General features: G+C 41.0%; 3 protein-coding genes across 8 annotated transcripts; 1 reads left to right on the top strand and 2 right to left on the bottom strand.

Annotated features, from left to right (window-relative positions):
- Window positions 1–17,884: 17,884 nt before the first annotated feature.
- On the bottom strand, window positions 17,885–36,164 carry PRPH2 (peripherin 2). Its single transcript, XM_050951936.1, has 3 exons — window positions 35,584–36,164; window positions 31,229–31,475; window positions 17,885–18,442 (listed from the first exon to the last, which is right to left on the bottom strand). Exons 1-3 carry the CDS (start codon window positions 36,162–36,164, stop codon window positions 18,215–18,217), a joined length of 1,056 nt encoding a protein of 351 aa, XP_050807893.1. The 3' UTR covers window positions 17,885–18,214.
- A 15,919-nt stretch (window positions 36,165–52,083) lies between these two features.
- On the bottom strand, window positions 52,084–54,341 carry TBCC (tubulin folding cofactor C). The gene is given in 2 exon segments (XM_050951921.1): window positions 52,084–53,890; window positions 53,892–54,341. Coding segments are annotated over 2 exon segments (1,146 nt in total). The 3' UTR covers window positions 52,084–53,194.
- BICRAL (BICRA like chromatin remodeling complex associated protein) lies at window positions 53,912–123,135 on the top strand. 6 transcript variants are annotated; one of them, XM_050951779.1, is made up of 12 exons: window positions 53,912–53,982; window positions 98,186–98,234; window positions 103,333–103,381; window positions 103,481–103,549; window positions 107,162–108,865; window positions 111,198–111,303; window positions 112,547–112,647; window positions 113,365–113,426; window positions 113,570–113,715; window positions 113,906–114,000; window positions 116,145–116,247; window positions 119,317–123,135. In XM_050951779.1, exons 2-12 carry the CDS (start codon window positions 98,191–98,193, stop codon window positions 120,117–120,119), a joined length of 3,282 nt encoding a protein of 1,093 aa, XP_050807736.1. In that variant the 5' UTR covers window positions 53,912–53,982; window positions 98,186–98,190; the 3' UTR covers window positions 120,120–123,135. The 6 variants fall into 6 exon arrangements, with proteins under 6 accessions (XP_050807736.1, XP_050807734.1, XP_050807733.1 ...); XM_050951777.1 differs by lacking the exon at window positions 53,912–53,982 and adding an exon at window positions 54,368–54,458; XM_050951776.1 differs by lacking the exon at window positions 53,912–53,982 and adding an exon at window positions 70,392–70,560.
- The last annotated feature ends 2,804 nt before the right edge of the window (window positions 123,136–125,939 follow it).

The raw sequence follows: 125,939 nt of genomic DNA, 5'->3' as shown, positions 1-125,939 counted from the left end.
CCACCATATAGTGCAAGTTGTCTGCTGATGCCATTGGTCCCCACAAGTGTGCATTAACTACTCTCACTGCTTTCTGTTGCTGGTTTCTATTGGTGAAGAGTAGCTCATGCTAGCTCCACTGCAATTCTCTTCTGCACCACCCCTTCTTCCCCACCCCCCAACTTGCATGCTCTTTTGTGTCCCTCAGAGGGCTTCCCATACTACCTTCTGCTTTGGTTAGTCCAGGATCCTTTTTTCCAAACCAGCATTGGCAGGGAGATGGACTTGGAGGATCTAATAGGTCTGTAAACCCGATACGAATGGGCTTCCATTTTTTATTATTTTCTTTTTGATTTCCTGAGAATTTCAGTGTTCACAAATTTTAAAAAATTGTAAAAATAGGTAAAAACCAAAACCAGGGAGAGGTGGGGAGCTATATTCATGAGGGTGTGAGGTGCTAGCAGTGTCACAGTTGAGGAAGCCTCCTGGTCCTTGCATCATTGGGCAGTTTTGGCTGCCAGAACCCTGCCTCCTGCCTTTCGGACTCCCGCGCTGCACAGAGGAAGTGAACAGGGCTGTGCTAAATCCCTGGGATCAGGAGAGGAAAGGAAGGCTAAACTCTGCAAGTACCAGCTGCCCTGCCAGAGGAGCCTCTTCCTGAGCCTGGCCCTTCAGCACAGCCTCATCTGCTTCTCCTGCACATGCTCTGTCCAGCAGGGGAAGCAGACGGCCCTCTGTGCTCTGGGGCTGCGCTGAATGGCTGGGATCAGGAGGTGTCTCTGTTCGGCCAGAGTCCAGTACATATAGGGTGCAGCTCTCCACTCCCTGCAGGCCTGTCACTGCTGTGGTCAGGTAGTCTTGGCTGCCAGGACCTGGCACTCTGCCTGTCCAAAAAATTCTCAGATCCTGAAAAAGCCAAAATTTGGGTGAAAATTTGTAAAAAAAAAAATACATATGAGTTTTGAAAAAGACCAGGAGTTTCACTAAATAAATTGGAAACAATGAGGAGTCTGATGGCACCTTAAAGATGAACTGCCACCAGACTCCTCATTGTTTTTGTGAATACAGACTAACACGGCTACCCCTGTGATACTTAAATAAATTGGTAAATACCAAGGACCTACAGCAAGGGTTGGCAACCTTGGCCCACACCACTTCCCAGAGCCCTCATTGGCCTCGAGCGCTGAACTGCGGCCAGTGGGAGCTGCGATCGGCCGAACCTGCAGACACAGCAGGTAAACAAGCTGGTCCGGCCCGCCGGGGTGCTTACCCTGGTGAGCCGTGTGCCAAAGGTTGCTGACCCCTGACCTACACTACAGTAATAAATCATACCTTGGATTGGCTCCTCCTAGAGGGCTAACAACTGGCTTATTTACAACCCACCTTGTGGAACAATCTCTACTCACTAAGGCTTTTCACCTACACATTTCCTTCAAGCTGTCCCATGTGGTGAGGACCAAATCTTCAGTCCCACTCCTAACACTTTTCTACATACTGGAACAACAGCCCATATGTTATTTTAATCAGAAAACAGCGACTTAGTATCCTAGTACCCAGGTACCAAAAGGAAGTCTCATTGGATAAATATAAATGAATCATGACTATTTGTAGTCATTGGAGATCCCATGTAAAACTCTACAGATAACTGATGGATCTTCGAGTGCTGTCCCTGTGGGTGCTCCACTGTAGGTGACAGTGCGTCCCGGCACCGTTGATCGGAGATTTTTGGTAGCAGTACCTGGTTGGGACGCACACACTCGGTATCTCCCGTCTCGTTGGAATCTTCCTGAGCGCGTGCGTCCCGCACCCTCCCCAGTTCCTTCTCAACCATCCTTGGCCGAAGATGGGATTCGGAGCAGTGCTGATCCTCTTCCCTGGTTTTTGAATGAAACAATTACATAGAAATAGTTAGTTAGTAATATCCTAGTTGTTTCCCTTTCTTTAGAACAGTTACTTAGATTAAAAAAAGAAAAAAATTTCCTCAGGTTTGTCTCCCAGTAAGACACTCTCCCCTGGCATTACTAGTTCAATAATGCCAGAGGCTTCAGGATTCAAGGAATGTGCTTCCTGTCAGGACTTTATGCCAATGTCCAATGGGCACTCCCACTGTGTGAAGTGCCTTGGCAAGACACGTCCCTGCCAAGTGTGTCCACTGCACGAGCCTCAAAACCAGGGCTCGTCCTGATAGGAACCTGCCGCTGAAACTGTTTCTCATGCAGAAATCCCTGCAGCCGCCTCTGGAGACAGGTAATGGCAAACCCTCTCCCTCACGCTCCCCGGCCAGGTCCGAATGACCGGGAGCATGGCTTCACCCTCTCTGGAGCAGAGGCAAGAAGCTCTGCAGCTGCCTGTGGAGCAGAGCAGTAAACCCAGGGCCGTCCTTAGGATTTATGGTGCCCTAGGCGGGATTATTAAACTGGTGCCCCTGTGCCTGTCTTGCTCTTAGCAACACAAACCTAAGCTTACAGTATTGGAAAACTTGCCACAGGCATGTTACTAAAACCAGTTTAACTTAATTAAGCACTCTGTAATACTGATGAACTAACACTAAAAAGTCGCACTATAGAAAAAATTCTGATTTGACAATGATGCAAATAATATATTTTTTTTAAATTTGTCAACATTTTATTGGAAATTTATATGAAGAGGTATTGAAACAAGGATTAGTTTTTAATTATAGCAGTCTTTCTGGCTTTTTTGGCTGCAAAATCAGTAATAATGTCATCGTATGACAAAGACAAAGTGATGTCTTGTTCGATTGTAAGAATAGCAAGACCAGTCCAGGTTCCTGACTCATTGTAGAGTGCAGATAGTTTTTAATGAGCTTTAGTTTTGAGAAACTCTATTCTCCTGATGCTACTGTTACAGGAATTGTCAGTAGAATATGAGTGGCAAGTTTGCTGGTATGAATAAACTGTACAATGTCCATCACTGATTTTGCATGTGGCAACAACTCAGTTCTTCGTACAGTTCAAGTCCATTTAAATCAAAATGATCACCATGCTTCAGGAGGCTCTGTAGGTCAGGGATCCACAATGTGGTGCCCGCGGGTGCCATGGCGCCCACAGGGGCTTCTCAGTGCACCCACATACTGGCTGGAGGACGAGCATCTGCAGAAATGTCACCGAAATTCGGTGGCATTTTGGCGCCAATGCCTCTGGATGACACTGCTTGCCGTTGAATTTAGGCAGCATTTCTGCGGATGCTCATCCACCACCACGGTCCTTCGTCTGGCACACGCCAGACGAAAAAGGTTGGTGACCACTGTTCTAGGTTCTTGCACTTTGTCATTAGTTGCTCTTGTTTTCCTATTTCGTTGAACTTAGTCTCACTCAGCCTGCTGCCAGCTGAGTGAATAGAACCCCAGGCCGACAGCGGGTTGAGTGGCTCAGCTGGTGTCTCAGCCGCCGGCCTGCTAAGCCTGCTGCCAGCCTGGGGTTCCTTGGGGGTCTCCAGGCCAGCAGTGGGTGCTGAGTGGGGCTGGCAGCTGGGACCCTGAGTGGCAATGGGGCAGCAGCCGGAATCCCAGAGCAGCGGCAGGCTGAGCCATTCAGCCCACCACTGTGTGTCATCAAAAATCAGCTCATGTGCCACCTTTGGCACATGTGCCGTAGGTTGCCTACCCCTGCTCTATACATTAGTAAGGAGATGAGCATATTACAGTTGTTGGAGGGCTCTATTTAGCAGTAACAGGCTGTAGGAAAGTCAGTCAACATTTTTTGTTTCTCTGATGAAAACTGGCCCACTCCCTTCCCCATTCCATTGTCAACAACTTAATTTTCTGTTTTTGGCTAAGATATTGATTTTTTTTTTTAAAAAATATATTGAAATTGAATTCAGGATTCTTAGCAAGCATTTTTAGCAAAAAAATTTGCTCAATGACAATCAAAATGGCAACACAGTACTGCTTTCATGCTTGGCTCACCCCCCCAGCCTGCTGGTTCAACAGCTGCAGTAGAAGAGGAGAGGTGAAAAACTGCAGGACCCCAAAATCCACATCTTGGGGTGCAGAGCGGCAACAGCAGCAGCAAATCCTCAGGTCTGATCACACACCAATGGGCACCACCGCCAGCTCAACGGACCATGGTGAAGTTAGCACAGCATCTGATCTCAGGGACGGGGCACCCATGAAGCCACAGCAGCTCATCCTGCCCTTTGCAGCTCCCCCCAGATGAGATGGATCACTGCCAGCCCAGGGGAGAGATGCACTCCCCAGCTAGGGTGACCTGATCCAGATGTCCTGATTTTATAGGGCCAGTCTCGATATTTGGGGCTTTGTCTTATATAGGCACCAATTACCCCCACCTAGGGTGACCAGACCGCAAGTATGAAAAATCAGGATGGGAGGTGGGGTGCAATAGGAGCCTATATAAGAAAAAGACCCAACATATGGAACTGTCTCTATAAAAGTGGGACATCTGCTCACACTACCGCAACCCCCTGTCCTGATTTTTCACACATCTGGCTATCCCCAGCCCAGCCATGTGTGACCATTCCAATCCTGGCTGCCTGCAAGGAAGTGAGTCACTTTCACTGTCATTCCTCAGCAGGTAGGCAGACAGCCTCACCTCCCCCGCCAGCACCTCACCCAACACAGCCCTGACAGCCCTCATGCCCGGGGAAAGAGTCACACTCACAGGTGAGCATAGGCAGCAAGTTTGTATAATTTTTGGTGGTGCCCAAAATGGTGGTGCCCGCCCCCCTCCCTCCCACTGTCGCCCTGTAAGCCGATATAAAATGAAGCTACAATGAGTTGGCACCACAAGATTACAAGGGTCAATTAAAAGTGTAAACTCAGAAGCAGCACTTGCCTGCTTCAATATACAGTATTATATTTTGTTGCACTTGTGAAAAAGTGGGAATGTTCTAAATGTTTTCTCTGAATACTGTGTGGGTGCCTCAGTTTCCCCTGCAAGGTGCCAATTGAAGGTGCTGGGGACAAAGAGATCAGAAGAGATCCAGAAGAGACACAAAGGCTAGAGGAGGGAGTGTCAGTTTGGAGCTGGCTGGGGAAATGGGGAGAGGCCCAGAACTTGGGTCTAGGCTCCCCACCCTCCAAGATGGACCTGACTGAGGGGTCCTGTTTTCTGTACCTACAAGCTTTGTTTTAGACTGTGATCCTGTCATCTAATAAACCTTCTGTTTTACTGGCTGGCTGACAGTCACGTCTGACTGCAGAGTTGGGATGCAGGGACCTCTGGTTGCCCCAGGACCTGCCTGGACAGACTTGCTGCGGAAAGTGCACAGTGTGGAAGGGCATGCTGAATGCTCTGAGGTCAGACCCAGGAAGGTGTAAGCATCTTGCTCTGGAGACAGTATGCTCAGAGAGAGGAGGCTCCCCCAGAGTCCTGACTGGCTTTGTATGGAGTAGTTCCAAAGCATCCCAGCATCCTCTTCCACACCATGCATTTCCCGGAAGTCCAAACAGGCACTGACACTCTCTCCTCTGGCTTTTGTCTCATTTCCAGGCATTAGGAGGCCACCTGATCTCTTTGTTCTCCAACACCTTCAGTTGGCACCTTGCAGGAGAGCGACCCAGGCCATCGGTTGCCCGGAGACAGGGTTTCAGCCATTCTCTGTGCAAACGGCATCACACTGGCACTCTAGGGCTCTACAACAGTCACACATCCTTATCCCACCATCTAGATCCTTGAGAAATGCATAAGGGAAACTGAGGCACCCACACAGTATTCAGAGAAAACATTAAGAACATTCCCACTTTGTAACACCTGTATACTTTAAAGGGTGTAAAATAATCAAGTATTGTGCTAAACACAATGATACTCCAAACTGACCACCAAATTTAAGTTGCATGTTTTTCCCCTCAAGTGAGGGCTCTGGGATGAGGCTAGGGATGAGGGGTTCACACTGCAGCAGAGTGCTCAGGGTTGGGGTGCTGGGGGCGCAGGCTCTGGGGTGGAGCAGGGCTCGGGATAAGGAACTTGGGATGCAGACAGGCTGCCCAGGGCTGGGGCCAGAGAGGACTCTCCCCCCCCATTACTGGCAGAAGCAAGCTCCAGGGAAGGGACCCCTCCTCTCTCTCCTGCCCCCCACCCGCAGCACACTCACTCTGCACCACAGTCACTGCACATGCTCCTAGTGACTCTCTCAGGTCCAGAAAGCCCACTCGTCTCCCCTATGATGGGTACCAGGGCAGGGGGGTTGCCATCATGTGTGGTCTCCCCATCCCTGCTGCTGCCACTAAGTGCCGGGGGGGCGGGGGAGAGAGCTCCCAAGCATGTGTGTGCCTCCTTCCCCCTCCTCTCTTCCTCTTCCCCTCCCCCAGTGCTCCAAGAGGCTGCCTCCCAATGATCTCTATAGCCTTAGGCAAAAGCAGCCCAAACAAAGGAGAGAGGCACTGGCTGTTTTCTTTCAGCCAGGGAAGTTCCGAGGTGGGGGCAGAGGAGAAACCCAGCTCCAAATATTGGTGGAGCACATGGCCCAGCCTTGAATATTCCTGGTGCTTGAGCACCTTGAGCCCCTATAAGCTGCCACCCCTGCAGGTGAGTTCCTTCCCCTACCCTTTCCCAGAGACTTCCCAGCAGCCAATCTCCTCCCTCAGACTGTGCTGCATTCGGCTCTCTCTAGGACCCAGCAGCCCTGCTCTTACATTCTCCACTGCTTCCCCTCTGTCTGGGCTCCCTGCAGAGCGGTGCCCCCAGACCTTTTAGTACCCTAGGCGGCTGCCTATGGCTAAGGACAGCCCTGAGTAAACCTGCTCCCTCATGCTCCCCTGCCAAGGCAGAACCGACGCGGAGCCCGGCTTCACCCTCTCACGTGAAGAGGCAGGAAGCCCTAATGTCTCCTCTCAGAGACACTCGAGGGTAATTAAGTATCAGAGGGGTAGCCGTGTTAGTCTGGATCTGTAAAAGCAGCAAAGAATCCTGTGGCACCTTATAGACTAACAGACGTTTTGGAGCATGAGCTTTCGTGGGTGAATACCCACTTCTTCAGATGCTTCGTCAGTGGGTATTCACCCACGAAAGCTCATGCTCCAAAATGTCTGTTGGTCTATAAGGTGCCACAGGATTCTTTGCTGCTTTTCGAGGGTAATTGATCTCCTGCAGAGCCTTTACCCTTGATGCTGTCAGCGACGAGAGCAAGCAACTCTAACTGCCCCTGCACTTTACAAGCAACTCTCACCGGGCTCTAAAGCAGGGACCCGACTTCCCGCAGCGGGAAGCTCTCCTCGGCACCGGTTTCCTCGGCACCGACAATGGACCTGGTGCCAACAATGAGTTCCACCTCCGGCACCGAGCCTGCCTGCTACCCCCAGCAGATTCAGACCCTCTGCCAGGCTCTCACAAACAGCTCTCGGCTCTGCCAAAGTGAAACTAAAATCATTCCGGGCTGCTGCTCAGACTTCATGCTCTGCAGCACACCAGCCTATGGAGCAGCAACAATTCCTGCATCAGAAGGATATTTCTGTGGCCGCTGAGCCTGACTCTCTGCTCCGGGACAGGGAGCGCTCATTGTTTGAACAGCAGCTCTCCTCACATGACCTGGATGCTTTCACTGATAGTGAGAACGGCACACAGCAGCAGGCAGGGTTCTCCCTGCCTGAGTCTCCCCCTCCACCGGAGCCATATATACCCCAAGACATGGGGCATCATAAGAATCAGCCTCAGTTTCCCTATTTTGTCCCCCAGTGGCCAGGATCCATTTTTTTTTCCTACCCGATGCCCTGACCTCAGTGGTACCCGTGGTCGGCTCCTGCCACTGCTTCTCCTTGCGCTCCTTCTATCAGACCGCAAGCTCATCCTATACCTATATCCCCAGCTCTATCAACATCTAGAGCTCCTGAAACCCCTCCTGAAGACGTGGGCTTTGACTCCTTCCCCGTTTTACTGGCTCCTGCCTCGCCATCAGCAGCAGAAGTCTCCCTTATGCCTCCATCTCCACAAAACATGGACGGCTTTATGCAATTTCACGAACTCAGGACATCCCTTTGGAGGAAGTCCAGGAGACACAACATAAGTTTCTCAAAATCCTCCAACCCTCTGCACCTTCAAAGATAGCACTGCCCATAGAAAAAGCTTTCCTAGAACCAGCTGGTACATTCTCGCAGACTCCTCCTCCATTCACCAACATGCAAGAAAGCTCAACATAAATACTACATGCCTGCGAGGGACATTGATTTCTTATTTTCCCACCCACAACCCAATTCTATTGTGGTTGATGCAGCAACACACAGAACAAAGCAGCTACTCTACTGGCCCACTCTGCAGGACAAGGACCTCAAACATCTTGATGTCCTGACCGCAAGGTTTATACTCTTCTACTTTGCAATTTAGAATTGCAAATTTATTCTACTCTCCTTGCAAGCTATGACCATGACAACTACAACAAGCTCTTTGATTTGCCTCCCATATACCGAAGGACAGGAGAGCAGACTTCCAGTTAGTCCTCGTTGAAGTTCAGTTGGTTTCTAGCATGGCACTATAACCATCCTTGGATGTGTCTGATCCAGCAGCCCACACCACTGCAGTGGTGATGTGCTGGTCTTCTTGGCTCTCAGCATCTGATATCCCCAAAGATTTGCAGTCCAAAGTGGAGAGTCTCTCCTTTCACAAAGATAACCTCTTTTCCCACAAACACACAAACAAACCAACCCAATATGAAATCTTTCACACTATGAAAGACTCTAGAGCCACTTTCTGCACATTGGACACTTACCCTTGTCTCCTGGGGAGGGTCAGGTATCAACCTTACCAAACGCCCAGCACAGAACAATATCACCAACCCCAGTCTACACCGTATGACACTGGTAAAAACCGCAACAGACCTCTTAGATGCAGGCTAACCCAGGCACAACCAACTACTTCCCACCATTGGGTAACAAACAATTTTGAAGTGCTGGTCGGGGGTACGTGCAACCACCCCTTGACTCCACTGTCTATTTGCCCATTTGGCTACCGCCTCCAGACTTTCCACCATGTCCGGCAACAGATCACGCAGGACCATTGGGTCCTGCAAATAGCTCAGTCAGGTTACTCCATCCCTTTCCTATTTTCCCTGCCTATCCTTTCTCCTTCTCTGTCCCTCTTAGGGACCCCTCTCACGAGCACCTTCTCTGCGTGGAGGTGGCTCATCTTCTCCACCTAGATGCAGTCAAACGTGCTGATGCAACATCGGGGAAAAGGATTCTACTCCCAGAAGAAAGGCGGGGGGTGGAGACCTACACTGGATCTATGCCAACTGAACATGCTTGTACAGGTGCAAAAATTCAGGATGGTCACACTGGGCGCAACAATACCCACACTGCACAAGGGGACTGGTTCACAGCTCTCACCCTACAAGATGCCTATTTCCATATATACATTCATCAAACCCAGCAGACATAGTTTTCTGCATCACACTAACTCCGCCACCGAACATATTGGCCTCCCTACATTGGTAGACAAAACCAGAGAACCTATGCACGGACGTTCCCTTCCATCCACACTCTCCAGTATTCATGTTAACCGTGGTCGCTTCCCAGATAAATTGCGGAGTGCACTTAGGCAACCACAAGGCACAGGGCCTCTGGTCCCTATTAGAGACGCGTCCGCACATCAATCTCCAAGAACTCCGAGCTGTCAGGCAGGGAGGAGCACAATCTCACTCCCTATGCACAACTGCCATTAAACTATGGAATTGGTGCCTACATCATCACATAAAAGTCACCTCTTCCTACCTGCCCACGTATCACAACACTACTGCCGACACACTCAGCAGACAGTTCTCCGAGAAACACGAATGGGAATTACATCCATCAATACCCCAACAGCTGTCCTCCCACTGGGGCACTCCATTGATAGACCTATTTGCCGCTCCTCAAACTGCAAATGCCATCTATTTTGCTCCAGAACAGGACTCGGAAACACACCTCATTCCTTGGAACAACTCTTTCATCTGCTTTTCCACTGATTCCACTCATACACAGGGTTCTACGCAACATCACAGAGGACAAGGCCCAGGTCATACTTTTTGCCCCAGCTTGGCCCAGGCAGACATGGTATCCTTACCTGCTACGCATGTCCATCCATCCTCCCCGTACTCTCCCCGACAGACCGCATCTCTTCTCCCAGAACTACGGTCGGCTTCTTCATCTGCAGCTCTGGAAACTCCATCTGATGATGTTGTTCTTTCAAGGTTTCAGTCCCACAAATTAGCCTGCTCAGAACAGGTCCGACATGTCCTCCTGCACTGTAGAAGGGACTCCACTCCTAAGACTTACCTGCAAAAGTGGAAATGCTTCTCCATCTGATGCTTCCACAGATGCTTAATACCCCAGACTGCAACCTTCCCCAACATCTTAGACCATCTTTTCAAACTAAAACAGGACATGTTTTCACTTGGTTTTATCACAGTACTTCTTGCGGCCTTTACCACCTTCCATGACCCTCTGGATGGCTATTCACTTTCACATGCCCCACCATGAAACACTTCTTCACTGGCCTGCAAATTCTCTACCCTGAGATTTATTCACAAGTAGCCTCCTGGAGTCTCAACCTCGTTCTCTGCGCTCTTATGAAACCTCTTTTCGAGCCCCTGGCCACTTCATCCCTGCTCCACATGTCCAGGAAAGTGGCTTTCTTGGTTGCCATAACGTCAACAAGAAGAGTTGGTGAAATAAGCGCCCTGATGGCCTACCCTCCCTACACCATTTTCTCTAAACACAAGCTTACCATGCAAACCTGGCCCAAATTCCTCTCCAAGGTGGTGTCTACCTTCCACCTTAACCGGTCAATACACTTATGTGTATTCCATCCCAACCCTCACATGACTCCACAGGAAGCTGCATCACATACCCTCGATGTCCGACGGGCTCGTGCATTCTATCTTGACAGAACTGAACCATTTTGTGAATCCCCATGGCTTTTGTTTCTACTACCAAGAGATCAAAGGGTGATGCTATCTCTAAACAAAGACTCTCCAAGTAGATCTCCACCTGCATCAGATTTTGCTATCAGACCAGAATATTCAACCACCAGAGGGTGTTAGGACTCATTTTACTAGAGCAATGTCAACATCCATTGCCTTCCTCCACAGCGTACCTGTTACAGACGTATGCAAGGTGGCTATGTGGACATTTGACCACACATTTGCCAAACATTATGCTATCGCATGGGATACTACAGCAGACACCACAGTCGGCCATATGGTACTTTCTACCTTTGTTCCTCACACAACTCCAAAATCCCACCAGCCATAGTGGGTACTGCTTTACGTTCACCTACAGTGGAGCAGCCACAGGGACAGCATTCGAAGAAGAAGAGAAAGTTACTCACCTTGCAGTAACTGAGGTTCTTAGAGATGTGTGTCCCTGTGGGTGCTCCACTCCCCACCCTCCTCCCCTCTACTTTGGAGATTTCTCCACGGTAGAGAAGGAACTGAGGAGGGTGTGGGACGCATGCACTCAGGAAGATTCCAACGAGACAGGAGATACCAACTGAGTGCATGCGTCCTGACCAGTCACTGCTACCGAAAATCTCCGATCAATGGCACTGGGACGCACTGTCACCTACAGTGGAGCACCCACAGGGACACATATCTCGAAGAACCTCAGTTACTGGAATATGAGTTACTTTCTCTTCCATTTGCTGACAATGGGTAGGGTTCTGTGGCCTGCTTTGTGCATGGGGTCGGACTAGATGATCACATTGGTCCCTTCTGACCCTAGAATCTATGAATCTATTCTGGAAAATCAAAGAAAATCATTTATTTTAAATGTTTGAGAAATATAAAAATTGAAAAAATTCATTTTTAGTAAAACAAATGTTTTGTTAAGATTTTAAGCTTTTAACATTTTAATTTTTTTTAATAGAAGACTATTTCAGAATGAAGTCACTTTGATTAAAAAGATTGAAATGTTTCATTTTGAAAACATCAAAATGAACAGTTGATACCTTTTCCAAAAAGTTTGTGGAGAGTGTTTTTGCCAAAACAATTGGGCAAAACTGACAGGACTTCACAAAACACTTCAGTTTTGCCAAATCTACAATTTTTGCTAACAAAGAAAAAAAAGACTACAAAATGGCACCCAGCACTTGTCCCATCGTACTTTGTGCATCAGCGTTTGGTGTTCTTGCATTATTCTTACGCTGATATTTTGTTTTTTCTAAATTCTTCCTGTTGCCTTCAACTGGATATTAATCTTCACTTGTACTCCCAAACAGCTGCCACAACCCATTTCACAGGTAACTGAATTTCGGTGATAAAATACCTACTGCTTGGGATATCAAAGGTGTGATTCAATAACGTAAGCGTAATTAAAGACGTGTGTTATAGTGAAAAAATCGCCAAACTATGGTTCTACTCCTGCAGCTGTGCAAGCGCATGACTGCAGTAGCCCGTCCATATACTATCAATTTTGGCATAGGAGCCTAAATATTGACATTTCTTCTGGGCTTAGACTTCCTATGGAAAACTCTAGCTAAGAGCACATTTTACAGCTGATACAAACTTCAAGGCAACAGATGTTTTTGAATAGTACAAATATTATAACAAATTTAATCTTTTGTGTGTGTGTGTGTGTGTGAATAACTTCAGGTATTTTTTCTTAACTAAAATGAGAAGTTCAGACCTATGGAGAGGTGAGTGAAATTTTAACATCTCTTTTTGTTACATTTAATTTTCTGATGACAATATAAATCAATACTAAGTGATCCCAAATTAAACCTATAGTGTCATAACTTCATGGAAAAGGGAAAGAAATTATGCAGGGAATTTGTAGCACCAGGACTATCTCTGTCCTTGGTTTATTTGGACAATTGTAGAATAATTGCAAAGCAAATTAGGCATGCAGCTGCACTCACATTTTGCATGCTAGATGGTTTGTCTACATTTTTTTATAAGCTCTGGCTGTTAAGTCTGAGACTACTGATAATTTAATGTGCCACTAGGATAAATGGGACGTTTCATTCCTCTTAGAACTGTTTTTTGTCTACCGAGCTACATTAGTTTCTGTACAAAAGGCTACTTTTGCAACTAGAAGGGCTCAGTTCTTTTTTTAAATGAAAGTTTTGCATTCTGCAGAATATGAAGGTGTCTTGGGGCCAGATCCTGTGTTTGTGCAGGGAGTTTAACACACCTTTATCTAGGATATGCTTGGCAGAAATAATGGTTTATTTAGCATGATTATTCACTTCTATTTCATTGGCAGGTTGTCGCATTCTGAAACTATTTCTGTGATCTCTTACTTCTAGAATTATGCTTCTTTTTTCTTCTCTGCTTTTTAATGGGAGATCTTACCATGACAGTCAGTTTGGAGAAGTATGTCTCTCATACTTGACCTTTCCTATCCCACTGAAGCAAAATGTGGTGTGTTGGTCTCACTTTCCTATATTCTGCTGGTTAAAGTTGTTCTTAGTGGGTTTCAGGTGTGCCTTGTGTCTTCTGATTTCTGTTTATAGTTGGTCACTGATTCTGTTTTGGGAGGGAGCAATCTGACATATTCATTCTCTCTCTCTCTCTCCCTCTCTCTGTTGAGATTCAGTAGCCTCATAAAGGAGTGCAAAGCTTTAATTAGATGATCTACTGCAAACCTGCCAGATAGTCCTTTTGTGCTGACTTTTCATAGTGCATTTAATTCTAATGCTGGCCTTTTCTGGAAGTCTGATTTCTCTGCAGCACCAGTCAGAATAATTATTCACTAATGGTGACACTGACATTTTAGTGGGCTAACATCCATAAGACAAATTGATTATGACTACTTTAGGGAGCCATGTCTGGTGGTTTAAGTACAGGATTGGGAGTGCACAAAGCTGGGTTCTATTCCTATGTTTGTGAGCACACCTACCTTGAGTACATTTTGACTCCTAATTCATTAATGTTTGTAACGTACTTTGGGATCCTCATATAAATGCATCAGTCAGTGAACATAATAGACGTGAAGTAAAATCTTGTAAAAGATTGCTACAAGTAAGTCTAGTTCCGATTTAACTGAAAATAAAGAGCTCTGCATTTCCTCACTGTTTATTTACCAGAAATAACTGTATCTAGGCATCCATCTCCCAGTAGGGGACCATTATCACATGACTCTTCTCTTCCTCTAGCCTTATCTCCTAATTAACTAATCCCTAATGCTCTTTAATTTTTTTTAAGTAAGCATGTGATCTGTCCTCATTTTACATTGACTCAGTTAAGGGCAATGATTTTTTTAAAAAATCTAGTAAAAATTCAGTAGAGTGTTGTTAGAATGCCTTCTTCTTTACTCCATCCTTGTAAATTGTCTTTAACAATTGCATTTGTTCTGGGGAGCCTAATATAGCCTTCCTATGCTACTTGCTAAGTCGCACGCACACAGAGAAGGGACTATTTGTTCAGTATTATCGGGTGTCCAGGGTAGTGTAATGCATGAAGGTTAATCTTATAAATTGTATTAAGGTTACTTAGGACCTATTTGCTCTGAGGAAGTGGTTTGTTTTCCTCACTCGAACGCTTTATCAAATAAATGTTCCATGTTGGTCAAATAAATGTAATTGATAAAATAGCCTCCTTTGCTGTGTGAATTATGTTTTAACAGTAAATGGCTGTTACTTAAGTGTTTAAAATTTAAAACCTTAAGCCAGTTTTCAAACCTGGATGTCTGAAGTTAGGCTTAATTGAAGGTACCTTAAAACAGGGGTTCTCAAACTGCCAGGTTATTTACATAGGGGGTCGTGAGCTGTCAGCCTCCTCCCCACCCCTCAACCCCACTTTGCATGCAGTATTTATAATAGTGTTAAATATATAAAAATTGTTTTTAATGTATAAGGGGGGGTCGCACTCAGAAGCTTGCTATGTGAAAGGGGTCACCAGTACAAAAGTTTGAGAACTACTGCCCTAAAATGAAGTGATCTGATTTGTATTCGTTTTGGGCATGTCCACCTGCTACTGAAGTCAATATGAACTGTAGATGCTTCAACACCTTTTGGAAATCAGACCTAACTTCAGTCACACAGGTTTGAAATCTTTATCCTTTATTATTATTTTAAATTAAAGTTTAAGTGGGGTGTTTTTTAATGCAATGGATCTCTGGGTCAGATTTTTTTTTTAAAAGTTAAATTGAATTGTAAAACCACTTGAATTGATTTTTAGAGACCCGGCAGCTCTCACTGACTTCAGTTGTGCTTTTCATCACTTCTGAAAATCGGGCCCTGGGAAATTATATTGTTTTTGAGGTCATTGGGAGCTGCTGGGTACCAGGATTTTTTAAAGTTAGACCATTTACTTAGGTGCCTGAATGTAGACTAAAGAGTCTTACTTGGGGATTTTATGCTTGGAAGTCTTGACCTTAACTCCTTTTTTGAATTCTCATTAATCATTCAATCTTGCATACACAAAACTCCCAGTGATGTGAGTGGAGAGTCTTAGGTGCACAAGGAACTCAATGAGTCCAGTGCATTGTGTTACCAGTAAGAACTGAGAGAGCTGGAAGTGTGTCTGCACTTCCTTAACCTATCCAGAAGCTCAAGATGTGGAGCATGTGTTTTTTTCTGAAAGTATTGTTCACAGGAAGGAAGGTTTCCAATTATGAAAACCTATAAAATAGGGCATTTATATACAAACTGAAGACATTAATTTAGAACCCAAAAGATCAGCTATCATGCAAATTAAGGAAAAACTGTATTCAACTGTATATATTTAACATTTTCATTTAACAAGTGTTTTTCTTGCAATATATTTTAATATGTAAATTTACATTTGCAAGCAGCATATATATAGATCTATAGACCAGCATTTACAATATCACAGATTATCTGGTTTCTGACTGAGATTGGACAAATAAATATATTACAGTTTATATAATACAAATCAGTCATCATACAATCCAATAATAATCATAAAATATTACAGAGACTTTCCTTAAGTGGGAAACTTTCTCATTCAATGTTAGCATATTTAGTGTTTGATTTTATTTGAGCCCATTTTCAGTAACCAATAAAGCCTATTGTCTCTGTGTTCTGACACAGATCTGTCTCCTACAATCTGTCTGTCCATCTAACACAATGAGGCAACTGCTCTTGGGATCAGCTTTGTGATGCTCATGGTAGAAACAGAAATGGATACGAGAGAGCACAAAGAGCCCTCACAAAGGGAGAGGTCAGAATCCTTGTCATGAAATTCTTCATCTGGGTCATCTTTTGCAAAGCTTTCTTACTGATAGATCTGGACATAAGAAACACTAATCAACAGCTTGTCATTTGCCATGGACCAGCTGAGATGGGCACTAGATGATGTGGATTTCTAGCTGAGGAAGGCGGCAGTTTAACTTTGTGCTATGCACAATGTTCCTCACCAAAGAATGAATGGTAGCAAGTGGAGTTTAGCATGGACTTATCTGTTGATGCCCTCATGCTATTTCTGTTTTGTGGTGTGAAAAGCTAGTTTGATTTTTCTCACAATTGCTTTATATCTACCTTGAGGAGATAGAAAGGTACAATATGAAAAAACACCCACATGCAAATGAACTGTAATGTCCTGGACACCAAAATGTAGAATATGGCTTGACATACAGAACATCCATATCTGGCAAGTTAACGGATTCCATCTATCAAAAGCGGAGTTGTCCACTAGTTAAAATAAAAGTTACAGTAGCTGTGTCTCTGGAATACCACTGGGAAGAACCATTTAGGAAACATACAATTCATTAGAAAATATAGCTATTTAGTGGTACACTGATTAGGCAGTTGTAGACAAAGCAGTCAACTTGATTGGTAAAATGTAGTTGAGAGAAAATACCCTCAATTAGACCAAAGAGTAAAACTTTTGCAGAGAGAAGTTTAAAAAGTTCAGTGCCTGACCTTTGCTGATGTTTAATTCTTTAGAACTGTACCTATACTACTAACAATGTGGGTTAGGCTAGGTTTTGCCCTCTACAGTTTGTTTGTTTGCCTGGGCTTGTCCAGCAGCTGTGCAAACAAATACCCTAGATATCTTTTTGCAAGAGCCGGCACTCACCAAGTTAATTCTCTGTTTTATTCCAACTTCTTAGAGCCTTGATGTTTCTCTGGCTAGCACCATATTTTGAGTGATATAAAATGTGTTCCAAGTGCACCCAGAAGTAAGTCTCTGACAAAGAATTAATAGAATCACACCCTAAATTTTCTCCTTTTAGCACCTTTTATGTTATGGTAAGTGGTAAAGGAAATCAAAGGACCATAATCTGGCAAACTAATCTTCTCTGAGATTGGATTAGTCTCATTTTTTCCAATGGTCCAAGGATAGGTTTAATGCATTTTTCTACTTATGGACAAATGAAATGGATTTGTAAATAATTTGTAAAGTTCCTCTAATGCTTTAAGTGTTAATTTCCAAGGTGCCATTTTTTGTTATGAGTTAGTTGCCAGGAATTCTTTGGAGAAAGAGCTTAAGTTTCATATTTTTAAACATATGTACAGAATAACCATAACTGGCATATGATTCCTTGATTTCACCCATTAGTTTAAATATAGTTTAAATTACTTTAAATAGAAAATTCAATATATCTACCATACTCCTTCAGGATATATGGCTGAAAATATCTGAGAAACATTAAGCATAAGCCTTATCTTAGTTATTGTCACATTAGTTGCACTGTTCTATTTAATTACCATTTTTACACAGTGCATAAATTCTCAGTACAATTTTGTCTTTTATTCTGTTCATCTTGCAGTGAACATGAAAGAAAATACCATCTGTTAGCATGTTAACAAACATCATATTGTATAAGAGATTTGTGATAATACCAGGTAAACCAAAAGTTAGATACATTTCTGAAAAACTTTCCCTCAGGTTTATTTTTAAAGATTTTACTCCACAAAATACCAACCTGTTTGCCTTTTAACTTTAAACATTAAAGTATGTTGCTCAAATAAATGTGTAAACTTGAGTAAAAAACAATGAATTTTTCAAATTCCCTTTTTACATTACCAAAAAAAAAAAAGGAAAGAATCACAAAGTGATGTCAGCCAATTTAAAAAAAATCATCTTTTGAAGTCTGTCTAACTGTCATGCAGATAGGCGTAGACACAACTGTCCTGAACAAGTGAGCATGGAGCCTTGAAGCCCTAATTCTGGTCATTTCCCGTAGAAGTTATGGAGACCATTACACTCACTCTGAACATAGGTAAAGATATTATCCCAAAGTGCACTATATAGCATACCCCACATATAAAAAAGTATGTAGAAATGTATACTTGTAATGGTTTATACATTTTTCTAAAATACTTATTCACAATTCTCAGTTTTTTTCATTTTTCTTTGATGAAGTCTACCTCAGTAGAGAAGCTCAACTGACTGTTGTGATGGCTGGAGTCTTTCCACCTTCTTCGCCTTCAGCACCTGCATCCACCTGATTGAACTTACCAATCTTTTTCAAACTTTCTAATGCGGATTTGAAAGTGTCTGTCAGGCTCTGCTCCAGGAGCCACCCCTCGCTTTCACATTCAGGATCCTCAGGATTTGCGATGCTTTCCAGAGCGGTTTGCAAAAGACGCAAACCAACCATCACAGATACCTGCATGGGATGCATTGGAAAACAGCAATGAAATGCAATAAACCCCTTCTACACACGTGCACAGCTGAATAGCTTCACCCTCTAGCACCACAGAAGTAATACTCAACCTGTGAGCAGACTCTTGAGCCCCGCTGGCGGCTTATGAGGCTCTGCAGTTCTGAGCAGCACTCCATTTTCTCTGCCTGCATCTCAGGTGATGCCAGTGCAGTGCTAGGCACAGGAATGCTCTCTGACTGGCTCGAAAAGGCTGTGTAACTCAGAGCAGTGGTATGAGACTCCCCCAAGATTAAATGAGTTGCCTGAACTCTCCCTTCTTTTGAGTAGCTAGGAGGAAGAAGAAAGTGGAGAGATTCCCTCACCCCCAAAGGCTCAGAAGCGGGAGGCAGGATGGCGTAGCAAGGAGTGGGAGGAAGAGTAAAGACCCCAAGGAGCAAGGCGAGGAATGAGGCAGTAGAAAGGAGACATTGTATTGCCTGGAATGAGGGAGGAACCACAAAATAACCACAAGGTGAGGTCCTCTCATCCATGGTTTCTGGCATTTGGCTCACGGATGGTGGTGACATGGAATCTTGCTGAGGGAATACCCACAAAGTCATGAAGTGGGTATTACAACATGTCAGGCTGCTGCCCAATGGTGTTTTTTTGTGTGTCAGAACTCAGCTTGTTGTAAAAGTGACTCTCCATCTCATCAGACTGCGGGTCTGTGGAGTACAGCCTTTCCAAAGGCAATGGAATGGCAAGTCCTATGGGCACTAGACCTTCATAAAACTTATGAGCAACATCAGCTTTCATACCTTCAGTTTATTTTAACATAATACTCATTTTCATGCTGACCTTAATATCTTTGGCAAATATATTAGTATGATCAAGGAGATCATCCTTAACAAAAAAACTAGTCATGAGGTCCAGGACCTTAGTGGGTTTAGTGTGTGGACCATCAGCTACTTCATTTGTAGTTCTATTTTCTTTTTATATTTAAAAAGATAAAGGCGACACAAGAAGCAACACCAGTGTATTTGTCACTGTTTAAATTTGAAAAAAAAATATTTGGGTAAAATATTTACCAGTTCCAGAAGCCTGCATCATCTATTTTCTGTGGTATTAGGATGGGTTAACACCACTGACACCCATGGAGGAACCTGTTAGGCCTCAACTCTGACTTCATATAATTGGATGGCTTATGGGAACCTTTTGTTGTTAAGAGTTCTTCTGTCTCCTAACACTGTTCTGAACTGCTCAGCTTCCTGCTGTGCTGTATTTATGGAGAAGACGGAGCTCTCTGAGAGACACTAGTAAGAGGAAGGAAGCACTGCCTTTAGAAGAGTAGGTGGGCTAAAAAGAGGAAGAGAGCTCAATAGGGTTAATTCAGAAACAAGGTCTAGCCCACATATTAAAAAATCTCATGGCCTTTGTTTAATAAGAGTAGAGTGTTAGCCCCATTATCCTGCCGAAATTCCAACCACAGTAACTGCATTGTCTTCTGAAATTCCCCTGCCATTTCAACCCGGTACAGTATTCTTCATCACTTCTTATCCTAAACAGTTGTGTTGTGTTACTGTAGGCAGTTAACACATTAAATCCTAAGGGTCTTATTTCATTGAAGGGATTGGGATTGCTCTCTGTCTACAGCACAGTTGTAACTTAATTGATATTGGTAAAGTACTTTTAGATTTTATGATGAAAGGAGTCATTGATGTGTAAACATTAGTATACATTAAGAGACACTTTAACTAGAGATAGGGGCAAGTTGCAACATTTCATTCCAAATTTATGTGATGGGAGTGATGCAGATCTGTGATTTGGTTCAGCCCTTTAGGATCAGTTGCAAAGTTCAGATCCAGATTTTGGACAACAATAAAGATTGGGGTGCCAAGATCTGGAGTGTCAGTAAGACTACATCTGATTTTAACCATCCCTAACATCAGGGTTATAGCTGAACACTGTCTCCAAATCCCTAGTTAAATAAGACTACTTTTGGTTACCCTTCAATTCCACCCTATAAATGCTGCAGGCAATTTTGTCTCCTCTTACTCAAGAACAGAAAAGGGGGAAAAATCTAACACAAACAGACTTCCCCAGTACTCCACACACCTCCATCTCCAAGGGCAGCTGGAAAGAAAGTTGGCTATGTACTATAGAGTGCCTTTCATCTCCACTTTAGAATGGGATGTACAACAAAAAAGTTGTGCATCATTGCCCACTACAAGTGCTTTCTAGAGCAGGTTCTGGAAGCACTGAGTATCTTCTCATGAATTCACAAAATAAAAACGCTAGCAACTGACACCATTTTATATCAAGAATCAAAGTGAACATTAATTTACACAAATAACTCTTAGACATTAACTGATTTCTGTCCATCTTGAGGTCAATCCTTCCAATTTTGGACCCAATCCCGCCACCCTTACTCATGAAATTAGTGTCATTGCCATCAATGATTTACTGCTGTGAGTAAAGGTTTACAAGAGTGGACCCAAAATGTGACCTTCATATAACTGTACAGCAAGTAATTTTCACTGTGCTGCTCCATTGCTCATGAGCAGAATGTGTTTTATGGCTAGCTCATAAGCGTTCCCACCATTTTATAGTGCACGTAGTTCTCCTCAACTGCTCTGCATTGTTTTGATATGGTTTAGGTAGCAGGGTCTCAGCTAGTGTGGCTGAAACAAGCTTCAGGCAAGGTTCCCTATTACATGCCGCAATTTAAGACTCCCTTTTCTAACCAGGTCTCACTTGGTGGTTTTAAAACTCTGGTAATAAAATTCTGAGCCCCAAAACACCTCTCTGATCTGGACTGAGAGTGACTTGCTAAAGAGCAATACAATTCACATCTCCTCCAGTGGTTGAGCCCATCTTTTCCACCACAGTTCCAGCCTTGACTGTCTTGGGAGCCGGAGATTAATGGTTGAGAAGTGAACTTGTATGTCCTGTACGATAGCACAGAACAATGGTCCATCTCTTGTTAAACTGAACTATTTGGCAAATTATCTACCATACAGAAGCTTTTGTATAGCACCCATTGATAATATATCAAGGTGCTGAACAGAATGGTTAGTTCTTCAAGAGTCTCTGCATATTCCCACTTATGGGCTCTGTGTCACCATGTGGTGCCTTGTGGTAGAGCCGCCTTTTAGCAACATTAGCTAGAACCCTCTTGCACTCCCCACTCCCCTCATCACCAGCGCTCTGAAGGAGACACGCTGTATAGGGTGTGGAGCACTCTTACCAACTCAGTTCCTTCCAACTGTGTGCCTGAATGAATGTGAACCTTTCCAGTCTCTTGAGAGCTGGAGCCTCTCTATTCTAGCTAGTTAGTGATAGCTTTGTTAGAGTAGTTAGTGTCTCTTCTTGGTTCTGGGTAATGGTTGAGTTGAAGAAACAAAAAGCCAGGATTCAAGCATTGCCTTTCCTTCCCAGTGTCTTCCTGGCATCGGATGACCATATGCAGTGCCTCAAGTGCATGAGAGAAGGATACTCACCTTCTGGGTGTTCGGTTTGTCAGACCTTTACTCCCAGAGCCTGCATGGGTAGGAAGATTTGTTTGAAGCTCCTCCTCCTCAAGAAAGCACTTGTATCTAGACCCTTTGGATCTGATCTGTCTTCAGATCCAGGGTCTAAGAGGCCAGTCTCAGCTCCTAGAGCTTCCAGTGGCCCCAAGTGACTGAAGGGTTCCAAGTAGCTGCAACCCTAGTTTGGGCCAGATTTGATTCCTGCAACTCCCTCAGTCATGCCCCGAGGCTAAAATATCTGACTCAAGGGCCAAGTGATTGGTTTGACTGCCCCAGTTCTGGAACTGAGGTTGAGAGATGGTTCAACCACCTTCTCCAGAGCTATGCCTCACAACTATTCGATTGTGACAGAATCCCTGTGGCCATGAGACCAGGGTCAGCTCCTACTTCCACTTTGGGATCCAGGATGAGTGATTTGAATGGTGTGTCAGAACCAGGGCTGTCAGCACCTTCAGTTCTGGCTGTTATAGTTCCAAAGAAAAGGAGACATAGGGACAAAGCAGCCACTGATGGCAGTGCCAGCTCCCCTGCATCAGAGTTATCAGAGCCTTCCAATTCTGACAAAGCAGTCATGGTTCCCCATCCAGCTTCGGTAGCAAAGGAGATCATGTCATCCAAATCTTCAGACCTGCTGACTACTCCTGCCCCTGTTCCTGGCCTCAGGCTCGGTTCTGTAAAGCTCTGCCACTGTGGCAGCCCACATTCACCCTTTGACTCTGGTTCATGCATCAGATTCAAGTGTGAAATGCAACGTTTCTAAAAGGAGGCATGTTTCCCCAGCTCCAAGGTCGTCTTCCTCATCTCCTGTTACAAAGAAGAGGCCAGAAGGTGTCATTTGCCTGTCACCACAAAGTTGGATCTCCATACATCCCTCTGGATCCATTGTTATCCCCAGTGCATTCTATCTCTGATCCAGAGCAAGATCCTTACCAGGAGGAAAACGGGAAGAAGGAATGTGGAAGAAACGTCTCACCTGGTATTTGATATCCTTGGTGCTACTTCAATACAGAATATCCCTAACAATTTTGGATGGTTTGCTACAGCTGGCTAAATCTGTGTGCAATATGCCTGCTCCTTGTCAAAATGTTTCTTAGAAAGCTCACAAGTTGTATCAGATACCCTCTGAAGGGTTTTCCTGCTTTCATATGCACCTAATTCACTGGTGGTAGCTGCTGCCAGAAACAGGAAAAATCTGGACAATCATGCTCCACCTCAGCTTGCAAGGAAGGGAAAAGATTGATCGGTTGGGGTGAAAGGTGTTATTTTCGTTGTCCTTTGGTATTATGATGGTGAATGCTCAGGTGGTCATGGCTTGGTACCATTCATGGCAGAAGATCACATTGTTTTTACAAGACTTACCTCACAACAGAAGAAGGTTGGCAAATGTCATTTTAATGGAGGGTCAAAACATAGCCAAGCATTCCCTGGGGGCCTTTTTTGATGCTTCAGACTCTGCTGCCAAGGCACTGGTGTCTGCTATGACCATGAGGAGGCATACTTGGTTTTTTTTCATCTTCCCTAACTCTAGATCCTAAGCGTAAGCTGGAGGAACTCTCCTTTGAAAAGGGAGGATCTTTTCAGTGATAAAAAGACAAAACATGTGCTGGAAAAACTAAAGGACATGAAATTAGACAGCACAGTTTCTAGGTGATTCCCTCTGTTAGGAGGAGGCCTTCTACTCATTTCTGGTACTAGAGACAGTACTCCCCAGTCTTCGTCTTACTTTTCATCCAATCAGAGATGTCAACAATACCAGCAGCCTTCTGCCTTCCAGAATCAACATAGAAAAAGGCTTTTGAAGCCATAGTTTAAATCTAAACAACGTGCTTCCTCATTACTGTCTTTGTGGGAGAACAACAAGCATAATTTTTGATGAGATGATCAAGAGTCAAGAAGCAGCAAGTCAGGACCAACTAACCCCTTTCTCTGGAGACAGACTAGCCTGCATATTCAATGCATCAAGGCAAGTTACGTAGGATTTATGGGTATTAGGGACTGTAGCCATACAGTTTGAAAAACTGCCTCTCCCCAATTCACCCTACCCTTCCCTCTTCAGGGACTCCTCTTATGGGACTATTCTTGCAGAAGTAGAAAAGTTGCTATGGATAGGAACAGTTGCGGAGGTTCCCAAATGCCAGAGGGGTCAGGGGTTTTACTGCCGTTACATCATTTCTCTGCACCAGAAAGTATCAGAAAAAATCTCTCTAGACCCAAGGGACCTGAATAAGTACATTCGGAAGTTTTGGTTCCATAGTACCTTTGCTGTCAGTCATGGATTGGTTTGCAACTCTTGATTTAAAGGATGCATATTTTCGTATATCGATTCATCACAATCATCACAAGTACCTTTGATTTGTTCTGGCTGAATGCCATTTTCAGTATCGGGTGCTCTCATTTGGTCTCTCCACATCACCTGAGAAGGAGTGAATTGAATGTCCTAATGGTTGATCCACCTTTCACTTCTTTTCCTAAGGCCCGCGTAGTTCTCAGACCTGATCCTAGGTGCTGTCCTGAGTTGGTGTCTGATTTCAACATCAGACAATTAATTTGCCATTTTTTTCTTAAACTGCATTCCAATAGAAGGAATCTGTTCTACATACCTTGGATGCCAGAAGGGCCCTAGGATAGAACTAAAAGTTTTTGTAAATCGTCTAGATTGTTTGTCTTATGCTAAACACCACATGGGTTATACAGTTCCTCCACAGATCATGTGTTATGGACTGTTACTAGCAAAAGTTCCTGCATCTACTTCGATTCCACTGCATTCCACTAGAGCTGTAGCTACTTAGATTCATAGACTCTAGGACTGGAAGGGACCTCGAGAGGTCATCGAGTCCAGTCCCCTGCCCTCATGGCAGGACCAAATACTGTCTAGACCATCCCTGATAGACATTTATCTAACCTACTGTTAAATATCTCCAGAGATGGAGATTCCACAACCTCCCTAGGCAATTTACTCCAGTGTTTAACTACCCTGACAGTTAGGAACATTTTCCTAATGTCCAACCTAAATCTCCCTTGCTGCAGTTTAAGCTCATTGCTTCTTGTTCCATCATTAGAGGCTAAGGTGAACAAGTTTTCTCCCTCCTCCTGATGACACCCTTTTAGATACCTGAAAACTGCTGTCATGTCCCCTCTCAGTTTTCTCTTTTCCAAACTAAATAAACCCAATTTTTTCAGCCTTCCTTCATAGGTCATGTTCTCAAGACCTTCAGTCATTCTTGTTGCTCTTCTCTGTACCCTCTCCAATTTCTCCACATCTTTCTTGAAATGCGATGCCCAGAACTGGACACAATACTCCAGCTGAGGCCTAACCAGTGCAGAGTAGAGCGGAAGAATGACTTCTTGTGTCTTGCTCACAACACACCTGCTAATGCATCCCAGAATCACATTTGCTTTTTTTTGCAACAGTATCACACTGTTGACTCATATTTAGCTTGTGGTCCACTATGACCCGTAGATCCCTTTCTGCCATATTCCTTCCTAGACAGTCTCTTCCTATTCTGTATGTGTGAAACTTCCTTCACTTCTCTTAGGCAGGTGCCAGTTGCTGAAATTTGCAGAGCTGCAAGCGAGACTTTGGTGCACACTTTCACTAAACACTGCTTTGGACTTGGCCTCTAGGGTGAATGATGGATTTGGCAAGGCAATGCTTCAGTCTATTGAATTAGGATCCTGTTCCTACCTCCAGGTTAGTTTCAAGTACTGCTTATCAGTCTGTCCCATAAGTGGAACTATGCAGAGCCACTGGAAGAAATTAAAGTTACTTATTCGTAACAGGAGTTCATCAAGATGGCTCTGCATATTCACACTTCTCTCACCCTTTCTCTCTTTGTCAGAGTCTTTGTTGTTTCTGGCAATGTGGTGGGAAGTGGCAAGTGCGCCCCACAGCCTACGTAGCCTCAGAATGTTGGTGATGCAGAGGGGAGGGGAAGGAGATGCAAGACCCTTCTAGCAGTGTCAGCAAGAGGAAGATTCTACCACAAGGTGACACAGTGCCTATAAATGTGATTATGCAGAGTCCTCTCAATGTACTCCAAATATAAGAAACCAACCTTCGTATCTCCATGCCAATGAAATGTTCATGTCATCAGCAAAATCAATGTAATTGGAGTGGAGTCTCAACTTCAAAAATACCCTTTTTGGTGCCTCACTGGTATACATTTCAGCAGTAGATCTTTGGCTTATTACAGTCCATCAGAGAAGTAGTGATTGTTGTTGTCTGAAAGCTTCATAGGTTTCATTGATTGTCAATTGCCAAGAGGAGATCAGCAAACATTTGTGATAAATATTACTTTAATTAGCACCTTTGATGTCATGGATAGTGAAGCTTTGTTAATGTGCTGCAGGATCTTGGGGATGCCTAAAGCCATCCCTTGACTGGTTTTCTTGTTCCCTTTTTTAAAGTTCTGAGTTGTTAATCATTGACTCTTTCGTCTGGTCAACATATATGTGAGATCGCTTAGTGAGGAGGTGGGGATGGTCTTGGCAGCAATGCCATCAGTATAATGACAACATTCAGCTTTAAATCTTCTTTAATTCCAACTGTGCGGGGTCTCTTCTTTCTCACAGCGGTTGACTGAGCAAGAAGGCATACTCAGCTGACTGAGGATCAATTCAGATGAGATAGGTGGTATGCTGGTGGGCAGGGAAGTGTCACATGGCTCTCATGATGGGCTAATGGTGACTGTTTGTTCTACTGAAGGAGTGAGCTCAACTTTAGTCAATGGAGTCATTTTAGACCTCTGGCTTACTCCTAGCTCTTTTACCAATTGTATTGGGATAACAGACCTCCTTTCACTGCCATAGATGTCACTTCAATGATCCATGCTTATGTTACCTACTTGTTAGACTTCTGGAACATGCTCCATACGCTGCTACCTTTGAAAGTCACTAGGAAGTTTTATCAAGTGTTCAATGCATCTTCATGTTTGCTTTTCAGGCTGAGTTATCCAGAGAATATCCTGTGTACTTCAAAGGCTCCATTTGCCTCCTACTCGCTTCAGGGTCCAATTCTAAGTGTTGAGTTTACTCTTATACCACTCTTGAGGCCTACCTAAGAAGCCACCTCTCACTCTGAGCCCTTGTGACAGCTGAGATCCATGTATATCTGTTTTATACCATGTTTTCTGAAAGTAGATATCAGTTGAACCATCTCTGCTGGTAATCTTTTGTTTGCCTTCCCTGGACAGTCCTTAGGTCTGGAAATTGCTCTCCACTGGTTAAAAGAGGTAGGAAAAGTCACCAGTTGACCTTTAGAGGCTGCTTTTATTTCTGCTTCCACAGAGGTAAAGCCCATCTGTTTACCTGGGATTTATCCTGAAGCAGATTAGCCAGAAGGTGGTTTGAACTTTTTTTTTGTTATATTCAAGACTGTCAGTTATGTAGAGAGTCTAAATGTTCCTGGAGGATATGGCATATCACATGTTTTTATAAACAAACAAAGAGCTTTTATACTTAACAATTTATTCACTCTTTGCTTCTAATGTTTCTCATAGAAGCTTGAAATCAAATGGTATTTACAGTACTTGCTAATGGTTCTAAAGACAGAACGAGTCAATGCTGCTTTGCTCTTCATTCCTTTCTCCGAGTACCAGTATCACTAATACAATCGGAGGGAGTGCACACAGCTCTGCAAACCTGGCACGGTGTTTACTAGTTAGGTGCTGTTACAGTGCAGCTAGTTTGAACTCTCACTGTTTCCAGATACAAAGCAAAATAGGGAAGCTATGGTGGAATTTTTATTTGGCTTCTCAGCCACCCCGTCGTAGATGAAAATAAAGTGAGAGAAATGGCTTTTGTAACGGGAAGTCATGCTTCACCAATCTATTAGAATTCCTTGAGAGTGTCAGCAAACGTGGACATGGTGAGCCAGTAGATATAGTGTACTTTCACTTTCCAAAAGCCTTTGACAAAGTCCCTTCCCAACAGCTCTTAAGCAAACTAAAGAGTCACAGGATAAGAGGGAAGGTCCTCTCATGGATCAGAAACTGGTTAAAAGAGAGGAAATAAAGGATAGGAATAAATGGTCAATTTTCCCCAGTGAAGAGAGGTAAATAGCAGAATCCTGCAGGCATCTACACTGTGTGACATTCATAAATGATCTGGAAAAGGGGGTGAACAGTGAGATGGCAAGGTTTGCTGATGATAGAAATGTATCCAAGATAGTTAAGTACAAAGCTGACTGTGAAGAGTTACAAAGGGATCTCATTAAACTGGGTGACTGGGTGACAAAACGGCAGATGAAATTCAATGTTAAGTGCAAAGTAATGCATATTGAAAAACACACTCCCAACTATACATACAAAATGAGGGGTCTAAATTAGCTAAATTAACAAAACAAAACAAAAAGGATCTTGGAGTCACTGTGGTTAATTCTCTGAAAACATCTGCTCAATGTGCAGCAGCAGTCACAATAGCTTTACAATATTAGGAACTATTAGGAAAGGGATAGATACGACAAAAACTATCCTAGTTCCACTACATAAATCCATGGTATGCTCGCATCTTGAATACTATTTGCAGTTCTGGTTGCCCCATCTCAGAAAAGATATAGTAGAATTGGAAAAGGTGAAGAGAAGGACAAGGAGAATGATTAGGGGTATAGAACAGCTTCCATAAGAGGGGAGAATAAAGAGATTGGCACTGTTCAGTTAAAAGAGAGAGATCTAAGGGAAGGGGATATGATAGAGGTCTATCATATCATGAGTGGTGTGGAGAAAGTGAGTAGGGAAATGTTATTTACCCCTTCATATAATACAAGAACTAGGGGCACCCAATGAAGTTAATAGGCTGAACATTTAAAAAAACAAATGGAAAAAAGTACTTCACACAACACCCAGTCAACCTGTAGATCTCATTGGTGCGGGATGTTGCAACGGTTCAGAAATAATTAAATACATTCTTGGAGGATAGGTCCATCAATGGTTATTAGTCAAGTTGGTCAGGGATGCTACCCCATGCTTTGGGTGTACTGAATCCTCTGACTGCCAGATGCTGGGACTGGATGATGGAGGATGACTCACCCAATAATTGCCCTGTCTGTTCATTTCCTCTGAAGCATCTGGCATGGGCTACTGTCAGACAGGATACTGGGCTAGATGGACCATTGGTCTGACCCAGCGTGACTATTCTTATTTAGAATTTGAAGGATACTTCCCTCTCTGATTTCAGTTTGTAGGTAGGCAGAATTCTCACCTAAGTTAAGAGGTCAGTGTGCCTTTAGTACTATTACTCAGTATAGAATAGTCTTCTCCTTATTTAATACTGACATGAATTTAAAGAAAGAACTGACATGTTATTGTATAAATTGGTGACTGCTTGTTTCCTAGACTGACTACTTCTTTCAAGGATGCCATGTAATCATAGCCTTCCCTTTGCTAAGCAGGGGGATAATCATAAATGTGATTCTTCATCTGGTTAGACAGGGACTTAATTCTTTCAGAGCATCCTGTTCTTGGTAGCAGAGGGAGCTCAAGATCCAAATCTGGATCCCCTGCTCTGACACTACAACACCAGGCCAGCCACATAAGTAGAGCCCAGTATTGCCATTGTCCATGGTTGTATTATGAGTTTCACACTGTTTGGTGTTTTTCAGGAGCCCCAGTTCCTCTGATTGTATGAAAATCACACCTTTCATTTAAAAAATGAAAGAAAAAAAATTCCACCCTTTATTGCTACAGAGAAAAGCTTGAAAATGTGACCTGGCTGCACCCTGAAGGCCTGGAAACAAAAAAGCAAATAATGATTTCAGTCAATTTCAATATTTTTGGGGCCTGATTCATGATTTAATTTATATTTAATTAGCATTACCATATGGTCTGCTCCTCAATCCTGTAATTCCCTGCCTTTTTTCCTATACATCAGTATAAATAAGAAACGTATTTCCACTCCCGTTTGTAACATCGCTTGGTCTTGATTTTCCACAAAGATGCTGGTCGATTTTCCCCCAAATTATATGTTTTTACAAGAAGCATCAATATCAGCCATGGATGGTGATTGTTCGTTTAAAAAAACAAAAAACCCTGCATGTTCTGCTTTTCCTTTGGGTATGCAAATTATTTTTAGAGGTAGGAATGAAATTGAAGGTTTCAACTGTATTTTCCAAAAAACAGCAAATTTAGCCTTTTAGAGAGGAAATAACATATATGCAGACAGCACACCACCACTTTATATTAGGGCTGTCATAATTCTTTGATTTGTATTTATTGAAACTTAAAGTAACTCCGCATCGGAATGAAATATTTAAAATGGCTGCTCCCTGCTGGCAGCAGCCATTTTAGGTATCCTGCAAAGTATGCTTCCTCATATTTCCCAATCCTGGAATGCACCCTTCCCTGGTAACCTGGCTCCCTCCTGCTATCCTGGCAGGCTCCATACCCAATCCCTCATATTAACTCCAGCTAGTTCCAGCCGGTGCTCTGACTCCATTCACATTCAGTGTTCACTAAATACCATAGCCAGTTAGCCGGCACTCACCCAAATGCAGAAAACGTCTTCCTCACACTGTACAGAATGTAGCTTAAAAACAAAACTCCACTACTGGGAATGGTGTCCAGTAATGATTGCAATGTGCTGTTTTTAGACACCTAACCAATATACACTATGATTTTTAGAAGCAGAATGGAAATGAATTCCTGTTCTATATTTAGCCAAGTCAACGAACCTATCCTTTGTGCCCAAGTAGTTTGAGAGAATCAGTCAGGAAGCCTAAACAAAAATCCTGGACCTGGACACCACTGAACTTTGTGGTGTTTGGACTCTGAATCTGGCTCCAGATCGAAATGTTAGGGATGACTTGAGCTCTTCACTGAATTTTACTTTCATTCTCTGCTCCAAAATACACTCGCCATTTTTGACTTATGGGTTTAATATTTTTGACTCTCAGTTGTGTGACTCTCTCTCTCTTATTATTTTCTCCTAAAATTGTATTTTGTATTGAAACAGAAATGAAATCTGGTACCGTTTTCTTTCTGACAATTTGTGCGCTAGCATCTTCCATGATATCTCAGTACAACTCTGGGAAGAGGGGTGAGTGTTATATATTAACCTGTTCCTCTGTTGGCTGGCTAATTCTGATGCACAGCACAACATATTGTAGGCCACAAAACAAGCATTAGCTATTATTTTAGATTTGACATCTATAGATTGGTGGATTATTTATTTTAAATAGCTATTTTAAATGAGAGGTACATTTTTCAATGGATGACAACACTGTTTCTACAATCACTGTTCTAATCGCATAGACATAGATGGAGAAACTGCCATGTCAGCATGTTACCTCAAAAAGCCAGACAAAGAGGACAACACCACCCATGGAGCTCATCATGCTGCTGAAGTAGAGCAGAAGTGCCTCCCTGCAGCCGCGGTTCCATAGGTTGAGCTCCTCTGTTTGATAGTCGTAGCTGTAGTGAGCTGAGTTGTTAGTGACTTGGTACTGGATGCAGGGTCTTGGGGAACTCGGATTGCAGCAACTGAAGGGGACTCCGTCAACCAAGAACTTTCCATCCACATTGCTTTTAATTCGACTATGAACAGGCAAAGGGCAAAAGAAAGTGTAAATACATATGTAATATTCAGCTGAGTGAGAATTTTAATACATGAGAAAGGGGGAACCAAAGGCAAAATAATTTCCCCAGAGTTTTATGATCTTTCTAAAGATGCCTACACCCTCCATATATACACTAATGTACACTTACCAGGAAAAGCCTGAACCTGTTTTTCCTCTCCATAGACCTAGGCCTCATCTTTGTTGAAATAGCAACATTGCATCTCCAGTGATATGGGAAATTAAACAATGTGAAAAACAGAGGTAAATTTCATGAGGGGCAATCGGAGAGGATTACTGCCATCCGTGGCCATGGATAAAGATCTACCCCAGTCACTAGGGCAGTCGTACCCAACAAGACCACTAATCCATCATCTTTTCTTTGACAATGGCCAATAGTAGGGTATAGTAATTCACTTTAGTGAAAGTTACCCAGGATTTAAAATAAGTGTGCTTTAGCAATGAGATGTACAAGAGCGTTTGAAGTCTGTGCAGGAACTATTGACATGTTGTGCTCCATTTTTGAATTCAGCACTCAATAAAATAACCATTTCGTCTAATTATTTGTGCCTCAGTTTGTCCAGCTAGATATTTGTAAAGCACCCAATCACTGTAAATATCTGCCCGTTTCCACCAAAAATTTGAGAAGGACAAAAAGACTTTGAGGGCTGGGACTCAAGCTGGGGATATTTGCTGATCTAACACCTTAACATTTGGTGCCCATGTGAAACAGACTTTGACATGTGAAGTGTGTAAAAACCTTTTGGGAAATTTTAAAACCCTGAAATATCCTCCTCCATCACCTATAACAGCCAATGAGGGCTATATTTTCAAAGCTGTGCTCCATGAGGGTGACTGCAAAACGTGTGTGTGTGAGAGAGAGAATTGACAGCCAAATGGGTAGCAGAATGCACAAATGAATGGGTTTGTAGGTGCAAAGCTTTGAAACCATAGCCTAAATGTCTCTGAATACCAAACAGAATCCAGTTCTGAATGTAGCATGCTTAGATTCTGTTCTAACTCCCATTGAAACGAACACCCAGGATCCCTTTAATTTCAGAAGACCATGAAGCATGTTTAAAAAGAAAAATCAGATGCTGTGTTAAATCCTAGCTCCATTGAAATCAATAGGAGATTTGCCGTTGACGTCAGTGAGGCCTGGATTTCACCCTAGATACACATCCTGTGACTATACTGAGTCCTCTGCAATACACACCTCTGAATTAAAGATCAGAATTGGGCCAACAGACTCAACCTGATGGGTAGCTGAACTTTTTTTTTTTTTAATTATTTTACTTCCCACCTGAGTGTTGGGCAAATCTACAAGGAAATTGCCAGAAATCTCATATTCCTGAGCAAGACCCTATTTTTTAAACACAGTATAATCCTGTTTTCTCCCAGTACTTTGCCCTTCTGTTGTTGATGGATTAAGTTACAGCTCACAGATCTTCAGATAATGCTAGCAGGGTGAACATCTCATTATGTTTTCAAGTAGTTATTTATAACTAAGGACATTTTCCGCAACTCAAAGTGCTCCCAGGTTAAATAACAAATAAAAAGTGTATTTGTTATAATGTCACAGTTCAAAATGCTACAGAATAATAGTTGTGTGTCTTCAAGATTTTAAAAAGCAGCCAAAATAGCAAGCAAGCAAACAGATCACCCAGGGTTCTAGCTTGGTTCATGTGAGAATATTAAAAAAAAAAAAATCACTTCAGTCATTTAAAGTTACATAAATTATTTTAAAAAAGGCTTTCTGGCTTAAGGCATTCTTTGTGAATCAGTAAAACATTATAAATTGATTATATTTTAATGAAAATTCCTAGGCCACTGTTCTTAAATATTTAACTTGGCAAAGAGGTTGCTGGGTGTTCACACTGACATCTTTTTTTTAATTCAAAAAGTTAATTTGTTTGTACTTTTTTATATTTATTTATTTATTTATTTAAGAGTGGAATTTATGTGCCTGAATTGATCTGGAGATCAAGACCTTTCTATACAGCGACCTCCAAGCCATTAAGGTGTTTCTGGTCAATAATCTGTTCCAACTTCTATGAAATACTGAAGCCACATGAGGTCAACATGAACTTAACAGTAGTGTGTCATATGAATTTACCGAGATCTCAAGGACATATTTATTTTATAAAAGAAAAACAGCAAAAAACATTAAGGGCTGGTTGATTTTAGTTTTCATTCAGTCTGAAGTATCAGCAAAGTCTGAAGTAAATTAATAAAAGGAAAAAAAACCACTACATCATTATGGCTATTGCTGTGTCCTGCTTTCGGATTCTTGGAGTGATCTCATGTAACTTTTATCAAATTCCAGTGGAGCTTTGACAGTTTACCTCAGTTGAAGGTTTGCCCCCTCTCCCAGAGCTGTAGCCATTAAAGCGCAGCACTGAGAACCCCAGATAACTGTGTTCTAATCCTGGCTCTGCCAATGACTCACTGGGTGTCCTTTGGCAAGTCACTTAACCTTTCTGTTTCAGTTTCCATAACTGTAAGCAAGGATTAGTTGTCCCAATTTATCCACCTTCCTTGTAGGAATGGTGTGAAGGTAAACTCACTAAGGTTTGTAAAAACAGTTTAAATACTTAGAAAACTGTATAAAGTTAAGAATTATTTAATCTTATTCTTTCCTCCAGTCATAAGGATTTATAGGCTTCATTTTCTGTGCATCAAGAAAATCTGAGTACCTTCACTCTGATATTCTCACTTTTGTTTTGTCAGATACATGATACTCATGGGTTTTATATTTGAAAAGAATTACAGATAATGTTGACGATTATATACAGTTACCTATTTCATGAAGAATTCAGTAGATTTTTTCTTGTATTTTCCCTTTAATTTCTTATCATCTAAGGGTGGGGGCAATTTGTTCACATATTAAAGCCCCTCTCCCACCCCACAAAGACGACTAGTTGCAACTACTGTACTAAAGGACAAGCACTGAACCCCAAAGGTTGGGCAACAGTTAATAGCACTGCATTGTAGAGAGAGTATAATAACCCATTGATGGGAAATAAAAATTAAAATGCTGAAGGGATAAACAACCTTGTAGTTTTGACTGAAAAAAACAGTTAATAGTAAAGGAAATACACTTCAGCTTGCTTTCATAAAGATGAAGTAGTGATACAATGCCAGAGTCTAACAATTCCAACAGTTCTGCAAGACAGGGTCCTTTCTGACAGTAAGTCAGTGTTATTCAATGGAAATTCTCTTCAGGACTGGTAGAGTTTAATACTTTGTTATTCAGGTACTCAATTTTTGGAGAAAGCAGGGAAATGCTCTGTGCAACTGGGTTTATGATGTGGAAGAGCTGAAATATACATAGGCTTGGAAGTATTATATTTTTATCAATAAAATGTCAGTAAACATTGATTTCACTATACACCCACCCACTGATGAAGAAATATTTCCACCTATAATAATCAAAATGTACAAAGAGGAAAAGTAAGAAATGCTTCCTGAGACCATGTTAGAGTTTGATTTAAGGATATTTATTTTGTATATTTTGACATGCGATGTTGACAATCTGTGTTCCAATGGTTATAAAGCTTTAACTTTTTGAATCAACATCTGTTATTAAATAATTGTCTGACACTCTCACATGATTTCCTGCAACTGTGAAAATTTAACTTTTTAAAAATGATTAAACCGACTATTTTGTGCAACTGTGAAAATTTAAAACCAATAAAAATGCTTAAAAATAAACAATCGATAAAAAAATGAAAAGTGAGTTCTTCCAAGCCTAAATATACAAAAGGAAAGCCTGTTGAATGGCAAAAACACCTTAAGGTGTTTTTTATATGTTCCTTTAATATTTAAGGCTGTATAAGAAGAGGATAATATCTCAAAGTATTAAATTTTTATGTTCCAGATGATGTGGGGTGAACTAGTCAGGAGATAGTCATCTGTTTGAGACCTTGGAATATTGGTCTCCTGATTTAAAGTATACATGGAGAGAAAATCCATCCTAAGCAGAAGCAGTATAGCAACTCTGTACTTCCATCTCTCTTTCAATGTAGATTTTTTTAATGTGAGATGTAATGTATATAATGTATAATAAACCACATTAAACAACTTACTCTTTCACTTCTTTGGAGCCAAAATCCAGGTATCTATTGCTGATCCACTGAATCTCAAACCAGTCTCTGAAACCATTGTTTCCACAGCATCTGAACTCAATTTGGAGCATGTCAATTGTCTTCTTCATGAAGCATCTTCCTGGGGTATCCGTATCCCTGTAGAACTTCATGCCATTCTTTAGCCCATATGCTAATGTCGTCTCCAGAGAGCCCCTCATGAGAAAGCAAATCAGAGCAATGAAAAAAATGAGGCAGTTAAAAAAGAAACATAACACCAGGTAAGGTTTCAGCAAAGGCTTCCACTTTGCAAATTTAGTTGGATCTAGAGAATCATAGCAAATTTTGCCAGCAAGAGCATTGAAGGTGCAAGATAATATACCCATCAATATCAAAGAATTGGGCACAAGATGGCTTTCAGAATTGTCCATCACTTCACTTCGCTTCCGGAGCTCAATTTTGAGGAACAATCCCATGCTGAAAACAATGATTCCTGCAAACACTGAAAACCAGTTCATGAGCCATAGTCCCTGAGCTAGTTTTACCCTTTTCTTCTGGTTGAATTTGACTTTTAGTAGTGCCATCTTTGTAATACTGAATATTAAAAGATTCCACGGTATTACTCCTTTTCTTGACTGAGCAAATTTAGAAAAAACTATTCAGGCCTTTAAAAAGACTCTGCGTGGCATACTTTTAAGTGAGCCATTTTTTGGTCCTTCCATCATGAGCTCCCTAACCTAGGACCCAAGCAAGCAAATAACAAAAGTTTCAAATTAACAATTGCACGTTAATAGAGATAATTTGCAAATAGCACCTACACCTATTTCTGGTGGTCACTTCCAACCAAAAGAGAAACAGTCTCAAAATTTCAAACGAGTTGATCTGGCTCTACAAGACGTCATTCTAATACCTTTAATCAGGTTGATCCAATTTAGAGAAATCTCTGCTAACAGATAAGCAGTGGAAATAATCCCTCATTTTACTATTTAGTGGATTTGTGCCTTCATATGATAGGTTACATTGTACTAGAATGTCAAAGCCCAGAAATATAAAGAGATGCTTGTTACCAGATAAACATAGGTCCAAAATAAAAAGCTGTATCAACAAAGAAAAGTATGTTGTATATGACAATCTGAGTTACTCGTACCTACAGCTAGAAACACCATTCTAGTACATAGCCTTCTCTGTTCACCCTAGCTGGCTTACACGTTTTGTTTTGGGAGCAGTTAAGGACATCATTTTCAGTCACCTAAAAATTTAAGCTTGTGGAAGCCCTGAAAGAAAGTAGACTATGACTAGCCCTGACAAGATAGTAAAAAGCACCATCAAATACACTCACTAAATAAAACATAGCCTAAAATCCAGGAACATTTGTTTGAGTCATGAGCAGTTTACTGGCTAATTGTGATGGGCCAAGGTGTGGGAGAAAGATTTGTCAAGAAGGCATGAAAAATACTTGCCTTCAGTGGAGTTACACCAGGGATGAATTTGATTAAGAAGGGAATCTCTGCTTCATCGTCACTAGTTAATACACAAGAAGTGCTATTTTAGTCTTTGACACTCTCTACTGAGCATTTTAAGAAGTATACAGAATGGAATACAGAATCCAAGGAGTCTCACCCATTTTCATTTTGTGGACTAATTGTTCATACAGCGATTTGAACAGAAAGGGAGGTGGCTCACAACAAGACATGCTTACATAACATCCTTGTGGCAACTACAGCACTTACTTACACCGAACAGCAGCATTACTAATTTATGTATGTCATTTTAACTGCCTTTTATGCTATAAATAGACTTGGCAGAATTCAATTTTTATAATTTCCATGCATTTTAAACATTTTTCTATTTTTATTAATTTAAATTTTCACAGTTGTTGGAAATTATGGGGCATTACACATAAGAACATAAGAATGACTGTACTGGGTCAGACCAAAGGTCCATCCAGCCCAGTATCCTGTCTACTGACTGTGGCCAATGCCAGGTGCCCCAGAGGGAGTGAACCTAATAGGTAATAATCAAATGAATCTCCCTCCTGCCGTCCATCTCCACCCTCTGATAAACAGAGGCTAGGGACACCACTCCTTACCCATCCTGGCTAATAGCCATTAATGGACTTAACCTCCATGAATTTATACAGTTCTCTTTTAAACACTGTTATACTCCTAGCCTTCACAACCTCCTCAGGCAAGGAGTTCCACAAGTTGACTGTGCACTGTGTGAAGAACTTTCATTTGTTTTAAACCTGCTGCCCATTAATTTCATTTGGTGGCCCCCTAGTTCTTATATTATGGGAACAAGTAAATAACTTCCTTATTCACTTTCTCCACATCACTCATGATTTTATATACCTCTATCATATCCTCCCCTTAGTCTCCTCCTTTCCAAGCTGAAAAGTCCTAGCCTCTTTAATCTCTCCTCATATGGGACCCATTCCAAACCTCTAATAATTTTAGTTGCCCTTCTATGAATCTTTTCTAATGCCAGTATATCTTTTTTGAGCTGAGGAGACCACATTTGTACGCAGTATTCAAGATGTGGGCATATCATGGATTTATATAAGGGCAATAAGATATTCTCTGTCTTATTCTCTATCCCCTTTTTAATGATTCCTAACATCCTGTTTGCTTTTTTGATTGCCACTGCACACTGCATGGACATCTTCAGAGGACTATCCATGATTACTCCAAGATCTTTTTCCTGATTAGTTGTAGGCTGCTAAATTAGCCCCATCATATTGTATGTATAGTTGGGATTATTTTTTCCAATGTGCATTACTTTACATTATCCACATTAAATTTAATTTGCCACTTTGTTGCTCAACCACTTAGTTTTGTGAGATCTTTTTGAAATTCTTCACAGTCTGCTTTGGTCTTAACTATCTTGAGCAATTTAATATCATCTGCAAACTTTGCCACCTCACTGTTTACCCCTTTCTCCAGATCATTTATGAATAAGTTGAATAGGATTGGTCCTAGGACTGACCCTTGAGGCACACCACTAGTTACTCCCTCCATTCTGAACATGTACAATTTATTCCTACCTTTTGTTCCCTGTTTTTTAACCAGTTCTCAGTCCATGAAAGGATCTTCCCTCTTATCCCATGACAACTTAATTTATGTAAAAGCCTTTGGTGAGGAACCTTGTCAAAGACTTTCTGGAAATCTAAGTATACTATGTCCACTGGATCTCCCTGGTCCACATGTTTGTTGATCCTGTCAAAGAACTCTAATAGATTAGTAAGACACAATTTCCCTTTACAGAAACAACGTTGACTTTTGCCCAACAATTTATGTTCTTCTATGTATCTGACAATTTTATTCTTTACGATTGTTTCAATTAATTGTCCCGGTACTGATGTTAAACTTAGTGGTCTATAATTGCCGGTATCACCTCTAGAGCACTTTTAAAATATTGGCATTACGTCAGCTATCTTCCAGTCATTGGGTACAGAAGCTGATTTAAAGGACAGGTTACAAACCATAGTTAGTAGTTCCGCAATTTCACATTTGAGTTCTTTCAGAACTCTTGGGTGAATGCCATCTGGTCCCAGTGACTTGTTAATGTTAAATTTATCAATTAATTCCAAAACCTCCTCTAGTGACACCTCAATCTGTGACAGATTTGTCACCTACAAAAGCCGGCTCAAGTTTGGGAATCTCCCTAACATCTTCAGCCATGAAGACTGAAGCAAAGAATCCGCAATGACTTTATCATCTTTAAGTGCTCCTTTTGTATCTTGATCATCCAGTGGACCCACTGGTTGTTTAGCAGGCTTCCTGCTTCTGATGGACTTTAAAAACATTTTGTTATTACCTTTTGAGTTTTTGGCTAGTTGTTTTTCAAACTCCTTTTTGGCTTTCCTTATTACATTTTTACACTTAATTTGGTAGTGTTTATGCTCCTTTCTATTTACCTCACTAGGATTTGACTTCCACTTTTTAAAAGATGCCTCGTTATCTCTCACTGCTTCTTTTACATGGTTGTTAAGCCACAATAGCTCTTTTTTAGTTCTTTTACTGTGTTTTTTAATTTGGGGTATACATTTAAGTTGGGCCTCTATTATGGTGTCTTTGAAAAGTGTCCATGCAGCTTGCAGGGACTTCACTCTAGTCACTGTACCTTTTAATTTCTGTTTAACCCCCTCATTTTTGCATAGTTCCCCTTTCTGAAATTAAATGCCACAGTGTTGGGCTGTTGAGGTGTTCTTCCCACCAAAGGAATATTAAAAGTTATTATATTATGGTCCCTATTTCCAAGTGGTCCTGTTATAGTTACCTCTTGGACCAGATCCTGCGATCCACTTAGGACTAAACCGAGAATTGCCTCTCCCCCTGTGGATTCATGTACCAGCTGTTCCAAGAAGCAGTCATTTAAAGTATCAAGAAATTTTGTCTCTGCATTTCGTCCTGATGACATGTTCCCAGTCAATATGGGGATAATTGAAATTCCCCACTATTATTGAGTTCTTAATTTTGATAGCCTCTCTAATCTCCCTTAGCATTTCATCGTCACTATCACTGTCCTGATCAGGTGGTCAATAATAGATCCCTAGTGTTGAATTCATATTAGAGCATGAAATTACTATCCACAGAGATTCTATGGAACATGTGGATTCACTTAAGATTTTTACTTCATTTGATTCTATATTTTCTTTCACATATAGTGCCACTCCCCCCCGCACGACCTGTTCTGCTCTTCTGATATATTTTGTACCCCGGAATGATTGTGTCTCATTGGTTGTCCTCACACCACCATAATCGGTTTCTGTGATGCCTATTATATCAATATCCTCCTTTAACAAGAGGCATTCTAGTTCACCCATCTTATTATTTAGACTTCTAGCATTTGTGTACACTTATCACTGTTTATTTGTCTGCCCTTTTCTGATGTGCCAGATTCTTTTTTATGTGAATGTTTCTTGTCTGATCTGGTCCCTACTTTATCCTCTTCCATCCTCTCCTCCTGACTAAAACCTAGAGAATCTCTATCAACAGACCTTCCTCTAAGAGAAGTCCCTCTTCGATCCACATCCATTGCTCCTCTGCAGCAATCGGCTTTCCGCCCATCTCTTAGTTTTAAAACTGCTCTGCAACCTTTTTAATGTTAAGTCCCAGCAGTCTGGTTCCATTTGGTTCAGGTGGAGCCCATCCCTCCTGTATAGGCTCCCCCTATCTTAAAAGTTTCCCCAGTTCTAATAAATCTAAAACCCTCCTCTCTACACCATCATCTCATCCACGACCTAAGACTCTGAAGCTCTGCCTGTCTATCTGGCCCTGCACGTGGAACTGGAAGCATTTCTAAGAATGCCACCATAGAGGTCCTGGATTTCAGTCTCTTCACTGGCAGCCTAAATTTGGCCTCCAGGACATGTCTCCTACCCTCCCCTATGTCATTGGTACCTACATGTACCACAACCACTGGCTCCTCTTCAGCACTACACATAACTCTATCTAGATGCCTTGAGAGATCCACAACCTTCGCATCAGGCAGGCAAGTCACCATACGGTTCTCCCAGTCATCACAAGCCCAGCTATCTATGTTTCTAATGGTCAAATCTCCCATTACTAACACCTGCTTTTTCCCAGTGACTGGGAGTGGATGGGTCATTACACAAAGTAAAAAATATTTCCCCATGCTAATTTTTCCCCGACTGTTACTCACACCTTCTTTTCAACTGTTGGAAATGGGCCATCCTGATGATAACTACAAAAGTTTTTTTTCTCTTTTTAATAGCCTGCCTTAATTGATTAGTCTCATTAGAGTTGGTATGGCAACACCCATTTTTTCATGTTCTCTGTGTATATCTATCTATATCTATATTATCTATATATCTCCCTACTGTATTTTCCACTCCATGCATCTGATGAAGTGGGTTTTAGCCCACAAAAGCTTATGCTCAAATAAATTTGTTAGTCTCTAAGGTGCCACAAGTACTACTGTTCTTTTTGCTGATACAGATTAACATGGCTACCACTCTGAAACCTCAGATCTCAGTGTTTCAGGAGCCAAATTAACTATCAGCATTTCCCAAAAGAGCCACAGTAGTGTGAATTCATTGTTTCATTTACTATAGTACTATATATTCATATTTAAACAGTATGACAGGGGAAATTTATGTATTATTTTTACAGCAAAATGACTGACCAAGTATTATTTTATCAACTAGTTGGTTTATAACAGGGGTAGGAAACCTATGGCACGTGTGCCGAAGGCAGCACACGAGCTGATTTTCAGTGGCACTCACACTGCCCGGGTCCTGGCCACCGGTTTGGGCGGCTCTGCATTTTAATTTAATTTTAAATTAAGCTTCTTAAACATTTTAAAAACCTTATTTACTTTACATACAACAATAGTTTAGTTATATATTGTAGACATAGAAAGACACCTTCTAAAAACATTAAAATGTATTACTGGCACGCAAAACCTTAAATTAGAGTGAATAAATGAAGACTTGGCACACCACTTCAGAAAAGTGCTGGCCCCTGGTTTATAACATAAACATATAATATAAAAGCATCTTGATTGGTTAATATTTAAGGCACACAGTGTTTTAATATTATGTGCTGCAAAGAGCTGCAGGAGACACATTAAAGAGCCACTTGCAGTTCAAGAATCTCAGGCTGAGTATCATTGTATTACAGCCTAGAAGAACCATACTAAAATGGAGTTCTTCTCCCTCCACCCCTCTAAATGGTGGTCAAAAGAACAGCTAAACAGAACTGTGACACTCTCAGTTTCTGTGGAGGAAAGCACAGCTCATGTGACTTATGTGCATCCTCTAGTGGCTGACAACAGAATGGCTAAAAGAAAAACAACAGTGTAATGAGAAGGCTGTTCCAGTCATCGTATCTATTAGCACAAAGTGAGTGTCTTCAAAAAAAATTAAGTGTAAAATATAACTACAAAACCACTCAAACCAGAAGCCTACATCTGAACAGTCTGGCATTATACAGTAAGACTGAATCATTCTGTTTCCATTTGAAAGCACGGGAAATCAGAGATTATCTCAAGTTGTGAGGGAGCGTTACATTAGTAATTTTAACTACTGTTAAATTATCCCAAGCTTTTTTAAAAACTAGAATGTTCCTTACAAACTCTAATTACCATTGTTTGGAAAGGGAGAGAGAGATTCTCTCAGTCCAGCTTTCCATCATGGCTCGGCAGTACGCTGCAATATTGTTAAAACGGCAGCCCCCCTCTGACGAAGACAACAGTCCCAATCCCTAAATACATGCGGCATGTATAACTGCTTGGAACTAGTAATTGGAATTTCCCTTTAACAGCAGATCTGGTTGTTTGCATTGCCTCTCGCCAGCTTTCTCTTGCTTTGTTGAGTGGGTGCAACAAAGCATCGAGGGGAGGAAGAAAGGGAGTTACAAGCTAAAAGAAAAGCAAGTCATTGATAAAGTGGAGGGGAAATACTGTTTCTTGGACAGTCTGTGTATCTCTGCAGAAGACACAGCATCGAAGTGAAGACTTCCTTGATTTCTCAGCAAAATGTCACATAACCCTGCAGTGCAGGTCACCATGTTTCATTGGTTTCAACAGCACTAAACTAGAAGCTACTATATTGGTTGTTTGGAACATGTATTTCCTTGACAATCTGAAGTGAATTAGACATGAACCTGGATGAGTTGCCTGTGCTTCAGTGAGGATAAAATGAAGCTCTATCATCTGACACAATTTTATATCAGGAACATAGATGAAAATGACATACAATGAAAAACTGTTCTGCAGTTCATTTAGGAGTAAAACGAGAAACATCAAGTGAACCCACCGAGTGGCAGGTCTCATGCAGCTCAATGTGGATATTGAAAGTCTATATTTTCACCAGGAACACAGATGCTATTAGCCTGGATGAATGCTGAGCCAACTGTAGTGTATATGAATAGGATAGTGAACTCCCTAGTAACACTCACTGTGTTCTATGTTTTAGAAGCCACCAGAACTCAGCACAGCAGTGTGTATATGTAGTAAGGGCATGCATGTGCTGAATATACACAAGACATGGTTATTTGAACTGCAACATGCCTTTGTGATTACTGTATTATTGTTTTATTTATTTATATTTACCATAGCACTTACGCTATCCTGCTTATTGTGCAAGGAGTAAAAGGCACAGCACCAATGTATGCCAAATGCCCTAATTCCATACTTTTGCTCCCAGATAGGCTTCTTTCCTAGTCCTGTAACTGGAAAACATGAGTTCAAGCTCGCAAAAAAGTCATTTTTACTGGAAAACATTTCAACAACCCACCTGGAAGATCAAGTAAGGCAGATACAGAGAACAAGATCATGAGCTTTGACTAGAGCTGTCAGGTCCTGCAAGCCTGCACAGATTTCCTTGTTATGAAGGTATCCTCTGAATTTGCCAGAGACTTTTACTATATATGCTAAAATATACATTTAAACAGCCAACATTATTTAGTAATCACACACCGCACATAGTTTATATTCGTCCTGCTTTGAGCAGGGGCTTGGACTAGATGACCTCCTGAGGTCTCTTCCAACCCTGATATTCTATGATGTACAATGTCAGCAAATTAAAACTGCTGTGAGCACCTTAACCTTAGATTTACAGGCTTAAATTGTAAATATGCAAACTAAACATTGTGGTAACATAGTTTTTATGTTTTAAGAAAATGGCAAAAAAAGAAAAGAAAAAATAGAACGAATGCTAGAGCCTGAGAGAGCAGAAGCAAGAGCCAAAGAGACACTGGTGGTGTGAAGCTGTGACACAAAAAGTTTGCTGACACAAAGACTGTGTCAGCATTATTTCAGGCTGGGAATCCCTCTAAGCTTGGAATCTCACTTCTTCAGTATTTTGCTATTTCCCCCTCCCACTCTCCAGTTGTCATAATTTCAAAATGACTTGGCCTAGATGTGCTGGTTTTGGCAAGCACTGCTGCCTTTGACTACTTGGGGAATAGTGAGGGGCTTACCAGAATAATTTAATTATTAAAAGCAGTTTTCACATACACTATGGACTTCACTGAACTGATAAACACCTTATGACCCTGATCCAGATGGCCACAAAATGGAAGCTGCATACAGGGAATCCCACACAGAAAAATATGATCAGAGTGGGGGCAAGCAGGAAGGAAAGAGTGTCATGAAGACTAGGGGGCTTGAATCTGTCATAGAGCAAGAGAAGAAATGGTACAGAAGGGAGGAGGGCAGCTGAGAAAGAAAGGAATGGCTATATACATATATGTCTAAACACAATTCCCCAAATAAATTCATCAGATATTCCTTACATTCATTGGCCTCCAGATTCCACTCCAGTAGGAAGAGGAGACTAGAGGAGGAACCCGTATAGCAAGATGAAGGAAGGCAGCATGGGGAGAAGGAGAGTCCATAGAAGCTCTACACAAATTCCTGTGCCTTAAATATTTTTTGTGAAACCAGAGGAAATTCTCAGAGAAAAGCCAGTTTAAGAAGATGTTATGGTTGCCTGTATTTAAGCAATTGGTTAAAAGGACACCATCCTTAAGAAAAAGTTGAAATTTTATCAAAACAAACAAAAACCACAAACCTAAATAGTACAAAGTGCACAACTGAGATTGTCCAATAATCTTCGCTGTGTCCCCAAGCTCTCATTCACATTTCACTCTGTCCATCTGTTAGCTCTTGCATATAAGATGGGACTTTTTCAGATGAATTATTTTTTTGTTAAAGTTTTCGTAAACCCATGTCATTTTTGCCCTTGACCTTCAGGGATTCATAATCCCACACATGGAAGCTAGCAGGCCACTTCCTGAGTACCGATCCCAGGGCAGGACTTCTCCCTGGGTTCAAAGCTCACACTTCCATACCCAGTCTCCTTTAAGAGTGTGTTCTGTTGGTTTATTTACCTATCTTTTAACAGTTTTTTAACTCATTCCTTTTCTCTCAGGTTTCAGGGCCATCTCTCCCAGGGGTCTCTGGCACTCCTGCTTCTAGGAACATCCCAGTTTTAGTCCCATGGCTGCTTCCTTGAGCATCTGGTCCCTTGCTCCAGGGACTCACCACCAAAGGTAGCTCTACTCCATGATGGGTTTCCATTCCCTAGGCACAACTTATTTCAATCACCCTTTCCTTCACTTCTCATTTCCTGCCCTTTACAGGGCCAGCTGTAGCCCAGACCCCTTTAAGGCCTTGGATTGGCTTTCCTTGCTCTGAACCAGGATGACGGGGCCTAGTTCTGCTCACAGAGGCCAGGGCCCTGTGACAGCACCATAAATTTCCACTGATGGCAGTGGGAACTGGGGATGGTCAGCATCTCACAGGAGCCAACACTACTGAAGAAATTCTGTGCCCAAAACTCCCATTGACTTCAGTAATGGCCAAGATTTCACCCTGTGCATCTTATGTTAATCTTACAGTATGATAACCAAACATTGGTGGAGATGCATGAAAATTTATCTTTTTGTGTGTGTGTGTGTGAAACTATATGGTTTTAATAAGTCACGAGTTATCACTGCTGCAGCAAATTAAGGTAGGTGGATTATTTCTTTTTGAATGTTACTGCCAGTCTATCAACAACAGTCAAGTAGTTCAATTATATCATCTTTTATTTTTTTTGAATTACCCTTTGTAAAGGTGTTTGTTGCTTAAGAAGAAGATTGTTTCCAGTTCTTTGGTTATTTTGGCAGCAATGATATAGAGCCAGAATTAAGGTTTTGGGGGAAACCTGAACTGTTTTCTTCAATTTTATCTTATGTATGTATTATGAGTGCCTTTGGTATGACCGTAAAGGCTGTTGTAATGGTAAATGGTCTCCTCTCACTCAGGGATGAAGATCAGGTGTCCATGCCGACATTGTTAAATCTATCAGCTATGGAGCTGTGTGAATAACTGATATTTAGGCTTACTGGCAATTTCAAAAAGCATTGGAGCCTGTGAGAAGCTGACCATCTTCAGTTCCCATTGAAGTCAATGTGTTTTGGGGCTGACCAAACCCAGAAGTTTTCAAAATATGTAACTAATTGAAAAGTTGAAAAATAAAACAGTTTTGGGTCAAATGAACTGTTTTTGTTGAGATTCAGCATTTTTTAACATTTTTTATTTTCTTTAAAATAAAATGAAAGGAAATTTCAAAACAAAAATTTATTTTGACCCAAATAATTGAAATGTTTTGTTTCAAAAACTACATAATTAAACATTTTGATTTTTTTAGCATTTTGATTTGGTTTCAAAACCAATAATTTGGTGAAACCAGCATGAATTTGCCAAACATTTTGGTGTCACTGAAGCTGCATTTTTCGCCAAAAAAAGCTGCAGTAAAAAAATTTCATCCAGTTCTAATCATCTACATTTGATACCACTGATAATGAGCTGTTGTTGACTGTGGGCCACAATGAATGTGGACAGGGCTGCTTTTGGTAAGCTCCATTCCTTTCCTACTAAGTGTTCTTTAATAGTGATGGCGGACAATTTCTCCTTTTCCCCCAAGAGTACACTTCTGTGGGGTTCCACCTCATCTCTCTTCTTGTTTACTGAATATATATTTATGGTGAGCAGTCAGGTTGTGATGTACATGGTGACACCTCACTCTGTAGCTTTAACTCAGTTGACCGAGGCAACACTTACTGTTTTACATGGTATTTGGTCTATGTTGAGGTATTGATGAAAGCCAGCTGGCTAAGGCTATATCAGTATGTATCCGACTGAAGTGATTTTGGCTGGTTAAGGGAAGCAACTGGGGGACACGGCAAGGATAATATTTGCCTTCTTGACTGAGGGTGTATGTCTGTATTGCTTGTTTAGCGATTGCAGTCTTGCTACTAGATGATCAGGTAGCAGCAACATCTGTGATTTTTTTCTATTATGAATAGCCAGGAGCTTGAAATCATTTGTTTTGGATGCACACCTTACTACTCACCCTTGCTATAGCAGAATGCAACACTGAGCCCACTCCTCCCAGCTAGCCCTTTAGATTACTTCTGCTTAGCTCCATTCAGAAGCATCTCAAACAAACCAAACCTTCACAACAAAAAGTCCTTTTCTCCCCAGCTGTCTTTAGTCGGGTGCGTTTTTCCCAGAGCTCCACCACTGTTTGGAGACAGAGTAAAAACAATTCAGTCTCATTCTCCCTGCCCCGGGAAAGGTTAGCAGGCAATTCTCTTCCTGCCAGTGACTCTCCCTGTTATGAGGGAAGAAGTAGATTTTATGATGCGCTCCTTCCTGGAACTTGTCTTGGTTGGCTGAGAAAGGGTGGAGCCCTGCTCCACCCTACACTACAAGGATCCTGGTCCCAGGCCAAAAAGAGACAGTAGCTAGGGCATTCCTATTTCTTAATAATAAATTTTACATTGCCATGCCTGTAAACATGCTGCTCTGTAACCACTCAATTGGTTTAACAAACTGCCTGGAAACAGTGAACTGTGGGGGGTGGGGGAGAGGGGAAGTGGAAATGTGTTCCATTTACAAATCTAGTCCCATAGGTGCCAACTCCATGGGTGCTTCAGGGCTGGAGAACCCAGGGAAAAAATAATGGGTGCTTAGCACCCATCAGCAATAAGCTCTCCCCTCTCCCCCACCTCCAGGCACCTCCTGCCTGCCAGCAGCTCCGCCGATCAACTCCTCCCCCTCCCCCCACGCCTCCCACCCACCGTGATCCGCTGTTCTGCGGCATGCAGGAGGTGCTGGGAGGGAGGGGACAGGGCGTGCTTGGGGGAGGGGGCAGAACTAGGTGGGAGGAGGTGAGGAGGGGGTGGGGGCTTGAGAGAAGAGTTGGGGGCGGGGCCTGGGGCAGAGTGGGAATGAGAAGAGGCAGGGCAGAGGTAGGGGCGTGGGAGAAGGGAGTGGGTGGGAGCATGGCCTGGAGTGGAGCGGGAGGTTGAGCATTCCCATGGCCAGAGGAAGCTGGCGCCTGTGTCTAGTCCATTTCAGTTAAAGGTAGTCCATGAAGTCCTACAACAGGGCTTTGAAATGTTGTCCACAAATGTGCCTGGTGTGGTGGTGGAAGAGGATGGCTGTAGTGTTCTGTGTGTTTGCATGCATCCATAACAGACTAAGCCATGTGGAAGATCATCCTGTTGATTCCTCCATTAATTCTGAACCAACCCCGGTGCTGCAAACTTTTTCTGTATCAAGATCTCCATATAGGTAGTTGTATTTCTGTGAGAGAGATTTTTCCAGAGCCATCTTGGTAGCTAAACAGCCCACTCCACTCATAGATGTGCTGTTCAATCACTATACATATGAATTCTCCAGTGGCATACAGTGCTGGTTTCCCACCAGCAGCTTGGAATAACATCTACCTTTGTGAATTGGGCACAGGAACTGATGTCCTACAAAATGTGGAAAGTCCAAAATGATAGAAAAATCTTTTGTAGCATGGCCATTGATGGCATCTCCCACCCTGAGCTGTTCTGCAATTTTTCTTTTAAAAGCAGCTTTGATTTTTTTTAATTTACCATTGTCTCTGAATGTCTTTTGCTGCAATTGACCTGGCTGTGTCCAGGGAACTTCTGTGCTCTCAAGCATCCTCTCAAATATACTGAAATTCAGTTTTGAAAAGTAACACTTTACCTTTTTGAAACGCCACAGGATTTTTTCTGTGGTCCTGCACTGAGCTATTTGAAAAAATAACCATCGTGTCCTATTCCAGCCCCTGACCTCTATTGGCTGCAGTACCTCCACAGTTCACCCACATTGCAGCAGAAGCCAGGGTCAATGTACCTTCAAGGACTGTTCCAAGAAGCATTTCTGTGATGAATTTATAGTTGAAGTTTCGGACAGGCCAATTGACAGATCTAGTACCAAAGACAGAGGGACTTACAGCTAGAGGAAAGGCTCAGGCTGGCTACACAGCTTGGGGTCAGGGTTTCAGCACAGGAGCAAGCACTTGCTTAGCAGTTCCTGGAACAGAGATGATGGCTAAGAGAGGATGACAGACTTTAGCAGAAAAAAACTGTTCAAGTGGCTACTATCCCTAATGGCTGCAAGAGTACTGGCTCCTGCTGTACCTACACCACAGTCTGAATCCCCTCCCTGGTATCTTGTGATGCAGTCCAGAAACAGCTTGCACAATTCCACAGCTGGGTGGGCCATGTAATCAGGTCCTCTGAGTGGCTGAGCAGGACAGCTGTGTCCTTTGTAGTTCTCCATATTCACACCCTCCCTTATAGATGCCTCCACCTTTACTTCCCTGATGCCAAGTGTGCAGCCAACATGAGAAGGGAAAAAACAGGTGGCCAGTGGGTATGAACCAGTAGGGAGTTTGTCTTGTACATGGTTTCACTGTTTGCATGTGTTCAGGCACTTTTTATTTTTAAAAGGTTTTGTTGCTAATGCTGTTTTGATGTGGTAATGGAAGCTGACCTGCCTGGAAGCAGGTCAATGGTGAACTTCTCATGCTGCATTGTGGAAGCAGAGCCCTGATTTTGAGCCCAGGGTAGAAAATTCTTAATCTAGGCTTTAACTGTGTAGATACTCAGCCCCGAGTTCTCTAATCCTGGGTCTACTGACTTGAATCCCACCAACACCGGACTTATATTGCATTGGAAACACACCCTTTTTTCCTACACAAGGCCTGAAGTATGGGTAACTGATGCTGGGGAAATAAGGGAGTCCTTTATGCCGCCTCGCTCCTCTATGTGGGCACAAAGTGGCTCATGATTGTGCCAAAAGTTAAGTCACTAAAAAATGAGAATGAATTTTTGATGTGTATTTAGTATTATTCACCCAATTCTAATCTGCTGTTTTACAGAAATTAAAAGACATTTAATTTGACTGCAAGCTGCTTCTATGTTGACAATTTTGTATCCACCAGATACAGAAACTAAATTTTTAACCTTTATGTTTATATACACTACACCTGTCATTAAACATTAATGCAGCTTTTTTAGACATAATACTGTTGTTCATTCAATTCCCTTATTTAGAGTAATTCCCAGGCATGAAAAGAAAAGATTCTACATAGCAGTAGATGCAGCCTCTGGGAAGAGCGAGGGGTTGTGAGACTAACCATATCACTTTTATATTTATAGGTACACAATTCTTTGCATGAGTGAGTGAGTGATCTCTGAAACTCAGTCCTCAAGATAATCACTCCAAACCAAATTATGCTGCTCCATTTCATATGCCAATTCTATGTGCCCTAGAAAATGCAATCATTATGGCCAACCTTTAGAGGAGGAGGAGTAGTTTGTATTCAACAGTATTACTAATTTTCTGAAAATTCTCTTCTGACATTTTAGCTTTCCTTCATGAGTACACGACCCAGAATTTTCTTAAGAGTGAAGCACTTCACAGAAGAGGAGGCATTGAGAATTGGCAACTCACTTCAGTGATTTCTGAGAAGGTGCCTACCAGGTATCTCCATAGAACACACCTAAATATTAGTCTCTGTAATCCATCTTTAGGCTTTCCTCCCTTTGTTGATTACTCCTGGCGGAATCCTGCACCACTGTGCACATGCAGAATTAATGTCCCCCCCCAGCTTTCTTTGCTTCCTTGCACAATGACGACTTTGACAGGGAAGGTACAAGAGCAGTCACACACCACTCTCTAGCTGTACAGTTAGATTGTTTCAGGCACCAAACAGACCTACAGCAAGAAGGCCAGGAAGTGAAGAGGACTTGCTTATTGTCAGTACAATGATAATTAATTGAGGGGGGGCACTCAAAGAACAAATGTGATTCTTTACCACAAGTAGAGCTTGTTCTAAGACTAAAAAATTTGAGATGTGACATCTTATGTCCTTTACAGTAGATACAGACCCCTGAGAACTATTTTCTTTGAACATATTTATTAGACTGCCAAAAGTTTCCACATCAGCAGAAAATTAGACAAAATAAGGACTGAGTTAAATACAGTTCACTAAAGTACATTCATGGTATTATACCTGAAACTGTAAGGCAGAAGATGTAAGTTAGTACAAGTAAACAAAACTGCAAAGTTGTGAGAATACCCCCAAACCCATACAAGTTAAATTGTAAATGAAAGAGGGTAACAACTTTTTTCTGGAAAGAAACAGTGAATAGGTGAGACTATATTTGATTCTTGAAAAACAGTCAAGTAGTTAAGAGTGCCTTCAACTAGATACTGCTTTACAGTGATTATGAATGTATTTGATGTTTTAAAACATTGCACTTCAGCCCAGAGAGCAGTGTGTTTTTTCCAATAGGCAAGGCAGTGTTTATATTTATCTACACTAATATTTCAGAGTAGAGATGTTACAATGGAATGACCTTTGAACAAGGCAGTTCTGTTTCAAGTTTCCACACCTTTCTACCAGCTGTCCTACTTGTAAACAATGAGCACTTTCAAGGGAAGGTCTTGTATATAGTTTGTTTTTTTTAAATAAAGGACAAAGGCTTGCAGACTATTCCATGTTGTCTTCTACTGTAAGTACATAATGCTACAGCACGTGTAGTGTGCTTTTGAAGGGCTACTGCTACATCTTCACCAAAACAGGCTTTGGTAAATTGCCTATGCAACTTGCCTACACAAAAGAGAAGGTAGCAATACAGACAGTAGATCAAGAGCTTGTAGTTAATATTTTGGGGGGGGGGGGGGAGGGGAGAAAGAGGCAAGGAAGTTCTCTCTAAACCATCCTCCCCAAACATTCCACATCAATTCAACCCCTTTAGATAACTGTACCATATTACTAGAGCAAGACCTCTGTGGTACCAAATCACCTATTGCATACCTTAAATATGTTCTCTAAGAACTTGTTTACACTACTTTTTATCTCGAGTTAACTGATTTGCCAATTAATGTTTGTAATGGCTAATCTGGATACTTCCCAAATAGCTGTTTCAGGCTACAACCATTTGTCCCTTAGCACCCAGAACAGCATTTATGAACATATTTACCTTGAGTTAACTGATTCTCAAGTTAACTTGAGATCAAAACCGTGAGAAAAGGGTTAGCCTCCCACCAGGAAAAGAGGGAGGTTCTTACCTTAGTGGCCAACATATTGTAAAAGCCTAATGAAGACAAGGCAAGTTGTAGTTTTCACCCACATTAGCAGACTAAAGTAACTGCTAGGTGTATGCTGAAAATTTAGGCTGATCTAACTACACAGTTTAGGGTTGTGAACCTACATCTCAGGAGTGTGAATTTTAGTCAACCTAAACCTCAGTGCAGACAGCACTAGGGCAATGGAAAAATTCCACCTCTCTGAAAAACTTTTACCACATTACCTACTATGAAGAACACACGCTAGTGAAGACAGAGTCAGAAAGTGTAATATCCTATAGAACTCAGGAGTGTGAGCATTAAATTTCCTGGTCCACTGAAATGTACATCACCACAAGGCAATTCAGATTTTATCCAGCTGAACAAGTAGGCAGCAGCATACCTTTATTTAGAGGCTCATTGCCAGTGAGCAGGAAAACAGCGTACAAATCACAGAAGCCCTAAAGAGTTGTCACAGGGATACTGCAGTGGTTACCAGCCTCTATCATAGCACATCAATGTATAGCAGTTTAGAACAAGTAGTTTAATCCCACATTATAATTCAGGATTTAAAGACCCACAAACTGCTATTAAGTTATTTTAGAATGAATTAAAGATAGTTTTATTTGCAGCTATGCTGGGACCTGCTGTACAGTCACAAGTTTCCTCTGCAGTCTCAGAGCTCCTCTAGGGTGGAAAGTTTTTCCTTTGCAGCCCTCATTCAGTCCCACTGGGTGATTCTCTCCTGCTCAGGGATCACGCTCCAGTTGGGCGAGGGCTCATCTCTGGCCAGCCAGTCAAAGTCATCCACCAGGTTCCAGTTGTTCCTACCTCTGTCTAGTCCAGAGGACTCGTAGTCGCCCTCGATGCCTGGGTAGCTCCAGGTGTAGGGGGCGAAGCGGACGCCACTGCAGTCCTCCACCATAGCCCGGCTGGTCACCTGCAGGTAGATCCGGCTGTCCCGGGTGCGGTGGGTGCGGAGCTGCTGGCAGGCCAGGACCAGGAGGCAGTCGCTACACCCGTCCACCAGCACCGAGGTGGAGACGGGCCCACAGAGCACGGTGCAGCCCCGGCAGTCCCGTACCCGGAGAGTGTTGGGGTTGCCGCGAAGAAGCACCCGGCAGTCACTCAGATCGGCCAGCAGCACATCGCGCTGCAAAAGCTCCGAGGGGCCAAGCTCCAGCGTCTGGGCTTCGGCCCGGCTGAAGCCGCACAGTGGGGGGGCCGCTCCCTTCGCCCTCCGCGAGCAGCTGGCCGGCCGAGGCGGGCGGCGGGGCGGACTCCGCGGGCAGCTGGCAGGCCGGGGTGGGCGGCGGGGCGGACTCCGCGGGCAGCTGGCAGGCCGGGGCGGGCGGCGGGGCGGACTCCGCCTCCTTCCTGCGGGCCCGGAAGGCGAATCGCTTCTTGGGCTGCAGCTGCTGGCGCTTGGCCGTCAGGGCCCCCTGGAGCCGGCTCAGCGCCTCCTGCGCCTGCCGCACCTCGTACGGCGCCAGGAAGCGGACGCTGTCGGTGAGGAGCTTCTGCAGCCCTTGCAGCCGGGCGGCTGCCTCCTCCAGCGCCTCCTCCGCCTCCGCCTGGCCCGGGCCGGGCCCCAGCAGCGCCTCGATGGCCGCCCGCTCCCGGGAGAAGGCGGCCGCGAAGAACCCGCTCTGCTCCTCCTGCACCGCCTGGGCCGCCTTCTCCTGCCGCCGCCGCTCCGCTTCCCGCTGCCGCTCCGCCTCCCGCCGCTGCAGCCGCTCCGGCACCGCCGCAGCCCGCGGCCTCAGGGGCGCAACGCCGCCAGCAGCTGCCGGACCCCGCTCTGCGGCCGCTGCCTCCATCTTCTCGCCTGTCCCGCTGCTCCGCCTCTCACTAAGCGGCCTGCTCATTGGCTCCCGGCACCCCGGGCTGGGTCCCCGCCCTCGATTGGCGGGCGGCCTTTCAGGAGGGGGAGTGGGCGTGGTCTCCTGTGTTTTTAAAGGGGCCGGCGCCTCTCTGCGGGACGGGTGAGTCTCCGCACTAGACGTGCCGCCCGTGGGTTTGTTATTGGGCTTCCGAAATTAGAGCCAGGCCGTAAATAACCCCGCGTGACCCCTTCCCCCACGCGCGCGGGCCGGTGCCCTGCTGCGCCTGGGGGAGGAGGAGGCCGCGCGACCAGTAGCAGCAGGTGCGCGCGCTACTCGCCGGCAGCGCGGCGTGGCCCTGCTCCTCCGCCCCGGAGCCGCCTGCTCGCGGCGGGCCCGGCAGGGGGGCAGCCTCGGCCGTGCCAGGCTTCGCCCGTCAGGAGAGACCCCGCGGGGGTGACGGAGCTTCGGCTCCCCGCTCTGGTCCCTTCCCTCTAGGTGCTGCGGTCCCCAAGCCGGGGCCCTCCTGCCCAGCTGCAGCAGCGCCAGCGCCCCAGTGGGGGGAGGGAGTCTGCTGAGAGCAGCCGTAGGACGATGGGCCTGGGACGTGTCCCTGGAAAGGCTGGGGCAGCGCGTCAGGCGTGGGCTGGGGTAACCCAACACCAGGAGCAATAAGGGGCCGGGGCCGAAATAACCAGGACACTGTCTCCCCTGGCACGCTGCAGGCTGCCGCCCGGCCTGTTCCCCCCGCAGAGCCTCTTCCGCTCGCCTGTCAGTTCGCGTTGAAGATGGGCTGTGGGGAGGTTTTCCTCATTCCCTGACTGCTTGTAAATAATTTGCAGTCTGAGATGTCCTGACTAGAATGTATTTGAGGCTCAAAATAAAGTCTGGCCTGAGCGAGTGATGGCTGCCCACTGAATTATGATATTTATATTGTGAATTTCTATGTATTATGAATATCTTGGCCCTATAGACTACAAAGTGGAAGACCTGGGTTGTGCCCCTGAGGAACTTACAAAATAAACGGACAGGGTACACTGGTCTTAAGGAGGCTCCAGTATCAAAGTGGTATAGATAAAACAAATTTTCTTAGTACTTCCTGTGCTAAATTTCATTTGGTGCAGATATGTGGTGCTGGCTAATTGTAGTGCACATGCTCCTCAGAACTATTCCTAGGGATCAAGTGACTTTTTCAAAAAGTCAGATTTGCAAATGGAGTATTTGGATGCACAAATAAATGGATCTAAGTAGCCATTTATATGTGCAAATGCTCAGTTTGACTACACCATTGCAGTTTTGTTTTTCATGGTTGTTCATCTGACTTCTTGACTGTTTTATTCAAAAGGGAAGGGTACAGGTGAAGGGTGTGCATGTGGGTCCTAATGTGTTTAGAAGTAAGAAGCTGTTGGGAAAATATAGACCTACCAAGGATTTCTCTCACTTCGTTATTCTTTTTACTCTGTTTCTTACATTTATTTTACAGTCAAGGCATATTTTTAAAGTATGTTTGTTGCTGAAGCTACAGTAATAAAGTAAGCCTGCTGGCTTCACAGTAGAATATAGTCAGCTGTTGCTATGAGTTGGCAATGCTCAGCAGAACATATTATATTTTTGGTTTAACTAATGTTCTGTAACACAAAGGAAGTTTATATAGCATGAGGAAGATTGCTTTATAAAAAAATAAATCTTAATGCCTGTTCAATTCTACCATTCCCATCTTCCTCTTTGCATGTAGAAAATATATAAAGTACACAATTATAAATCACCCCAACAACCTTAGAAACAATCCATTAAAATGAAAATGTGAAATACTCGGAGAAAGTGGTGTGGGTTTGATATATTTTATTTGGACAATATCTATTTTTTATCTGTTATAACTGATTGCCTGTCACAGTTAGGAGTGGGCATTGAATCTGACTGACTTCTTTGCAAGCTGTAATATTTTGTTTATTGGAGAGACTGAGTTTGATTTTTGTGTCAAAAGTAAAATTACAGTATTATCTTCTAGGGAGTATTTGGATGGGACCTTGCAGGTAGTAAAGGGAGTCCATTTTGGACCATGGAGGAAGAGGCAGTAAAGAAAGAAGGCAGTGAAATGCCCTTTTTTCTTGTTTTGCAAAAGCTTAAGTTTTTAAGGGTTCTGCATTGAAATGGAGAGGGGGTATTGGTGGAATAACTTTGATGTTATGATTTAAAAATTGAAGGATGAATGTTTGTCTAGTAAGATAAGTACTTCGCAGCAGGTTTGTAAGCATGAGGCAAAAGTAACACAGTAATTGCAGTGTAGTCACACTGCTTTCTTGTAATTGATTTCCAGCATACCAGAGGTAATAGTCTATTCAGATGGAATATAGAAGGGTAATGTAGTGTTTAATGCATTCTAGCACTTAGCTATCTCAACACTGCAAAGTTAATGGGTCCAGAATTCTGCTTGTAAAGTTTTTAATCTTATAAGAAATATCTCTTAGGCTTTGGAAAAGGAGAGTGCTGAATCATGAAAACGAGAAAAAAAAAGTGAGAAAGCCTCTCATTTTTTTCCCTGTTTTGTAGGAATGATGTCAGTATAAAATATAAGTTAAATGAAATACATCAACATGTCCTAGAGAGACACTTATGCCAATTAACAGCAGAAACAAATCCATCCCTGGTGCAACTGCTGTGGAGTTACATCAGACATTAATTTGGTGCAATGAGCTTAGTGTAAAAATAAAATTTTCCTTCAACATTTTTATTTTTCTTGTTTCTGTTATTAGAAAAAGAGAGGTAGATGTATGTTCTGTGTCATGTGACAGGCAGTTTCCTACCTTATGCTCTCACTGATGTAGGCATCACAAATGCAAGTGTACAATGATAAAAGCACTTATCCATGAACACAATAACTTTGACAAAAAACAGTAGTCTCGTCCCATTTCTCAGCATCTCAGAAGAGAGCTTTTGAGAGTGCTGTACTGAAGTCTCAAGTTATGAAGACTTCACTACCTTTACAAAATTGTGTACAATCGTTTTGTGTTAGAGGAAATGTCAGAAATAACCAGACACTAATGTACATTTATCAAAATACATTAAATAAGTACTTCTTGTGATGCAATATAGTTTTTTATTGTTTACTCACAAAACTTGAAAATCTTACTGGGGAGCTTCCTGCAGTTTACTGATGGTACAAAGTAGCAAGAGCCAATTGTATTTGTATGAGATTCACATAGAGAATGGAATTTTTTTGACGTTGTTAAGCCACAGAAATGATCTATGGTGTTAAGAGGCTAAACAAAGTACTTTTGTACCAGTGAGATACATGGATATCAGAGGGTGACACTGCATACTAGTAATGAAAGATTGCAGAGAAAGAAGCAACAAAATCCTTTCCTTCAATTTTCTCATCTAGAAGTTACAACTTTCCTTTCATCATTTAGAATTTCAGATTTCAGTAAATAATAGTACAGTATTTTTTGTAGCAGCACTGAAAAAGTCAGAGTTTTCCCTTTAGGCAGACTTGGCTATGACACCTCTATTTAAGATTGCACTTTCTATTTTAAGCCCCTGCTTTCTGTTTGTAACATTGCCAGACTTTAACCATTTGAGTTGAAATTTTCCATGCTTGTTCTTTGCCTTAGACTGAATTTTGGTGGGATTTTCAGCAAAAAGAGTTTAGCTGTTTCAGAGGCCATGGTTAAAGAAAAATAGGTAGTTTTGCCAATCTTATTTTTTTGTAACTTTCTTTGAAGAGTTCTAGTGGCTTCATGCTTTTGAGGGAGGAACTTGAAATTTGGCAGGTGGATGGGCCTGTGGTTAGGAAAACGCCTTTTGTTGTCTCTTTTTGACAATCATTCCTGACTTGGTTTAGTTCTAAACTTCTGAAATTACTGAGCATGTCAAACAGCAGAGCTTTTTAGATGCTGCTGAAGTCTCTGAACATTCTGTTAACACAAAGCTGTCAGTGCTTTAGACAGTCCTTCATCTGTACTGAGCATGCACCAGCCCTATGGAGCTCTTAAATGTCACTTGTATTAAACATGCTCCCAGGTCCTGCTTAATCTTTATCACATTGTTACAGATATAGACCATTATCTACATTTTAAATGCTTTATTGATTGGTTTTTTTGATTCATTGATTCATGGCCTCTTGAAGAAAGAACTAGTGAACAGAGAAATACGTTAGAATGTTGATCCCACTAGTACAAAAATATTAGATTATGTCCTTTGTTCATATTAATTTGGATAACAATTAACAGAGGTTACATTTTTTTAGGAAAATATGTTCTTAAAAATTAACCCTAAGGTAACACTCTTGCTTTTGGGTAAGAAAGTCATTATGGGTATGTCTACACTGCAGCTGGGAATAAGTCTCCCAGCCTAGGGAAGACAGACGTAGGGGCTTGAGCTAGCATGCTAAAAATAGCAGTGTGGACATTGAGGCTTGGGCTCTCAAGGCTAGGGGGTCGGGTGGGCTTGGGAGTCTGAGCTGCAGCCTGACCAACAATGTCCACACTGCTATTTTTAGCATACTAGCTCAAGTCCTGCTGGTGTGAGTCTGTCTACCTGGGATTGGAGGCTCTCTCCCAGCTGCAGCATAGACATACCCTTAAAGGGCCCAATTCTCTCCTCAGTTACACTGATACAATTACTACTGAAATCAGTGGAAGTTGCATCCCTTTATCTGAGGGGAGAATTAGGTCTCTGGGTTTAAGTTCCATGTAAGAAGTTGGGTTCATAATTTACCACTATTACTGTGCCATATAGTACTGTTCAGGTGAAAGTTAAAGATTGCATTGCACTTTTGTCACTACTTAAAAACTATAGGGAATAACTCTATAAATCTGTCCACCAGTATCTGTCTGTCAAATAGGATTGTTTTATCCAAGACCCAAAGCTGCCCCATCAAGAAACACAGATAATGTGGCTCTGTGTGGGCATAGGAGTCCTGCATTGTTCTGAGTCTAGGGTTGTGACTTGACTGTGTGTGAATTGCTGATGGCTGCATAATGGATGTTGCACTGATCTACACAACCATTGCACTACCAGGGTCTGATTCCAATTTACACTAAGGCCCCTTTACACAGGTTGGGAACTCTGATGGGGCCTTTAAGTGAGCATATAAATTATATTTAAACTCACTTTAAGACCTTTTCACACTGCACACTTTACATACTTTAAAAGGGACTTACTGAAAATGAGAATCAGGCCCCTAGTACCTAACACATTATTGAAAGCATTTTTGGATACTTTGCATATGAAAAGCTCTATATACAACTAAAATTCTATTCTATTTTAATGCAGTTTCATATTTTGTTTTGTAAATATAATTTATCAAATCTTTTCAAAAAGCCAAAGTAATCACATATAGAAGTACTTATAAAGACAGTTCCTGCTGGCATATGTATAATTAGGATATTTCCATTATTAATTCCTGTTTCCAGAATTTTTTTAATTTAATTATAATTCACTGTGAGCTGAAACTTGGTATAGGTCTCCCCCTTTCTTTATTCCTCCAGGGATAGAGACTTCAGGCCCTTCTATTGGTCCTGTTGATACCCTGATTTTTCCCACTTTGTTCTCTTCCTTTTGAATATATATATCTTTGTCTGTGTAATATATGCTTGAGGGATAGATCCACCCCCACTGGTTCTTACTACTCAAGTTTTTGTTTCTGTGTCTGCAAGGCCAGGCATGTGATTCTTACATTGTGGCTCTGCAGAGACAATGTAAGGAAGAGGAATATGCCCTAGCCTTTTCCACATTACTTTTTGTATTTTCTCCTGAGAAGCCCTGCGCTCCAGTAATCCTTTTTGGTAAAGGTGATCAGACATGCTCCTTTAATGTACACTGCTTTTTCAATCAACTAGAATGTGGCACTAGGATTTTACATAGGATACCTGTTTGTGCTGCTTTTAATGTTTTAGGGCTTATGTTTATATTTCTAATTTAAAAGGATTGAAAATTAAAACTAAATGCTGAGGACCAATTTTTTTTCTGATATAAACAGCTGGAACTTAACAGAATTAAATGGAGCTGATTTTAAAATGTTGCAGGCATTAGTCTGTAATGTGGGCAACTCCCTTCTAATATATATTGGAAATTTGAAAAAAAAAACACAAAAAAAACTTAGAAGTCAATCTGAAAACTGTCTGCTGTATATTCCCATTACATAAGTAGTTCCATTGATTTCAAGTCTGGATCCTGCTGCTTTTTAGTCTGATTTTTATTATGCATAGGGAACAGAGTGGCTTAGATTCTCCAGTGCAACAGTGAAAGCTCTCACAGGTACTTTAGATAAGCCATAAAAAGCCTAAATTGCTAGATAAAATTAGATGAGTGGTAATGGGGTTATGAAGTCCTTCACATGTGGGTCCTTGGTTTAATCTGGCCTCAGTAATGACTGAAAGTAGTTACCAGTTTACTACTGGTTTCTGTATGGAATACATGAAATTCAGCCTAGTTTCTAGTGGTGAAAACCATCATCACAATATTACCTGGCAACATGATGATATCATTGAAGAAGCCAAGGATTGAATCGGAATCAAGACTGCTCTACGCTTTTAGGCCTAGAAGTGGTTTTTCTTGTCAAGGAGCATCAACAGGGCAATATGGGAAAGATTGCATTACTATCTCCCATGCTGTAGTGGATAATGGTAGACTAGAGATTTAGCATTCTGTGGATTAAGCTTTTAGTTCTTGTTATTTAGCGCTTAAATTCAGTTAATTTTTGAAATTAGATTTTACCTGTACATTTAGTGTTATGAAATTTTAACAAATATGTACCACTGTTGAAACCCTTTATAAATAAAAATAATCTAGTATCTTCCATTTTATTATAGGGTTTTAAGTGGCAAACAGTATATTAAAACTGAAATTCCACTTTTGTTGTAAACCTGTGTTTCACGTGCTCAAATCTCTTTCAAAATGTTTTAGAGGTGAAACTTCATGTTTGCAGGGAGTTATGCAGATCTGGGGCTTAGCAAAGGTCTGGAAGACACAAGATGTGTTTCTGTTCCTGGCACTGACTTGCTGTGTGATTAAGTAAGTCCCAAATTTTAAATTATCTCTGCTAATTTTGAGTGCCCAACTTGTGATACCTGGGGACTGATTTTCAGATACTGAGCTCCTGCAGTTCCCACTGACTTCAACTGGAGTGAGTGCGCAGCACCTCTGAAAATTTGGCCTTACATGTCTAAAGCTGAGCATCCAAAAATGTAGGCATGCAAAACTAGAGGCAACTTTTGAATGTTTACCCATAAACTTCTCTGCTACAGTTTCTCCTTCTGTAAAATAGTTATAATAGCCATCTGCTTTATAGGTGTATTGTGAAGGTTAGCTAATTGTCTCATTTGTAAAGCACTTTGAGATCCTTGGTTGATAGATTTGATAAGTGCAAAGTAGTGATATATTTGGTCTCAGCTAAAGATTGTGTTTTGAATGTCTAACCTTTTGTTAAATAATGAAGACATACACCTCTACCTCGATATAACGCTGTCCTCCGGAGCCAAAAAAATCTTACTGCGTTAGGTGAAACCACGTTATATTGAACTTGCTTTGATCCACTGGAGTGTGCAGGCCCTTCCCCTCCGCGGGTCCCCCCCCTCCCCCCGAGCACTGCTTTACTACGTTATATCTGAATTTGTGTTATATTGGGTCACGTTATATCGAGGTAGCGGTGTATAAGACAACGTCAAGGCATTTATTTATAAATAGGACCCAATCCTCCATGTCACTATCTTAAATGCAGGTTCCATATCGTCCATGTGGAATTGGACCCTACTGCAGTATTTTTCAAGTGCTATCATGAAACATAGACTGTCTCGTAGCTTCACATCTCTGTTTACAGGGATTACACAATGATTCTCTGCTATAAAAGCTGGAAAAGATAAGAGGTGTGTGGCTCATTGAGAGCTAGTTATCATACTTGGCTCAAAACAATGGTCCAATTTTGCACACTTTTTTACAGGAAAAATTTTCTTAATTTTTTTTTACCTGAACAAGGACTGGGCCAGAATAAAGTGTAGGGATCGGGTCAGAAAAGTACAGTTTCTTTTGTCTGCCAGTGTTGTTTAATTATATAGAGCCCAATGTTGCAACCCTTATTCATGTTGAGTAGTACTTGAAGTCAATGGGACTTTACATGTGACTAGATGATGCATATGCGTGTGCACTGGGCCTCAGCCTAAAGGGTTCTGGCTTTTAATGAAACCCTTAAGATCCATTGTAGACCTCTGAGAATTTATGGGCCAAATCCCCTGGCACTTCTGGAGCAAGGGCCAGGATAAACCCTGTGTCCCAGATGGAAGAATTAGAAGGGAAGCTCTTAAGTAAAAAGATGGTTTCTATTTTCTTCAGGATTATTCTCGCTTAGGAGAGAATAGGATCCAAAATAATTTAGCAGTGGAAGTATACTACAGCAATTACTACTTTGCATTTATTCAAAAGTATCAAAATGGTGAAACTGAGGTCAGAGTGATTGTGAGCCAAATTTTCCGACGTGGCCTTTAATTTTGAATGCTTCCATTTCTGGCTGCACAACTTTAGGCACATTGGTCCTGATTTTCAGAAGAGTTGAACACCTAAAACTGCAATTGTGAGCAGCTGGTGCTCAGCACCTCTGAAAAGATACTGTGTTAATAGAGGGAATCATATGTACCTGATAACTTGGATGAGGGCTTAGGTGTTTGCAGTTGGACACGCAAAAATAGAGGCCACTAATAAAAGTTGGACCTAAGTGATGTACCCACAATCTCTCAATGAATCAGTGGGAGAGTCAGAAATGAACACAGGATTTATTTTGACTCCCATTATCTACTATGTTGCCTCCCTTTTATTTAATGTCTTTCCTGCCACAGTTCTACTCAACAGCAGGTCCTCCATCATGTTTCTGCTTTTTTTGTTGCAACCCACTGGTGTTTAGCTTCTGAATTACACCTTTAATATTGCCTACTTGAGCTGCATCCTGAACGGTGTACATTCTATGTCAAATGCTGATTGTGCCTTTGCTGTGGTGGGCCCTAAGATGTGGAACTTGGTCCGCCTTGGCCTCTATTCCAATCCGTTACCGTCACAGGTCAATTTTAAATATCTTACATCTTTTTTTCTGAGTTTCTTTTGTATTACTTTTACATAACCATTGTTGACCTCTTATGTGCTTATATCCTTATGCTTTCCCTATTTTTCCCTTGGCGGTCAGTGTTTTAAGGAGGATGCTTTTATTCATTCTCTCACTGTAGTTTTATGTGTTTATTTTATTTGCCGATTAAAAGGAGTACTGGTCCCTTGCTCTAGGTGTTTTTTGATGATCCTTAAATGTACAGTTGTGAAAGAGATTCTTCCAGTAATCAGCCTTCAGCTGTTCATGGTGATAGTCACAACAACCAACAATAAAACTGCAGCAAAAAACATGCTGAAGCTATCTGGCCAAAGCCTTACTAGTCCTTTGCAGCTAGAGAAAATAACATGGCCTTGCAGGATGCCCTTAACATCAATACATTCTGACATTCAGGGGAGGGGAGGGAGTTCCAAAACTAAGGGGGCCTCCTGGTTAACACCCTGTCAGCTGCTCCCTCTCTTTTATAGTAGTGGGGCTCTAGCTCAGGTGCCCCCACTGATACAATTTTGACAGTATAGTGCAGGGAGAGAGATGGTCTCTCCAGTAAGTAGCATCTAGATTAAGTAGGGTTTTCCAGGTTAAAATCAACATTTTTAATTCTACTTAGTATTTAATAAGTAGCCAGTGTAGATCCAAAACCATGAATATAATGAGCTCATGGCAAGATATCTAAATTAGCTGCTGAGCCCTGCACCAGCATCAGTCTCTGGATAGATTTAAAATGTAGTCCCATCTAGAGCATGTTGGGCAGTCTTATCTGGAGGTGGCAAAGGTACAGAAGACAACTGCAAGATCTAAATCTGATAGAAACAGTTTCAATTGTTTAGCTGTGTATAATGGGCAGGTTAGGGAGAGGACAAATCTGATTTGGTTGTAATTGCTGCCTGATCTTCTGATAGCTTGGAATCTAGCCAGACTCCTAGACTCTGCACCTGTTCCTCAAATGATCAACATCAACAATTTGCCTAATTCAGGCAGGCAGAAATTATTTTTGCCATCTCTTCTGGTTGTTTCCTCTAATAACCAACATCAGTCTTGTCTAAGCAGATAGCTCTCATCCACTAAGGCACTCTGGTACTCCTATTCTAAACACCATATCAAGAGTACTGCCCAGTATTAGAGCTGATCCAGCAAACATCTGGCATAGATTTACCATTGTCATGATGGCCATGAGCTCTTGATCTTATTCAGAGAACTTGTCATCCACGTGGAGACTGAGGTACGGTAATCTCTTACTATCCGCTTTGGTGCCTTTAAACCCACAATGGTGAGCAATCTGAGCAGCTCCTAGAAGGATTCCATTGTGCAGCAGAGTGAGTAACAGATTAACACCAATCTCATTATAACACTGTTCCAGGACTCTCAGAGAAGCAAGACATAGCACACTATATATGTGATCAGTTTTGGAGTAGATTTCTAGCATTTTTGGTTGGATGTAAACAAAACAGTTACACCACGCTGATCTTCCTTCATTTCATGCTGGCACTGAATACCGAGCTGAAGTATTGTCCAAGCACGTTCTGGCAAACTTGCAAAGTCAGGGGCCTCATCTTTCACTGAATCCTGAATCGTTATAACTTCATTCAAAGTTGAACCGGCAGGACAATAGGACAAGATCATTGTCCATTGACATGCTCTCCTTTCGAGAACAATTTTGGTATAGCCAAAAAAGTCAAAGTCAAACATCTCAATAATATGTATTTTCCTGTCTTTGTCTCCCCCTTCCCACTATCACGGGGCTCAAGGGACCATCCCCCAGGCCTCCAAATCTCAGCCCATAGCAGCATTGCTCCACCTCCGGGGCCACTCTAAAACAACCACTTAAGAAGGGAACCAGATGCCAGAGCTAGATACCAAATGCAGAACTCAAACTGAACAGTAGAATGCATTTTGATACTATAATTACCATCCAAACAGTAAAATTATTCTCATTATCAACAGGCCATTTACCCCTGCCTCCCATCCCCAAGCTGAGTTCACCAGCCCAAAGGGAGAAAACAAAAAGAAAATATTTTTTATATGTGTTGTACTATTTATTTTATTGTGAATTGTTATACATCATTCTGAGGGATTTGGTGGTGGGTTTGGGGAGACGCTTAAGAAATAAAACTAGTATTAATTCTAAAAGGACATAAGGTAATCTTTGTTTTCCTTGTATTACATGTTGTATAATCACCTACTTCTACTTGTCAAATGTTAAGCTCAAGCACATTAATGATTATACGTCCATAAGAACTTTTCTATAATCCAAAATGTAGAGGAGGTTTACATTTGCTTTTGAAATATGAGTTAATCATAGTTGTTTCTTTAAAATTACAGCTAATATACTGATAATTTAAAAGTTTAGCTTTTGTCTAGTTTTGGATTAAAATTATATATATATTTGGCTATAATAAAAGGTGAGGCTTTGTATTAAAAAATAAGAAAGAAAAGCAAAAGAAATCACTGTTTAATTGGAGCTTTAGAGCAACAGCTGTAAAACTTGCTTGGTGTGTCCTAATTGCCATGAGTAATAGAAAGAGGCTTTGAAAAGTAATCCTTTGCAATGCAATATAATAATTATATTCCAACCAAAATGCAGTTGTTTTAAAACTAAGTCTGTACTGAACCAGTTAGAGAGCTGGGTGTCACAAATAACAGATGTGGAGAAATAAGTATCAATGTATGCAAAGAAGAGCTATCCTCAGGAAGCAGGGACTGAATTTAGAGCATGAGAGTTCCCAAGAAAAGACTCCTTAAGGATAATAAACCTCAAGTGCCATATGACTTGAAATGGGTCATCAAACACAAAGTTTATATACAAATGATGGAACACAAATACCAGTTTTCTGTTCTCTTCCAAACATAGCCAGACCTCTTTCCAGACCTGGAAAAATACGTTTTCACAAGTAACGTGTTTGTATTTTCAAGTCCTTGTTCATTAAATGTGAGAAATATTTTTAGTTTTCACTCTTCAATATACATTCCCATACAAAAAACTCCACTTAAGCAGTCTAACCTTAACTCAGTGTTATCTCACCAACAAAAAACATGAAACATAAGGAAGTATACAATAAGTCATTCAGCAGATCTTCTACACTCCACTCATCACATCCCCTTCTCAACCACAGCTGCCCTCCTTTCACTACACACACATCTTCATCCTCAACCTGAACAACCAGCCTTAACTTAACCATATTTATTGGGTTTGTGTTGCTTTCATAAGTTACAGCCTACATAGTTCTGAACGTGGTTTTGTATTGGTTTTTAACTGTGGCATAGTATCAGATTAACAATAGTGGCTGTGAGGATTTTTTTAAAACATTTAGGAAGTTTTGTGAATGGATGATGTATGTTGGTAATTGTAATTAGGCAGTAATTTTTATGTGGAATTATGAATGTGGTATGTTGGTTTATTATATCTATGGTCAGAGTTCAGATTGAACATTGGTTGTTCAGGGAGATGAAGGAGACATGGATCATGTGTGTTGTATGGGAAGTACTTAATGAGTGGTGTGGAGTTTGGCTATTGAATGAGTGTTTACAGTTTGCATTGGAGGAGGATGCAGACTAGCAATCTTAACTCAAAGTTTAAAACTGGAATTTCCCAGTTTTGTAAATGTGTCAGTACTATGTGACAGCTATCCATGTGAACAACTGTCAGTACTGATATGTACAATCCTCTGCCTTCCCACCAGAACCCTCTTATGCCTCTTCATAGCTCAGCTTCCCTTTTGAATCCCATAAAGCTGAAATCTTCTCTTCCATGTCATCCTGTTGAGATCTTGTTCCCCTCCATGCCTGATTATCTGCATACTCTCAGCCCACCAATATCCTTCCTTCTTATCATGGCCCCTTACTTTCAGCTTTTAACTGTTGATCTATCTATACATATAGATGCATTTGTGGTTTCAAGGAGTAGGGATATGGGGCAAGGGTATGAGGCATACCTTTTAACTGGCTAAGCTCCAAATGTACAATGCCATGTGGCAAAGACCCAAAATTAAGGACACATTCAGGGAATTTAGGATGCTGTGAAACTAATTCCTTTTAATGTACATAGATAATTCGGTAATCTTTTTCTTGTAATTTTGTTGCTTCTAAATAATTTTCAACAATAAAAGTAAAGGGAGATGCCAAATTTGTGTAGATTGTAGGTCACTTTGGCATTAAAATGAGTGACATCAATCTAAATGAGATATTTGAGGGGCAGAGTAGTGGGCCATGGAGGTTGTAGAGGGAAGAGAGAGCATGTGGGAGTGAATGGGGATGTGGGAGACAGGGACAGTAGGGGGTGAAGAATAGAGAAATGGGACTTGAGAGGTGGGAGAGACCTGCATGTGGAAAAGGGGAATGATGTTTTTTCAGACTGCAGCTTCTCTCCCCTCTATTCCTCTTAGCTCAAACTCTACTTTTCACCCCCACAGCCTCTCTTCCCCTGCCCCACAGTTCACTTCTCCTCCATGTCTCCATATCCCTGCACACCTGCTATAGCTTCTTGCCACACCATGTCCTCCTAAGGATTTCCTTGCCTCCACAACCTTGCTCTGCTCTGCTCCCCACATTTCTGAGCGCCACTATTTCTCTTGGTTCCCTATGGTGGTTGAGGAAGTTGTTGGAGCCAGGGAGCAATCAGGATATATGTAGTGTGGAATTTGGGGAATAGAATTTTAATTGGGGGAACAGGCTGTGGAGGAACCACATTGACACTTGAAGGTCTTCCCCATCACTGCTGGCTCTGTTCGCTGGCGCACTAAGTGAGCATGGACATGGGGACCACTTGATGTGGTGATATCTCAGTGCAGGGACACTTGCAATTCCCTTTTCAAAAAGGAAGCATTTTTAAATGTTTTAAATTCAGTAGTCCTCTGAAAAGTTACTATTTTAAATCTGAAGAACAAATTCAAACTTTAAAATGTAGAACAGTGGGATTTTAGTACTGCTTTAAGTGCAAATCTCATTATTGTCTGAACTGTTGAATCCTTTCCAACTTCTTGTCGTTATAATAAATTATAAACTGTGTAGGCCAAATTCTACTCTGCATGGATTATTCTTGCAGAGGGGATTGGGAACTCCAAATGGGTACAAGTTTGCTACCCAGTAGAAGAGGGAAAGGGTTCTCATCCCTAAACCTGTTGACCCACATAGACCTTGGGAGCAGTAGTGGAGGCAAGTACAGCCATCTACTATTTCATCAGCTCCTGGACCCTGGACAGCAAGGTTATTGCCCTAGAAACTCCCTCCAAGGGGGAGGAAGTGCAAGTTACTGCAGCCTCTACAGTAATTTACATTGGCTTCTTTGTTTTTTTGACAGGAGACCCCACCAAAAATCATTTGACCCTTCTCCCCTTTCTTCTCACTTTGCACTGGCCCTTCACTACCTGTGGAACCCTAATGGTGGTGCTTTGCAGGACTGTGGAAAAGGAGCCAGTACTGCACGCTACTGTTCCCTTCCAAAACCAGGCTCTCCTCTGCTCACCAAATCAGAAGAAAACAGAAACCTATATTTGGAGCCCAATCCAATAATTTTTAATCATGCAAAAATCACACTAAAGTCAATAATATTGAATGGGGTGTAATTCCAGGAAGAATTTGGCCCAAATGGCGTTTTGCCTGAATAAGAACCCCAGAAGTGGTGTGCTTTTGTGTGTTTCATTTTGTGTGAGATAACTTGTGTGGGATAAGCCCTTTTGTAGCTTCATTTTAGGGTGGGATAACTTAAACCATTAAAAATAACATTAATCACATCTACATTTAAAATTAGGACATTTAGATACTATCTGTACATTAATCAAACATGTAATCTGGCCCTTGGTTTCTCAGAGAGGTTCTACTTATATCACCGTAGGCATTTTTTTGAAGTTGGTCATTTTATATAAAAACTGAAAATGAATATTTTCTGGGACTTAACAAATAACGAAAGAAAAATAGTGCTGCCGAATAAAGTCTCCAAATCCTGGTCTCTAAAGAGCTTTTACAAAATTAATTTTTTTAAGAAGGGTGAGGGGAAAAATAATTTTAGTCCAGACTATAAACTTTCCTCCCCTTGCTTTTTTGGTAAATTGCTCATTTATGAAATTACTTTCACTCTGAAATAAAAAATTCTGAAAACTAAAACTTGCAGCAGAAAAAGGAGAAACTGGTCTTTTAAAGAGCGCTAATAACGTTACCTATAAATTTTTCAATGTAAGAATCAGGACGCAATCCTCAATGAAATTTTTGTAAGCAAGACTTACACGATCATATCCAAATTTTATTTTGAAGAATTTATTTTAATGTAACTACTTTGTTCTGAAAGAAAACATTTCAGCTATTTTAAATTATATTGTATGTTAAAAACCCAGTTATATTTAAGTGAGATAAATAATTACAGAATTCAGTATGCCAACAAGTTCACTCCCTGACAAGTTTTGGATCAGATCTTGCCTTTCTAGATTATTCAAAACTTTAAAATCAATAGATATTCTGCATTTGCAGTGGCTTCAGGTCTGGATCCGAAAGTTCACTTTATTACTGCTGTCAGGTATTTCTAATTAAACTTTCTTTTATTAAGGTATTTTTTGGAGGTGAGACACATCCATAATTCACATTTTTTTTTTAAATATAGAAAGGTCAGTAGATTGCAACTTTTAACAGGAAGAAACCTGTTTTATACATCTTTAGATTAAAAAAAATACAAAAATTGTCCAGCATTTTACAACTTCAGTCTGGAAGAAATCTTGGAGGCTTTCTACATCTTTTTAGGAAAAAATACAAGGTTGTTTTTTTTTTTTTAAACAAAAATAAAAGTAGATTACAACTTCTAACTGAAAGTGAACAGCTCAGCTATATCTAGATGGTCAGATCTACAGTTCTCTTTAAAAAAACTTTTTAAAGTGTCTGACTTTAAAAAATGAAGAACAGAGTGTTAATTAGAGCTTGGAAAATAATAATAACGTCTCTGTGTGGTGGCTGTGTGTGTCTTTTTTCTTTCTCTCTGCTTATTCTCTCTCCGTGTGGCTGGCAACTCCTGCTCGCGCTGTGCTGTGCTGTGTTATGCTGTGCAGTGTTCTCTCTCGCTCTCTCTCTTTCTCTCTTCCCCCCTCCCTGCCTCCCTCCCTTCTCTGTGTGTGTGTGTCGCTCTCTCTCTCTTACACTGCCAGCCCCTGATGTGATGGCGAAGAAACCCCGTTGACAAGGCACTGCTTTTTCATGACGGTGAGTTTCCCTTTGAGTGTATTATAATTTTGTGATAAAAATTTCAAGGAAAAAAAAACACACAACCTCCTTCCTCCCTTCCTTCGGGGAGGGAAAAGAGAGGGGGGAAATCTATCTCCAGACAGACAGAAAAGAAAGAGGAGCAAATTAACAACCAGGAGTTGCCAAAACCAGGATATTAGGTTTCAGCCCAGAGAGCTATTGGCTCTGGGGCTATGTATATAAATATATATCTAGAGAGCGAGAGGGGAGACAGGGAGAAAGAAGAGGGATATTTTGGTGGGTGGTTGTTGGGCAGATGCTAATTCACATGGAAATGAAATATTTATTTCTTTTTCAGCGAGGCTGCGGTGGTGGCTGCTGAGGCCACTTGGAAAAAAAAAAGTTGTTTCTTAAAATAAAGAGGAGCGAGAGGAGAGGGATAAGGTTTCAGGTCCAGGCTGATAACTGCAGAGAGGGGAGAGGTTTGGGGTGTTTTTTTCCCCCCTCTTCTTGCTGATGCCATGCAAATGCAGGAGAGGAGGGGAAAAAAGTCTCTTTTAATGACTCATTGATTGAGCTGGTTTAAAATTAGTTGTTGGTTTTTTTTTTTTATTTTCCGCCCCCTTGATGGCCATCGAGAGGGCTAGAAAGAGGAGAGGGAGAGAGTGTGTGTGAGTGTGAGAGAGTGAGGAGCGAGGGGGATAGAGAGAGTGTGAGAGGGAGAAAGAAAAATAATCTTTTCAAATCTCCTCCCTCTTTTTTCCCCCCTCGTTTCTTTGCTTTTCTCTAAAGCTCTCTGGGCTGTGAAACGCTTTTTCTTCCTCCTGCTCAGGAAAATGGAGACACTTCGTCTCTCTCCTGGCTGCGTGGGGCTGGGAAGGATTTTTCTTTTTTTCTTCACTCCTGGCTTGATTTTCCCCCCGCTACCTGCTTCCACCACTCTGATCTTGTAATTCCTCTGAGTTTGTTTCTCTGATGTGTGTCTGCGGCGGATTTGTTTTTCATCGGTTTTCTTGTAGCCACGAGATTTTGTGGGGGTCTTTGCAGGTTGCTTCTGAATTTGCCTGTCTTTATTTTTCCCACGGCGTGGACCTGAGGATCCCTGGGTGTGCGTGCGATTTTGGGGCGGTGGATTTGAGTTTAATGATCTTTTTTTTTCCTTTGTAGGATCAGCCTCCCCCCCCGAACATATTGACCTGTAATCTATTTTAAAACGTAATAATAAACCGACTTTTCCTCTAGTAACCCTTTTGGTTTTGCATTTTAAGGGCTGTGTATCTGCTGCTTGGATTTTCTGCGTATCTAGTTCACCAGATTAGTGGTCTGAGCATTTTCTGAAAAATCTCGTTTTGAATTTGAGCCAACACCAAGCACTGTTGGCGTATGGAGGGGCTTCACTGAAACCTTCCGAGCTGAGGATGGGCAAAGTCGTTGTTGGGGGGGTGGTTTTTGTTCTGTTAGCTGTTTTCTCCTCCAACCTTAATAAAAATAAATCATCTTTCCGATCACGGGCTTGTGGGGAAGGTGCAGTAACCTGGCATCACATTTTTTAAAAACAGCCTCTAACAATTGAAGGGGAAATAGGTCGCGTTTGTATTTTAACGTGTTATTTACTGAGCGGGGTGGGGAGTGGCCGAGGCCTGACACACACTCTGCTCTCCGCCGTCTCGTCAGGATGGCAATTAAAAGGCGCGAGCCCCGCTGCCGCCCGTGGACGGGGCCGGCTCGCTGTGTGTGCCTGGGAGAGCGGGAGAAGATGGCGCTGTCTGGCTGCCTGCCAGCGTTTGTTGCGCAGTTTCACTGTGACTCTTCCCTCCTGGCCTCCTCCCCCACAGGCGCCATTTTAAAGCCCTGGGCGGTTGGGGGTTTTCTTTCATGTTTCATTCCACTATGTGGGGCATCGCCCTCCTGTGCGTATCTCAGGTCCTTTCCTTCGCTCGTTCAGCCTGTTCAAAATGCTGCTTCTCCAGCAAAGAGCACTTCTTTCCTCACTGAGGGAAAACCTCCTTTCGCTGCTCTCCTTCACTGTGGAGATGGGTGTGAAAGCGCTCGCCCTCTTGCGTGTGGGCGGGGGCGGGATGAAAGATCATGTTGCTGGGTCTCTTAAGGAAAAATGACACGGTTATTTATTTTGCTCTCAGTAACAGTTTCAGGAAGGGCCCTTACACATGTCTTCCACTTAGATTTTAAGTCTCTTCCCTGCTTCCCCCTTTCAGATTGTCCCCACAGCCTTTGACTAAGCTGCCACAGTTAGGGGTGCACTTCTGGGAGGTGTGAAGTGCTTTCAAATCCAAATGACTTCTGTGGGGGGTGAGGGAGCTTCTGTGTCCCAGAGGGTGGAGATCCTGTTGTTTAAAGGCTGGTAATGTGAGTGGTAATATTTGTTTACCAGTGAATCCAAAATGTGTTCCAGACTTGGGGAGGGAAACACCCCCTCATTTGAAATTCATTTCACAGTGAGATTTAAAGCATTTCTTTCCTTGTGGTGAAGGCTGCTGTCTCAGGCTATGATAATAATCAAAACAAGGCAGCTTAATAAAAAAGTAATAGGAATAGAGATTTTTGTAATGTCTCAATACACATGACAAAAATTCTTCATCACTAGAAAGACTATAAAACCTGCCTTTAAATAGCCTTGCAAAATTCTACTTAGCCACATGCCTAGGGCAAGTAACCCATTTGGTGGGTGAGTAAACAACACATTTTTATTATTCTCTGCAAGATAGACATGAATGAGTATTTTGTAGGTGGGGTGGAGAGAGGGCTGGTATGTTTTCATGATAATTTTTAAGACTGATTTTAAAAGAATTTCCCAATGAGAAGGCTCCCTCCCACTGGCTGAAACATGGTAGTTCTGTTATGATGAAATAGGTTTTGTTTTTTGTTTTGGAGCTGTGTGTATTTCAGTAAGACCATTGAATTTTCCCTTCTATTTAAAAAAATAAAACTTCATCATTCAAATTCTACACAGTTTAAAGTGTACCCATTAATGTGTGCATTTAGAAAAAGGGTAAAATCTATATTTAGGACAAATGAATGAACTCTGTCAAACTGTGTAAAAAAACTGCTGAAGCATGTGGCATATTGTTTGTTTCCCTTTGAATTTTATGCCTTTTGATACATCACAGTATGTCCCTGTCGAACTCAGACCTCTCATTCTTTTATGATGGTACTGAAAGACTTCCTCTTTTGGGATTAATTTTAAGGCATTTTTAAAAGCCTTTGCCTATTGGTGATGAAAGGATTTTGAGCTGTATTTTCAGTGAGAAATTAAACATTTTCCTTATTTTTTTTTTAAATCTCTCCCTTTACATAAACTATAATGTCTAGAGCATATAGTGCTACAGCCCTATTAATGCTTGTTTGTTTTTTTAAGACAATCTGTATTAATGACAGGACAATAAACTCTCCAAATTCATTATTTAAAATCAATTAAAAGGGGGTGAAATTCTTGTTTGCTTACCTCTGAATTTTATATTTTGTAATACATGAAAACGTGTCACTTTTAGAGCTGTTATTTTACATTATTTTGCTAAGAATAATATTGAGGGCGTGAAGGAGGAGTCATTTTATTAATAGTACTGATTATTTACACTACATAATATATCTGATTTGCACTAATGATTGGGAGATCCCTTGTGGATTATTTTACTAATTTGTGCAAATTAGTAAGTAAGTGACAAAAATACGGTAACAATAGCAAGGATACTGTGTCAGTAACTACTCAGTCCTGCAAATGCTTAAACACATGCATATGTTTACTTGTGAGTAGTTCCAAACATTTACAGGATTGAGACCTAAATGTACGAAGGGCATTTTCACAAGTGTCACTTTGGCCTGTACTCCAATTGAAAGTTTTGCTGGCACAGCTGTGTCAAAAGTGTGAAAAATTGCATCCTTAATCAACCTACCTGTGTTAGCAAAAGCCTCTGTGTAGATGCAACTATACCAGTAAAAAGAGTCCTTTTGCTGGAATAGCTGATTTTGTTGAGACTGTTATAAGGCAGTGGTAGTCAATTTTTTGCCAAGGTTTAGGCTCCAGGAAAAAAAACACCAACCCAGTAATAAGTAAATAAAAAGATTTCAGGGTCCGTTCAAAAGTGTCTGCTGGTCTGGATTTGGCCCGTGGTCACCTATTGACTACCCATAGTATAAACTATATTTGCAGAAGCACTCTTTTGACAGTGTAAACTGCTTCTCTCCTAGGATGACCGATAGAGCTATATCAGCAAAGACAAGCTATGGTGTAGATGTTGCTTATATTGGTAAACTGCATTTTTGCCAGTATTGCAGTGCCTCCTCCTAAGTAAGATTAGCGATAGCAGCAAAAGCTCATTTTTGCTAGTATGATTGTGTCTATGGTAGTGCTTGTACTGGCACAGCAATATAAGTCGGGATCACACTTTTTTACACCCCCTAACCAACATAATTTTGTCAAAAAGAACAAAAAGAACAAAAGCCCTTTTGCAAGTATAACTTATTTTGTTTGGGGAGCTGGTATAAACTATTCTGGACAGTATGAAATGCGTCTCCATTAGGAAGCTTTATTGGTATAGCTATACTAGCATAGCTGTACCAAATAAACCCTTTCTAGTGTGGACAAGGCCTTTGTGCTTGCTTACTTTAGTGCTCCCACGGCAGTGCTTTGAAGTGCGAGGGTGGTCGTGCACAAGTGCTGGGGAAGAGCTCTCCCAGCACTCCTGGTAATCCACCTCCATGAGGGGATTAGCTCTGAGCGCTGGGAGCGTGGCTTCCAGTGCTCGGAGCCTGTTTACGCTAGCACTTTAAAGTGCTTAGACTTGCTGCGCTCAGGGGGTGGGGGTGTGTGATTTTTCACACTCCTGCCCCAGCAAGTTAGAGCACTATAAAATGAAAGTGTAGACAAACCCTTAGAAAGTTTTGCCTCTCTAATTACACCAGTATAAAGCAGCAGAAAAAAACCCTCTAGTGTGGATGCAGTTACACTGCTTTAAAGGTGCTTATTCTGGTTTGGAAAGTGAAAGTTAGATGGGTAAAAGGTACCTTTATACTGGTATAACTGCATCCTCCACACAAGACCTTATGGTGGTATAACCATGTAGGTAAAAAAAATCACACCCCTACATGACAGAGTTATATTGTTACAACTTTTCTAGTGTAGACTATGTCTTTGATGTAGTTATAGAAACCCGGTTTTGCTTTGTTTTTTCATTCAGAATAATTGAGTTTATAGATTAATGAAATAAGAATTAACAAAATTAATTAACACTATATAATACATCCTTTCCCCTCTTAACTGGATTCCTCATCTAGATGATGTATCTTCTAGAATTGTTTCAAGAAACATTTTGAATGAGGAAAAGGTTTAAAAAAATGTCAGCAAGATACATCTTCCTTAAAATACTTTACCTTGTGATGAAGGACTTTGCAATGTTTAAAAAACAAACAAGCTTTAAAGTTAATTGCAACTGGAAGGGATCATCTTTCAAAGGGCTAATCTTGTAACACCTCATGCAAAACTCCTATTGGCTTTCGGCTATTCACACTGTATTTTCGTCAGTAAAGCTTTTGTCGATTGGGGTGTGAAACAAACACCCTCAACTGACAAAAAGCGCCGGTGTGGGCAGCACTTTGTCAGTGGGAGACACTCTCCCGCTGACAAAGCTACTATCCCTCATTGGGGTGGTTTAATTTGGTTGGCTGGAGAGCTTTCTCCTGCCAACAGAGAGTGGCTACACTGCATACCTTACAGTGGCGTGGCTGTAGTGGCATAGCTGGACCGCTGTAAGGTGCACAGTGTAGACGTAGTCTTAGTATGAATTTTCCCTGAGTGAGAAGTTACAGGATTGGGCTCGAAGAGCTGAGTTTATTAAGAACTTTGTGGACTGTGGGTGAAATCCTGGACCCACTAAAGCAAATGCCAAAACTTGCATTGACTTTCGGCCAAGAATCACCTTGTATCTTTTTTGAGGATTTCCATCCTATTTTTTTGGGGCGTTAGTGCAAACTAAGTACTATTAGGCCTTGGCTACACTTGAGAGTTACAGCGCTGGTGGTGGCTTTACAGCGCTGTAACTCACTCCCCGTCCACACTGGCAAGGCACATACAGCGCTGTATCTCCCTCGCTACAGCGCTGCATATACTCCACTTTGACGAGAGGAATAAAGAGAATAGCGCTGCTACTGCAGCACTGGGTTGCCAGTGTAAACAGGGAATAATTTTACTACTCTGTAACTGACCTCCTGAAGCTTCCCATAATGCTTTTAAGTAAAGATAACTCTCTTTGTTTTGTGGTGATGCCTCTGTTTGTTTTGTTGTGAACTCAGGGCTCCGGGAGCTTCTTATCAAAAAAACAAATACAGCTACTGTTTGCTGTGAATGAGCTCCCTTTGGAACGCCCACAGCTAGTGTTTGCTTGAAGAGAGGGGAAGGGAGGGGGCTTGAGGAGAGAAGCAGCACGGCGCTTGGGAGGGAGGTGAGGGTCCATTTTGGGGAGGCTGCTTGTCTGGTCTGTGAGGAAAAAAAGAGGTTATTTGCTTTCAGTAAGTGAGAGGGGTTAGGGGAGGGGGTCGGAACTTGCAAGGCAGCTGCTGACAGAGTGTCGGCTCCAAAAATCCACTTTCTCCCCCACCACGCTCCCTGTCACACTCCACCACCTCCCCTTTTGAAAAGCACTTTGCAGCTACTTGAATGCTGGGATAGCTGCCCATAATGAACCGCTCCCAATGCTGCTGCAGATGCTGAAAATGTGGCCACAACAGTGTGCTGGTAGCTGTCAGTGTGGCCAGATTGCAGTGCTTTCCCTACTCAGCTGTACAAAGACAGGTTTAACTCCCAGCACTACAGCTGCAAGTGTAGCCATACCCTTACTTCAGTGTGTTCAAACATTCGAATTGTTCATTCATCTATTAGTTCAGTGTGTTCAAACATTATTTGGTTTCCAGGACAGGATGATTGAAAGGTACATAGTGTCACATTCAGCATGAGTTATCACCAGTAACACAGTATTATTTCATACATTCCTCTGTACTTAAAAGGTGTTCTTTCTGTCTTTTCCAAGATACCTAATTACTACTTTAGTTACTAGTCAGGTGTATTGACTGGAATGCCATTGAAAATGTCTGTACTGACCCTGTTTTACAAGTAAATTAAGTAATCAAATTCTGTTCCCAAAATTTTAAAATCTGGGATTGCATTAGGTCACTTTCTCTGTCCAATATCTTTAAAAAATATGTAAACATAGCAAAAGAGCATGAGATACAGCTCTTGTGAACAGCAAATTAAATAAAACTAACTGAAGAAACTGGTACAAGAAATTATTTATAACACTATATTGCAATATAGCAGGTACTGTAACTTCCTATGATACTGAATATGGTGGTAGTTTGAAATATTTAAGAACATCTCAGCACATAATAGAGAAAGAAGTACCAGTTTTAGGCAACAGCACTGGGACCTTCAGGAATCTATACATACTTTAGACCAGAAGAGGGCAAGCTATGGCCCGCGGGCCACATTCGGGACCTGCAGGACCCTTCCCTCTGGACCCTGAGGTCCTGCCAGGGAGTGGGGTCAGGAAAGGCCTGTGGAGGAGCCAGCCCAACTCCCCGGCAGTGAGGTGGAGGCAACGCTGTGGCCCCTCCCTTTCTGCTCCCCTCCCTCGCTGCTTCCCTTGCAGTCACAGTTCCCCCAGTTCCTGGGCAGCGTGGCTGCAGTTCCGGCTGGGCAGAATGACTGTAGCGCCGCCAGACGTGGTGCTCCAGGGTGACGTGGTCAGAGAGCAGGGGGCGGAAGGCGAGGAGTAGGGGCAGTCAAAGGGCCTGGACCCCGCTGCCGGGGACTGGGGCAGAGCAAGCAAGTCCCCCTCCACCCACAGCATTCTTGGCCCCTGTCTCCAGCAGCCAAGCCCAGATGTAGCGAGCCCTGCCCGACTGCCAGGGAGAGCAGCCAAACGAGCAGGGGAAACACAGGGAAAGGACTGAGCTCACCTTTCCGGCATCCCACAGATAACATGGGACGGGGAGAGTAGGGAGGGATGGATGCGGGGACAGTCAGTGAGTGGGGAGCAGGGGAGATTGGATAGGCACGAGGGTCCCAGGAGTGGTCAGGGAGTGGGGAGCACGGGGGATTGGATGGGGGATGGGCGTCCCAGGGGGATGGTCAGGGGGCAGAAAGCAGGAGTGTTTGGATAGGATGTGGGAGTCCCAGGGGGCAGTCGGGGGGGGGGTGGATGGGGGTAGGAGTCGAGAGGGCAGGGTAGGGGGCAGGGGCCAGGCCACGCCTCGCTGTTTGGGGAGGCATAGCCTCCCCCAGCCGTCCCTACCCGACCCTCCATGCAATTTCTGTACCCGATGTGGCCCTAGGGCCGAAAAGATTGCTCACCCCTGCTTTAGACAGTAATTTAGTTTGACTTTCACTGATGTGCATATTCTTAAGATGTCAGCACACGTTTTACAGTTTTCACAGTACTGTACATCCAACCCTCTATGGATCTATTTAGGGCCTTAGTACAGGTACGTAAAATTCAGGATGGTTTCCCAAAACTCAGGTGAGGCCTCCTCAGTTTTCTAAGCTATATTAACAAGGAATGAAATTTAAGGAATGTTTGAGTACTGGATGAGCTGCCTTTATCTTTTTTTTTTCTTTGTACAGTGCTTTACTGTGCATGTATTACTTGCCCTTCCAGTGCAGAGACAGTCTATGTCACTGTAAAAGGATACAATCCTCTACAATGATTAATGCCTCTTGAAAGGTCATTAAAGGTAATGGGAGCTGAGGACACTTGCAGAGGTGTCCAGCAGCCCACTGGAGGTAGTACTTTATGTTTTTAATATGTGATTGTAGTGATGTATGTAATTTTATAAACCTACTCTGTGATGAATAGTATACATGTTATATACACCTCTACCCCTATATAATGTGACCCGATATAACACGAATTCGGATATAACGTAGTAAAGCAGTGCTCAGGGTGTGGAGGGGGTGGGGCTGCATACTCTGACGAATCAAAGCAAGTTCGATATAACACAGTTTCACCTATAATGCTTTAAAATTTTTTGGCTCCCGAAGACAGCATTTTATGGGAGTAGAGGTGTACCACAAAGTAGTTTTCCCATCTTTTATCAACCATAGTTTTTCAGAAAGTTGGCATTAATATGCAAATTGTTCTAGTGCAAAATTTAAATTACACTTTTCTTGTCATAGAAGTACTTTGCTAACATTAATATATTAAAATATTAATATTTATTTCTAGAATCACACAATTGATTTGCAGCCTTAAAATATAATCTTTTAAATAAAATATTCCTCAATATGAGACCCCTAGATCAAAAATCCATTTTATAAAGAGAAAAAAAGTTGAGATTTTAAATAAGTGCCAATGAAAATGCAAATGTTTGGGATTCTGTCTTAAAAATATAGAATGTAATTTGGAGTATAAATGATTTTTAGTAAAGTACCATAGTTGTATAATTGCTGAGGCTTATCTTTGCCTGGGTCTTGGGGAAAATATTCACAGGACACAGTTGTACCTTTATTAGAATCTGAACCGAAAGTACAGTTTGTGAGTGGATTGCTAACTGAAAAAGTTTACTTTTCTCAAATTAGTTTCACTTGCTGTTTTTAATGTATAAAATGACATCTTGATAATAGTTCATCCATTTTTCCACACTACTCTATATACATTTCATATTCTTAGTTTTAGTGTAGTCAGTCAAATTCCATAATGTTGGCCACTTTTCTCCAATGAACATTCTCTAGCAGTTCCTGGTGCCTAATTTTCAAACTAACTGGGGTAGGGAAGATAAATTTATTTTAATAACGTTCCCTATACTGCAGTTGTGCAAAAATCAGAATTTGCTTCTTGAGAGCAAAAGGCAAGCAATGTGAGTGAGCAAACTCCACAGCTGATCTTTTATTTGCCTGGTAAGTGTTTGTGAGAGTGAGATAATATCTCCTTGTTGGAAGGTTCACACAATGCCATTTTTAACAGCATTTTGGAAATTTAAAAAACAAATATATATAATAAGGGTTTGAATTACTTTTCTTTATTGTTTCTGTATATTGCAGAATTCTCAGACGATACAAGCCAGATTCCTTGCAGAGCTCCCTTCAATTACATTTGGGGCCTTGTTTTCACTAGGAAGCTAACATATGGTAATTAACACATTGAAATCTATATGGACAAGGCAGTTGTAATTTTAATGCATTAGCAGGTCTATGTAAATGCATGATAAAATGCATTTTTCTTTTTTTTCTGATGTTGACGCACCCTTGGGGCAATCTTAAGCCCATTGAAGTCAATGGGAGTTTGCCATCAAATTTAGTAGGGCCAAGATTTCACTCTGGGGGTTTTGTCTGTGCTAACACTGCAAGATCAGACTTATTGTGTTACACACAGCTTTGATGTAATTACGTTAATGAAAGATATAGTGGTAGTCTTGATTCAGAATTTCCTTCCTTCCATTACTTTGAGTTGTGTCCTAGTAAGATTTAGGGCTGTCAAGCGATTAAAAAAATTAATTGTGATTAAATGTGTGATTAATCACACTGTTAATAATAGAATACCATTTATTAACATTTTTTTGGCGGTTCTCTACATTTTCAAATATATTGATTTCAATTACAACATAGAATACAAAGTGTACAATGCTCACTTTCTATTTATTTTTTAATATAAATATTTGCACTGTAAAAACAAAAGAAATAGTTTATTTCAATACAAGTACTGTAGTGCAATCTCTTTATCATGAAAGTTGAACTTAACAAATGTCGGATTATGTACAAAAAACCCCTGCATTCAGAAATAAAACAGTGTAAAATTGTAGCGCCTACAAGTCCACTCAGTCCTACTTCAGCCAGTAGCTAAGACAGGCAAGTTTGATTACATTTGCCAGAGATAATGGTGCTTGCTTTTTGTTTACAATGTCACCTGAAAGTGAGAACAGGTGTTTGCATGGCACTGTGTAACCGGTGTTGCAAGATACTTATGTGCCAGATGTGCTAAAAATTAATATGTCCCTTCATGCTTCTGCCACCATTCCAGAGGATATGCATCCATGCTGATGAGGGTTCTGCTCAGTAACCATCCAAAGCAGCGCAGACCAACGCATGTTCATTTTCATAATCTGAGTCCGATGTCACCAGCAGAAGGTTGAATTTTTTTTTTTTTTGGTCTGGTTCAGGTTCTGTAGTTTCTGCATTGAGTGTTGCTCTTTTAAGACTTCTGAAAGCATACTCCCCACCTCATCCTTCTCAGATTTTGGATGGCGCTTCAGATTCTTAAACCTTGGGTCAAATGCTGTAGCTGTTTTTAGAAATCTCACATTGGTACCTTCTTTGCATTTTGTCAAATCTGCAGTGACAGTGTTTGTAAATCAAACAACATGTACTGGGTCATCTGAGACTGCTATAACATGAAATATATGGCAACATGTGGGTAAAACAGAGCAGGGGATGCATAATTCTCCCCCCAGGAGTTCAGTCACAAATTTAATTAACACGCTATTTTTTTAAGATCATCATCAGCATGGAAGCATGTCCTCTGGAATGGTGGCTGAAGCATGAAGGGGCGTGTGAATGTTTAGCATATCTGGCACATAAATACCTTGCAGCGGCGGCTGCAAAAGTGCAAACGCCTGTTCTCACTTTCAGTTGACATTGTAAATAAGAAGCAGGCAGCAGTATGTCCCGTAAATGTAAACAAACTTGTTTGTCTTAGCGATTGGCAGAATAAGAAGCAGGACTGAGTAGACTTGAAGGCTCTAAAGTTTTACATTGTTTTGTTTTTGAGTTTAGTTATGCAAGAAAAAAAACTACATTTGTAAATTACACTTTCACGATAGAGATTGCACTACAGTACTTGTATGAGGTGAATTGAAAAATACTATTTCTTTTATCATTTTTACAGTGCAAATATTTGTAATAAATAATATAAAGTGAGCACTATACACTTTGTATTGTGTTGTAATAGAAATCAATATATTTGAAAATGTAGAAAAGCATCCAAAATATTTAATAAATTTCAAAAGATACTTATTTAACAGTGTGATTAATCGTGATTAATTTTTTTAATTGCAGTCAATTTTTTTGAGTTAATCATGAGTTAACTGCGATAAATCGACAGCCCCAGTAACTTTGAATTTTTTACAACTGTACTCAACCCAAGGGAATAAAAATGTCATATACACCTCTGCTTCGATATAACGTGACCTGATATAACAAAATTCAGATATAACATGGTAAAGCAGTGCTCTGGGGTGGATCAAAGCAAGTTCGATATAATGTGGTTTCACCTGTAATGCAGTAAGATTTTTTGGCCCCCTGAGGACAGCGTTATATCGAGGTAGAGGTGTACATTTTATCAGAGGAGTGACATAATTCAGAACTATACCTCTACCCTGATATAACATGACCCGATATAACACAAATTTGGATATAATGTGGAAAAGCAGCGCTCAGGGGGGCAGGACTGCACGCTCCGGCGGATCAAAGCAAGTTCGATATAACATGGTTTCTCCTATAATGCGGTAAGATTTTTGGCTCCCGAGGACAGCGTTATGTTGGGATAGAGGTGTATTACAATGTAACTAGAATTGTAATAATCTTCCTTTTCATATATATACCTGTTATTGTGACAAATTTTTGTTACGATTTTGCGTAATGAAAATAGTCAATATTATAGTAAGACTGTTATTTAAAATACTGGAAAATAAATGAAAGATAAGTAAGTGTGAAATATTTCACGCTGTTGGCTCTGAGAGATCAGTTGTATTGTAAATCGCATTGAATACTCTAATTTCAGATATATCCAGATCAAATGCAATATGTAAATTCATATTGAAATTAATGAGATTTTGTGTGGTATACTTTGTATAATTTTAATAATTTTTTAAAAGCACAAATTGAAAACGTTAAGAAAATATCTTACTGTGTGTGCAGTTTGGTGTGTTTCAAACTAAACTTGCCCATATCCTAATTTTAAAAAGTACAAATAGAGCAGTAATTTGTCTTAAGATCTAAAACATTTATAAAGTAATTTTTGTTCTGGTCCTTCTTAAAAACCAAACCAAAGCAACTAAAATCAGGATATCTCACTATTTTGTGAATTTTTAAATATTTTAAACTGACTGTTGCAACAACAAGAACAGTGGTATCCAGCCTAAAAATCTGTGACAAGTTTTAGTTTGATGTGATTTGAAATGCATTAATTTATATATGCATAAATCTTAAGCAACAACGGTGTTACTCCAGTCCCCTTTTTACTGGAAACTTTAAAGATGGAAAAGAAACCTGAAAAAGCAAAATCCGGTGACGGTAGTGTAACACTTCAAGCCTGATTTTAATATGTAATGTCATTGGAATTCAATGAAATAATTTACAATTTGGAGGGAACAAGGAATTTAAAATGTTTATAAATTGTGACCTTGATTTCATGCCTAGTATAAAGTGAACAACATTGTCATTGAAATATAAATAGTGTTCAGGGACAGTTTTTGAGGAAGGTATCGTATACAACGAGATTTACCAAGTGGAGTCCTAATTCTGTGAATATTTACTCCCGTGTCTTGAAGTTAATGGGACTTTAAGCAAGTGAATAAAGTTTATACAGGATTAGACTCTGCCTTAACTTATTAAAAAATTTCGGCCCATTGTCTGTACCTTTCCGCTTTGGTGAAGAGTGCAGGTAATACCTTTAGTGCAGTGGATAAAGAAACTGGCAGTGATAAAATCTTCTTTCTGTTTGAAAGGCAGTATTGAACACAATGTTTAGTGGGTTTTTTAATTAAATTTAAGTCTGAAAGCAGCTTTTCTTAGAGATTTCACGTAACAAGGAGCTTCTTGTTTTCCTCTGCTTACACTATTGGAGAGGAAGAAAACTGAGTGGAAATCAAGCCGGGGCAAAGGGATTGAGGAGAAGGTTGTGGAACATGGAACCCCATCTGTTGATATTCAGTATTGCATGTTTGGGGATCTTTCTATTGGAAGTGGCATATTGGAGCAGAGCTGGGAAGCAGCCAATCTCTGTGGCATGCTTCTGTCCTAACACACAAGTTTTCTAATGTTCTATCTGTCCTGACAGCACAGCTAGGAGAGAGAGCGCGAAAGTCTATTCCAGCTTGTACTTTAAAACAAACAAACAAACAAAAAAGTTACTAATGTTCCAATTGCAGAACTGAATTGTTCTTTCACTTACATTTTTCCAGTCCAGCTGGAGACTAACCTACAGAATTTCAAGAAATTACTATTCCATAGGTATAGCTGAGGGCAGAATTTGGTTTGCAAAAATCTTAATTATTGATAATGTACAGGCTGAAAATATACAGCCTAGCTTTCTGATCTCAGATTGGGTTTGCAGGGCTGACAATTAGAAAAGTCATAGTCTTACTTTTAATCTGAGCAAATTTGATATAGACAGTAAGAGACATTAAACATGGAACCTTTATTCAGTCACTTTTCAGAGGACTGTGCTTCAAAAGAAAACCATTTTTTCTAAATAATTTATGGTAATTATAAATATATTCCTTGTGGGCCAGATCATGTCTCATGGCCGTATAGGGAATGAGTATTTATGGTGCCACCTTTCTTCCCTGTATGGGCTCCCATGCCAAGGGTAGCTGCATGGGGAGGAGAGTAGTTTACACAGAGCTGTTACATTCCCCTCGTGCATGTGGATGAAAGTAGGCAGGAAGAGGTGGTGAATGGACTGAACCTTGGCTCCAATCCACAATGTACTGGTCAGCCTGTTGGGGGAATCTAGTCCAGGAGTCTCAAACTCAAATGACCACGAGGGCCACATGAGGACTAGTGCATTGAACCGAGGGCCGCATCACTGATACCCCCCCTTGCTGCTTCTAGCTCCGCCCCCACTCCACCCCTTCAATTAGGTCCCGCCCCACCCCACCTCTTCCCACCCCTTCCCTGCCCCAATCCAACCACTTCCCCGAAGTCCCCACCCCAACGCTGCCCCCAGGGAGTGCAGAAAGGATGCAGGGTGCGTCGGGGGCTCAGGGCAGGGAGTTGAGGTGCAGGTGGTGTGCAGGCTGCGGCAGGGGACTCAGGATAGGGCATTGGGTGGGATGCAAGAGAGTGCGGGGTGCGGCAGGGGGCTCAGGGCAGGGAGTGTAGGAGGGATGCAGGGAGCTGGGGTACAGGGTGCAGGCTTCAACCCGGCACAGCTTTCCTAGAGCAGCTCTGGGGTGGCAACAGCGCGCAGCGGGGCCGGGGCAGGCTCCCTGCCTGCCTGCTCTGGCCCCCGGCCCCGTGCTGCTCCGTTCCAGGAAGCAACTGGAAACCTGTCCCTGCAGCCTTTGAGGGAGGGGAGAGGCTCAGGGTTCCCTGCATGTACTGCTCTTGCTGCTCCTCTAGGTACCTCCCATGAAGCTCCCATTGGCCGCGGTTCCCTATTCCCGGCCAATGGTAGCTGTGGGGGGCGGTACCTGGAAGGAGGCAATGCAGGAGCCCTCTGCCTCCTCCCCCCCGTTCCGAAGGGGTGTGCTGCTGTCTGCTTCAGACAGTGGTGTGGGGCTCGGTAATGCCCCGGGAGGCAATCCCACAGGTAGGCAGAGGGGTGGGGGGGGGGCGCAGGGAGCTTGGTGGGCCACACGCAAGAGCCCCGTGGGCCACGTGTTTGAGATCCCTGATCAAGTCTATGCCATACCTGGCTAAGGATACCGCCTCACCAGAGTAAGGGGGAAACCAGGAGGCATATTGTGGAGTGACTCCGGTTTTCCCCTTGCCTTCTGATCTGCTCCAAGGGTAGTGCAACAATATGCTTAGGATTTGTGGCAAAACCAAAATTTATCCTTTCATTAGGTGTGTTGGTGACTTCTTCAGACATTTAAATGGCACAACTCCCTGTTCACTGAAGGGAGAAGAAATTGAGAAAGTCCCTAAAAGTTTGGTTTCCCAGGAGATTATGATGACAATTTGATTACATTGCAATTTTTATGATTTGATTATACTATTTCTATATAAAATCACATTGAGATCATTTTAGTGCAAGTGCATGAGTATATATAGCATTCAAATGAAAATAACCTCTATAGAAGTGGACTGTAGCAATGTTAGATTATCAGTAAGAAGCTTAATGAAGCCAGTATTGGAGTTTAGAAGCAGTGTGAAGGTATATCCAAAACTACCACTGCATATGTAAAAGGAAGTTATCTCAGTGCTATATTGAGCCTAAATCACTTTAGCTCTTGCCTGCAAAGAAGACAATATATTAAGACAGTGTGATAATCCTAGTGTATTTGTAAGAAAATAGTGGAACAGCAAGATTAAATGATCATGCTTTGTCAGCAAGCCAATATCTATCTGCTGTATCTGTCTTCCTTTGACTACCGTAGTTAAAAGGTTCATATATAAATTTCCCATGAGGATGTTCTAATGGTTACCATATTCTCCTTGGGCCGGTATGACTGTACCCAAGTGTAGCAGCACATGTGGTTTCTCATTAGTGAGCCTGAAATCTTAACTACTTAGTTAAAACTACATTAAATGAGTCTGACTCCAGTAAATGAATATTAAACTGCTCTAATTTCAGGACCTTTGTTCTGACCCCTGACCTTAACTCTATTTTTGTAGTTCACTATATTGTGTCCCGATGTTACTGTATCTTGAATGCTCCATGGGCTCAGCCTTGCCCAGTACTTGTCGGTGTGCAAGGGCATGTAAGGGGTCTGTTTCTGTCCCACAGGGAGTAGGGCCAGGACCAAGACCATTCTGTAGCTCACAAGAGTGGGCTAACAGATCAGAAAAGTTAATATATTCACCTTCCAACTGTCCCCAGTGCCAGTGAGAAAAGGTGAGTGGGGTAATATCTTTTATTGGACCAACTCCTCTGTGGATGAGAGAGACAATGCCAGTAACATTTTCCTAGCAGAGGTGCTGACTTTCTGATTTATTGAGGGGATGCATGACCCCCGCTCCGCTCCAGGACCCACCCCCACTCCAACCCTTGCCTCAAGCCCCCACCCCCACTCTGCCCCCACTCCGCCTCTTCCTGCTCTGTTCTGCCCCCTCCCCTGAGCACACCTTGTTCTCACTCCACCTCTTCCTGTCCCCACTCCTCCCCCAGTGCCTCCTACCTGCCGTTCAACAGCTCATCCCAGGGGGCCCGTTGGCAGGCAGGGGGTGCTGGGGGAGGAGGAGCAGGTGATCGGCAGGGCCCACCAGTGGGTGCTGAGCACCTACTATTTTTTTCCACGAGCACCCATGGAGTCAGCGCCTGTGGTTCCTAGAGTAGTCATGTACAAGTAGGCTTCGAAGGATTAGATTTTTATTTATAAATGTCAGTAAACATCAATTTCACCGTACACACACAAACCGACAAAAATATTTTAATTGATGATAATTGAAATTTACAGATAGGGAAAGCAAGAAAAATGTTGCTGGAGAATTTACTAGAGTTTGATATAAGGCTATTTACTTTGTATACTTTGACATGTCATGTTGAGAGTTTGTGTTTTAACTGTTAAAGCTTTAACTTTTTGACTCTGTCTACTGTCATTAATTATTGTCTGACTCTTCCATAAGTTCCTGAAACTGTAAAAATCTAAATGGATAAAATTGAAAAAAAAAAAAGCCACAGTTTTGCGCAACTGTGAAAATTTAAATAGATAAAAATAGAAAATGGTGCTTAAAATAAACAATATTATCTGTTGAAATTATTTTAAAAAAATCAAATTTTGCCTAGCATCATAATAAGACATTCAAAAGTTACATTATGTGTCTTTGTTTGGCACTGACGATAATGGTGATGGTTGAATGTAAGCAGATACCACACTGGTGAGTTAGTTGTGTTGCACCTGCTTAGAACAGGGCCACATTTGGTATGATGATGATAAATTGATTTTTGACAGATTAAATTTTGTGGAGATAATAGTACTTACATATTTGACATGCTACATTGCAGTGGCTCCCCAAAAGGTTATGATGCATCTTGTCAGTTGCTTGGAATTTATTCTACATTCAGTGCTTGCATTATAACTCCTGTTGATGTTAGTAGGTGCTTTGGGTGTGCATTCATGAAAGGGTAATTTCTGCTTTAAAAGTTTTCACTAGATACATAGAGCATAGTATAGCATGTCAGACAATCACCTGGAAGCACAGAATGCCACCATATATATAGTCCTATTTTAATAAAGAGGTCAACCCACTTTTAGTTGATAAATAAATATTTTTAAAGAGAGAAATAAAGCTTGCTTTCAGGTTATGAACCTGTGTGTTATATTTTGGTCTGAAACATAATGTATTAAAGAATGATCAGTTGCTGAACAAGCTGAGAGATGATAGAACAGATCTATTAGTTCATACAGTTCGTCTTCCGTTAGTGCTCCATAAATACTAAACAAAACAAAAGTAAAGACCCTGTTAGCTTTCATTTATTTAATATGCTGAACTTGACAGAACACAGGTAGCCTATCAAGCTTTTATTTAGTTATTGAGATTAACTACATCCACGGTGTTTTTGTCATGCTCTGATATCTGTACCTAAAGTGATTAGTTTGTAGTATAAGCTGTTTAAATGTAAATACCTGTCTCATGAAACTGAAGTATGTCAGATTTTCGGGTGCTCTTCTGCTGTCCCTCTCTTTCCTTTGACTGTCTCCTGGGAGTGTAAGGCTTGGTTCTTTAAGAAATGTTAAATAAAATTATAGTAATTAACTATTTAATAATTTTTTTTATGTCCAATATATAATATAGTTTAAAATTACTAGTTTCTGATGGAAAACACTCTGCAGATTCTATGTATGTACATATTTTTAATTGTTTGGAAGATTAACAGATTTTTCAGTATTTGTTGGCATTTTAAGAAATGAGTGAGAGTGGTAGAATGCATTTGGTGCATGTCAAACATGATTTGAAGCCATTTGCAGTCTTTGAGACAAAGTCAGAGGTGAGTCAAAGTCTAGAGGGGTGGAGGTTCATATAATTCACATCTTCCAGTTCTCACCCAACACCTCCAGTTTAGACTCTCTTAAACGCCCGCAGATATATTTATTTTCACATACTCTTACCATTTATATCCTCAACTTACACTCTACTGGCAGTGAGACTGTAGAAGGTAACAACTCAGAGCCCAATCACTACTACCTTGGAAGCTTGCTTTTAATTGAGGCCTTATTCTTTTTCATTTGGTTATGTGAAGCTTAGAGAGGATGGGCCAAATTCTGTCACTGTGTATTGAAGGACTAAAGGAGAGGAGTGTGGCTTCAAAAAAAAAAAAAAAAAAAAAAAAGGTCAAGCAGAAGGGGTTGTATGTTTAAGTAATAAACCCTATTGTAAGTTATAACTTTTCTACAGCCTTTTCTAGCTCCTTGGTGTTTTAATTACACCAACTTAGACATCTGTATGTGCACACATTGGTAAATGGAAATAAATATGTGTAAGGGAGTTTACTTTACATATTACACATCACCTGTTGATAAGGTTGCCAACTTTCTACTGGCACAAAACCAAACACACTTGCCCCACTGCTTCTCTGAGCCACCCACCCCGCTCACCTCATCCTCCCCTCCCTCTGTTGCTTGCTCTCCCTACCCTTGCTCATTTTCACCGGGATGGCTCAGGAGGCTGGGGTGCGGGAGGAGGTGAGGGTTCCAGCTGGGGGTGCGGGCTCCAAGGTGGGGCCAGGGCTGAGGGATTTGGTGCAGAAGGGAGTTCTGGGCTAGGGGGGTGGAGCCGAGGGGTTTGGAGTATGGGAGGGGGCTCCAGGCTGAAGCTGGGGTTGCGGTGTGGTCTCTGGGCTTGGGGTGTGGGTTCTGGGGTAGGGCCATAAATGTGGGGTTCAGGGTGTAGGAGGGAGCTCGGGGCTGCAACAAGGGCTTGGGGTGCAGGGGAGTGATGGCTCCAGCTGAGGGTGTGGGCTCTGTTATGGGGCCAGGGATGGGGAATTTGGGGTACAGGAAGGTGCTCCAGGCTGGGACTGAATGGTTCAGAGAGAAGGAAGGGGAACAGGGCTGGGGCAGGGGGTTGGGGTATGGGAGGTGTCTTAGGAGGTCTGGCTAGGGGTGTAGACTCTGGGGTGGGGCTGGGGATGAGGGCTTTCATAGATTCATAGACTCTAGGACTGGAAGGGACCTCGAGAGGTCATCGAGTCCAGTCCCCTGCCCTCATGGCAGGACCAAATACTGTCTAGACCATCCCTGATAGACATTTATCTAACCTACTCTTAAATATCTCCAGAGATGGAGATTCCACAACCTCCCTAGGCAATTTATTCCAGTGTTTAACTACCCTGACAGTTAGGAACTTTTTCCTAATGTCCAACCTAAATCTCCCTTGCTGCAGTTTAAGCCCATTGCTTCTTGTTCTATCCTTAGAGGCTAAGATGAACAAGTTTTCTCCCTCCTCCTGATGACACCCTTTTAGATACCTGAAAACTGCTATCATGTCCCCTCTCAGTCTTCTCTTTTCCAAACTAAATAAACCCAATTCTTTCAGCCTTCCTTCATAGGTCATGTTCTCAAGACCTTTAATCATTCCTGTTGCTCTTCTCTGGACCCTCTCTAATTTCTCCACATCTTTCTTGAAATGCGGTGCCCAGAACTGGACACAATACTCCAGTTGAGGCCTAACCAGCGCAGAGTAGAGCGGAAGAATGACTTCTCTTGTCTTGTTTACAACACACCTGTTAATACATCCAGAATAACGTTTGCTTTTTTTGCAACAGTATCACACTGTTGACTCATATTTAGCGTGTGGTCCACTATGACCCCTAGATCTCTTTCTGCCATACTCCTTCCTAGACAGTCTCTTCCCATTCTGTATGTGTGAAACTGATTGTTCCTTCCTAAGTGGAGCACTTTGCATTTATCTTTATTGAACTTCATCCTGTTTACCTCAGACCATTTCTCCAATTTGTCCAGATCATTTTGAATTTTGACCCTGTCCTCCAAAGCAGTTGCAATCCCTCCCAGTTTGGTATCTTCTGCAAACTTAATAAGCGTACTTTCTATGCCAACATCTAAGTCGTTGATGAAGATATTGAACAGAGCCGGTCCCAAAACAGACCCCTGCGGAACCCCACTTGTTATACCTTTCCAGCAGGATTGGGAGCCATTAATAACTACTCTCTGAGTACGGTTATCCAGCCAGTTATGCACCCACCTTATAATATCCCCATCTAAATTGTATTTGCCTAGTTTATCAATAAGGATATCATGCGAGACCGTATCAATGTCTTACTAAAGTCTAGGTATACCACATCCACTGCTTCTCCCTTATCCACATGACTCATTATCCTATCAAAGAAAGCTATCAGATCGGTTTGACACGATTTGTTCTTTACAAATCCATGCTGGCTATTCCCTATCACCTTACCACCTTCCAAGTGTTTGCAGATGATTTCTTTAATTACTTGCTCCCTTATCTTCCCTGGCACAGAAGTTTAACTAACTGGTCTGTAGTTTCCTGGGTTGTTTTTATTTCCCTTTTTATGGATGGGCACTATATTTGCCCTTTTCCAGTCTTCTGGAATCTCTCCCATCTTCTATGACTTTCCAAAGGTAATAGCTAGAGGCTCAGATACCTCCTTTATTAACTCCTTGAGTATTCTGGGATGCATTTCATCAGGCCCTGGTGACTTGCAGGCATCTAACTTTTCTAAGTGATTTTGAACTTGCTCTTTTTTTATTTTCTCTTCTAAACCTACCCCCTTCTCATAAGCATTCACTATGTTAGACATTCCTTCAGACTTCTCAGTGAAGCCTGAAACAAAGAAGTCATTAAGCATCTCTGCCATTTCCAAGTTTCCTGTTACTGTTTCTCCCTCCTCACTGAGCAGTGGGCCTACCCTGTCCTTGGTCTTCCTCTTGCTTCTAATGTATTGATAAAAAGTCTTCTTGTTTCCCTTTATTCCCATAGCTAGTTTGAGCTCATTTTGTGCCTTTGCCTTTCTAATCTTCCCCTGCATTCCTGTGTTATTTGCCTATATTCATCCTTTGTAATCTGACCTAGTTTCCATTTTTTATATGACTCCTTTTTATTTTGTAGGTCATGCAAGATCTCGTGGTTAAGCCAAGGTGGTCTTTTGCCATATTTTCTATTTTTCCTAACCATCGGAATAGCTTGCGTTTGGGCCCTTAATAGCATCCCTTTGAAAAACTGCCAACACCCCTCAATTGTTTTTCCCCTCAGTCTTGATTCCCATGGGACCTTACCTATCAGCTCTCTGAGTTTACCAAAATCCGCCTTCCTGAAATCCATTGTCTCTATTTGCTGTACTCCCTTCTAGCCTTCCTTAGAATTGCAAACTCTATGATTTCATGATCACTTTCACCCAAGCTTCCTTCTACTTTCAGATACTCAACGAGTTCCTCCCTATTTGTTAAAATCAAGTCTAGAACAGCTTGCCCCCTAGTAGCTTTTGAACCTTCTGAAATAAAAAGTTGTCTGCAATGCAGTCCAGGAACTTATTGGATAGTCTGTGCCCCGCAGTGTTATTTTCCCAACGTATATCTAGATAGTTGAAGTCCCCCATCACCACCAAATCTTGGGCTTTGGATGATTTTGTTAGTTGTTTAAAAAAAGCCTCATCCACCTCTTCCACCTGATTAAGTGGCCTGTAGTAGACTCCTAGCACGACATCACCCTTGTTTTTTACCCCTTTTATCCTAACCCAGAGACTCTAAACACTTCCCTCTCCTATGTCCATCTCCACCTCAGTCCAAGTGTGTACATTTTTAATATATGTTTGTGTCCTTTGGGGTGTAGGAGGGTGCCCCATGCTAAGATCGAGGGGTTCGGAGAGTGGTAGGGGGAACAGGGCTGGGGTATGGGGGGTGATAGCTCTGGCTGGGATGGGGCTGGGGATGAGGGGTTTGGGTGTAGGAGGGTGCTCCGGGCTGGGACTGGGGCTTGGGGCTGGGGAGGGGTGAGGGCTCTGGCTGGGGGTATGGGCTTTGGGGTGGAGTTGGGGATGAGAGATTTGGGGTGCAGGAGGGCGCTCTGGGCTGGGATTGAGGGGTTCTAAGTGTGGGAGGGGGAACAAGGTTGGGATGGGATTGGGGCACAGGAGGGAATCAGGGTTGCGGTCTTCGGGCTTACCTCAAGCAGCTCCCAGAAGCAGCGACATGTCCCCCCTCCGTCTCCTAGGTGAAGGCACAGCCAAGCAGCTCTGTGTGCTGCCACATCCACAGGCACCTCCCCCACAGCTCCCATTGGCTGTGGTTCCCGGCTAATGGGAGCTGCAGAGCTGGGGCTTGGGGCGAGGGCAGCGTGTGGAGTCCCCTTGCTGCCCCTACACTTAGGAGCCGGAGGGGGGACATGCCATTTTTTCTGGGAGCCGCGTGGAGCCGCAGCTAGCTCCGCTATGCTGCCGACCGGACTTTTAACGGTCCAGTGCTGAACCAGAGCCGCCAGGTCCCTTTTCAACCTGGCGTTCCGTCAAAAATCGGACACCTGGCCACCCGTTTTTAAACAGGTAAGCCTAAAGACTTGCACTTGCTTGCATCACGTTGAATTTGGCTCAGTATCTTTAACTTAGTTACCCTATGGTATTTATAGAGCATCAATCACCATAGTATCTAGATCTCTATGAGTGAAATTCTGCTATCAGTTACACTGATGTACATCTGGAATAATTTAATTGAGGTAAATAGAACTACTTTAGCTTTACACAGTGAACTGAGCAGAATTTAGCCTAAATATCTAATTAGCCTCTAAGTTTCATACTTAGTTCTAAACTTGAACCACTTTTCCACAGACCACATCCTCTATATGCCATTTGTAGATCTTTTGCAGACTCTATGCGGTGTCATTTTTTTCTTGCAGTTCAGTATGGCATCATATTAAGTAGGAAGTTGTGGCAGTCACTTGAGGCTATAATAGTAGGAAGTTGCTACAGTTTCTATTATTTGAAGTGTATCGAGTCCCAAAAGCATATGACCCTTCTAATATATATGGATGATGCCCTCAGTAGAATATAACCATTTTTGGATCTGAGCTGTCCAGAAATATGATCTATGTATCTTTGGCTAGTGTGAAGTACTGTTGCATTGATTGTGTAAAGACTGCTGATAGTAATTTTTTGCATATGTCTATTGAACCAGATCACTGATAGGTAAGAAGGAAATAATGGAATCTATTCTCCTTTCCATACATGCACAGAATTTCTGTTGGCATTAATGGGAATTTCATTAGAAGTATGGAAAAAAGAATAAAGTTGATCCTAAATCAGATACTTTACACTGATACATTTCATCTGTAAAGACCTGTTATGTGTGGATTGTCGTCCAGCTTATTTGTATTTTGTGATGGTCTTTTTTTCGGTTCATGTGATATTTAGAGATTATGGGCCTAATTCTGTCTGAAACCTAGAAATAGGTGTAATAGACCCCTGAATAAGCATGCAAATACACTGCAAAAGCGATGTTAAGTGTTCTTCTGATCAAAGCCTAGATTCACACAATCTTTGCCTTCCTACTAACAGAAGAGGTAACTTACCGAAGTCTAATGGCCGTTTCTGCACAAAAGCCATTTCATGGTTAGGAAGTATATGAGCATGAATATTGTAATATGCCGCATAATATTCCTCTGCTACTCATATCTTGAATAGCCTGAGGGGTAATCTCTGTGCTCATATTTCTAAGTCATTTTATGTGTGGTTGAGCTTTTTTCATTTAAAAAAAAAGTCTTAGTCCTTTACAGGATGCATGCTTAGGATCCTATGTTTTAAGTGGATAGGTTTCACCTAGACTACTCCCTGGCTGGCTCAATTCCCTTCCAGGTGCAGAACTCTGTATTTGGGCTCTTAAAAGTCTACTCCACTGGCATTGAGACTAGCTCGCAGCACAATTCATTATTCTGGCATGTTGTAAGTGTGCTTTTGTTTGGGAGCTCACTAATCATGGCTGCCCTTGATCTTTGCTGCTTGCTAAAATGTACAGTGTATGTATCTTTGTATCGTTAACAGTGTGTTGGGTAGATTTTAATAGAATAGACTTGCAGAATGAAGAAAAACATATTGGTAGATATTTTTCATTTTGAATTAATCAAAAAAGTCTTTAGTGTCAAGACTTTATAAAGTGTAAAGATTGTAAAGAAGAATATGAATTACCCACTGAAATTTTGATTTATAATGTATTTTCATTCAGTCCTACATTTTCTTTTTAAAATATAATTTGCAGATTTTGACAAATGATTGAGCTTTTACTATCAATTTCAGCTTATTTGTTTTTATTGGTTTGATGCATATGGAAATACTGAAGCTGAGCAAAACTTCTGCATTGTTACTTAGACTTTTATTTCTTTTTTCTTAAAATCTATAACCTTTATTACTTTGACACAATAGATTTTATGGTCAATTTGGTAAAACATTTCCATCTTTATTTTTGCTTCTTCTCAAGTTCAGTTGTTTACAAGCAGTTGGTTGCACGGTAGTGTCCCATGAAGTAGCCACAGAACTTCTTTTACATAAGAAAATATACTGCTATTGTGTTTTTGGGGTGGGGTTTTCAAAAGAACCTATATAATGCAGCACACATTTTATTGGTTTTCAGTGAGACTTGTGCATATGAGGGCTGGTCTACACTGAAAACTTATATCAGCGTGGTGACATGTCTCAGGAGTGCAAAATTATGCCGAACTAAACCTCGGTATAGGCAGGGCTAGGTTGATGGAAAAATTCTTCCATCAGTCTAGCTACTGCCTTGAGGTCAGATGGATTAACTACAGCAGTGGGGGAACCTCTCCTGTCACTGTAGTGAGTGTCTGCAGTGAAGCGTTATAGCGGCCTACAGCTGTGCCACTGTAATAGGGTATGTGTAGACAAGCCCTTAGAAAATCCCACCACTGAAGCAGTACTCCATGTGCGGACTCAAAATTCTGCTGATAGATCTAAGGAAAGAACAGCGTACTATAAAGGCTACTAGGAATAGAGTTAAAGAAAGCTGTAGGCTAAACATTTATTCGTAATAGTACATATTTACACAGTGCAGTGACATAATAAAATAGTGTTTATGTTGTAAATCATTGTGGTTTAAATCCTCAGCCCAGCATCCATACTGAATAGTTGGATTTGGCATTGAGTAGATGGGCTAGTCCATAGGGGAAATAATTCTCTTTCCTAGGGTGCAGGGTCACTCCATGGATGCTACTTTAGTCCAGTAGTTGAAATAGCTCTCTGTCGGCTCAACTTGTCCCCCTCCCCTCCTGCACCCAACAGGAGTAAGCACCGGAGAATCCACACAGTGGTGGGCTCCCCCCACCTGCTTCTGCAAACTAGTGCAGAGGGAATCCTTACTGTGTGGGGCTCTGCACTATAGAAGGGCTGCATATCCCTCCAAAGTAATTTTGGATAACACTTTGTTTGCAAGTCCAGGTGATAGGGGAGATAGTGGAGTTGTCAGCAAGGTAGAGAACAGAGGTAATTGAGAGAGATTACTAAGAAATTTCATTTTGGACATGTTAAATTTGAGGTGGTTGCAGGACACTCCTGAGGAGATGATATAAAGACATTTGGAGACGTGAGAGTGGATAGTTGGATGGGAGGTCAGAGTTATGGGTAGATTTGGGATATGCCAGCATAGAGTTTGTATCTTAAATAGTGAGAGCAGATGAGGTCACCCAAAGAGAGAGTAAAGGAGGGCAAGAGAGGCAGTGTAAGGATAGAACCTTAAGGGGTATTAACCGAGTGGAAAAGAGTAAAGGAGATAGAGCAGTCAAATGAGATGATGATGGTTATTGTGGTAGGAGAACCAGAATCCTACAATCTCAGAAGCCTAAAGAGCAGAGCAGGCAGAGGAGAAATGCAGAAGAACATCCATGCCAAACTGAACAAGCAGTGAGTAGGGGAGAAGATGGCCATGATGGTTTGGAAGTAGAGATAGGGTGTAACTAATGCACAAGTGATTAAATACAATCCAGTTAATGCAAGTGATGTGTGTAGCAGATATTTCTTTAGGATTTTCAGCTTCTACTTCTATTACCAGGAGCTCACTGAAGTATGCTTGTGATTGTCACTTAGAAGAAACTAAGGGTGAGCATATCTTTAAGGGCCAGCCACTGACACAAAAGTGTGTTAAAGGGTTCTGAGAAAACAGCATCCTTCTCAGCCAGCTGCTCAGTGCCTTATGACTTAGGTTGGGCATATAGTGTTCTTCCCAGCCCACTGGGCTGTGGTTCCTACTCCCTTCAGATTACTTCACCTTATTGTATCGTGAGTAACAAAACACCATGCTTAGTAGTCCCCAATGTTCCAGGTTTTGCAATGCTCATTTGTTCCCTGAGGAGTGAGCTGTCACTGTAAACAAAAATTCCCAGAAACGTATTTTACTGGGAGAGAAATATGAGTATAATTAACATTTTTTGATCTATAAAGTGGTCCAGTTAGTCAGTTTGATCAGGCCATTGTCGTCTTCCATTTTTAAAATAACCGCAGAATGACAGGATTAAAATACTGCGTTATGTTTACACAGATAGATACATGGGGCTAAATTCTGCACGCAGATAAGAGTGCAGGACTCACATTAGCTTCAGGACTTGGATTAACTTTAGTGGCCGTTGTACAAGTTCTAAGAATATGGCCCAGAGTAAATATCACATAATTCCCACAAATTGATTATTGAAAAAAAAGTGATGTTTTGAAATTTTGTTTTATTGTTGAAGGAAATTTTTTCTCTGATTTTGATGAAATACCAGTCATTTCCTTTTTTGCTTTAGTTGTCATGGATGATGACGACGATGAGTCCTGTCTCCTTGATCTTATTGGGTAAGTTCCCTTTAAGAAATTCTTAAAGAAAAATCTATGCAAAATCATTGTACAAAATTAATCCATATAAAAGATGATTAATTTTCAGTAGACTCTGGAAGTTGGTGTCATGTGATAGTTTGGAGGCCTGTAAGTGAAATGAACAGATAGTCACAATCAGAGTTTATGCTAATTGGTAGTCCACTGGTTTTTGACATGACACTGACTTCCCCTCTTGCTCAATGATGGTCCTGTCAGGTCAGTGTTGAGGCACATTAGCAAACAGGGAAACCTACCCTGTGCGCGTGAGGCAAAGGAAATATCCCTTTTTTGGCTATATAAAGGACTTTAGCCTTCAGTGCTGTCAGAATAGCATGTTCACAGACATTACCTTCTAAATGAAAATATAATTAAAATATATAGACTGATTCAAAATACAAGCTACCTAAATTATTTTTACAGAAGATAAGATGCATTTGTGTACCAATTTTATAGGGTTGAATTGCTACCGGTATTATAAAGAATTACAAACAATCAGGAATTTTAAAGTATCAGAGGGGTGGCCGTGTTAGTCTGGATCTGTAAAAGCAGCAAAGAATCCTGTGACACCTTATAGACTAACAAACGTTTTGGAGCATGAGTGAATACCCACTTTGGGTATTCACCCACGAAAGCTCATGCTCCAAAACGTCTGTTAGTCTATAAGGAATTTTAAAGGTTATCAACTTTTGTCTATTCAAAGGCATTTTTATTTTAAATCTCTATTTGTGTAAAAAAAACAACCGTCCTCCAACCAAACAAACAAAATCACAGTCTTTCTACTTTTCATTATTTCTATTCCATTCTATACCACTTTTACATGCAAATTGATGTGTATTCCATATGGGATTCAAAAATCAATATTTAGGTACAGTTGCAACCAAGAAAAGCTTTATGTGGAGTTGAGATATATTCACTGTAGGCATGGTGAAGTCCTTTTCCCTTGACTAGCTAAAATATCAGTATAGTTCTTCAAGAGCAGACATTTATCGTAATATGTCCAAAATGTGTAGAACATATTGAATATCCAATATGTAGTACTTTTTTCAGACTGCATTTTTTTTTCAAATGATATGCCAGTCACTGCAATAGGAAAGTTTTCCTGCATGGTTCTAGCTGTAGATGAAATCAAGAAGACAAATCTATCCACATATGTCAAGTATAGCAAACAGTGAGCTTTATCTTGCATTGCTTATGCACCCAGAACTTCCACTGAAACCAGTGAGAGCCTTGAATGCAAAAAGAATGAAGTATCAAGCCCAGTAATAACTATAATTTGATCAGACTAGTATGTGAATAGCCTACCAAATAACAAGTTGTTGGTAGGTGTTGCCTAACCATCATCATGTACAGTATTATAATATGAGACTGCTGACTTCAGCCACCAAAGGGAACATATTTACATCCTGCCTGGAACATCAGCTTAAGAATTGTCCAAATGGAAACAAAAATGAAAGCACTCATTAAGAAGCCAAGTTACAAGAATTCCAGTCCAAGTCCAAAGAATGCTCAGAAGATGAGGTCCTACAAATAGAAGGGTGTTGGGTGTAATGCATTATTTGTTGTAGTGTCCCTTTTTACTGCTTGTATCAGCTGTCGTTCAGAGCATCTGGCAGGACAGAAAAACTGAAGTTCGTCTCCATTAAATCTTTCAGTTTGGTAAGTGTCTTCTAATCTTTGTGGATTTATTTTTAGAAATAATAAAAGTTATAAGAAAGGATTGTTAGCTAGGATGATGATAAAACATCAACATTTAAATTTGTCATGATCACAAAAGCTGGTAAGCAGTATTGATAGTAAAAGTCTTAGTCCTGTATCAGCAAAACTCCATAAGCCCAATGTGTCCATGTATGAATGAGACAGTGAAGCCTTTCTCCTTTTCATTTTCTGTAATCTGTACTGAAAATGAGATTTCTCTTAAAAATATAGTGTGAAGGTTGTAGTGTGTGTGAGTAGAATCAGATCTTAGATGCCTAGATGTTACCTGAGTCTCATGTATATCATGCAATATGTTTAAAATGTGTATAGTATAACTTCTGTTTGAGCTACAGCATAGCTTTTAGAAATATATCTAGTCATAATTTTAAGACTTCAGGTGATGGAAAATCCACCAAGTCCCTAGCAGTGTTCTTCCAATAGTTAATTACCCTCACTATTAAAAATTTCTAGCCTGAATTTTCCTCTTCCAATCATTGGAACTCATTATACACCTTTTTCAGCTAGATTGCAGAGCCCAGTGCTATACTATATGCATTAATATTAACTTTATACAGGAATTAGGTTTCCCGCACCCCCCTTTTTAAAAAAAAATCCCATTTAAATTAAAATAAGTATAAAAGGCATTTCTTTAATTAGTGTAACTAGCAGAACAAGTGGCTGGAAACAAATTAGGTCCATTCTAAGATTAGCTCTGTATTTTACAGTTAAAAATCACTATTTAGTCGTACTATTGCAATGGAGTTTGAACTGGAATGTACTTTATGAAGATTCTGAAAAATATTCAGTTTTTTCCCCCCTATTTTCAATCTAGTTTAATTAAAAGCCAACTGTAGTTATTTATTCTAGCTAATTAGGCTTGATTTAAATAGATATGACAATTAGCTGAGTAGGAATGAATCAGATATCCAATTCCATGAAAATGTTCTCATACTAAATTAAAGCCCTATTCTAGAGGCACAGAGTGCAACTGGCTAAACAGGGCACATGTGTAGTAGCAGTATGATTTTCTTGGTGTTTGTGAGCTTGTGCTATAAACTTATATGGAGACTTGAGGTGTCTTTATTTTGTTTTCTGTTTTTCTTTTAGGATGATCAAGAAAGAAGAGGGAAATTTTAAGATTGACTCTGGTGTTTATTGGGGAGATCCATAAAAATGTTTTTCAGAATGTTTTATTAGTACTATTTACAAATAAAGATTATTTCTGTTAAACCAAAGAGGTCATGTAACTTTTTGAATTGAATGTGTATATTAATGGGTGTATCAAGAAAATAATTGTATAATTGCTATATTTAGCAATAACTACAAAGTAATCCCTGTAATTTAAAGTCACATGTTTGTATGCATACCTTGAGAATTTTTACTACCAGATTTGCATTGCATGAATGTATTTTTTTTAATACGCTTGAACTGCAAATACTTAGTTCATCTAGCTGCACTTCTTTTTTTAATTGTGTATTAATGTTTTGTTCAGTGAAAGAGTATCTTGAAGGCTCTTAACCAAAGTAAGCTGTCATGGGAGGGTAACTGGTTAAAAGAAAGGAAACAAAGGGTAGGAATAAATAGGCAGTTTTCAGAATTGAGAGAGGTAAATAGTGGTTTCCCCAAGGGGTCTATACTGGGACCAGTCCTATTCTACATATTCATAAATGATCTAGAAAAAGGGGTAAACAAGTGAGGTGGAAAACCTGCTCAACATAGTTAAGTCAACATAGTCCCAAACAGACTGCGAAAAGCTACAAAAGGATCTCACAAAACTGGGTGACTGGACAACAAAATGGCTAATGGAATTCAGTGTTGAAAAATGTAAAGTAATGCACATTGGAAAACATAATCCTGACTATACATATAAAATGATGGGGTCTAAATTAGCTGTTACCACTCAAGAAAGAGATCTTAGAGTCATTGTGGGTAATTGTCTGAAAACATCCAGTCAATGTGCAGCGGCCAAAACATCCAGTCAAAAAAGCCAACAGAATGTTGGGAATCATTAAGAAAGGGATAGATAGTAAGACAGAAAATATCATATTGCCTCTAAATAAATCCATGGTATGCCCACATCTTGAATGCATGCAGATGTGCCACCCCATCTCAAAAAAGATGTATTGGAATTGGAAAAGGTTCAGAAAAGGGCAACAAAAATGATTAGGAGTATGGAGTGGCTTCCATATGAGGAGAGATTAATAAAACTGGGACTTTTCATCTTAGAAAAGAAATGAGTAAGGAGGAATGTCTATAAAATCATGACTGGTGTGGAGAAAGTAAATAAGGAAGGGTTATTTACTTCTCCTCATAAAACATGAACTAGCGTTCACCAAACAAACTTAACAGACAGCAGGTTTAAAACAAACAAAAAAAAGGAATAATTTTTTTACACAACACACAGTCAGCCTGTGGAACTCCTTGCCAGAGGATGTTGTGAAGGTCAAGACTGTAACAGGGTTCAGAAAAGAACTAGATAAATTCATGGAGGATAGGTCCATCACTGGCTATTAGCCAAGATGGTCAGGGATAATGTCCCTAGTTTCTATTTCCAGAAGCTGAGACTGGGCGACAGGGGATGCATCACTTGATGATTACCTGTTCTGTTAATTCCCTCTGGAGCAACTGGCATTTGCCACTGTCAGAAGACAGGATACTGGGCTAGATGGACCCAGTATGGCCTTTCTTATCAAGTTATCAAAAGAAAAATGCATGTAGTCAGTTATACATTTGATTTCATTTGGAAAAGATATAACTTTTTCCCCCAGCGAAGATAATGATGTTGTAGTTGAGAAAATTTTCTTTTTTATGAATAGACTGGCAAGAAAACATCTTAAATATTTAATTATTAAATATGGTGGCTCTTTATCAGGACACTAACCAATTTGCAGGCAATAGAGGAGATTATTTGTATTTTAGTGATTACATTTCTTGATCTAAAACCATTGATTGTCCATTTAATGCAAACTCTGTTGTGTTATAGAATATTGGGTATTTATTTAACAGATGGTGTAATCAGTAGTGGCCTATAGAATGGAAGTAAACATGTAAAGTGATATTTAGATGTTTTTGGAGTAATGAATATTTGTAAACTCCTGAAATTCTGAAATGTAATGATGAGAATTCCTGTCTTTGAGGAAGCCTCTTTTAAAAAAAAAAAAAGGTGAAAAATATAAATTTACATATTAACATGGTTTGCTGAAAACAAAAAAGATAGATCCTCAGCTGAGTAAATTGGCATAGCTCTATGGAAGTCAGTGGAGCTACACTGATTTACATGAAGGGAGCACCTGGCTCAAGGTTTTTATTGCTTTTTGTCTTAATTATGCTTTTTTAACAAATGTAAGTACTTAGTGATAACTTTTTTTGTTTCTTTTTTAAGAGATCCACAGGCACTGAATTATTTTCTACATGGTCCTAATAGTAAATCTGTAAGTAGTATTCTACTATACTACTCTAAAATTACATGAACTTTAGTGACTACTTTATTATTAGTTTAATGTTACTTTACTACATTTGTGCCTTAACAGAGCAATGAAGACTTGACTAATGCAGGGTACTCTGCAGCCAATTCTAATTCAATTTTCGCCAACTCCAATGTAAGTATTCAGAAGAGAAAATGTGTATTTATTGTGATTACACGTTTTCATCATAGTGTTTGTCCTGTATACAGCTAAATGGAGTAGATGTTAATAATGTTAATAACAGACATAAAATAGGCACATCTAGACACTGAAAACTGTGAATGTATGTTTAAAGCACCTGTAACTTCTTTGTAGTGGCAGTTTTTATAGAGGCAAATTGTCCTCATCCCCTCCCTTTATTATTTATTTATTATATTTATTTTATTTATTAACGTTTATTTTGCAGTACAAACACGTAGCAAATGACATTATTCCCTACTCCAAACAGCTTACAGTCTAAAAGACAAAGGTGTGACAGGAGGATAAGACAAACACGGTGGTTGGATGAAAGTGGGGAAAATGGTTTTAGGATGTGCACAATTTTCAGCTAGCCAGGAACAATGATCACAATTTGTCACCTATCTAGCCATTTATTAGACAGCAGTTCCCTGTATACATCATGGTAGAAGTGAGTTTTAAGGAGGCACATGAAGAAGAGCAAAGTCATGGCTATGTTTTTTTTGTCTAGGATCTCTTCCCACATATCAGAGAGAAAGCAGGAAGGTGCTCATGGGAGAAGTGGGCAATGTGTGACATTTCTTTCCTGTGACAGTCACTGGTAGCTCTCTTGGGTCCTGCTGATTGCAGGAATGGGGGAAGTAGGAGCCTATTTTCTGCGTGTCTCAGAAACTGGAGATGCCCATAGGAAACAGGGTATTAAGGGAAGTCAGGAGACGCTGGGGAAAGTGGGTGTTGCTGAGGGCAGTTGAATTGTCTGGGGGGAGGAGTGATCCTTTAGGGCAGAGGTGGGCAAACCACGGCCTGTGGGCCACATCTGGCCTGCGGGACCATCCTGCCCGGCCCCTGAGCTCCTGGCCTGGGAGGCTAGCTCCCTGCCCTTTCCCTGCTGTCCCTTCTGCCCCGCAGCCTCAGCTCGCTCGCTGTGCCACTGGTGCAGTGCTCTGGGCAGCAGAGCTGTGAGCTCCTGGGACAGCGCAGCTGCAGAGCCTGGCCTGACCTGGTGCTCTGTGCTGCGTGGTGGTGGCGGCGGCATGGCCCATCTCCAGCCGGGTGGCGTGGCTATAGCGCCACTAGCTACTGGTGCTTCAGGGGGCACAGAGCAGGGGGGATTGGATAGACTGCAGGGGCATTTGGGGTGGTGGTCAGGGGGAGGGGCAGTCGGGGAGGGAACAGGGGGTTGAATGGGGGCAGGGGTCCCGAGGGGGAGCAGTCAGGAAGGATGGGGGGGGGGTTGGATGGGGCAGCAGGAGTTCTGGGGGCAGTCAGGGGATAGGAAGAAGGGGTGGTTGGATGGGAGAGGGGTCCTGGGGGAGCTGTCAGGAGTGAGAGGAGGGGTTGGATGGGGCAGCAGGGATCCTGGGGTGGTCAGGGGACAGGGAGCACAGGGGGGTATGGATGGGGCAGGGGTTCTGGGGGAGCTGTCAGGGAACAGGGGTGTTGGATGGGGCAGGAGTCCCGGGGGGGGCCACATAGGAGTGGGGGCTGGGCCATGACCCCTTCCCCTAACCGGCCCTCCATACAATTTATGAAACCCGATGCAGCCCTCAGGCCAAAAAGTTTGCCCACCCCTGCATTAGGGGCTTTGGGAAAGGCAGAGAGCCTGCTGCAGCCTGAGATGTTTGTGATGGGCCAGTAGCCGGGAGGGCAGTGGGAGCTGGGGCAGATGGCTTTTGGCTGTAGGTTCATGGGGCAATATCCTGCATTCTTCCCTCACTCCCATTTAGAGTAATAGGATTTAAGGCCAGGAGCGACTACCAGATCAATCTAGTCTGACCTTTGTATCACAGGCCACCAACACATGCACACTAAGCCCAACGGCTGAAATTAGACCAAGGTGTTAAGGCCCACAGGACACTAAACTAATATAAACCACCAGCAGAGAGTAGGAGGGACTGAGATGCACCAGTACCAAAGGACCCTTCAGTGGCAGGATATTAAGTGAAATACACCCACATGGACCTGACCATGCACCCATACCACAGAGGATGGGGAAGAATACCCAAGGTCAATGCCAGTATGACCTGTGGAAAAATTCCTTCCTGACCCCACATAGGGCAACCAGCCTCTGAGTATATGAGCATTAACAAGCCAGACAACCACTTGAGAGAGAGAATTATCAGTACCACCCGGAGTCCCATCCATGATCCTATCTCCAGCCATGGCCATCTGCTGCTTCAAAGGAGACAAAAAAGAAAAACAAAAAACCCACAAAAACCAATATCACAATACCCAAACCAACACCAGAATACATTGGGTCACCCCTACAGGTGACAGCTGATGCCTGAGCTTTTAAGAATATCTGACATGAACCAGAAGGCACTCTCAGGGTCGCTGAACCCCATCCCCCACCATCACAAGCAATCATGTCATACATCCCATGCATAAATTGGTCCAGATCTCTCTGAAAACTAATTAAGTTGTTTGTTCCCACAGCTCCTATTGGGAGGCTGTTCCTGAACCTCACTCCTCTGATGGTTAGAAACAGTCTTCTTTCTGATCTCCAGCCTGAATTTGTTCAAAGCCATTTTATACTCATTTTAAATAATGCTTGCCCATGTCACTCACTGAGCTCTGTTTTCAGCCTCTCATATGCCCTCAGCTGCCACCACTGCTCCACAGTGACCTGACTCCCCGCACATGGACAGGGAGTGGCCAGAGCATAATTCCCAGATGGTGGATGATCCTTTGGGTAGCATAGTCAACTGGCACATGTTAGAACAGACACCAGGCTGTTCTCATGTGGACAGAGAATCTGGGAGATATAACCAGGTTTCAGTTAGCCCCCCATCTGCTGTACCTAATAGAAGGTGCACACAGCAGAGAATCTGGCCCCTAAATTTTAGATGTTTCTGAAGTGCTGATAAAGTATTTGTGCCAGATTTAATCCTTATGTTTTCATGCATGTACTGTATATTATAGTTTTACAGGTAAAGTTGTAAGGTTTCTGTTAATTTTTTTGAAAACCTTTAATAAAAAAGCAAGAACTATCCCTCAATATTCCAAAATGACAGAGATGCTTTCATAAAATAAGCTAGCTTCAGTAAAAGGCAGACACAAATGTGAATTGAATAAATAAATTATACTTATGAAGTGGTGTGGCAATCAGTGAAAGGGGGACGAAAGCAAACACTGAAGGTAGAGGTCTGAGAGATTTCCAATATGACAACTGTGTCATGCAGCAGTTTTCACAATGTTTATGTGAAACATCCAAAGCAAAAAATTCTCTACCCTTGAATCTGAAACTGTCTGAATTTCACACCCAGACCTTGCATTTATCATGGGCCAAAAAGGAATTGAGTTTTTGAAGACATCTTGGCTTTGAGTGGGTTGAGATTTGAATTTTGCACCTTAGCAGTGCTGCCCCAGCAGTTTGTTTTGAGGGCATAAGTGGTGCAAGAGCTTTGTGCTGGCCTTATGCACGGGTTGATCTTCACTGTGCATATGTAGCTACAAGGATGTATTATAGAGGGGCTTTGTTCTTTGCAGGGAAAAAATTAATTGGAAACAGTTTGTATCTTACATTATTTAAAAAATGCAATGTAATTTATTTATTGTTTTTCATTTCAGAACACTGATCCTAAATCCTCCATCAAAGGTGTAAGCAATCAGCTTGGAGAGGGGCCTAGTGATGGACTACATCTGTCAAGTAGCCTTCAGTTTCTTGAAGATGAACTTGAATCTTCTCCTTTACCTGATCTCAGTGAGGATCAGCCTTTTGATATTCTTCAGAAGTCCTTACAGGAGGCCAATATTACTGAACAGACTTTGGCAGAAGAGGCATATCTGGATGCCAGTATAGGTTCTAGCCAACAGTTTGCACAAGCTCAGCTTCATCCTTCTTCATCAGCATCCTTTACTCAGGCTTCTAATGTGTCTAATTACTCAGGTCAGACGCTGCAACCTATAGGAGTTACTCAAGTGGTACAGCAACCAGTTGGAGCATCTTTTGCAAGCAATACAGTTGGTGTGCAACATGGCTTTATGCAACATGTGGGAATTAGTGTTCCCAGCCAGCATTTGTCTAATAGTAGTCAGATTAGTGGTTCGGGGCAGATACAGCTAATTGGTTCATTTAGTAATCAACCTTCCATGATGACTATTAACAACCTTGATGGATCTCAGATTATATTGAAAGGCAGTGGACAGCAGGCACCTGCAAACATGAGTAGCGGACTCTTGGTTCATAGACAAACTCCTAATGGTAACTCACTGTTTGGTAACTCAAATTCAAGTCCAGTAGCACAACCTGTAACTGTCCCATTTAACAGCACAAATTTTCAGACATCTTTACCAGTGCATAATATCATTATTCAGAGGGGTCTAGCACCAAATTCTAATAAAGTTCCGATTAATATCCAACCAAAGCCTATTCAGATGGGTCAGCAAACAGCTTACAATGTGAATAACTTGGGAATACAGCAGCATCACGTACAACAAGGGATTCCTTTTCCTTCAGCAAGTTCACCTCAAAATTCAGTAGTTGGTCCTCATATGTCTGTTAATATTGTTAATCAACAAAACACAAGAAAATCAGTTACTCCTCAAACAGTTAGTAATGCTGGCGGTAGTATTGTTATCCATTCTCCTATGGGACAGCCTCATGTATCTCAAAATCAGTTTCTCATACCTACAAGTCTCTCTGTCAATTCTAATTCGGTTCATCATGTCCAGACCATAAATGGACAACTTCTTCAGACTCAACCTTCCCAGTTGGTTTCTAGTCAAGTATCTGCTGAGCATGTTATGCTGAACAGGAACTCTACAAGCATGCTCAGGGCCAACCATTCATATTCAGGACAGATGCTGAATAATCAGAATACAGCTGTTCAATTAGTTTCTGGTCAGACATTCACAGCTCCTGGAAGTCAAGTTATAGTAAATCATGGAACTTCTCAAATTGTTGGTGGACAGATGCCATTACAACAGGCATCACCAACAGTGTTGCATTTATCACCCAGTCAAAGTAGTGTTTCTCAAGGTAGATCAGGTTTTACTACAATGTCACCTGGACAGTCTACAGTCTCAAATATGTCAGCATCTAATCGGTTTACTGTTGTAAGTTCTTCTGGCACAGTACATCCCAGCCTGGGGCCACCAGTTCAGTCTGTTGCATCAGGAGGAAATTTTACTGGAGATCAACTTACACAGCAGAATAGAACACAAGTTTCAGTGAGTGTATCACATTGTCTTCCAGTTTCCTCTTCTAAATCTATCAGCACTTTCAGTCGCACATCAGTAGGAGTAACACAGCAACAGTTCACTTTTGCTCAGGTATGAATACCCTTTAAGTACCAACAAAATTGCACAAAAGCATTCTAAATCATTTCCTGTTTCTTTGGTGGGGAAGGACATTAATAGGTAGTGTCCTTTAATACTGTATTCTCCAAAAATATTCACACATAATTTACTGTGCTTATGGTAATTGTTTTATAAACAAATATTGTTGATCTACTGAAGAAATATCCAATTCCTGCTGAAACCATTTAATCAAAAAACCTCTTTGAATGTTTCTTTAATGTGGATGAATCTATCATTCCCATTAATTCAGATAGTCTTGCTTTTGTTGATTAGTGGTGGAATTTTTAAAAGTGTTCAGCATGGGCCTATTTCTGCTTCCAGTGAAATCAGTAGAAGTTTTACCATTGATTTCAGCAGGAGCAGAACTATGCCAAGTCAGGACTTTTGAAAATCACACTGTTGGAGTCATAAGGCAAAACTCTGGCATGTACTAAGTACCTGAAGATCATTTTGACTTCAATGATAGTTATGCATGCGAAGGTCCTCTCAGTATTTGTCCCACAGAAATTGGAGATGGAAAAGAGTATATAGTGCTCTAGGCCATTTCTCTGCCAGCACAGGATTATTCCCTGCAGCAGATTTTATTTAATTCTCTGTTCAGTATGGCTTTAAATGTCTCAGTCAGTTTGGATTTTCAGTTTTGAAGTTTGGGGCAGAGACGCACTCTTGTATAGACCATTGAAAGAGTTACAAAGAGCTGAATTTTGTGGAGCTCTTTGGGGAGAAAAAGTTCTCATGTAATCAGTTGTGAAAGAGAATCCTTATAAATATGCCTTCTTTAGTAAGTGATCAGTAAAATTAAAATAGTGCTATTCTGTGTAACTCTGAATCAGAAACTGCATATGTGTTTTGGGATGGGGAAAACAAGCTGGATTGATTTGTGGTGTTGGGGGCAGTAAGTGAATGACTAGTGTCACGTGATCAACAGTGGGAATTTACACCACTTCTGAAATCAGCTAGTTATTTTGTATTTTCCTTAAGTATAATAAATTGGCCTAGTTACCTGTTCTTTGAGGTGTCTTCTGTATTTCCTCACTTGTGGGATGGGCATTTTGGGAAGTTTTGAAAAGCAGTGTCCATTGGAGCCACAGAAGTGCCCTCTTGTTGGCACTGAAAATTCTGAGTCATAAAAGGGCTGTGTGACCCCCGCTAACTCAGTTCCTGTCCATGACTAGCTCTAGCTTTTTCCTGTGCTCGCAACCATATTTTTAATTTCAAACCACCCTTATTTTATTGTTAAATTGTATTTTAATTAATTAGTTCTAGATAGTGTACCACTCTCTGGACCAGGATTCTTGTACAGCTTGCGAGACCCTCACAAGTTAGGAATATGCAGATATGACTTCCAGAGGAAAAAAGGGTTACATAGTTATCTCACAAATGGTGACTTCCCATACTTGATCTTCTTCCTTGGCGTTGTACTCTCATGCAACTCTTCAAATTTGTATATTTAGGACAGTGGCATTTTAAAAACCTGTACTGAAGGCACTTATTAGGATGGGTAGGGATGGATAGTCTTTTTGTGTTTTATGGGGACATGGTACAGTAGTCTTGAAGATTTCCTTCCTCTTCTGCAGAAGGGCCTCCCAGAACTTTTCAGCATTCTGATGCTGCCAGTTCTGTTAGCTGATAGGACAAATAAAAGAACCAGTAATTACACAGAAAATGTGTTACACATCAATACTCTTTGTACTTCTGAGGACTGACTGGCACTGTGTTGGATAGGATCTGATTATTTAATATGTCAGAACACAAAGTATAGAAGAGAAGGGAGTGTAGGGAAATAGTCAATTTCCAACCAGTCAGCACAACATGATTATTTTTCATGGTTGGGATTCCAAATTTCATTAAAATACCACACAACAGCTATTAGATGCTGTGTGCGTCAGCTCATCTGAGATTGAAATTTATTAATATGATTGCATTTGAGTTTCTCTCTTAATTTCTAGGTGTGTGTGTGGGGTCATTGTTTTGGTACTGAGAGAAAGTAAAACTACCATGGCACAGTTAACCTTGCAGATGATGAACTGTTTTAGAAGATTTAGATTTGGAGAGGGAGTTCTTTGAAGGAAAGTGGCCTATATAGAGAAAATATAATTTAATAAGAAATCTCCTCAGAAGAAGTGGTATGTAGTGAACGTTTAGTTTTTGTTCTCATTTTGTTTTTTTGATGACATTTTTACATAATCACAGTGGGGGAAAGAGTTGAGCTCAGTTGTAGGTTTCCTTTTTGCCTTGTTATTAGGTCTGTTAAAACTACAGTGATTACTAGACTAACCTTTATTTCTCTATGGCATTTTCACAGGCTCAGAAAAAAGTTATGAACCAGTCCTCACCAGTTTCTGCATCAAAGTCACAGGATAGCTTGAGACAACCTCCGCTAACAGGTCTTCTGAGTAACACGTTGCCAGGTCAGATAAAGTCTTTTCATGATGATTTTCCCCAATCCCTCTGGCGTCTGAAGTGGGTTCTCCTTCATTATGTCAGGTGCTGACATATGATTGGTGGCGATAGGGGGTCCTAACGATTATTTTTTTTCCATTTGAGGAACAACGATGCTGAGGCCACAGACTTTCTCTGTAGCAATTGATCATATGCTCTTTTTCCAACAAGAATTGTTAGTAGCCATCTGATTCTATTTGCTGGAATGATAGACAAGATGTATTCTTGGAATGAGCAGTCAAAAATCTTTTCCCACAATCCAAATGTGTCATCTATGTGATGTGTTTAAGTGAAGGAAGTGAGAAATATCAAGTCACTTTCAAACCAAGGTCTTCTGCTGCAAAATTCCAATTATGTCTTTGAGTCTTCCAGCCATCCTCATATGATAACAACTCTAACTACTCACCATTTTGTCTTTCCTGATACAGGATGTCTTAGAATCTAATCAACAGTTATTGTTTTGCAGAGAAAATGTAAATATCGGTTTTCAGTTAAAGTAGTGATGCACTGAACGCGAGAAGATATTATGTGGGTTCTTGAAATGGCACCATCCTAATTACAATTTTAAAGTTTCTAATATAGACTTAAGTCGTCAGGAAATGTCACTGGACTTCTAGGTCCATTTTGATTTAATATATTACAATGAATGTACATGTTCTACACAATGTTTCTGTGCAAAATATAACTACTATTTGTGTTACATGTGGTGGGGGTGTTGGGCTGAGATGATTCCTCTAAATTATACAGCTAGACAATCAGGTGGGAGGCTACCCATCTGAATCTACAACAGTGTGTGATCTAGTCACTCATTCACAGAGTGCTGCAGAGTCTTGAGTTTATAATTTTGGGGAAGTATTAGTAAAAAGCTGGATAGACTCCAATTTATCTTTTTTCGAATCTCTTTTGGGATGATACTTGATTTTTTTCTTATTTTGAATTAATGTGTTTAGATATTTTAGACTGATTTTCTTTATTTATAAACATAGTTATAGTTTTCAGCACTGTAGTATCTGAGTACCATTTTACTATATGTATTGATTTCCTTACATGACTGCAGTAGCAATACTCCTATACACACTGTTATGTATCAACATCTATTGATATGTAATTTTCAGATCAAGTAAAGGATTAAGCACAGGACTTCAAATATTCTGTGATGGTTTGTTTTAAGAATCATGAGTAATAGACTTTTTTAAATGTGTACTTTTATAGGACAGGATTCTGGAGGTAAAATCATCCAGCAACCTTTAGGAACAACACAGTCACAGCAGGAAAAAGTAGTAGGATCATCTCCTATCCAACAAAATGTGCAGGTAGGGAGCATTTTTCAGTTAATCCGTTTTTCTTAATTTTAATTAAGATAAGGAACCAGAAACAGTGTAGAAATATTAATGAATAAGCTCCTACATGTTATTCTCATTGATCCCTATCCTAAACACAATAATTAATATTGTGTTTGTTTGGTGGGAGGAAGGAAAGAGGAATATCTTCCAACTCCTTAGAGATATTCCAGGAGCCTCTTTAAAGTTTTAAAAACAAAACCTTTTTCCTATTTTCTAAGTATGAATGAATCAATATAGCAATCTGAGTGAAGGGATGTCTGCTAATTCAATACTGTGTGCTCTGCTCTTGATATCCAGTCGGTCAGCAAAGTGCTCTAAGGCTACACCCCCTAGTTACTCCATTGCATTTTTTCTTCTTTATGTCGTGAGACTCCATTGTTAGTGGTGTTGTTTACTACCTATGTGGTAGGTTTCTTTTTGGGGGACTATGTAAGATGAGATACATAGTTTTCCCCATTGCTTACTTCGTTCATGAGCAAAGCAGGAGTCATTTATGGTAGCTCACATTTATGGCAATGACTTCAAGTAATCTGTTTTCATTGATACAGAAGCCTACAGAAAATAAATGTGAGAAGCAACTGAAAGTATTTTATACTTAATGAGCAGTTAGTGCAAGGAAATTCTATAACTTATTTTTTCTAAAGGAAAAGATAATGCCAATGTAATTGAGTTTTGGTTTGGTCCTAGGTGGATGTTCATACAGTTGGACAAAAGAGGCCTGCTGCTAAACAGCTAACAAAAGGAGCTTTGTAAGTCATTTTTTTTCCATTTGTAGTTTTGTTACAGACATTTCTACTAACCTCTGCCTCTCTCATTCTGTCAGTTTGTAAACTGTAATATAGCCTTGTGGTATTAGAATGTTAATTATTGATATTAGTCACTTTCCTTTTAGTATTCTACAGCAGTTACAGAAGGACCAGGCACATGCTGTGACACCAGATAAAAGTCAATTCAGATCGTTAAATGATGCAGTCCAGAGACTCCTCTCATATCATGTGTGCCAGGGATCACTGCCAACCAAGGAGGATTTAAGAAAAGGTAATTTATGTTTTAATTTGGTATGATAAAAGTTGTGCTGCTGCTTATTAGAATTTTTAAGCAGTTAAATATTACATAGGGTGCTGAAAAAATTGTGTAAATCAGAAAGACTAAAAAGAAAAGACACTTTTGCTAGTGTGTGCTAGGTATTGAAGAACATTATCTAAATGTATTCTTTGTGTCTTTTTAGTGGACAGTGAATTTGAATCTGTAGCCACGCAGCTTCTGAAAAGGACACAAGCTATGCTAAATAAGTACAGATGTTTGCTCATAGAAGATGCAATGGTAAGATTTATAAGCAAGAAAAACATTATTTTTGTGAAATGTATGGATCAGTTAATGCAAATTGGAATGACTTATTAAAACAGGTTTAATGGTCCAGAATAGAGTGATCTCAGAGGTGTATTACTTCCCTCTTTTGTGGCTACCACTGTGGATGGTGAACGTAAACAAAATGTCTCACAGCCCGCCAGTGGATTACCCTGATGAGCCGCGTACTGTAGGTTGCTGACCCCGGTCTGAGCGATTGGCTGAACAAGAAGTAGGAGTGATTGGACTTGTAGATAGTGTTCCCTCTAAATTTTCCCACGCATATGCGGAATAAATTTTGTCATGTGCACCAACATGGAGGTGATGTGTCAGACATCACCTCCATATTGGTGCACATAAAATTCATGTGGGGGTGGAGCTGAGGGGTTCGGAGGGCTGAGGCAGAAGATTTGGGTGTGGGGGGTGAGGGCTCTCGGGTGGCGTCGGGGATGAGGGGTTTGGGGTGCAAGCTGCCCTGGGGCTATGGTGGGGAGAAAAGACTCTCTTTACTATGCACTTGGACTTTATTCATAGCTCTGCCAAAGACATTCTGTATGGGTATGTCTACACTGCAATTAAAAACCCATGGCTGGCCTGTGCCAGCTGACTCTGCTGCCGGGCTGTTTCACTGCAGTGTAGACTTCCAGGCTCAGGCTGAAGCCTATGCTCTAGGACCCTGCAAGGTGGGAGGGTCCCAGAGCTCGGGCAGCAGCTCGATCCTGGAAGTCTACACTGCAATGAAACAGCCATGTAGTCCAAGCCCTGCAAGCCTGAGTCAGCTGGCACGGGCCAGCCGTAAGTGTCTCATTGCAGTGTAGACATACCCTGTGTAACTTTGGACAAGTCACCTAGGCCTGATACAGCAAAGCACTTAAGAATGTGCTAATTTTAACTGGGTGAATGGTCCCACTGACTTTGCTACTCACATTCTTAAAGTTAAGAAGGTGCATAAATGCTGTCATCTGGCCGTGTCTTCACTAGTAAAAACAAAAAGTTTTAAAATTTGTGTTAAACTAACCCTTATTAAAATCCTAGTGAAGGCAAGGCAGATGTCGTCTGCATCTTCGTAGCAAAATATGCAGCACAGTTATAACTTCCCCAGACAGTAAGAAACATATGAAAACAGGCTTACAATAAAAGTGCAGACACAGGTATAACAGGGTACTATAAAAAGGAAAAACTGCTGTCATTTATGTAAATAATAATGTTGGATCTATTGTGTGAATATCAGGGCATCATAGTTGCCTCAGGCTTGGTGTGCTTTAAAGTCTTCTTAAAATATTGTGGGTTTCAGAACAGTCTTATATATTATCCTGAATTTTCTGGACACAAATAATTGTAGGTACAGTTGACATAATTTAGGCATCTGACTCTCTCATTAGACAGCTATCTGATATCAAATATACTGGGAAATAATTGTGCATGCAAAAGAGTAGGTGGATATAAAACAATCTATCCTTTATATTTTGAACCAATATACAGTAATTCAGATTCCATAACATTGGAAAGGAAATGCTATTTGGAACAGTGTGCCATGGTGTTGTATTTAATTGTATGAGATGTAATGTAGCAGGCAATGGGTTAGTCCTCTAGTGCTTCGTGATGGATTTTTCCTGGCTTAATCTCATTGTCAGCAATGGATGCAGCAGAGCTTTCAGCACCAAAGAGTTAACTTTAAAAAAAAAAAAAAAGGTGGGAAACAGAAGTGTGTTGATAAATGCTACAGTAAGGGCTCCTCATGAGTATTTTTTCTGACAAAGTTATTTCATGCTAGATAATAAGCTGCAAATGTGAATGTTAAATAATGTAGCCCATCTTGAAATATTATTATTTGTATAATTATATTGATTCACTGTTAAAACAAAGCTTCAACAACTACAAAATAATAAATAACTGCGTTATATTCCAGTAGTGCCTGGAGGCCCCAATCAAGATTGTACATTGTACAGACACATAATAAAAGACAGTCCCTGCCCAAAAAAGTTAATTCGAGTGGAATACAAAAAGAAGAAAAAGCTACATTTTTATTTAAAATCCATTCTGTCATGCTCCAAAGCTGTGGCGGGATTGTTTTTTTTATATGAGCATATGAAGTTATTTCTAGGAATTCTGTTTTGCAGCGGATAAATCCCTCTGCAGAAATGGTTATGATTGACAGGATGTTTAACCAGGAAGAAAGGGCATCTCTGTCCCGGGATAAGCGCCTTGCACTAATGGATCCTGGTAAGAAATGTTTAACTTCAGCACTGTGAAGTAGAAAACTATTTGCATAATCTTCAGGTGTTAAAAATATTAGGGGCCAAACTGAGGTGTTGATTTTAAGTGCAGTTCCTCTTTCTGCTTCAGAATTAATGGCTTATGGTGACCTAAGAACCTAAGTTGACATGTTTTACATCAAGAAACATTGTAAGGTTAAAGTTGTTCTCAGGAAAAAAATAATGGGTGCACTGGTGGGAAACCATGCAAGAATCCTGTTAGCAACAATCATGTGTTGCTTGTATGGTTAGCAACAATCATTTTGTTGCTTCTGTGGACAGGACCTTTGAGTCTGCAGCCAGCCAGATACAATAATACTGAGAGAATGCGAATTCCCTCATTCACTTAATGAAGTGTTATTTTTGGAGCCCAATGACCACTTAAATTCCAGCATTGTTAAACATTTCACTGCTGACAGACAAAACCAGAAACATTCAACAAATGCACTTATGTAGTATAGGTATATGTTCCTGTTGCATCCTGATGCTCTGTTCATCTTAAAGGACATTCAGAGAATGTAAAATACAAATAGTTGGACAATTAAATATTCTAGGAAATGGTCTTCTCTTAGATATTGTATTCAGATAGTTAGGATGCTTGCAAATGCCTTGGTTCATTATTTTGCAAACCTTACTTAATGGAGTAGGAGATGTAGGATATAGTCCTTGTATTGCTGTCAGGTAAAACATATATGATCCTTCCTGTACTTCAGCATGCAGTAATTTGTGGATTTATTATAAAGCTGGTCTAGCAGCAAAGACAATTGGATTTAGATATTTTGTTAATAACTCTTACAGCTTCTTACTCTGTTATGTAATATTAAATGTAAGAACAGGGAGGGAGAAAAGAAGATAAAACTAAAACTCCTCAGCAGAATTGGACAGATTTGGGGGGGGGGGAAATTCATATATATAATACATAATATTTTGCAAATATAGGTGATACCTTTCTGTTGTTTGCCCCCTTGGCCTCATTACAATGTAAACTTGTGAAGCAAGTGGCTATCAATTTAGCATTTAAAGGAGACCTGCAAAGGAACAATAACAAAAATGGTTCTTTTTGCTTCTTTACCATCTATAAAGAAGGGCTAAAAGAATTTTTTAAAAAGGCTTTGAGGCTTATTTAGCGCTAAATTTAGATGATCAGCTCTTGCCTGAGTATAATGGAGATTCACAAGAAGCTTCCCTCTCTCCTCCTTCCCTGTGATCAGGAACTTCTAGTCTCTTCCTCCTCATGATAAACAAATTGCCCAAAAGGGGGCAGAGAAGAGGTGGGGCCATGGATCCGACTCCCCTCTGCATTTAACCCTCAGAGTGGAGTTGTGAACTAGGGAAACAATTTGTACCATCCATCACTCAGGGAGCAATCTGCGTAATGGGAAATTCTGGCACAATCTCTCCTGGTACTCCCCCAGAGGCAGTGTAGCTCCGCACCACTTCCTGCTCAGGTCTGCGTATAAAGCACGCAATCTTATCCCTAACTTACCTGTTAGCATACCTTTAGTAAGTGTAAGGTCTTCAAACAAGTTTATCTTCTAATTCATTGTTCATACGTTGGTTTAACAATCTCCAGAAATGTAATAACATTTCACTTTTTAGTATCTTTTGTTCATGTTGAATGTAGTGGGTTTTTATTCTAATGAAAACTTTTAGAAATTTAAGTGTAATTGTTTTTTTGTATGCTTTAAAACCTGATACCATATACCTGAGCAGCAAGATGTTGGTATGTATTCATTATACAGAAAATGAGCTTGTACTCAAACTCAATATTTTGAGTATAATTCTAAATAGGCTTTAGAAATGCTTGGAAAAATATCAGTAAAATACTTCTTGTCAGAATTTTCCGATTTGTTGAAATAGAAATGTTCTGCCGTATTATGTAGATTTTTGAAAAAAAAAATCCACTAGAAACCAGGCCTGGAAGTCCCAGGCTCATGGCTCTTTGGCAGCCGGGGTTTCCAGGATCCCGTGCTCTGGGGCATCCTGCCAGGACTTCTAGTAGACCTGAGCAGAGAATGGTAATTCCATTTGGCAGACAATTTCAAAATTTTTGGTTTTCATTCTGAACTGGAATGAAATCAAATTTCAAAATCTTGAAATCCTCCATGAATTACTGAGTTTTCTGCCCAGCTCTAACATGATGATATACAGTGCTTAGCAAATAAAAAGCAGAATCCATAGTCATAATAAGATGAGTGCACATTCCTTGTATGTATTTCCAATACCCAAGAACACATATATCTCAATCCCTGCTGTATTCCCTGGAGTTCTGTTCTTATACCAGTCTTTTTCATGTTTTACTTTCACTACAAATAAATAATATGTTTTAAAAAGAATAGTACAGTTACATCTTGGCTACCTTGATCACCATTAAACAAGATATTTGTCACAGAAAACAGTACATCCCCCATTTACTCAGAAACTTTCAGTAGGGACAGAAGAGCTTCAGAATCCTGGAACAGCCAATACCTATAAGGCTCAGAGCAATGATAGAAAGAGTCAAGGGGAAAGTCTGAGACTGTTTCAGACACTCAAACTTCCCATGAGACATAATTTGTCCAGCTTGTGTCTGGCTTTATCTGGGAGTACAGTGCACTATACTTAATTTGCCCACTGGTTAATTAGATCAAAATCTGAGGTATTAGGCCCTGATCTAACAAAATATTTAACTATATGCTTATGATTCCATTGAAGTAATATTCTTAAATGCTGACAGTTGCAGAAGTCACTTTCCTTGAGCGCTGTCAACTTATGAATGGACTGTCTACTGAGTTGAACTCTGGGTTGCCACAAATGTTTTTGTGACAGCCAATAAAGACTTTAGGCTCTGAGTAGGTACTGTTGTCCAACAAATGGGCAGTAAATAATAGAGGCATTTTCAAACACGAGAGGGCAATGTGAGCAAATAGCTTCTATTTATTCATGGGTTTTAATGCTCAGTCACTTAAGAATGCTTGTTCTGCTTAGCAGTTCTTTACATTTTACTGTCTTTGATATTTAATAACTCCAAACTAAAATGTTTGTTTTTAATTTTCAGATGGTTATCTGGCTGATTTTTGTTGTTCCTCTAAACAATTTGATGAAACTGCTGATGAAGCACAGTCCAGTGAAAGTGATCATCAGTGTAGTAAAACTTTGACTTCTAACAGTCAGACTACCAAGATCCAAACCAGAGACCGATCAAAATCCAGGACAGCAGAGTCTACAAATCATGACAAACTTCATTTAGTGCCTAACAACATTATGACACAACTAGAAGGAAAAATTTCTACTAAAAAAACAGAAAGCCTCACTAAAGCTTTAAAGTTTGAGAAGGCTAGCTGTTCTCCTGACAGTCAATACATGGCTGTGTCTGAAGAGAAATTGGCTGGTAAAGATCTTGCCAAGACCAGTGAAAATTCTTCAAGTTCTGAAGACCTGTCAAAAATCTTGTCAAGAGCTAATCATGGTACACATAAAATGTCAAGGAATACAGTTGAATCTCACTCAGAGGTAATATGTAATAACTCCTCCTTCCAAGACAAAACTCAGAGGAGTTTTCCAAAGAATGAGGTTTTACATCCTGACAACGTGAAAGGCTCGGGTGAACCCCAACAGGATTTACTCCTCAGTAAGAGTTTAGAAACTACATTCAAAAACATTTTGGAACTGAAAAAAACTGGGAGACAGCCACAAAGTGAGGCTACTGGTAGTGGCTCTGTAGAATTAGACTTTCCAAACTTTTCACCAATTGCTTCACAAGAAAACTGCCTGGAAAAATTTATTCCAGATCACAGTGAAGGTGTTGTAGAAACAGACTCTATTTTAGAAGCAGCTGTAAATAGTATCTTAGAGTGTTAATAGTTACAGTACCATGGACAAGTTATGTTTCTCTTAGTAGAAGCAAATGTGAATAACACCACAAGTACAGCCTGACATATGTCAAAGGTTAATCTTTCTAAACTAGATTCTGTTCTGTGTTTGAGAGCAATACTCATTGTGATTACAGTGAGATATCCAGTAAAGTTAATTCTTGTTAGAATGCAGTCTGTTGGGGCCTACACATTTCAAGTATTATAATGATAGTGCTTATGGTAATTGTTTAACACTGCAATTTAATGAGATTGTAGTTCACTAGGCCCTCGGTAATAAGGTAATATACTGACAATCACAGTCATATGAAAAGACAGATTTATTCAAGAAAACTTTAAAAAGACAAATGGAAGCAACAATTTTCCCCCTTCCATAAATCACTAGATTTTAGTTTCTTTCCAGGAAAACCTCGTGGTTAAATACCCATTGTACCTTTATTCAGAAATGATTGTCTATCTGATTTATTAATGAATCCATCTGCTCTAGGATTTGAAGTTGGAAGGATATCATCGGTACGTTTATAGGACTTCATATTTCAAGTGCTTTTCTGTTGTCACTGAACAGAAAGTAGTACATGAGTATATCTGTAGTGGGTGAATTTAGTCTGTGGAATGATACTGTATAATGTTAGTCACAACAGTATGATGTGAAATAATATATGGTCGACTAAGGAAAGAAGAACAGAAGCCAGTAAGTGGCAAAGTGTACAGGAGGAGTCATGATAGAGCCATGAATTTATATATATAAATACATATATATGTTAACTCTTGAGGAGAAGGTTTTGCTTTTTATAATTGGATATAGTCAACCTAAGTCTTTCTGAAGTGGTATAAATGTTTTTGTTTTTTAAGACCAGGTGTCAAAAGCACTTTTATTTGAAAACTGTGTTATTAAATTAGTAGTTTATACTTTGAGGGGACATTAGCCTTAATCTGAGAAATTTAAAGGCCAGTGTTGTTGCTTGTTTCTGCTTCTTGCTGTCAGAGAATATTAGTCATCCACAGCAGCAGTCATAACTACCAAAATATGTACAGACCAAAGTTAATCAGCTATCCCATTGTCAAAACATATCTCAACTTGTACAATTATTAATTCACATTTTAGAGCCAAAGGAAACCTCTGTGTGGTTTGTATTTGGCTGGTGTTCATGTTGACGAGAATAGAAGCTTGTTATTTTATTTATTTATTTTTAATATGTGACATTTTCCCTTTTATGGCCCATGCTTCTTTTTTAATAGTTTACCTTGGTCATTAGTGGTGTTGTGCACATAAGTGTTCTGCTGTTATCACGATGAATCTAGCATGTATGTCTGCTCAGAAGGGTAGAGCTGTTGTGGTTTCTAAGGCATGCTCTCTATCTCTCTTTCCTTCTGTCTTCCTCCCTGTTGCTCTCAAAAATAAACAGCCATGTTTCAAAACTTGCTGATTGCCATTATCATAATCTAGAGACTCATTGTGACAAACTGTGGTTGTCAGTCAGATTGCCAGAACTGCCAGGAAAGAAAACAAAAGGCCAGGTTTTGCTATCATTTACACCAGGGAGTTTGCACCAGTGTAAAAGAGAGCAGAATTTGGCCCTTGGGCTTTTGACCGCATGAAATTATAATGCACCTCATTTTGTTGAGCGGCAGTCCATTATGTGATAACATAGGAAAACCAAATCTAGTCTGAGAAAGATAATAATAGTTAACGTATAATTAATGTTCAGTTCCCCTTCAATGTGAATGGAAATATAAATATTTTGTACATTATTAATTGCCATTTAAAAAAATTTGTGCCAATTTAAAAGTACAAATTTGTCAAAATCCAACATTCCCAAATGTCATGTAAAACATTTAAAATAATAACATGGTATTGCCAGTTTTAAATTTCTAGCTGGGCATCATTACAGGAGACTCTCAGGCAATTAGCTATTTTCTAGTTAATGAGACTGACAGTATAGTCTTTGCCTATTGCCTTTGAAATTTCATAAAGATAATGATGGCTGTGTATCCTGAGGATTATGTATCGTATAATTCATTTAATTTCAGCCAGTATGAGCACTCTAGAAAGGAAGGCTGTAAGTTGTATCAGCAATGTAAATGAGAAAAAGATGCACATTTTATGAGAAAAAGATGCACATTTATGGATCCTGTCACTCTTGGTACCGTCTCAAACAGCATATTAGCTTTCAAGCATCTGTACAGCAGATACATAACCTAAATACCAAAATGTTGTGTCCACTATGTAAATTTATTTTCCTGGGCAGTGAATTATAGATAATGACAAATAAAGATTAAGACATGTTTTTTATCATTGTTGATTAGGTCAGACAAAGGTTTGTCCAAACATCTTATGTCAGGAATCCGTTGAGCAAAGGCCTGCAAACTTACTGTTGGATCATTAGTGTTCTGTTATTCATTAATTTGAATTCTATTTTAGGAATACTTGTACTTGGTAATGCAGCAAACAAAATAATCGTATATATGAAATGTTGTTTTAATAAAGTGTGAATTGGAATCTGATCCAGTGAAATACTTTAACACATGCCTGATTTTAAGCACATGCTAAAATACTTTGCTGGATCAGTATAATAATTTCCAATGTTCATGAATACTGCCTAAGGTTAAAATAAATTTTAAACTGGCAATTACAAAAAAAATTTTAACTTTGAAGAGTTTAGCATAATTTATCTCTTAGATTAGGGTGGCCTTACAGACTGACTTCACTTAAAGAGGATGTGTCACTTATTGTCAATGTGGTATGGACTTTATTTGCTTAAATACCTTCATTTGTATAGTATGTCTCACTTGAAATTGCTTTGTATACATTTTGTAAAAATATTTATAAAATGTTTTGTAAAAAAAGTATAACAAATTGCAGTTTATTTTGTTATGTTGGATAAATACTGTTAAAAGACACACGTTGGTAAATATATTGTTAATCCATGGATAGGAAATGTTTAGTTGGAGATTACAGATTGAAACAACCATTGCAATACAGCCAAAGATTTGGGAAAAAAGTATATCTGTGATTGTCTTGATTTAACCAAGATGAATAAGTACATTTCCAAAAAGAGGGTTGTTTTCAGTTTCAAGTAATATGGTTGCAGAACAGGCTGACTTACTATACTTTTTTATAATGCAACTGTGTCATGAAATAATATATTTAATAGAACAGCCTTTTCATGCTGTGCATGTAATTTTTTGAAGATATGCTAATAAGCCACGGGTCATGTGGTAGCATAAAAACATTGTTTAGTTTTAATCTCTTCGCTCAAGTTGGCTATGCCTTGTTACATTATCGCAGAAGTCCTGTTTTAATGATACGGTGGCTGAAAGAAGGAACAATATGGTATTAAGGACTAAATCATCTCTCCTGTGCCTGGGTGTGCTATACATGGGAAAGGGTATAGGTAGCCCTTTCTCCTCCTCCTCTTCACATGATAGAGGCATAAACTACTTCCTAGGACTAAGGAATGCAGGAGAGGGGAGTTATCTGTACTAGTAGCCTTGAAGAGAGCATATCTTGGTGTAGCATGAGTAATGCCATGTCACCTCACTCTGCCCCTGGGTGACTCACCCCTTCCCTCACAGCATGCAGAAAACATGGTTTTTAGTAACATACCTCTTTCCACCTGGGTGGTGTGCCTCCTTGCCACTATAGTTGGGCCTTGCAGAAGATATAATTGAATCCTAAGGCCTTGTTCCAACAAAATGCTTCGTCTTGGAGCCTGAATAATGTAAACATTCATAGGAGGCCATAAAGACGAGGGCCTGATCCAGGGAGGATAGTGAGTATTTTCAAATCACATGAATTGAAAATGTCATAGAATGTTAAGGTGGATATCAAAAGGAAATCAGATGGTAGAAATCTTCCTGATCTATATGATAATCTATTCTAATTTGTGACAACAAGGCAAAGAATAAAGCCTAGTTACATGATGCTTTTCACCTGGATTCATCCTGTAACAAAATGAAGATGGCTTTATGACTTTGTTATATGTTGTTTGCATCCTTTTATAAAATAGTATGGCTTAGCATTATGTTCGGTGATAGAATCACCAAGAAAGCTTCCCAGACATCCAACATCTGTGAGGTATAGTGTTACTACACAGCTTTCTTCATTTTAAATTACCCTTTCACTGTGATCAAGATGGAATTGTGCTCTGGTTTTTCTGCAAGGATGAGAAAACTCTAGTAGACTTTTTTTTTAAAAATAGATACCTTAGGATTTTCAATCATGGTGTTTGGCATATAGATTCCAGCTTTGGTTTGGATGCAGAATTTCCAAAAACATTATCTTCTTGTATAGTTGTATGAATAAGTTATTTAAGGAACACATAGATTCACAGCCATGTCTGAATTTCTAAAAAGAAAAGATTGTCAGAATAAACCTGGAGTACAGCAGGAGGCATGTAAGTGAGTTTCAAATCCTCACAAAATCTGCCTTTCATCTTCTGAAAATATTTCCTCCTCTTTATAAATTTTGGTGTTTTTCCTTTAGAATGGTTCTCAGTCTTCCTTGTAGTTCTCAGACCAGGCCCTAGACGGGGGCAGAAAACAAAAACAGTTTTACAGGAAGCCATCAGCAAAATCATAGTAACATGTTCTGTAGAAGATCCCAACTTCAGCAACTACGAGGTACAATGTGCAGAAATCAACAGCATCTAGCCTCCAAATAATATCCTTATATTTTAATTTTCTTTATTATTCTTTCATTTATGAATCCACTATAATTTTCGTTTCTTTTGGTCCCCAAATTCTTGTGCCAAAAACCATCTAGTCTTTATGCAACAAATCCATGCACTGGATTGAGACTAGAGGACTATGAAATTGCAGCAACAATTGTGCTGGCTAATTGGTTGTATGGATTGCCACTGTGGAATGCAAACTCCAATTTTCAGTTGGCTCAAAAAACAGTCTTTGCTGGGCTGGAGAGAAAGTTTTCTTATTAACCTGACTGATCCAATAGTTTTCCTTTATTAATAATAATAATAATAATAAACTATAGAATTTGAAGGGCACACTCATTGCCTTTTTCTGGAGCTAGTTTTTTTCACAATAAAACTTTGTGCACCATATGTCAAGTCTTCTCATTTGTTAAGCATATGTTAAATCTTTCCATTTGGAAAAGAAATCTGCTTATTAGGTTCACATGTGTTGAATAGGTTGATGTAACCCTTTTACTTTTATCCTGACCCTGTACCCTGGGTGTAGGTTAGGTCAATATCATTACTCTTGCAGATTATTAGCCTGAATTATGACATTCCACCATTCCTTTTGTAACTCAAATCTTTATGTGGCTAAAAGAAGAGAGTGCACCATTTTTGGGCAGATCCTTAGCTAGTGTAAATTGTCACATCGCCCGTATAAGTCCATGGAACTATGACATTTTATACCAGTTGAGGATCAGTTACTTTAAATTAAGCAAAGTCTGTGATTTGCCATCAGTGAAATCATATCACAAATCTTTCTGCTTGTGGGGAATATTGGTTTGTAGTCAAATCAGCATGCCTATTTTTTATTTTAGGCTGGAATGCTGACACAGTATATGACCTTAGGCAAATTACCATGGTCAGATTTTTGAGAGCTCAGCACCAACCTTTTGAAAATCTGTCTGTTTAGTGCCTAATTGGGAGTGGAGCCCTTTTGAAAATCTGGCACTTAGGCCTTGAGCCAAACTCCATGGAAATCAATGAAAAAAAAGGAAATAAAGAGGACTCTGCTTCTTTAGAGGAATGTGTGAAGTCAAATAATTAATATTTGCAAATGTCCTTTGTCATCCTTGAGTGGAAAATTCTATGTGAAGATGCTGAGATATTATACT

The sequence above is a fragment of the Gopherus flavomarginatus genome, chromosome 4 (assembly GCF_025201925.1).
Source record: "Gopherus flavomarginatus isolate rGopFla2 chromosome 4, rGopFla2.mat.asm, whole genome shotgun sequence".
NCBI lineage: Eukaryota > Metazoa > Chordata > Testudines > Testudinidae > Gopherus > Gopherus flavomarginatus.
This window is presented reverse-complemented; position numbering and strand designations above follow the sequence as displayed.

Coding starts and splice junctions, on each gene's coding strand:
- PRPH2 (XM_050951936.1), bottom strand. CDS start 36,164: ATGGCACTACTAAAAGTCAAATTCAACCAGAAGAAAAGGGTAAAACTA. Junction 31,476..35,583: donor GGCTCCAAAGAAGTGAAAGA/GTAAGTTGTTTA, acceptor GCCTGTTCATAG/TCGAATTAAAAGCAATGTGG. Junction 18,443..31,228: donor TCTTTGTCTGGCTTTTTGAG/GTAACATGCTGA, acceptor CATCCCATGCAG/GTATCTGTGATGGTTGGTTT.
- BICRAL (XM_050951779.1), top strand. CDS start 98,191: ATGGATGATGACGACGATGAGTCCTGTCTCCTTGATCTTATTGG. Junction 98,235..103,332: donor TGTCTCCTTGATCTTATTGG/GTAAGTTCCCTT, acceptor TTCTTTTTTAAG/AGATCCACAGGCACTGAATT. Junction 103,382..103,480: donor ATGGTCCTAATAGTAAATCT/GTAAGTAGTATT, acceptor GTGCCTTAACAG/AGCAATGAAGACTTGACTAA.